Raw genomic sequence first — 144,179 nt, forward strand, 5'->3', positions numbered from 1 at the left:
CACTTTTCAGTAGAGAGTGAGCTGGACCTGCCAAAAGGTGACAGGTGAAGCAGAAGCAGGAAGGGCAGACAGTGACTGGTGAGAGAAGGGCAGTAAGAAAGTTCTGTCCTTGGAGTCTGTGAATCAGGTTCTTCAGATTGTGTCAAGTCACATCATGGGTTTTGGGAGGGCACTGTAGTTGTGCCATCTTGTGGGCAATGTCAGAGGGCAGGGGTCCAAATGGATTTCTGGGGAACCCTGTGAAAGAAATGCATACAAATCTGCTTCCCATAGTTAGCAGGGGGTCTGGTTTGAATTTTTATGGATATTAAAAGAGGTTTAATGTAGTAAGTGCCTCAGCCAACTGAATATTGGGGGGATGTATCCCCTTTTTTCTTTACTTAATTGGGCCTAGGAGTTTGGTGGACCTTCTCAACCATAATTTGTCTATGAGGGTTGTAAGAGATGTATGTTGTATGAGTGATGTTATAAAGGGGAAAAGTCTTTAAATTGTTGGCTTACAAAGGCTGGCCTATAGTGGCAAAATGAGATACACCAGTTAAGCATAGAAAAATATGTGAATGCTATTGTTAATTTACGTAAGTTGTATATGGAGGGACTTCTTATATAGTTTAATATCTTACCATATGAACAGATGCTTCTTCCTGTGAAGGCCTGACATAGCTGTAATCATTTACTTGTGAAGAAAAAAAAACTTGTAACAAGTTAGAAGTGTACTATAATTAATAACTGGATGATTTGTTTGTCAAAGTTGTTTAAGTGGATGGCATCAATTTGCCAAAGTGTATTGGCTTTTAACAGGGGTTAACCCCAAGAGTTTGAATGGCAGATGTCTTGATTAGACCTGCACAGGAGGAGCATGTAGCAAGAATATGTTTCAACTGTGCCAGAGGACTATCAGAAAATCAAGCTCGAAAACCTTTAAGATTAACATGGGTTAAAGAATGGTAAAGTCAGCAGGATTAGAGAGAATTCCTGTGGAGGACTAGGAGAATTCCTGTGGAGGTGAGGCAATCAGCTGCAGCATTCCCTTCATACAGGGAACCAGGAAGAGGGCTGTGGATACAAAGGTGTTGAATATACAGTGGCTGAGTTTGAAAACAGAGAATAGAGGCAATTTGAATTAAGAGAGGAGAAAGTGGGTTGTCATCACTTCTCACATAGGAACGAGCAAGCCATGGAAGTAAATTAACAGTGTACACACTGTCAGAAAAAAAAAAGGTTGAAGGGCTCTGGTACAACTTTTAAGGCAAGAAAAATAGCATAGAGTTCTTTGTTCTGAGGGGAATTTTCAGGAAGCTCAGTAAAGAGAGACATGGGACATTGTTTATCTGGATAATATATAAGGGCAGCAGCTCCCTTCTTGCCACCATCAGTACAAATTGTAGGAGCAGAGGGGATTGGATCTTGAGAGAAAAGTTTAGGTACTAGTAGAGGCAAAAGAGGTAAAGACTCTGTCCATTTATTAGATGGAAAATGATTATCTAATTGTTCTGGGAAACCCATTAAGCTTATAGAAAAATGGGAATGGTGGTGTAGAAGCCACTCTGTATCTGTGAGAGAAAAAGGAAGAATAATTGAGTTGGTTTCCCTTCCTAAGACCTGAATTGATCTGTTTCTTCCTTGGTGAATCATAGATGCAAATGCATCAATCTCTGTAAGAAGTCTTGGAGCTCCCCTTACTGGCATATGAAGCCATTTGAGAACACCATGACTCTGGTATATAGCCCCCACCATGGTAGGGGAGGAGTTAAAGATCAAAAGATTTATGGAAGAGGAGAGTGAGAACCTAACTAGGTGCATGTCCTGGAGAGCCTGATTAACCCTTCCTAGCGCTAAGGAGTCTTCTGTGGTTAAAGTACACTTTGAGGAGGGCTGTTTGTCTCCTTTTGACAGATTAAACATCGGTTGGAGACAGCTAGTGGGGAGATAAAGATATTGCCTAAGCCAATTTAAATTTCCAGAAAACTTTGTAAAGAAGCAAGAGTGAGATTAGAAGGAAAAGTAACACAAGGTTTTCAGGGACAAATCTGCATTAGAGAAATCTCTGAACCTAAGAAAGATATTGGAGGAATTAATTATACCTTCTCAGGAGCTACATTAAGGCCATTTTGCTTTAAGGCAGGGATAAGAAAATTACGTAGGGCAGAGAGATCTGTATCTAATTTTTCCCATATTAAGATGTCATCTATACAATGAAAAACCTTAAGGCCATTATGAATATATGGAAAAAGGGCAGCTTTAACAGCCTCTTGACAAATAGTGGGACTATTAGCCATGCCCTGGGGCAGTACCAACCATTCAAATCTATCGGCAGGGCTGGCATTATTAATACAAGGAACAGATAAAGCAAAATGTTTACAATCTTGTGGGTGGGGAATCTTTCAGGCAAAACAATGATTATATAAATAGGCCATACTGTCAACAATGGAGGATAGAGCAGGGAGGCTGGCTTAATGCCTGACACTGGATCATAAGGAAAGGGGACAAAAATATAGATAAATGATGATAGATGATAGATAGATAGATAATAGATAGGTAGACAGATAGACAGAACATAGATTAGATAGATAATTGATAGTTATAGAGATAATAGTCAATGCATATCTGTGATTTTGAAAGAACCACTGCTGTTTCCAATAGAGGGAATGGGGACACAGAACTCTGGTGATGGGAACAGTGTGGAATTATACCCCTATTATCTCATAATTTTGTAAATAAATATTAAATCATTAATAAAAGCAACTGTTCCTAGTATTTTTGTCGTCACTGGAGCTCCACAGCTCTAGGTAGAATTTTTAGATAAAATGGAGAGAAAGAGACAGAAAGATAGAGGAATACAAGAAGAGTAGGCAGGTGTAGCAGCACATCACTGAAGATTGCCTTGGTGCAGTTGGGGCAAGGCTCAGACTCTGGTTGTGTGCATGACAAAGTGAACATCCTCCCAGGTGAGTAAGCTTGCTGGCTTCTAACAGGAGATTCTTTTCTTGTTTATGTATTTTTTATTAGTGATTTAGTAAATTATGAGATAATAGGGGTATAACTACACAGTGTCCAACTGAGCTTTTTGGCCAAGCCCATTCCTGCTTTTCAGATGAACAAAGGCTTTCAAACTTTTAAGTGGAAATGTAATTTTGAGTAAGCCAAATTTATCACACAATGTTGGTACAATACGTTGGTACAATACATTCATGAATATATTTATCTAGCACTCCTGCTATTATAGACATACTTTGAAATGCAAGTTTAGAAAACAGTTCCTGTCCTTTATGCACTTTGATGGTGCAACACAGCCTCTTTAAGAATGACTGTCCCGGAAAAACAGGGAAGATGGTGGACTGAGAAGCTGCTAGCAGCGTGTGCTCTGATCACATCTTCTGGAAACGGTAGGATTTTCTGCCTTTAGCAGGCCAGTCAATAAGGGGTCCTAGTGATGACACCAAAGAGGTGACTATAATTTAATTTGGGTTAAGAATTAGAGTAAAGGTGGCACGGACTAGCGGGCAGGCTGCTCCAGACTTCCAAGGCGCTGGCGGGCAAGGCGGGTGCGCCGGGCATTGTCCTCCACCCAGGAAGGTGGCTCCTCCACCGGTTGCAGAGCACTGCTGGGTGGCCAGCAGAGGACCCAGAGGGAGCACTATAGCTCAGGGGCTTTCTCTTGGGAGTCTTCAGGGACCACCATGACCCAGAGGGCGGATCTAAAGACTTCTTAAGTATAGCTCTCATTGGATCAAAGGACTTGGAGCTAGTTTTCATTTTCGAGAAATCCTTTAAAAAAGTCTGGAGGGGGGGGTTTCCCGGAAGATGGCAGACTGAGAAGCTGCTAGCCGCTGAGCTCCGAACACATCTCCTAGAAACAGTAGGATTTTCTGCCTTTAGCAGGCCAGCCAATAAGGGGCCATAGCGGTGACACCAAGGAGGTGACTATAACATAATTTGGGTTAAGAATTAGAGCAGGGGAAAATAATTCTTTTTTCTTCCTTTTAATTTTCAAGCATACCTCCTTCCCTCCCCCCCATAAGCAGTCCCTGGGGACCAGCTCCTAGCAGGATACCCCAAACCACCAAACAGGGTGCTTTTTTGAATTCACTGATACACATTTGGGAATTTCCTTGCACTGCTCTTTAATTACAACTTTTTCTTTTTTTTCAGTTATTTATTTATTTATTTAATTTTTTATTTAAGAAAGGATTAATGAACAAAAACACTTCTCCACTCAAACTCTAAAAGCCAGAAGGGAGTGGCAAGATATCTATCGAGCCCTGAATGAAAAAGGGTTTCAACCAAGGATAATATATCCTGCTAGACATTCATTCAAACTAGATGGAGGGATCAAAACCTTCTTAGATAAACAACAGTTAAAGGAGGCAGCCATCACCAAGCCGGCCCTGAAAGAGGTACTAAAAGACCTCTTATAAACAAGAACATCACTATAATACTTGCAATATATCAGAGAAAAAAAACTGTTTTTTAGAACAATGGCACTACAATACATTAAATCCATAATATCAATAAATGTCAATGGCTTAAACTGACCCATCAAAAGGCACAGGGTGGGGGGATGGATCAGAAAACATAACCCAACCATATGCTGCTTGCAAGAATCCCATCTGTCACAACAAGATAAACACAGACTTAAAGTGAAAGGATGGAAAACTATCATACAGGCTAACGGTCCACAAAAAAGGGCAGGAACAGCCATTCTCATCTCAGACACGATAGATTTTAAATTAAATAAAGTAATAAAAGATAGGCAAGGACATTACATAATGATTAGAGGATCAATCAGCCAAGAAGACTTAACAATTATTAACATCTATGCAACCAACGAGGGACCATCTAAATACATTAAGCATCTATTGAAAGAATTTCAAAAATACATCAATAGTAATACAATAATAGTAGGAGACTTCAATACCCCACTCTCACACTTAGATCAACAAAGCAGAGAACCAATAAAGATACAAGAGAATTGAATGAAGAGATTGACAGACTAGACCTCTTGGACATTTTCCGACTCCTCCACCCCAAAAAACTGGAATACACCTTCTTTTCAAATCCACATAACACATACTCAAGGATAGACCACATGTTAGGCCACAAAGACAGCATCAATAAATTCAAGAGCATTGAAATCATCCCAAGTATCTTCTCAGCTCACAGTAGAATAAAACTAACATTTAACAACAAACGGAAAATTATTAAAAGACACAGAATTAGGAAACTAAACAACATGCTCCTTAAGAACCACTGGGTCAGAGACTCACTAAAAAAGGAAATTCTAATGTTCCTGGAAACTAATGAAAATTAACACACAACCTATCAAAATATTTGGGACACAGCAAAAGCAGTACTGAGAGGGAAACTCATAGCCATACAATCACATACTAAACACCAAGAAGAAGCTCAAATGAACGACCTTACTGCACACCTCAAAGACTTAGAGGGAGAGGAACAAAGGAACCCTAAAGCAACAAGAAGGTCAGAAATCACTAAAGTTTGAGCAGAAATAAACAACATTGAAAATAAAAGAACCATACAAAAGATCAATGAAGCCAAATGTGGGTTCTTTGAAAGATTAAATAAAATTGACAAACCCCTAGCCAGACTCACCAAACAAAAAAGAGAGAAGACTCAAATTAATAGAATTGTGAACGATGCAGGAGATATCACAACTGACACCACAGAAATCCAGAGAATCCTGCGAAACTTCTATAAAGAACTATATGCCACCAAACTAGAGAATCTGGAAGAAATGGAACAATTCCTAGAAACCTATGCACTTCCAAAACTGAACCAAGAAGAACTACAAAATCTAAATGCACCAATCACAGACAAAGAAATTGAAACCATTATTAAGAATCTCCCCAACAACAAAATTCCTGGACAAGATGGCTTCACAAACCAATTCTACAAAACTTTTAGGAAACAGTTAATACCCATACTACTTAAGCTATTCCATAAAATTGAAGAAACAGGAATACTCCCTTCCACCTTTTATGAAGCCAACATCACCCTGATATCAAAAGCTGATAGGGACAGAACAAAAAAGGAAAACTACAGACTGATATCTCTGATGAACATAGATGCCAAAATATTAAACAAGATCTTGGCCAACCGGATACAGCAACATATCAAAAAGATTGTTCATCACGACCAAGTGGGATTCATCCCAGGAATGCAAGGCTGGTTCAACATCCGTAAGTCAATCAATGTCATTCACCACATCAATAAAAGCAAAGCCCAAAACCACATGATTATCTCAATAGATGCAGAGAAAGCCTTTGACAAAATCCAACACCCTGGGAAATTCCTGAAGATAGTGGAGTCTATATATAGCAAACCTACAGCCAACATCATACTCAATGGAAAGAAGCTGAAAGCATTCCCCCTCAGATCGGGGACTAGACAGGGCTGTCCACTGTCACCGTTACTCTTCAACATAGTATTGGAAGTTCTTGCCATAGCAATCAGGCCAGAGAACGAAATCAAAGGAATACAGATTGGAAGGGAAGAAGTCAAGCTCTCACTATTTGCAGATGATATGATAGTATACATAGAAAGACCTAAAGAATCCAGCAGAAAATTACTGGAAGTTATTAGGCAATATAGCAGGGTATCAGGCTACAAAATCAATGTACAAAAATCAGTGGCATTTCTTTATGCAAACACTAAATCAGAAGAAGAAGACATCCAGAAATCACTCCCATTTACTGTTTCAGCAAAATCAATCAAATACCTAGAAATAAAGTTGACCAAAGAAGTGAAAGACTTGTATGCTGAAAACTATGAATCGCTACTCAAGGAAATAGAAACTGATACCAAGAAATGGAAAGATATCCCATGCTCATGGATTGGAAGAATAAATATCTTCAAAATGAATATTCTCCCCAGAGCCATATACAAATTTAATGCAATACCCATCAAAGTTCCACCAAGCTTCTTTAAGAGAATAGAACAAACACTACAGTCACTTATCTGGAACCTGAAAACACCTAGAATTGTCAAAACCATCTTAAGGAAAAGAAAGAGAAATGGAGGCATCACACTCCCAGACCTTAAACTATATTATAAAACCATCATCATCAAAACAGCATGGTACTGGAACAAAAATAGGCACACAGACCAGTGGAACAGAATTGAAAGCCCAGAAATAAATCCCAACACCTATGGGCATCTAATCTTTGATTAGGTGGCCCAAAGGATTAAATGGAAAAAGGAGGCTCTCTTCAATAAATGGTGCTGGGAAAACTGGGTTGAAACATGCAGAAGAATGAAATTGAACCACTTTATCTCACCAGAAACAAAAATCAACTCCAAGTGGATCAAAGACCTAGATGTCAGACCAGAAACAATCAAATATTTAGAGGAAAACTTTGGTAAAACACTTTCCCACATACACCTCAAGGACATCTTTGATGAATCAAACCCAATTGCAAGGAAGACTAAAGCAGAAACAAACCAATGGGGCTACATCAAATTGAAAAGCTTCTGCACATCCAAAGAAACTATTAAACAAACAGAGAGACCCCTCACAGAATGGGAGAAGATCTTCACATGCCAGACATCAGACAAGAAACTAATCACCATAATATATAAAGAGCTCAGCAAACTTAGCACCAAAAAAGCAAATGACCCCATCCAAAAATGGGCAGAGGATATGAACAAAACATTCACCTCAGAGGAGATCCAAAAGGCTAACAAACATATGAAAAACTGCTCTAGGTCACTGATTGTCAGAGAAATGCAAATTAAGACAACACTAAGATACCACCTCACTCCTGTAAATGGCATACATCAAAAAGGACAGCAGCAACAAATGCTGGAGGGGATGTGGGGACAGAGGAACCCTTTTACATTGCTGGTGGGAATGTAAATTGGTACAGCCTCTGTGGAGAGCAGTCTGGAAAACTCTCAGAAGGCTAGACATGGACCTTCCATATGATCCACTAATTCCTCTCCTGGGGTTATACCCCAAGGACTCCATAACACCCAAGCAAAAAGAGGTGTGTACTCCTATGTTCATAGCAGCACAATTCATAATAGCTAAAACCTGGAAGCAACCCAGGTGCCCAACAACAGATGAGTGGCTGAGAAAGCTGTGGTATATATACACAATGGAATACTATGCAGCTATCAAGAACAATGAACCCACCTTCTCTGACCCATCTTGGACAGAGCGAGAAGGAATTATGTTAAGTGAACTAAGTCAGAAAGATAAAGATGAGTATGGGATGATCCCACTCATCAACAGAAGTTGAGAAAGAAGATATGAAAGGGAAACTAAAAGCAGGACCTGATCAAATTGTAAGTAGGGCACCAAAGTAAAAACCCTGTGGTGAGGGGTAGACATGCAGCTTCCTGGGCCAGTGGGGGGTGGGAGTGGGCGGGAGGGATGGGTCACAGTCTTTTGGTGGTGGGAATGGTGTTTATGTACAGTCCTAGCAAAATGTAGACATATAAATCAGTAGTTAATTAATATGAGAGGGGGAAAATCAATTGTATGTCTCAAAGTTTCTCAAAACACAAACTGAATCTTTTTAATATATAGGATGTGTATTTGATATGCGGACTCTCTCAAAAGCCTAGACCAAGTAGATTAGAAGCATCCAATAGCACAGCTATATACAAGATACTGCATACTGTACAGCAAACCATAACAAAAGGACTTTTCAAAGTTAACCCAATTACCAAATAATGTGATGATAACATTAACTATCGATTGTCTTTTTGAACCCTCTGACAGAACGAATTCACATCTCCACTATAGAGCCCCTACTTCCCCCAGTCCTGGAACCCTTGGATAGGGCCCACTTTCCTGTATGCATCTCCTAATCCATATCAAATAATATTGCATCTGCTGATCACAACCTAACCAACGCAATGATTGCCACCTCAACATGCTTCACCTCAGACTGTGTCCAGAGACTTCACGTGTGGAATGACAACCCTTCAGCTTCATTACTCGGGTGAGACCTTTCCTTTTATAGTACACTCTAATTTCATCTCAGGTAGTTCACTTTATAACAAAGTCCCATAACCTAGATATACACCAGTTTCTTTGAGAGAGAGCTTATATTCACACGTACCCATAAACTACTGCAAATATATTCCTGAAAGCAGAAGTACAGTAGAGTTTGCAGTGAGTACCTCCCTAACACTTCCTCTCCACTATTCCAAGCTTGGTATCCATGATTGCTCAACTAATTGTTTGGCTTCGTAAGTTAACTCTCTTTTCAATCACCAGGTTCCAGATGCCATCAGGATGCTGGCCAGGCTTCCCTGGATTGAAGACCCCACCAATGTGTCCTGGAGTTCAGCTTCCCCAGAGGCACACCTTACTAGGGAAAGATAGAGGCAGACTGGGAGTATAGACCAACCAGTCAACGCCCATGTTCAGCGGGGAAGCAATTACAGAAGCCAGACCTTCTACCTTCTGCAACCCTCAATCACCCTGGTTCCATGCTCCCAGAGGGCTAGAGAATGGGAAAGCTATCATGGGAGTGGGTGGGTTATGGAGATTGGGTGGTGGGAATTGTGTGGAGTTGTACCCCTCCTACCTTATGTTTTTGTTCATTAATCCTTTCTTAAATAAAAAATTAAAAAAAAAAAGAATGACTGTCCCAAGGGTGGGTGATAGATATATAAATGCACTGTTGGGCACTTACCGATATTACATGTGTGCCAGACCAACAGTGTCTTATTTCTATTCATTTAGTCTTATTCTTTATCATTATTATTATTATTGTTTTATAAAAAGAAAACACTGAGAAACCATAGGATAAGAGCAGTACAACTCCACACAATTCCTATCACCAGAACTCCATATCCCATCCCCTCCCTTGATAGCTTTCCTATTCTTTAACCCTCTGGGAGTATGGAATCAAGGTCACTGTGGGATGCAGAAGGTGGAAGGTCCAGCTTCTATAATTGCTTCCCCACTGAACATGGGCATTGACAGCTTGATCCATACTACCACCCTGCTTCTCTCTTTCCCTAGCGGGGCGGGCTTCTGGGGAATTGGAGCTCCAGGACACATTGGTGGGGTCATCTGTCCGGGGAAGTCTGGTTAGCATCATCCTAGCATCTGGTACCTGGTGGCTGTAAAGAGAACTAACATAGAAAGCCAAACAAGTTGTTGACTAATCATGCACCTAAAGGCTGGAATAGTGCAGATGAAGAATGGGGGGAGGGGGAGGTGGTCTCCGTTCTGTAGATAGCTAGTAGGCATATTTTAGTTATATTCCAAAGGGCCTATGGCTATATTTTTTCCCCTGAGCCTGAAATTTGATATGCAGGTGGGTCCAAGTTATCATCTGGGGAGATGATGTCATGGCTGGAAAAAGGACCAGAAAGCTGGATCTGGGAAAAGAGTAGCTCCCAAATATGGGAAAGGTGTATAAATATTGTTGACTATAAACTCCATCGATTTGATCTGATCTGGGGCCCATATTCAGCTTAGGAACCTATGTGACCTCTGAATTCCTATAGATCCAACCTCACATTCTGTGGTCATGAGTAGGAAAATTCCAAGGAGCCTCAATATCAAAAGCCATCTTTCTCAGGTGTAGCATAGAGTATGTTGTCCAGCCTCCCTTCAGAGGATGGAACATTCTCTATCATTGTTGATTCAAGTTGAGGGCAAGGATCTATAGGGTTCCACAAAGAGGTCTGTTTTGTTGTTCTTGATATAGATGACTGGTAATAATGGAGAGTTATTTATTTGAGGTCTAGGCCCATCATTCTGTTTGAGAATCTCAGAATTCCCCAACTAGGACCTCAGCTGATGGGGTGGCCTAATAGTGACTAAAGAGTCATCTTCAAAGTATGCCAGTCTTTTGCCCTTATTCAGCTTTTACAGTCCTTGCTTTGATAAGGACAGCTAGGGAGTGAGTGAGGGAAGTATAATAGTAAATAAGTGAGAAGGGTATCTAAGTCTAAGTAGACACTATTTCATTATGAACATCATACTAACTCACTGTAGACTATTGTGCACTTTTGCTTTCAGGTATATATTTTACCCTAGTTTATGGAGACTTGTGAACATATGCCCTATGTCATGGGACCTGGTCTATATCTTGGTTTTGGGACTTTGTTGGGAAGTGAACCACCTGGAATGAAATTGGAGAATCCTATTAAAGGAAAGGTCTCACCTGAGTAATGAGGCTAAAGGGTTGACATTCCATGCCTGATGTTTCTGGACACAGTCTGGAGTGAAGCATACCAAGGTCGTACTCATTGTGTTGATTAGGTTGGGATCAGCAGATGTGATATCATTTGGTATGAATTGAGAGAAGTATGCAGGAAAGTGAGTCCCCACTCTAGAGGTTCCAGGAATTGGGAAATATAGGCTCATTTAGTCTTATTCTACAAATGTCTGTTGGCATTGAGGCTGGTTCAGGGGTGAGTTCTTAGAAACATTGCTTTGAATATTACATGTTCAGTTATCTTCAGCGGTTAGTGTGTCTGTCTTTCTCCACATAATATAAGTGGAATGGGTGGAAACAGCTCATATTTAGTGGCTGAAACTATATCACTGGGGCCAGGTGGGCATGCCTGGTTGAGAGCATACATTACAGTGTGTAAAGATCCCGGCTAATTCCACTAGTCCCCACCTGCAGAAGGGAAGCTTCATAAGTGGTGAAACTACAGGTGCCTCTCGAACTATCATCTACCTATCATCTATCTATCATCTATCTATCTATCTATCTATCTATCTATCTATCTATCTATCTATCTATCTATCATCTATCATCTATCTATCTATCTATCTATCTATCCATCAATCTATTATTTTCCCCTTCCCTCTCAATTTCTCTCTGTCCTATCCTATATAAAAAACAAAAACAAAAACAAACAAACAAAAAAAACTGGAAAAGGCTGCCAGGAGCAGTGGATCCATAGTGCAGGCACCAAGCCCCAATAATAACCCTGGAGAAACAAAATAAGTCTCCTTCCTTCCCTGACTTTCTATCTCCATACCTCTGTGCTTTGTGCTATGTGAGATTTACCCATTATGCCTGGCCCCCAGGAGTATATTCACCCATTATGCCCAGCCACCAGGAGTGCATGTTTTGACAGAGAAGGATCTGTAACTTCTGTACTTCTTAACCGCCTCAAATACCTGTGTGAGGTAGTACTGAAGTATTTCTATAGGGCACTGCCCTCTGTGAGCTTCCAGAGACTTATAGTACAGACACTCTGCAAGACATTTGAGTGCTTTCCTCAGATAGAACCCAAAAAATACTTCTTAATTCCAGTGTTATAACTGCAGTACACTACTTTTTGCTTGCATCATCATTACATTATTACTTGCATTATGACAGTGTTTTTCCTCATTTCCCAGTTACGTATTCACTAGAGTAAAAAAAAAAAAAACACTCTCAGGGAAGAGTACTTATTATTTTTTTTATGCTTCACTGAATTACTTAAAGTGTTTTTTTTAATAGTGGTTCAACAATGATTAACAAGATTGCAAAACAGCAACAAAATTGTAAGATAACAGTGGTACAATTTTGTACAGTTCCCACCATCAGAGTTCCATGTCCCATCCCCTCCACTGGAAGGTTATCTATTTTTTATCCCTCTCTAGGAGTGTGGACCAAAATTTTTTATGGGGTGCAGAAGGTCGAAGATCTGGATTCTATAATTGCTTTTCCACTGGGCATGGACATTGGCATATTGATCCATTACCCACCCCCCCATCCCCAGCATGTATCTATCTTTTCCTAGTCTGGAGAGATGAGATTCTGGGACATATAGGTAAGTTCATCTGCCTGGGGAGGCCAGGATGATGTCATGATAGCATTTGCAACTTGATGGCTGCAAGGTGTCAAGGTATAAAGCCAAATGTTCATAAACCATGGCTCAAAGGTATGAATACAGCAAATGAGACTAGGGGTTTTCATTTGAAAAGCTAGGAAGTCTATTTTAGGTATGTTCCATGTGGCCCATGACTTTACTAATTTTTGCCTGAGTTTGACAGCTAACATGCAGGTGGACTAAAGGTACTGTTTGAGAAGATGGTGTCAGAATTGAGAACATGACTAGAAAGCTGGATTAAGGCACAGAGTAGCTCCCAAATATGAGGAAAGTATATAAATACCATTAACTATTAACCCCATTGATCTGACTCACAGTCCAAAAATATTCATATTTAGCAAAGCAGCCTGTGTAACCTATGAGTCCCTGTTAGTCTGAGCTACCAGTCCATGGACACAGCTAAGAATGGGAAGTACTTCTAACCCGTCTTTTCAGACTTGTTTCTCCCCTGTAGATGTTTTCTGTTATGCTGTTATTATGCTGGTCATGGAAAAATAATAAAGCATTTTAGTTGTTTTTTTTTTTTTTTACAATGTATTAAATGTAGAACAGTTGAAACATGGTTTTAATAATCAGAGTATCTATAAAAATTGAGCAAACTGAGTTCATTGTAAAAATAAAAGCAAACTTTAGGTTCAATGTTAAAATTTGATATTGCAAAGAAGCTATTTATATTACAAAGAGGATTACTTGGGAAGAGTTGATTTGTTTTGTTTTATTTTTGTGCTTTGCGCCACCTGCGCTTATCCCGCTGCACTACAGCCCGACTCCCAGTTTTGTTTTATTTTTGAGGCATGTTTATTTTGACTTCTGAGGCACTGGAACTCAATCTTTCTGATGTGAAGACAGCCATAACTAAGTAGTAAATGGAGCAGTGACTATGGAAAGCAAAATAGTATAAAACATAATGTCTTAAGTTCCAAGCTCTGCAAAACAAAGTGGAAGTCAGGCAATAAAACACTGTCAATGGTGCAAATGCTGTAAAAGTCACTATCCTAGCACTTGCCCAGAAACAACAACAACAAAACTGAACAAATTAAAAATTAAGGTACTACTTAAACCAATCAAAGAACCTAGTCATTGCCTTGGGATCTAGAGAAACAGATGTATAAAGTAAACATAATCAAGTTCTGTTGACCTAGAAAATTTGAAGCTCCAACCTAGTACATAAATGGTGGCTTTGACAAATCTCTGGATGCTAAATATGGGATGTTGTAAATGTATAAGACTTCTGGGGAGGCCATAGTTTTAAAGGACCCTCATTTTTTAATTATTTTGTTTTATTTATAAAAATTAAATACTGACAGAACCATAGGATAGGAGGTGTATAACTCCACACAATTCCCACCACCAGAACTCCATTTCCCATCCCCTCTCTTGACAGCTTTCCCATTCTTTAACCTTCTGAGAGTATGGACCCAAGGCCATTGTGGGATGCAGAAGGTGGAAGGTCTGGCTTCTATAATTGTTCATATTTTTTTTTTTATGAATTTTACTCTCAGGAAGCATGTTAATGTTCTTCTTTGACAAGAAGGAGTGAAACAGAAGATGATGATGATGATGATGTGTGTTAACTACTAAGAAGTCCAGGTGGCCTCCATGACAAAAGTCTACCCTTCAAAGGAAAACGTTTTACTTTTAACTTATGTCACATAGGCTGGCCTTTACTTAAACACCACCTACTCCCTTTAGACTTCCATCTCCTCTGAGGGGGAGAAGACAGAAGTAAGAAACCCTGTTGGTTTGCAGTGCAGGAACAAGGACACACTACAGACAGAGATTGATTATAACGTTCCAGGACATTTGTTTTTCCTTTCAGAATATGGACAACTTTCCTCCCTAAAGAGAGCATGAAATAAAGATAGAGGTAAATTCTTGGGGGTTGGATGGTGTCGCACCTGGTTGAGTACATATATTACCATGGGCAGGGACCCTGGTTCAAAACCCTGGTGCCCAACTATAAGGTGGCAAGCTTCACAAGCAGTGAAGCAGTGCTCCATCTCTGTCTCTCTCTGTCTCTCTGTCTCTGTCTCTCTCTCTCTCCCTCTTCTCTCTCAGTTTCTCTCTATCCTATAAAATAGAATAAAGTTGAAAAACAAATAAAAACAAGCTAAAAAAAAAACAGGTAAATTCTCCAACACACACATACTGAGCACACAGAGTGTTGGAATATGTGTGGCAAGACAAATGCCATAGAACTCATATAAGCAAGAGACAAACTCTCTACAGCCTACAGATTTCAACAGTGTACCTGCTTGTATTTCCTAGATGAACAAAGTGAGAATTTATCTGAGTGGCACCAACCATCGATTTGATGTGATTATTATTTCTAAAATAGTTCAGCAATTGCAGAATCTACATGTCCTCAAGTTGATGTGTAATATTCACCTAGCTAGATTATATTCTGAACCACAGAATATAATCTATCTTTTTATCTCCCTCCCTATCTCCCCCTCCTGTCTCAATTTCTCTTTGTTGTATCCAATTAAAATAGAAAGAAATGCTGAGAGTGGTGGATTCATAGTGCAGGCACTGAGATTCAGTGATAACTGTGGTGGCAATAAATAAACAAATAAACAGAGAAATAAATAAGGAATGAGAAAAGCCCATGAATAAATGGAGGCAGGAGAGACAACACAGCACTATTTTACTACCTTGAAACTTCTTCTTTTCATGGTGCTTGATATGCTGAGCAGCGGCTCAAACCTAAGTCCTTGAGCATGGCAAAGTGCACTCTGCTGGATGATCTCTCAGCTCCCTGAGTTATTCATACTAAGTGGATTAATATTTAGCACTATGGCCTGATTATTTGTGTTTCCCTAAATCCACAAATTAAAATCCCTGTTCTCAGTGTGATGATATTAGACTGGGGCTTTTGTATGGTGTTTAGATTATGACAGTGGAGCTAGTTCTCTAATAAAAGAGGACTCACAGATCTCCCAAGCTTCTTCTGCCATAGATGGCACAATGAGAAGATAACTGTTGGGGGCCGGGCAGTGGCACACCCAGTTAAGTGCATGTAGTATGAAGCACAAGGGCCAGCACAAAGATCCCAGTTCCAGCCCCTGGATCCCCACCTGCAGGGATGGTCAGTTCACAATCAGTGAAGCAGATCTGCAGGTGTCTTTCTTTATCCCCCTCTATATTCCCCTCCCCTCTCAATTTCTCTCTGTCCTATCAAAAAAAAAAAAAAAGGCTGCTAGGAGCAGTGAATTCATAGTATAGGCACCGAGCCCTGGAGGCAGAAAAAAGAATGAGAAGGAGAAGTGTCAGCTGTCCACATGTCTTTTTTTTTTAATAAATGCACATTTTAATAAGTATGAAATACATAAACAATTAGGTAACCTTGTGGAGAAGATGACCAAGATACATAAATTAGGAGGTACAAGTGTCATTCTAAATTTTCTTCTTTTTACAGAATATATATCAAAGTTGCTTAATGTACAATTTTTAGTTTTGGAATTTCTTTATTATAAAGACTGCCCTTTTGTCCAATGACAAACAGCAGCCGTGATGTCTATAATTATTCTGGGCCTCCACGTTGGATGTATCCCCTTTCTTCTTGAGACACAAGTTTCCTTCTGTATTTCTGAGATAATGATTTCAGTATTTCTGCAGTGTCTGGTGGGCCCTGATGCAACAACCAGTCCAATGTTTTACTTCCATTAGAATGCTGTGAAATTGAAGAGTGAGACGACAGTCCTACTGCTCACAAAACTTCTGACACGTTGGCTTTAGGATTGTCTCTTCTGTCAGGAAACTTTATTAATGAAGTATGTGGCTTGACTACCTGAACGACCCTGCTGGCAGACTTCATCTTGCTGCCCCATCATGACCCCCCAAGAAGGGGCAACTTCCTCGTTTTTTTTTTTTACTAGAACCTGACCACATTAGTGTCCTGGTCTTGGACTTTCAGCTTGTCATACTTTGAGAAATAAATACATTTTGTTTAAGCCACAAGTTTATCAGTTTGTTACAGCAGCCTCCAAAGACTGAGATATTATTATTTTAATTTTTTAAATTACCTTTATTTATTTATTGGATAGAGATAGCTGGAAATCTATAGGAAGGTGGGTGGGTAGAGAGGGAAAGAAACAGAGAGACACCTGTAGCATTGCTTTGCCTCTCATGAAACTCTCCTCCTGTAGGTGGGGACTGGGGGCTTGAACCCAGGTCCTTGTTCACTGAAACATGTGTGCTCAATCAAGTGCACCACCACCTGGCCCCAGATATTAAGTTAGATTATTTAATATAATATGCCTTTATACTCTTGAACAAAAACTAACACTTGACCTAGTAACTAACTTTGATAAAAATTAAGTATACCTCAATATGCAGAATGTAAATGCATAAATGAAAAGGTCTTCAAAAGGAAACAACATATAAAAATGTTACGGGAGGGAAGCAAATGGTGGTGCCCCAGTAGAGCATACGTGTTACTATGTACAAGTATCCAGATTCTTGCCCCAGTCCTCAAGTTTATCAGGAAAAATAAAAGAAAAAGAAAAAAGCTATAGCTGGGAACATTGGAAAACTATCCTTCAGTTGAAAAAAAAAGTTTTATTTGGGACCAAGTGGACTAAACTAGAGGTTGATCATGTTAAATGAAATAGGAAGCAAAAGACAACTACTAGACCATTTTACTCACATGCAGCATATAGATGATCAGAACAAACACATTTGCAGGAAAAGAAAAAAATATATAAAACTGCATTTCAGATGTTATGAGAATGATGGTCGTTATCTGGGAGTGGGGCACAAGACTTTGTCAGAGGGTGTAGTGACATACTTGATGTATAGATGCGAAATTAGAAATCAATTCACAAGAAACAAATAAGCAGATGATTACACAGTGGTTTGAGAGTATGGCATTTTATGATATTTATGTTCTAAAGAATAGGAATTCCAGACCCAGATAGGTTGGCTGGGATGAGCATAGCTTTTGCTGCTGGTTTGGAATGAGGGATGTAGAACTCTCACTCCCACTGTCCTCTGTTTCCCTGCTGTGCTCCTGATGGTCCTCCTTCTTTTGTTTGTCTTTTTAAGCTGAGGTGTTTGTAATAGGGAGTGAGTTCATTAGTTTAAAAAAAAATAAAGGTGCATTTTTACAACAAACAAACAAGGGAACAAATGTTGAATCTTTGACTCATTCTGTGTCTTGATGGCTTAGGTCACTGAGTACTATTGTGTTTGGGGATTGTTTAACAACAACAACAACAACCTGGCAGGAATGCCAGTCAGGTTGTATAGTCAGCCTGCTTAGTATGAGGAAACCCCTCAGTTCATGAAAACCCCAGCACTCTGCATTCTTTATTTCACAAGAACTATCTGTATGAATAGACATAGGCCCCACATCAGATCAATGAAGTATACAATTAACAGTTTATATATTTTTTCCCATATTTGAGAGCTATTCTCTGCCCTGATCCAGCTTTCTAGTCCTATTCCCAAGTCAAACACCATCTCCCCAGACAGTACCAGCATGTTAGCTGTTGGGCTCAGGCAAACATTAGTAAAGTCATGGGCCCCTTGAAATATACCTTAAATAGAATTCCTAGCTTTTTCCAAAATGTAAACCCCAAATTTCATCTGCTCTATTTTACCTTTAGTTTCCCAATTATTAAACTATTTGTTTTGCTTTATATTTTAATGTTTTTCACACATCAAGTTGCTACCATGACGCCAACCTGATTTCCCTGGGCGGACAACCTTACTGATGTACCCTGGAACCACACCTCTCCAGAGCCTTACCCTACTATGGAAAGATAGAAACAGGCTGGGAGTACAGATTGACCTGCCAACACTCACAACCAGTGGAGAAGCAATTACAGAAGCCAGACCTTCCACCTTCTGCACCCCATGAAGATTCTGTGTCCATGCTCCCATAGAATAAGAAAGCTTCCAATATAGAGCATGGGATGTAGAACTCTGGGGGTGGGAATTGTATGGAATTGTACCCCTCTTAGATACAATATTGCCAATCATTATTAAATGAATAATAAATAAAGAACCATCTGCCTGTGTTCCTTATTTCACAAGAAGTATTTACCTCTGCTTGGACATATTTCCTAGTCCAATGCAGACTCCCAATGTCTCATGGTGCTTTGGCCTCCCAAGCCAAGTTCCTTGTCTGGCTCACGATGCCTTAGCAGTGCTCCTCCTACGGAGTCCAGCAACTCTGGTGTTGAAAGGTTCAGGGCATATTACACACACACACTACCATTTTAAACTTCATGACAGACAAAGCACTTGATAAACTGCTGCCTATCCTTGTCCAGGCAGGGTGGCTGATGGGCTATGTTCTGTTTGGACTTGCCTGACTTATCCGATTATTGTTTCCTAACTATGGCTTCCACTTAGATGGAGACTCAAAAGCAAAGGAGCTATTAGGTTGCTAGATAACAGTAGAATTCAGCTGCATCTTGATGGAAACTGTTGGCCTGGGGAAGCAAGAGACACTTAACTAGAAGCAGGACACCCAATGCCATTGGTTAAGAGAGCATATTTGGTTTTCTCTGCTGATGCTTGATTCAAAACAAGGACAAAAATCAGGAAGCTTTTATTTATTAATCAAGGTCTATTCATTTTGGGTCTTTTGTCACAGTTATTGTTCAGCTTCCTGGATTATAACTAGAAGCAGATATTTCTACAAGTCAGATTTACAGATAGCAGGATGACATCCCAGCTAAAGACAGATAAAGGTTTGGATTCCAGGCTAGTTTCTAGAGGCTGCACAGCTGTTCTCATTTTTTCATAAGATGTGTAACCACTGTCCATTTGCAGGTTAAGTCGCTTACATCTTTGCATGATGCCATGCCCAGGAAGAGAAGGCAGAGGGAGAATAAAGTTGGAGTGGAAGTGGATGAGAGTGGGGACTATAGCCCTGGAATATGGGAGGAGAGAAGTAAACAAGGGAGTACAGAAAAGAAGTGAACCAAAGATTTTTTTTTTTCACTAGGGTTATCACTGAGGCTCCTTGCTAACACTACATATCCACCACTCCCAGCAGCCATTTTTTTCTTTTTATTTTATTTGACAGGACAGACAGAAATTGAGATGGGAGGGAGAGACAGAGTGGGGGAGAGAAAGAGAGATATCTGCATCCTTGCTTCACTGCTCATGAAGCATGTCTTCTGCAGGTGGGGAGGGGGGCTTGAACCCAGGGCCTTGCATATATATGTGCACTCAACTGGGTGCACTGCCACCTGGTCCCAAGAAGAATTTTTTTGAGCATATTTTATTTTTACTAAAGAAATGTTTTACAGGACTGTTGCCTCAACAATACAATCTCTCATCTTCCCCAAACAGGTATCAGTACACCTCACCTATAACCAAATTACTGTATCTCTTCACCATAGGGCACAGGGCCTCCAGCCTCCTTCTCCATATCTCCTGTCTCCCCCAAAAGTATTGGCTTCCACTTATTCATAAGCCTACACCAAAGCCCTTGATGGAAGTAGAGATATTCTGCTATGTAGTTTATCTATCCCATGGATATGAGAAAGGATGGATGCCTTTCAAAGGAGACAGGCTACATGGGGAGAGGAGAGGCATGTGGATACATACCTCATCACAGTAAATATACTACGGGAAGAGAACGACCAGCAGCTAGGGGAGCAGCCCAACTGGTAGAGCATCAGACTTCCACCCCTGAGATCTCTGGCATTTCGTGTACTGGTGTGCTGCTTTAGCCCCCTTTCAGTCACCTATCATGTGTCTATCATTCTATCTCTATCTATCATATATCTATCTATCATCTTCTATCCTTCCATCTCTTCCCCTCTGCTTCATAAGGATTTTCCTCTCTCTCCTTCTCTCCCATATATAATATTTGAAAAAAGAAAGACTGCTCTGATATTTTCTCTTTCTGGACCATGCTTTATTAATTCAACTTGTGGACTCCAGATAATTTAAAATTTCTGTTGTGGGTCACCTGGAACAATGCCCTATTCCTCTGAATAGGAAAAGCTACCATGTCTGGTTTGTCATTTTCAAAGGCAATCTTTACAAACTGTTCCACATGGAAGCTTTTCAACTTCTAAATATAGCTGGTTGTTATTATTTACACATGGGCAACCCTAGGGACTATGGCAGTGCACAGACTTGTCTCTTGAAACAATAGACATTGCCTAAGTCTTCTGAAGTCCATCCATATTTACTTTGTTGTTACAGGCTTAGGGAAAAAATAGACATGTAAATAATCAAATATCTTGCAAAATGCTTTGTTAAATTTAAGATGTAGCTGTTAAATGTTTCCGGATTTGTGCTCTGAAAGTTATAAAGGGCACTCTTAATATATATGAACTCCACTGTGTTCATTTTTAGATGCTTACATATTTTAATATTTATTTATTTTGAAAATAAACAAAGATGAATTAAAGAGGGAGAGATAGAGAAGGAGAGACATGAGAGAGAGACATGTAGAATTGTTTCACAGCTTGTGAAGCTTCCACCCTGTAGGTGGAGGCCAGAGACTTGAATCCAGGTCCTTATGTACTGTAATGTGTGTGCTCAGCCAGGTGTGTTACCACCTGGACACTGTAGGTGTTTTATATAAAAATATTTTAATTGTGAAAATGAGCATTTCTCCATTACTTTCAATGATATCTAGAAATTTTTCATAAGGGTTGGAAAAATGATTTCAACACTAAACACCCACTATAGTGATTAGATAAATGGTTTTATTTTCTTTTTTATTTTTAATATTTGTTTATTATTGGATAGAGACAATGAGAAATTGAGCAGGGAGAGGGATAAAGAGAGGGAGAGAGATAATTATAGCACCCCTTAACCACTCATGAAGCTTTCCCCCTGAAGATAGGGACCAGGGGCTTGAACCTAAATCCTTGAGCATTGTAATGTGTGTGCTTAGCCTCCAACAAATGTTTTTTTCTTTTTCTTGCTTCTCCCTTCACCCAACCAACAAATGGGTTTCTATCTGTCTTCTGGGTCTTAGTTATTGATTCCAGCTATAACTAGTAAAGGGTGTTTAAGCTGTATGAACCTATCCAAAATTATTAACAAAGTCAATATTCTTTGTAAGTTACCTTGGACTTGCCCTCTTCCCATGCAAATATGTGCATTTATGATGCACATTCAATAGAAGGAAAAGAAAAATAAATGCTACACTCTTGGCTTTGTCTAATGTGTCAAATGACTCAGATGTGGATTTTGGCCTCAGTGGGCTTTTCTGACAGTGAGTCTGATGTGGTCTATGGTGTCTGTTGAGGAAACTCCATAACGGCTTTTTGCTCCTCTATTGATTCTGAAAAAGTTATACATCCAGGAAATATATCTCAGCATTCTAGGCCTTTATTGGCCACAAGCTTGTACAACCCATGTACTAATTATTTTGTTCAAAGAACTGTAACTCCTTAAACATAGATAGGTGTCAGTGGAAGGACAGCTTCAGGAGCCAAAACTCCTGGCCACCACCAGTTGGTGCCTGATGTGAACGACAGTGTGTGCACAATTTGCTGGCCATTGCAGCCAAAAATTTTGCTGAGATCTCCTTAAGAATGCAACTTAGAAAAGACCTTGAGTTCTCTCTGGTGGTGGGAATGGTGTGGATTCAAACCCCCATCAACATGTAATTCTGTAATATAAAAACATTAAAAATTTTTTTAAAAAGACCTTGAGTTCCATGTCCTCATCCTCCTAGAACTCTGGTGGTGGGTGTTATATGGAATTATACACTGTAATTCTATAAAATAAAAACACAGTAAAGAATATTTTTTTAAATGATGATCGTTGGGGCCAGGAAGTGGTGCACCTGGTTAAGCACTCACTGAATGTCAAGTGTACAAGGGCAGGAGTCGGGTGGTAGTGCAACAGGTTAAGTGCACATGGTGCGAAGCGCAGGATCCTGGTTAGAGCCCCTGGCTCCCCACCTGTAGGAGTCGCTTCACAAGTGGTGAAGCAGGTCTGCAGGTGTCTGTCTTTCTTTCCCCCTCTCTGTCTTCCCCTCCTCTCTCCATTTCTCTCTGTCTTATCCAACAAAGATGACAACAACAATAATAACTACAACAACAATAAAAAACAAGGGCAACAAAAGGGAAAATAAATAAATAAATAAATATTAAAAAAAAGTTCAAAAAAAGTGTACAAGGACCCAAGTTCAAGCCCCTGGTCTCCACCTGCAGATAGAAGGCTTCACAAGTGGTGAAGCAGGGCTGCAGGTCTCTTTGTTTTTCTCTATCTCCCCCTCCCCTCTCAATTTCTATCTCTATCCAATAATAAATAAATAAAGAAAGAAATCTATAAAAATATGATTAAGGCAGACAAAAGGGTACTCCCGTCCTAGTCGCCTTGCTATCAGTGGGCTGCAAGCCTGTTCTGAACTTCTCACTAGCCAATGAATGATTGCTACGGTGGGGCTAAGTGAAGAGAAGGCAAAAAGGAATCTGCTTCTGTGAAGCAGATAGCCGATCCCACCATTGAAACTTGAGGGACATAGAGCCCCCTGATAAGTGTTCTTTTAAAATTTAACTTATTTATTATTTGATAGAAACAGAGAGAAATTGAGAGAGGAGGGGGAGATAGGTAGAGAGAAAGACAGACACCTACAATCCTGCTTCACCACTCGTGAAGCTTTATCCTTGCAGGTGGGGACCCCTGATAAGTTTTTTTTTTTAAGATATTTTTTCTTTTTTTGAAATATTTATTTACTATTTATTCCCTTTTGTTGCCCTTGTTGTTTTTATTGTTGTAGTTATGATCGCTGTCATTGTTGTTGGATAGGACAGAGAGAAATGGAGAGAGGAGGGGAAGACAAAGATGGGGAGAGAAAGATAGATACCTGCCAACCTGCTTCACCGCTTGTGAAACGACTTCCCTGCAGGTGGGGAGCTGGGGGCTCAAACCGTGATCCTTAAGCCAGTCCTTGTGCTTTGTGCCACCTGCACTTAACCCACTGTGCTACTGCCCAGCTCTCCTGATTAGTTTTTAAAGGCTGAGCGTTTTAGTGTTGTACGAATAAGCCAGATACCCTGGACTCCTGGCCTGTTCATATTATTTCAAAGCTCATTCTCTAGGACTTTGTATGCACAAAGAAATGTAGCAGGAGTCTGGGTGGTAGCAAACCCAGTTAAGTGCTCATAGTACTAAGTACAAGGACCTACACAAGTAACTGTGTTCAAATCCTTGACTCCCCAAGTGCAAGGAGGATGCTTAACAAGTGGAGAAACAGGTCTACAGGACTCTCTCTCTCTCTCTCCCTCTCTCTCTTTTTTACTCTCTCCCTCCCCCTCCTCTCTCTCAATTTCTCTCTGTTCTATCCAATAAGATGAAAAAAAAAAAGGACACTGAGGTCTTTAAAAAAATATTTACAAAATGGAAATATTGACAAGACCATAGGATAAGAGAGGTACAATTCTACACAGTTCCCACAACCAGAACTTGATATTCCATCCCCTCCCCTGATAGCTTTCCTATCCTTTATCCTTCTGGGGAGTATGGACCCAGAGCCATTATAGGGTGCAGAAGGTGGAAGGTCTGGCTTCTGTAATTGCTTCCCCTTCCCCGCTGATCATGGGCATTGGCAGGTCAGTCCATACTCCCAGCCTGTCTGTCTCTTTCCCTAGTGGGGTAGGGATCTGGGGAGATGGGGCACCAGGACACATTGGTAGGGTCGTCTGCCCAGGGAAGTCAGGTTGGTATCATTGTAGCATCTGGAACCTGGTGGCTGAAAAAGCATTAAGATATAAAACAGAATAATCATGAACCTAAAGGCAAGAATATTGCAGATGAAGATTTGGGGTCTTCATTTTGGAAAATGCTAGTAGGTCTATTTTAGGTATAGTCAAAGGGGTCCATAACTTTATTACTTTTTACCTGAATCTCATAGCTAACTTGCAGGTGGACCCAGCGTATTATCTGGGGAGATGGTGTCTTTGTATCTTAAATTTCTTTATATGGTAAATGGCCAAATGTATTTGGTAAAATGTCTGTTCTTCCTATCCCAGAAGTTTCTTAGAAAACATATTAATGAATGTTAGAATAACATTATCTGAGTCCGGGTGGTGGTGCACCTTAACGAGCACATATGTTGCAAAGCTCTAAGAACAGGTTCAAGACCCTACCTAGTCCCCACCTGCAGGGGAAAAGCTTCAGGAGAGGTTAAACAGTGTTATAGGTGTCTCTGTATATATCTCCCCGTTCCCTCTTGATTTCTCTTTTTTATTTTATTTTAATGAGAGAGATACAGAGAAAGAGAGAGAGAGAGAGAGAGAGAGAGAGAGAACACTTGCTCAGCTCTTGCAAAGGATTAAACCTGAAATCTCAGGGATGAGGTTTTGCATAACCATTACACTATCTCCACAGACCTTCTTTTGATTTCTCTCTGAATCTATCCAATAAATAAAAAATGTATATCTTTTAAAAAGAAACATTATCCTTTCCCCCAAATAATTATACCTCTCCTGCCTGAGCTAATGTGATGTTCATTCTTACTCTGTAAAGTTGAGACATAAGCACAGCTCTTACAGGCTTACTTTGACTTACAAGTTAAAAATGCCCCATGAAAGTGCAATTATAACCTGTATAGCTCTTCATCCACAAGGGTGACATGCCAGATCTTCCTTCAGTCCAGCTTACCTGTGTGGATTTGTGGAAAAAGAAACAATGACTTCATCCTGACAATTATTGTTGGGCTTGATGGAATAGTTAATAAAACAGAAAGGAAAAAAAAAGATTGGAAGTGTAGGGAGTATGCATTTCCTCTTTGTGATTATTAACTTGTCTGTTCCTTTCTGTGCAGATTCTTTGAGGGTTTAGTCAGACCATAAATCATTGTGTCATTCTTAGTTTCCTGAAAAGTCAGAGTAGATAATGCGAGGGGCTGTGGAACATGCCTTTCTTTTACTTGGCTCTCTCTCTCTCTCTCTCTCTCTCTCTCTCTCTCCTCTCTCCTCTCTCCTCTCTCTCTCCTCTCTCCTCTCTCCTCTCTCCTCTCTCCTCTCTCATCTCTCTCTCCTCTCTCCTCTCTCCTCTCTCCTCTCTTTCTGTCTCTCCAAAAGAATATTGCTACATGCAGTGTAGAACATAGAACTAGATCCTTGAGGTATTACTGATTTATTCCTGGCACCAAGCTTCTAGCTGGAAATCCTTAGGTTTCAGTCCAATTTAAAATGTACTAATTTACTAAATTTTGACTCTAGGGAAAAATCTACTTGTGAATTCATTTTATTCTGGTACACATCTTTTCATCTTTCATGACTCCAAACAAATATAATTTAAAATGAGTTCTTATAATTATTATTACTATAAGAATATGGAACAAACTACATTAGATCTAGTGAGTTTACTGTCATCATCATTATTATTACTATTATTATTAAACATTTTTAAAGGAAACCTCAGTAATGATGCATGTTCAAAATGTTTTCAACTTTGTAGGTCATGAGGGTGGGGCACAGAACTTTGGTGGTGGGTGTCACATGGAACTGTGCCCCTGTGATCTTATCATCTTAAAGACAATTATTGGATCCCTAAGATAATTAATCAACAAAATATTCTGCAAAAGTGCTTACCAGGTAGGCCTAGCATACAGAGTTGCTTTATGACGTTCCCTGGGCTCAGGTACCATGACATGCACACAATATCAAAGTCAAGCTTGAGGATTGGGCAGATATGGCAGTGGTACCACATAGGACAAACAGAAAAAGGCCTGAGGTTTGATGCCTGGCCCTACCAATAACCAGAGCTAAGTGGTGTTCTGGTAACAAAGAAACAAACACATCAATGTTTTTTCTCACACAGAAACATATTTTTTTCTCACACAGAAAAGAAACAAAAAGGAGAAAAGAGACAGAGAGAGATGAAAAGATAACATAGCACTGCTCCACCTACCATGGCTCTTCTTGGTTCCATGTGTGGTGCTCCTTTGTAGTGCTGAGGGCTTGAACCCAGGTCCCCACCCATGGTAAAGTGTATGCTCAGGTCTGGGTGGTGGTGCACCTGGTTAAATGCACACACTACAGTGCACAGACCAGTGTTCCAGCTCCTGGTCCCCAACTACAGGGGAAAAGCTTCATGAGTGGTAAAGCAGGGCAGCAGGTATCTCTCTGTCTCTCTCTCCCTCTCCTCTCTTAATTTCACTCTTTTATAAAAAATAATATAAAAAGGAAGTGTGTGTTCTACTGGGTATGCCATCCCTCACTTTAAGCCTAAATTTCAACCACCTGTCTTCACCACATAATCCCCACATTGGTGGGGTCATCTGCCCAGGGAAGGCAGGTTGGCATCATGGTAGCATCTGAAACATGGTGGTTGAAAAGCATTAAGATATAAAGCAGAACAAATTATTTAATAATCAGGAACCTAAAGGTAAGATATAGCAGATGACATTTGGGGATGTTTCAAGTCTCTCTTCTATCACTGGTTTTCAACTGCTTGTTATGACTTATGATGATTCTTGAAAAATAATTAGTAATTGATATCTAGGTCCAAAGATAAAAGATAATTAGATAGAATGCAATCAAGTGGAATAAGGAATATAATGTCAAAGTCCTTTGGAAACAATAAGCACTGCTTTGGGGATGTTTTCATTAAGATGGCATGTCAGAGTAATCCTGTCTTTACATTTTTGTGTCTGTGTTTTACCCAGATCTGCTTGTTTCCACTTCTGCTTGCAACTCCATGCATCTGTTTCCCACATCTATCGACTCCCATGTCTACGTGCTTTCATATTTGTACACTACCAAAGCTGCACCTTCCCCTACATGGATTTACATCTTCAGACGTCAGTTTCTCTGTTTTCATACTTGCCATGTCTGTACATTTTTGATTCCTGAATGTTTCTACATCTGCAGGTCTCCTGTCTTTGCCTCTTTGTATCTCTGTGTCTGCATGTTATGTATGTTTGTGTGCACTTAGGCTTGCATGTGATAGTGAAGATTTGAAAATCAGATAAAATGAAATAGATATTCACAGAAGAAGGCTAGAAGTGGACCTACCTTATGACCCAGCAATTCCTGTCCTGGGGGTATATTTCAATGGAACCAAACACACCCATCCAAACAGATTTGTGTATATCTATGTTCATAGCAGCACAATTTGTAGTACTCAGAACCTTGAAGCAACCCAGGTGTCCAACAACAGATGAATGGCTGAGTAAGTTGTGGGCTACATACACAATGGAATATTATTCAGCTATTAAGAATGATGAATTCACCTTCTTTACTTCATCTTGGATAGACCTTGGAGGAATCACGTGAAATGAGAAAAGCCATAAAGAGAATGATGAATCTGGGATGAGCTCACTCATGGACAGAAGCTGAGAAACAAGAGCAGAAGGGGAAACACAAAACAGAACTTGGACTAGGTTTGGTATATTGCACCAAAGCAAAGAAGTCTTGGGCGTGTGTGGGGGGGAGTTTGAGTCCGGGTACATGATGGTGGAGGAGGTCTAGGCTGGGGGATGGAGTGTTTTACAGAAAATTTAGAAATTTTACAAATGTATTAACAACTGTATTTACTATAAGCCATTAATCTTCCAATTAAAATATGTACAAAAGAGAGATATCCACACAAAGAGGTTTTGACAATAGAGTCATGACCAGACATGCATTTAAAACTCTCTGCAAAAGGGTCAGGGATGTTGAAGATCATTTCATATGTATTTGGTTTGATAATACATCTGTGACCTTGATGAATGAAGTCTCCATGCAGCTGAGATCCAGGGGAATCCCTTTACACAGCAGTAAATGGATGGGAATTGTTCCAGCCTTGCTTATATCCCCAGTGTTCCTATAGTACTACAGTGACCCCTCTCCCCCCAACAACATACTGTGACAAACACAAAGTAACTGACTCGGTAAGCAGGATAGCATACCTGGGCAGTGTGCCCAGGATAGTGCACAGAATTCAGATTCCAGCCTACTTCCTACTGAGTAGCAGGAAGTCCTGGTGCACTGGTATCTTACTCTAGCTCCCTTTGTCTATATCTGGGGAAAAAAATAAAACTGGTTCAGTGCTATAAAGTCCTAGCAATGACAAAAGTAAATAAAGTTAGGAGGGAAGGAAGGAAGGAAAGAAGGAAGGACAGATTGGAGAGAGAGAAAAAGAGATAGAGATATATGAGAGAGAGGGACTGATTTAGGGGGAAGATGGTGGCACACCCAGTTAAGTGCACCTAGTTAAACACAAGGACTGGACCAGCAAGTATCTGGTTTCTAGGCCTAGCCTCCCCACCTGCAGGAGAGGTCTCTTCAGAAGCCATGAAGCAGGTCTACAAGTGTCTCTCTTTTCCTCTACTTCTTTATATCCCCCTTCCCCTCTCAAGTTCTCATACCAGAGTGATGTTTGGTTCTTTCTCTCTCTCCTCCTATCTTCCTCATTAATAAATAAATTTTATATCTATATCTACATCTGTATATCTTTTGTTTTTCTCATCTGATGACTGACAGGCAAACTCCACACTATTGGCCTAATACAAGTACCTCTGAGGCAGGTGTCTGTAGTAATCAAGGAAGAAAAATGCAAGAATCACTCCCTTAAATGAAGTAACATGTCCTGCTGTAAGTAAATCTCACTCTCTTGGCCTTATGTCATGTGTAGGCTTTCAGTATGAACTGTAATCACAGAAAAGTCACTGTCTAGATTAGAAGAGTACTGGCTTTGAGGATCAGGGTCCTTGGGGTTTCAGTGAGTTCACTATTTAGTCTTTTGTAAGATGTTTATTGAAAGCCAGTAATGTGCCAGGAACTACTTGTATGTTAGGGTAGTTCAATGAACAAGAGAGAGAGAAAAAAAAATTAGTGAAAATATATATGTATTTAGAGAAAAGAAATATAGACTTAAGGCATATGGGTAAATAGATTTTGAGTGGCTGACTTTTCTTTTAGTGTGATCAGGAGGTATATGTATTTTTCTTTTAAAATATTTTATTTAATTTTTGAATTTTGGATAGAGACAGAGAGAAATTGAGAGGAGAGATGAAGACAGTGAGGAAGAGAGAGAAAGAGAGGCACCTGCAGCATTGCTTTACTGCTTGTGAAGCTTCTACCCACAGGTTTGGGACAAGGTGCTTGAATCTAGGCCCTTTACTGGGTGCACTGCTGCCCGGTCTCCAGTATACTGAGTTTCAAATAGATATTCAGGAATACATCTGAGAGGAAGAATGAAAATTCTGGCTCCAGTGTGATTTGGGAGGAGAGAAAAGCAAGGGAGACCACAAAGCAGGAGACTACCAAGAAGAGGCTTTACAATTACATTAGACAAGGTGGTGGTGTGGGGTGGTGGCGGTGGTAGAGTTTGCACACACATCTCAGGGGAGAAGTTATACAGGAGCTCAGATAGGAGGGTAGTGAGTGCCTCCAGCAAACAGGGTCTCCCAGTGCTTGTGTGCTGAGAGTGTGGCATAGCAAGAGCTGAAACATTTTCTGCAATCCTGGAATTCTAGCATGCTTTATTTTATTTGCATTCATCCCTTCTTATTTGAAATTAACCAAATCCACTTGAATGCATGAGTAAGTCTGTCATCCGTTTTCTAGTATAGTAATATATCCGGGAAGTGCCATACCTAGTAGAATACACATGTTACAGTGTTTATGGGTGTGGGTTCAAGCTTCAATCCCCACCTCCAGGGGGAAGCTGCATAAGCAGTGAAGCAGCACTGTAGGTGTCTCTTTCTCTCCCCCTTTCTATCTCTTCCTCCCCTCTCAATTTCTCTGTCTCTACTCAAAAATAAATTAGTTATATAATATATGTAATATATATATATTTTTTCTTTGCTAGGAATGAATGTCATGAAGATATATTTTTTCTGTGCAAACTCACAAAAGGCAGATTTGACATTGAATACATAAAACCACACTGGTCTAGCACAGTTTTTATTCAAGTTTTCCACAGAAATGATAAAACTTCATACAAATACCCCTAGTCCAAATGAATGATCTTTGTAATAAACTCCACATTAGAAATTTAGGAATAACTAAACAATATTTATAAGTTAAAGATAAGAAGGTGATGTTGACTGGTTTCTGGAGAAGCCTCCCTAGAAGTGTGTTATATTTCATTTGTTATGGGAGTTAGCAATTTGGGTCAGAACCTTTGAGGAAACATAACTTTAAAATGGCATGTTCTTGGGTAGAATGGGATTCCCTAAAATCACAGATGTTAGCACTAAATCACTTTAACTTTGACCTTGACCTTGACCTCACCAGGAAGAAGCAAAACAATGAATTCTAGTGCAAAATAAACCCTTATGAACCCTAACACAGCATCTCTGGCTGGCTGGATGTGTGGTTAAAATTGGTCGTGTTAGCTGAGGAGACAGTATAAAAGTTCTGCAAAAAAAAAAAAAAAATTTCTGCCTGAAGCTCTGAGGTCTCAGGTTTAATACCCAGCACCACTATAAACCAGTGTTGATCAGTGCTTATCTCTATCTGCATATCTATCTCTCTCACTAAAACAATATATTTTTTAAATGGTCCTGTGTGAACAAGCATATATATATATATTAATTTTAATTTATACTTGCCAGTGAGTGGTTACATTGAATCTTCTTGGAAGAAGATTCCTCTGAGGTCTGTCTAGTGTGGTGTTTCTAGGGAGCAAGGGAGAACTGTGGAGAGAGTAGAGATCATGTGGAAATTTGACTTGGTTCTCTGTGAACTCAATCCAGAACATTCACCAGTTGCTGAGTGCTGGCAGAGCTGCAGGGAATGTATGGATCACTACAGATGCACACGACTATACCCACAGTTGGCCATAATACATGAAGCTGACATATCACACACATGCAAATACAACATGCACATGTGTCCATGCACACATCTTGCACATACATACAAACATGCATCACATATATAAAATATCTGTGAACACATGCACACATCAAGATCTCATGATTTCAGCATGTAAGCACACACATATGCATATTCTAGTATGAATATACATGCTCAATATGTACAAATATAACACACATGTATCTGCTTATACCACACACATGAGAAATGCACACAGTGCATGTGCATATGAAGAAAGAGACATCACACTATACTCAGGAATGCAGTGAGTTCTACTCATATCATGTACTTAAAAAATGCCAGCTACAAGGAGTTCTATCCTCAGAGCAAGATGGGCCAGGACTGTATCTTCTCCCCTCTCTGGCATCTTGCAGGTAGGAGGTGTAGGGAATCAGAAATATGTGACCCTTGTATCTAGTAAAGCCTCCTGGGCAAGAAACACCACTTTGACTCTCCACCCCAATCTATTTAAAGTAAGGGCCAAAGATCAGAATGAGTACAGGGCTAGGTAAGATTTAGCTGGGTGTGGCAGTGACTGAGATGAAGCAATGATGCTATACTAAGGATCGAAGATTAGGCAAGAAATGGAAATAAGTGTTACCATTGTGGAAGGCAAGAGGGTGGTGTATTTTATTTATACTGTTACTTTTATTTATTTAGTTATTATATACAGACAGAATTTGAGAAGGAATGGGGGGAGAGAGAGAGAGAGAGTGAGAGAGCGAGCGCGCGCGAGAGAGAGACCTGTAGCACTGCTTTACTGTTTTTGGAGCTCCCCTTTGCAGGTGGGGATTGGGGTCTTGAACCTGGGTCTTTGCGTATAGTAATACGTGTACTCTACCAGATGTGCCACCATTCGGCCCCTCTGTGCTACTTCTTAAAACTGCATACGAATCTATCATCATCTCTTTACGGTTTTCAATGGAAATCTTACTACAGTTGATTTTGTTGTGCAACCACTGCCTAGATCACAAGGTTGAAATGTTCAGTTATAGTACCCTGCATTTGAATGACTGACTAATATTTCTTGCATTTCTCTACAGGTACTTGTTAATAGAACCTTCTCTCAGTCTCTAGTGGAATGTCCTTCAAAGTCATGGTTTCTAGTTGTTCATCTTGTTACTAATGTTTAGACTATTTTCTAGAACCTGACATGACTCATGTATATTTGTTGAAATAATGTGGGGTCATCAGTGATTGGATAATTTGGAGTGAAGACTTAGAGGTTGCAATGAGTGAACTGTTTTATTAACTGCCATTGCAGTGAGGGCCTCTGGGAAGTCCTGGCATCTGATTCTCTGGTCTTTGAACTTTAGCAACAATAAATTCACCAACTCCAGTAATGATATCACTAGCAGAATAGAACCTCTTACTTATGCTGTCTTCATGAAAAAAAAAATGGAATCCTTTAAAATTTCCCAGCAGATTCTGGGTTTTCTCTTTGGAGTTATACAACACCGGCTTCTCTCTCTTTAACATAACACCCCATCAGGTACTTTTAGGAAATTATTTGGAGTTTCCTTCTGGCCAGGCTGTATTCACTTATGCCCAATAATTACTGCCTGTATGAAAAAAGAAAATGCAAAACTAAAACATCAGACTTTTTCTTTTTTTCTATTATTCCCCCCCCCTCTCTCTCACACACACACACACACACACACACACACACACTTATCTGAATACAGAGTACATTGTAACTCTGTTCACTTCTAATGGGTCAATTTCCAGTGAATTCCAGCTAGTTCGCAGGAATGTCACCCTACAATGACCTCTTTGGTGGCTAAATAATTAAACCTTATTGCTTAGATTTGAGGCAATTTTACATTCTCCCACTTTCTACTTGGATAGTGTGACCTTGAGGTCCCAGAACTGAACTGACCAGCATTCCTTATTCTTGTCCTGTATATGCTAGGGAAAATAAGATTTAGAGATAACAGGACCCCAGTCTTTCAATTTCCAAATAAAGAATATAAATTCCAGGAAGGGTCATAGTCTTGGAGTACTTCAACAAAGGCTCTGTTAATAATTTATAGTGCTGAAGTGATCCCTATCTTTTTCATTTCACCACTCAGTCTCCATGAAAAAGAGTTCATCTTGTGTTTCACATAAATATCTGAAAACACATAAAATACCCCTGTATACTTCTAAAACATCAAAAACTGTCACCAGAAGTATCTTTGGGATGCTGAATTTGAAAATTTATAGGGCTACACTGTGACATCTTCTGATGAAAATGCAGTGTTGAAAGCTGTACAGATTCCTTGATGTTGAGGATTTGCAGAAGACTGTAAGCAGCATTGTTATTTGCACGACTGCTCTCTTAATTTACTGGTCTCAGTCCAGCCAGACTGTGATTCCCTCCATCTTTTCATAGTGAAGTGAAACACACTGGTCCATGACAGCTACTTGCCTCTAGTATCTGTTTGTTTTGGTTTAAGTTTGCTTCTTTTTTAAAAAGACTTTTTGTTACAATTCAAGGGCAGTGGGTGCCCAGTGGGTGATGGTGGAGGAGGAACTAACTAACCAGGAAGTGGGATTGGTGTGTAGTTGTGATACAGTACTCAGGTGATTTTCTTATCAATCATCATCTCCCTAATCAAACACAACTTTAAAAAAGAATTGATGAGTCTGTACCTACATTTAAAACTCAAGCCACCAGGTTTTTATGACAAAATAAATACCTAATTGGAATATTGAAACTGAATCCACAGTAACATGTGAAACAGAGCATTCAGAACAATGAGGTTAACAACCAAACACACAGAAAGATGTATCTTTTCCCTAGATTTCCAGTGTGGAGGATCCATTTCTTTTTCCACGGTCAGATGAATTTCCTTACTTCTCAATGTTCACAACCAAGTCACATGGAGAGTTCTTGGGCAGCCCTTGTGTCTTTGTCTTCTATAGGTTGACAACAAAATGATATTTGTTGCCCTTACTCCTCCTGGTCACTCCAGACATCTTTAGTTGTCTTCAAGCATGATCTAGACCCATCTCATAAGCTGTCACCAATTTCATGTAGTTTGGTATAAAAATGTTGTAATGAAAGTAAATGCTAGCAGAGCAAAAGAAATTAAAATAACAATTATACCTTGGGTCATATAGCTATCAATTGACAGTGTCTGATCCCTGTTATGTTCAGACTCACTGTCTACCAAGGGAGAGAATTCTCCTTTATCTCTCCCTCTTACTCTTAAAACTTCTCTCTGTCTGGAACTAAGCCAGAGGAAACTCCTCCAGAATGATGCAAATGACCTTGCTAAGTCTCTAGTCTCAAAGTGGTTAGTCTTTTTCTTCAACCACAATTAGTGATAAAAGTTAACCTACACTTACATACAAAACAGTTGGTTGAGAATGATTCACTGGTGAATTTTACCAAATATTTAAATAACAATTAACACCCATTCTTCATAATTACTTTTTTTTTGCCTCCAGGGTTATTGCTGGGGCTCAGTGACTGCGCTATGAATACTCTGCAGGCCATTTTTTTTGTTGTTGTTGCCCTTGTTGTTGTGGTTATTATTGTTATTGTTGATGCTGTTCATTGTTGGATAGGACAGAAAGAAATGGAGAGAGGAGGGGAAGACAGAGAGGCGGGGAGAGAGACAGATACCTGCAGACCTGCTTCACTACCTGTGAAGTGATTTCCCTGGAGGTTGGGAGCCGGGGCCTCAAACCCGGGATCCTTACGCAGGTCCTTATCCTTTGTGCTACATGCGTTTAACCCGCTGCGCTACTGCCCGACCCCCCATAATTACTTTTCAAAAATAAATTGAAGAGATATTTACCAACTACTAATTCAACATTACCTTGACCACAAACAAGACAAAGCACATGGCAAAATATATAGTAACACACAAATATACTCTCAACAATGTGTTAGCAAACTAGATCAAACAATAAGATGAGAAAAATCATTCAGTGGGGAAAAATTAAAACATATTTTCAATAAAGTTTGCTTAGAAAACTAGGTAGCCTTTTTCAAAAAGACTGAATTCAGGCCTTTCTCTCAAGCTACACCTCTAGAGGTTAACTCAAGGAGAGAAGACTAAAATATAAGCTCTATTACTGTAAAACTCTTAGAAGAAAAGGAGTAAATCTTCATGATCTTAGTTTTGACAAAGGATTATTACATTCTATCTCAAAATCGTAAGTGTCAAAAGAAAAGTTAGAAAAATTGAACCTGACTGAAATTCATGTTTGTGTAGTAAAGGGCATCTTCAAGGAATTTACAAGACAATCTAGACAAATGAAGAGGGGATAGTTACAAACCACATACCTGGTAAGGAATTTATGTTGTAGGCTCTTTTGTAAATCAGAGATAAATAGCAAAATAACCCCTTTGTAAATGAGTAATGAAACTAAATAGATATTTGTTCAAAAGAAACGTTCACATGGCCAAGAAGCACAAGATGTTCAACATCATTAGTTGTCTGGAAAACGTAAATCAAAACAATTATGGAATGTTATTAGTTCTTATTTTAATGAGTGCCTCAAAGTTGAATAAAAAATATTTGTCGGGTGGCCAGGGAAGTACTGTAGCAGTCAAAGTGCTAAACTTGCAAGCATGAGGTCCTGAGTTCAATCTTTAGTACCATATGTGCCAGAATTATGTTCTGGACTCTCTCTCTCTCTCAGTCTTTCCCTCAATAAATAAATAAACAAATCTTCAAAACAATTGTTGGTCACAACATGCTGAAGAATGGGAGATGGTGTAACTGCTTTGAAAATTCACCTGGACAACAATAAGAATGGGGAAAAAAATGGCTTCCAGGAGCAGTGGATTAATAGTGCAGGCACCAAGACCCAGCAATAACCCTGGAGGTAAATAAATAAATTAATTAATTAAATTAAAAAATACCTGTAGATGCTTCAAATGTTACCATTTGAGTCATAAATTTCACTCTAGCTATAAACTCAAGAGAAATGAAAATATACATCTATGTACAAGCTTGTGTAAGAGTATTAATAACAGTATTATTCATAAATAATCCAAAAATAAAAATTGTCCAGATAGCTATCTACTGAAGAACAGTTAAATAGACTATGCTACAACCATACAAGGAATATTATTTGACAAAATAATATTATTTGACAAAAATATATATTATATATTCTACAGCAAGGAGGCAGTTTTGTATCCATTATATTGAGTGAAAACATTTAATTCTTCAAAAAAATTTTTATATTTATTTATTTATTTTTCCTTTTGTTGCCTTTTTTGTCTTTTATTGTTGTTGTAGTTATTATTATTGTTGTTATTGATGTCTCGTTAGGACAGAGAGAAATGGAGAGAAGAGGGGAAGACAGAGAGGGGGAGAGAAAGTTAGACATCTGCAGACCTGCTTTACCACTTGTGACTCCCCTGCAGGTGGGGAGCCAGGGCTCAAACCTGGATCTTTCTGCCAGTCCTTGTGCGCTTAACCCACTGCACTACTGCCCGACTCCCCCCCCTTTTTTTTTTTTTAATTCTACCAGAGAATTTTTCAGGTCTGGTTTTATGGTGGTATAGGGATGGAACCTGGAACTTTAATAACTCAGTAATGAGAGTATCTTTGCATAGCCATTATGCTATCTCCCTCATCATTCACATATTATTTCATTTGTATAAGGTGTTTAGAAAAACAAAGCTATGGAAAAGAATCAGGTTCAATACCCGGTGCCACCATAAATTAGAGCTTAGAAATTCTCTGGTGGAATCAAATATACAAATCCAATAAAAGAGTTCAAATTTATGGAGAAGGAAGTTAGATTAGTAGTTGCCTAAATTTGGAAGTGAGGCTAAATTTTATGGAAGGATTAAGAGTTACTGCCAACAATACAGATCTTTTTCTGGGGGGAGGGGGTTAGTGGCAATTTTTTTTCACTAAGTTGATTGCACTGATAATTTCATAACTGTTTATCTTACCATTTTACCTTTGTACAACCTTTCACCCTGGGTGAGTTATCTAGTATTTCAACAAATCTTTTAGTAAAATATTTGGTTCCCAGGTTTCTGGACTATATCAATGGTTGCTAAAAATAGAAGCACTGTGGGTAGTGTTCATCTTTTATACTCAGAACAGTATATTGAGATGTCATTTCATCCTTGACTGTAGGAAAAATAAAAAATGAAAACAAACTAATGTGGCTTACCATCCATGATGACAGGACAATGTTAGTATATTTTAAAAGAAACTGTGTTTCTATTTATTTATACATCAAGTGAATTCCTTGGGAATTTACAACTTGATAACAGAGGTAGAGTGATTTTTAAAATTTTTCTCACTAGGGTTATTACTGGGGTTCAGTTCTTATATCATGAAATCACTGTTTCTGGAAGCCATTTTTCCCTTCCCCTTTCCCTTTCTCTCTTTATTCCTTCTTGCTATATATATATTTAAGATTTTATTTATTTATTCATGAGAAATGATAAGAGAGAGAGAAAGAACCAGACATTACTCTGGTACATGTGCTGCTGGGGATTGAACCCCTTATGCTTGAGAGTCCAATGCCTCATCCACTGTGCCACCTCCTGGACAATTTCCTTCTTTTCTTTCTTTCTGTCTTTCTTTCCTTCTCTCTTTCATCTTGTTGACAGAAATATAAATTGAGAGAGAAAGGGAATATAAAGAGTAAGAAATAAAATGAGATCCCTGCAATATTGCTTTGGTGCTCATGAAGTTTCTTGCAAGTGGGGACTGGACCTCAGACCTGGGTCCTTATGTATGGTAAGTTGTGAGTTCTACTGTGTGCACCACCCTCCAGCCCCCAGAGGTAGAGCTGTTTAAACAGGAGGGAGGAACTCCTATATAGATTTGTGTGAGGAGGTGGCCTGGACCAGCACTGAGATCCAAATCTGCCTTCTACATGATGGTATGATCCTGAGTAAAGGTTCATTACTAGTCTATAAATTGATATCTATTGTAAAAATTTAGCTAATTTCTCTAAGAGTATTTTTCAACCGTTAATATCATGGAAACAGAACTTAGCATTTGAGAATCCATACCCATCTTCCACTCCATTATCCACGTCGGCAATGTCTTCTGTGGTAGTCTGACATGGGATTGCTATTTTACTGTTGACATTCTGGCATTTATTTTGCTATAATGTGGTGTGGTTCTCGAGCTAAATATTGTCTTGTGAACCACATGTCTAATCCTTCATTTGATTTTACTCTGTGAAAAAATAATAATGAGCTGGCTTCTTGACCCTCTTTCTTTTCCATAACCCAAATTCCTTCCATGTAAGATAGTAGTGAAGAGAGCTCTACCAATCTCAAAACTTGGCCTCCTGAAAGACAAACAGCTTTTTAGAAGATAAACATTTTAATGCAAAGGCTTTGTTTGTGAGAGAATGCTCCACTGAAGATTCTTTGGGGGGGGGGTGTCTTCTTCACACTGGTGAACTTGGAAATATACTTTACAGACTAAAACAGAGAAGCTACTGGTGAGCATATTCAGGTTTGAGCATAAAAGGCTGTCATTTCATTTCATTTCATTTCATTTCATTTCATTTCATTTCATTTCATTTCATGCAACCACCACTGGTTGGTTCAGCAAACACTCTTTATGTATTAGCACTTCTCTGAACTTTTTAGGCCCATCAGGTGCCATGCCAACATGCTATGATGTGAGCTTTATAGCATATGGGGTAAGCAAGACTGACGTGGTAGAAGAGAGACCCTGCATAGAAGTTCACAAATGGCAGAAACAGTCTAACAAACAGACAAATGAACAACCATATATTGCTTTGTCAGTGATAACTTTTGTTGTTGTTAATTTATTGCTACAGGTTAACTGTTTTAGACAGTAAGAGAGAGAGAGAGAAAGAGGTAAGAGAGAGAGAGAAAAAAGAAGAGAAGAGAAGAGAAGAGAAGAGAAGAGAAGAGAAGAGAAGAGAAGAGAAGAGAAGAGAAGAGAAGAAAAGAGAAGAGAAGAGAAGAGAAGAGAAAGAGAGAGAGAACCATATTCCAGTGCACTAGAGGTCAGGCTTTAACTCTGGTCACCTGTGCTAACTTATGACAACTAATCAGCATCTCCAGTCTTGAGTTAAAGTGTCTGAATATTAATGATGGAAATATTATCAACATTTTACTCATTTATCATCAACTGACTATATTTACTGTAAACCACCAATTCTCCCCAATAAAAATAAGAAATATTAACAATAGAAATATTAAGAACATTATTTCTTATGGCTTTTCCCAGCATGTTAAGACCTTGGATATTAGAAATTTAGTTCAAATGTCTACTTAGCTATTTAATAAAAGACTTTTTTTTCCTACTTAGAAAGGAGAAAATGAATTTGTCTCTCCGATTGATTTCTAATAATTAAACCAGGCATCTTAAACCCACTGGGAGGTGCTGTGGCAGCAGAGGAAGCTTCAGTGTTGTGATGTCTCTCCCTCTCTCTTTCCCTCCCTACCTCTAATTCGACCTGAAGTTAAAAGAGAATGAAAAAGTTGACAAGGGATCAGTGAAATTTCATATGTGCAAGGCCCTAATATGCATACATATATTCTAGGACCACACGCTGAGTTATTCAGATGTAATGTTGAGAAGTTTTTGGAACCCTTCACCAAATAGCCACCCAGCTCACCTGGACAGCATGCCAGCTATGTCATGCATGCAGACTCCAGCGTCAACTCCACCACCTTGGGGGAAGCTTCAGTGCAATGGTGTCTTTCTTTCACTCCCTCTGTCTCTCCTCATTTTGTGGAGTCCCAGGGAAAGCAATAAGAAAAGACCTTCCCAGGCATGGAATGAATTCAGATACAAGGACATGGATAAATAAATGTAAACACACAGTTCTTCAAAATGTCTGTTTTGTTAATAGTGTATAAGCCCTGTTTATAGACATAATAAATTCCTAAGTGACAGAAAAGTTAATGATGCCTTATATGTCAATAAGTAAAAGTTGAATAATAAATACAACTAGCAGGCTGGGGAAACAATATAATGGTTGTGCAAAAGACTTTCATCCCTGAAGCTTTGAGGTCTTGGGTTTAATCCCCAGCACCACCATAAGCCAGAGCTGTGCAGTGCTCTGGTCTTCCTATGCCTTCCTCTTTGTATCTATTTCTCCTTCAGGTAAAAAATAAATTAAATTATTAAATAAATACAACTTGATGAAACATTAGAATGGTCAAGAGTCCCAGAGGAAGAAGTCTAATTTGCCTGGCAAAAAGAAGGAACCACAGGAAATAAGGATCCATCCTCACTGAGGTGCTTTTGCATGTAACCAGTTTTCTTGGATGAGTAGGAACCAGACACAGTTAAGTATTGCTGCTGGAAATGTGAATTCAGTCAATCATTTTTTTTGGGGGGGAGGGATAATTTACCAGCTTATACCAAAAATTTAAATGTGAATACTTTTTGATCTAACCTGTAGAATTCATCCTATAGCTACACCCACACAATGTATATAGATAGATTTAATAGTTTTCATAATAGTAAGATAAATAAATAGTCTACATGTCTTTTGGTAGAAAACCAGCTACTGAAGATAAATTTCAACCATCTATTTGAATATGATGCAACTCTTAAAAACTTATTTATACCTACTATGGAAATATGTCCAAGACTCATTGTTTAAGGAAAAATGGATGACAGTAAAAAGTAAAAGAATACAGAGTTCTGGTGGTGGGAACTGTGTGGAGTTGTACCCCTCTTATCCTACGTTTTCTGTCAGTGTTTCCTTTTTCTAAATAAAAATTTTTTTAAAGTAAAAAAATTGCAAAATTATGCATAGCATATATATAAATAAGCATTTTTAACTTTTATTAGACATTCTTACTAGTGATTTAATTTTGATTTACAAAATGATAAGATAGCAGAAGTATAATTCCACATTGCTCCCACCACCAGAGTTCTGAGTCTTCATTCCCTCCATTGGAAACTGTAGTGGTTCTCCCAAGGCCACAGATATGGGTTGACTATTCTTTCTATAACTATATTTATGTATTTTGCAACTATTATTTCTATAACTATATTTATGTATTCTTGCCCATTTTTCTATGGTCTTTCCTTCTTTACTTTTAAATCTATTTTTAAATTATCTTTATAGATTTATTTGATAGAGATCAAGAGGGAAAGGGATGGTAGGAGGAGAGATAATAGAGACACCTGCAACACTACTTCACCACTTGTAAAGCTTTCCCCATGCAAGTAGGGGCCAGAGGCTTGAACCTGGGTCCTTGTTCACTGTAACATGTGTGCTCAACTAGGTGCATCGACACCCGGCCCCATTTCTCTTCTTTTCTATGTCACCTAGTAGTACTTCTAAATGGCTTTCTTTTTCCCCTCTTCTCTCTTCAGGTCTTAGGATCCTGACGGAATTAGAATTCAGGGTCCCTCTGGTCATCTTTTCCTAACATTTCTTCCCCTCTGAGACTATGGACCAAAATTCTTTATGGGGTGCAGAAGGTAGGAGTTCTGGCTTCTGTAATTGTTTCTCTGATGTACATGGACATAAGGAACACATCTCTTTCTAGTAAGTTTGATCAGCAAAATTTAAGTTTAGTAGGATTCCTTTAGTTTCATGCCTTAAATTTGCTACATCTAGGATGTATGTATTGGGATGTTGGAAAAGTCTTGATGTATTTTTCTGTTTTTATATGCAAAAACAAATAAATAAATGAGTCATGACTTTTCTGAGAAGCCAATACTTTTGTTTTAGAAAAACTTTTTAAGAACCTTGTTTTATTATATAATGTCCCTTCAAGGTATGTAAACATACTTTCTCCCTTTTTTAATACTAAGAATATATTTGGGGGCATATAACCTTCTGATGAGTAAGTCTTTCCAAGATATTCAGATAGACCTTTCCAAGATGTTCAGAGCAGGCTTTCCAAAGACTTGACAGTTTGACATGAGGACTAGGATGAGTTTAAATGAGTCAACACCCTGCAGGTATGTGAGAAATTTACCGCTCCCTAACTACCCTGAAGAATGAGAATTTGGAGTATCAACCAGGATTATGACTTTTGCCAGAAACAATCTTTGTATTTAAGAAATTTATCAGCATGGCAGGGAAAACTTCTAATAACAGAGCATCAAAACCTCATGATCTGAATCACCCTTATGTTGTCATGTGAGTCAGTCTTCTCTTACCCCGAACCCCCAGGCTCCTACCTCATTCTTAGTTAAGGACCTGTCATGTCCCTTTGTTATTCTTCAGTTGACTTTAGAATCTCTGTGTGGATTTCTTCAAATGCAGTCAACACAATTTCATTCTATCCTCCTGCTAATGTTCCTGGTGTTAATTTGCTTATTTGACCAACTCCAGCTCTAAATGACCTCAGATGTATATGGAGAGGACATTCATCTCTGAAACTACATTTCACTTTTCTTTTTAGTAAGACAATAAGAAGTCTCATCTACCACATATGTTAGGAGAGACACATATGACTGTTAAATTTGACATACGATGAGACTAAAGTTCATAGTATTCATTAGACTTGCAACCAAACAATCCCCTGGTGGCAAACAATCCCAACAGTTGTCATGTATTAATTAGTGTTCAGGTTCCTTTCTGAGAGAATTACATATTTTATTCTAAGGAAATTGTTTCACTGGTGGTAAAACTGATGCTTTAACAATAATCCTGTAGGAACAATTGCTATTTTTAAAAAAATTTAGAAAATTTATTTTCCCTTTTGTTGCCCTTGTTTTTTATTGTTGTTGTAGTCACTATTGTTGTTATTGGTATTGTTGTTGTTAGATAGGGCAGAGAGAAATAGAGAGGCAAGGTGAAGACAGAGAGGGGGAGAGAAAGATAGACACCTGCAGACCTGCTTCACCACCTGTGAAGTGACTCCTCTGAAGGTGGGGAGCCGGGGGCTGGAACCAGGTTCCTTATGCCAGTCCTTGCTCTTTGTGCAGGAGGTGCTTAACCCGCTGCGCTACTGCCCTACTCCCCAATTGCTATTTTTATTCTGTAGTTGAGGAGGTCAAGCCCAAGGAATTAGTAGTTGAGTCACATTAAAATATAGAGATGGTAGTTCCAGAAATTACTTCTTAGGACATCAGCAAATCACACTATTAGGTGGTTCTATTCCTCTTCTTTCCGCTTTCTTTCTTTTTTTTTTCTCCTCCCCTTCACCCCAGAGTCTTTTACTTTTACACTCCCCTTCACCCCAGAGTCTTTTACTTTTACACTAAACCCAGTCCAAGTTCTGCTTTGTGTTTTATTATTTTTATTTTAAAAATATTATTATTAGTGATTTAATAATGGTAGACAGTACCATAGAATAAGAGGAGCACAATTCCACACAATTCCCACCACCAAGTTTCATATCCCCTCCCCTCCATTGGAAGTTTTCTTATTCTTTTTAATTTTTTTTTTAATTTATAAAAAGGAAATACTGGAAGTCGGGCTGTAGCGCACCGGGTTAAGCGCAGGTGGCGCAAAGCACAAGGACCGGCATAAAGATCCCGGTTTGAACCCCGGCTCCCCACCTGCAGGGGAGTCCCTTCACAGGCGGTGAAGCAGGTCTGCAGGTGTCTATCTTTCTCTCCTCCTCTCTGTCTTCCCCTCCTCTCTCCATTTCTCTCTGTCCTATCCAACAACAACAACAATAATAACTACAACAATAAAACAACAAGGGCAACAAAAGGGAATAAATAAATAAAATAAATATTTTAAAAAGTGAAAAAAAAAATAAAAAGAAAAAGGAAATACTGATAAAAACCATAGGATAAGAGGGTTACAACTCCACACAATTTCGATTGCCAGAACATCCCATCCCCTGATAGCTTTCCTATTCTTTATCCCTATGGGAGTATGAACCAAAGATCTCTATGGGGTGCAGAAGGTTGGAGGTGTGACTTCTGTAGTTGCTTCTCTGCTGGACATGGGAACTGACATTTCAATCCATACCCAGCCTATTTCTATTTTTCCCTAGTTTGGTAGGGATCTGGGGAGGTGTGGTTTCAGGACACATTGGTGAGGTTGTCTGCCCAGGAAAGTCAGGTTGGTTGGAGTCATGGTCGTATTTTTCATCTTTGGTTTATGAGTGATATCATCCCATATTCATCCTTATCTTTCTGACTTTTCTAACTTAACGTGATTCTTTCAAGCTCCATCTAAGATGAGGTGAAGAAAGTGAAATCACCATTTTTAATAGCTGAGTAATATTCCATTTTGTATATATACCGTAACTTTCTCAGCTACTCATCTGTTGTTGAGCACCTGGGTTCTCTGCTTTCTAGAATAATTTCTGGTTATTCATGTACAGATGATCACATCATGTGTTTTGGAGCCCTGTCTCCCCAGGCCTCTGCCCCACTAAGGAGAGATAGAGAATGGCTGGGAGTATGAATTGACCTGCTAATGCCAATGTTCAGTGGGGAAGCAATTACAGAAGCTGTATCTTCCACCTTCTGCACCCTATAATGAATGACCTTGGGTCTATATTCCCAGACACTTAAATAGGAGAGCTTTAAGGGATGGGATGGGATATAGAGCTCTGGGGGTGAACATTGTGTGGAAATGTACCCCTCTTATCCTATAGTCTTGTCAATATTTCCATTTTATAAATAAAATCATTTTTAAAAAGAAAGTAACATTGTGGGTGACATTTTAAAAATCTGCTTTCAGTGGAGCTTCTCTGATTAAGGAAGAACCGGTAAACCATCTAACGTATTATTTTATTGGTGATTCCAACCTTTATTTGTAGAATTACATTACTGTTAAGTTCATATACTAGGTAAAAAATTTTGGTATGCATTTTTAAAAATATTTATTTATTTGTTTTTGGATAGAGACAGAGAGAAATTGAGAGAGAAGGGGGAGATAGAAATGAAGAGAGACAGAGAGACACCTGCAGACCTGCTTCACCGCCTGTGTAGCAACTCCCCTGCAGGTGGGGAGTTGGAGGCTCGAACCGGGATTCTGACTGGTCCTTGCAGTTTGCGCCACATACACTTAACCCTCAGTGCTACCGCCTGGCTCTCCGGTATGCATTTTTTTCTACAGCCATGTTCAGATCTGGCTTAAAGGGGTGCTGGGGATTGAACCTGGGAACTCAGCCTCAGGCAGGAGAGTCTGTCTGCAGATGTATTATGCTGTCTCCCTTACCCTGAGTAAAACTTTTCTGAAAATATTTATTGATTTATGAAAATAAATATTTATTTTTAAAAACAAGTTATAATCTTCCCAACTTGAAGAAAGGAAAGAAGAGAGAAAGAAAAAAGAAAGAATGGAAAAAGAGGCAAGAAAAAAAGAAGGATGAAAGAAAAGACAATTGATTGATAAGATTATTCATAACTCATTCCAAGAGAAGTTAGTGAAGAGACAAGCACTTAACAGAATGATATAACAGAACTAAAAATGACTTCTCACAATTGTGCAATTTAATGTCTTCCAAGCTTTTACTTGATTGCTTATTAAAGATCATTCCTTAGAACAATTCAATAGGAAGACTTCAAACACTGAAGTTGAAACTGAAGTTACATAGCAGAGATATGTAAGAGTGTCTGCCACAACATCTTTGAATAAAATGAATTTGATGTCCTTCCTATACAGGAAAGGTGTTCTGAAACTACCAACTGGATAGTAAGGCTCTTGGAAGAAAGCACTTTGGGGGCTACACCTATTAAGCTGTATCAGCCACCATCAATAGAATCAACATGGCCGGGATGGGATGAGGAGCAAGTCCTGAAGAAACCCTCTGTTTAAATTTCTGTATGGAAGGAAGGGTGATCTTTAGATAGATGGTGGGCATTGTATTGACTGGGATTCTGCTATGTATCTAACCCACGTGGAGAAGAGGAATGGTGAGGGACTTCCCCGTTATTCGCAACCTTGGACACTTAGCTCTATCACCTGAACTTCAAGATTAGTTTTTTTTTTTTTTTTTTTTTTGAGGAAAGACATTAGGGGTAAGAAGGATAGCAGATGGCTTTCTGATCTCCCCTTAGAATCTTAGAGTAAAGCTAAGAGCAAGAGGAACTTCCAAGAATTACCTGAATCTGTGTGTACTCCATTCATTTAGACCACCACCCCTCCCTGGCTTCTTTTTGTCTGTTCACCACTTAGTACAACAATCTTCTTCTAGCGTTTGCCCTTCTTCCGTAGCCAGTCAACAGCATCAGGTTGAGCATGATGTAAAGTTTCGAGACCTCCTTTGAATCTGGAGAGGTGGCAGTCGTTGACTATGTGGGTCATAGTCTGTCTGAAGCCGCAGGGGCAGTTCGGGTCGTCTCTGGCTCCCCAGTGATGGAACATAGCGGCGCACCAGCCATGGCCTGTTCGATAGCGATTGAGGAGGGCCCAATCATAACGTGCTAGGTCAAAGCCGGGTTGACGCTTGCAGGGTTCTGTGATGAGATGTTTGTTCTTTACCTCAGCTGACTGCCAGCTCTGTTTCCAAGAGACTGGAACAGAGAAGTTCAGTGAAGGCGTAGGGGACCAGATTGGGTGACGAGACGTCAAGCGTTGGACAGGGTGGGCGAAGATATCCGCTTATATTGGCAGGTCCGGTTGAGTGTAGACATGGGAAATGAACTTAGATGATGCCGCATCTTGACGAATATCTGGCGGGGCGATGTTGCTAAGAACTGGCAGCCATGGAACCGGGGTGGAACGGATGGTTCCAGAAATTATCCTCATGGAGGAATATAATTTGGAATCGACCAAGTGGACATGGGGGCTACGGAACCATACTGGGACACAGTATTCTGCAGTGGAATACAACAATAATAGAAACTAAATATTGACATATTCAGAAGGACACAGCAAAAATGGGGTTCCCTAGAGGAAAAAAAATCCAAGTCTGCAGCAGTCTGCACAACCAGATTCCATCAAACAACTGATCACTCGAAACTCTAAATACTTAGGGAAAAGGAACAGTCAATATTGAAACTTTAAGGATAAAGGAATGGAAACTGAGGGAAATCCATGTGGGCGTGGGGAAGTGGTTTTGGATCCCATCATTTCCCCAGTCACTGAAAAGTTAAGAGAGAAGTCTCTCTTCATCTCGGTTTCATTCAGACTTTTTATTTATTCTCAACCTGGAGACATTTTAGGTTGTGCCAAGACAAGGACAGAGAAAATCCTTTCATAACTTTCATCCACCCTCTAACCTGATTCTTGAAAAACTGCAACTGTGAAGGGTAGGTATCATTTTTTCTAGGGAGGGGAGAAGAATTCATGTTTCTAAAGTTTTGTAGAAAAAAATAACATCACTAAGCTCACTAACTTTAACTAAAACTTAGCTTTCCATGCTTTTTAAAATGAGGATAAAAAGGGAGAAAAGTGAGATTAGCATGTCAACTTTTTAGCACAAAGTTACAAATATTTTGCATAAGATGAGTTTTTTATTGCTGTGTAATCGGCATGTAATACATGTAGTTTAAGTGCTACAGCATTTGATTTAACACCTTAGGTTAGCAATATGATTGCCATTGTAGCACTAAGTAATCTTTTTTTTTTTTTTTTACTTTCTTCTAGTTCCTTATTTGTTTTGCACATTGATTCAAGTAGTCTAAAACAAAATGTTAGTGTAAGTTTTAGTGGTGAGGTCTAAAATCTGTTCTCATAGAAGTCTAATGTCTACAATCCAGTTTTGTTGTATATAATCATTGTGCTATATATGCAGTCTCCAAAAGATATATCTACCAGTTACAAATAGATCTGATGACTTCTGTTGCAAAGATCTTAGCCACATAATTGCTATTTTGAAACTATTTGCCACCATCGCTGGGTCTTATATACACACAAATTGATCTTACACAAATTTCCAGATGATCATTTACTTCAATGAAAGTCACTTCTATCACAATGATATGCATTTTGCTAAATGTGCTTAAATTGACTATTTTGAAAGAAATCTCCAGGTGCTCTCAGACTAATGAACAACTTTCAAAATCCTTGGTTCAGTGGAATAAATAAATCTTGGCCTCTTGTACTTGTGTGATATGAAAGCCAGGTTTTTGTTTTGTTTTTTGTTGTTGTTTATTTTGTTTCCATTCCATACAAAGACTACCAAATCATATATATATTACAATTTCTATTTAAAATATTTTATATTAAAATAGAAATAATTAAATAATAATAAATAATAAATAATTAAAATAATAGGAAGCAAATGGACTTTTTTCTGGACTTTAAATCTTAGTTTCTAGGAAATGTGTTTTGACACTGAAGTGAACTTGACATTGTTTGTAGACTGTGAAGTTGGAGTCACATTATTTGCTCTACATTTATCTCAAAACCTTTAACGATTGGCAGCACTGTTGTCCTTTCAGCTTCCATTTTCATTCCACCTCAAAGTGAAACCAAACAGAGGAATCTAAAAGTATAGAAACCCATGTATATCACAGTGTCTGTGGGGCAGGAAGTGGGCCTTGGAAACTTGCAGCTGATATAAAAGGTGAGAGACAGAACCCACTACATTTTAAGAAGGTCTGTTAGCCCTGGGTCCTGCTAATGGAGTCAGGGATAGACTAAGTCTGGTATTTTAGTCCAGAACAGAAGCAAGCTCTCTCTCTCTCTCTCTCTCTCTCTCTCTCTCTCTCTCCACACATACATACGCACACGCACACACATAATTTGTTTGCTCAATCTAAGAGCTGCACACCCAGGAGTCAAGAGAAAGAGAGAGAGAGACAGAGAGAGACAGAGACAGAGAGGGAGGTGGTTCCTAGAAACTTCTGCTTTAACTGTTAAACATTAACTACTCACCAAAGCTCACTCTCTTTTAGTTCTGAGCTGGACAGTTACAGCATTTGTGGAAAAAAAGCTGCACACCCGGGTGAGGTAAAAATGGACTTGAGTCAGCATCCTGGACAAAACTATCTCCTATCTGGGGTGAAGGTTACTCTCTTGAGGTTGGATAGATCGTAAATGAAAAACAACATAAAAAGAAGCCCTCTTTTCAGGAAGAAATTCCTCTGTATTCAGACATCTTTTCACCCAACTTTTTCTTTCCAAGAGAACACTGAATAGTGCAGGAAGCTGTCACTGGGTCTACTGTATCCACCACAACAAGGCTGTGCACAGAACTGAGGTGCATCCAAAGCAATTTGTTACTATAAATGTAAAAAAAAAATAGACAAAACTCAAGTTATTCTTTTCTAATCTTGTTTTTCAACTTCGGCCTGAGAGTGAGATCATCCCATATTCATCCTTCAGTTTCTGACTTATTTCACTCAACATGATTTTTTCAAGGTCCATCCAAGATCGGCTGAAAATGGTGAAGTCACCATTTTTTACAGCTGAGTAGTATTCCATTGTGTATATATACCACAACTTGCTCAGCCACTCATCTGTTGTTGGACACCTGGGTTGCTTCCAGGTTTTGGCTATTACAAATTGTGCTGCCAAGAACATATGTGTACACAGATCTTTTTGGATGGATGTGTTGGGTTACTTAGGATATATCCCCAGGAGGGGAATTGCAGGGTCATAGGGTAGGTCCATTTCTAGCCTTCTGAGAGTTCTCCAGACTGTTCTCCACAGAGGTTGGACCAATTTACAAGTTATAAGATTTACAATTTACAAGAAAACACAAGTCGAACCTGAAATGGAATTGGAGTATTACACCAAAGTAAAAGACTCTGGGGTGGGTGGGTAGGTGGGGAGAATACAGGTCCATGAAAGATGATAAATGACATAGTGGGGGTTGTATTGTTAAATGGGAATCTGGGGAATGTTATGCATGTACAAACTATTGTATTTACTGTTGAATGTAAAACATTAATTCCCCAATAAAGAAATAAATTATTAAAAAAAGAAATAAAAATTAAAAAAATATAAAGTCTCAAAAAAAAAAAAACCAAAAAAAACTCAAGGTATGTGTATCTCAGTGGACCAGACAAACTTCAAGGTGGTTTTCACTCTAGCTTGCACTCTTCCTCTGAGGCTTTTGTGAATGGTCCATACATAAGATTTATCTGTGATAAATCTTGTCTGTGTTTCACAGCTTTTCTTAGATCATTTTCTAGGGAACCTTCTGTGATGCTCTGTTCTGTGGAGGATGAGAGAGTATGGCACTCAGAGGCCAGTACTAAAGATGTACATCCTCCATCCCTCCCCTGAAGGAGCAGAGCATATTAAGCACATATTAAGTCCTGATGGACCCTGTGTACTCAATAATTTGCAAGAAAGACATTCAACCCTGACCGACTTTTCTTTCTTTTTTAAATTTCTTTATTGGGGAATTAATGTTTTATATTCAACAGTAAATACAATAGTTTGTACATGCATCACATTTGTCAGTTTTCCTATATAACAATACAACCCTCACTAGGTCTTCTGAAGGACCTGTATTCTCTCCCCCTGTCCAACTGCCCCAGAGTCTTTTACTTTGGTGCAATACACCAATTCCAGTTCAGGTTCTACTTATGTTTTCTCTTCTGAATTTGTTTTTCAACATCTGCTTGTGAGTGAGATCATCCTATATTCATCCTTCTGTTTCTGACTTATTTCACTTAACATGAATTTTTCAAGGTTCATCCAAGATTGGCTGAAAACAGTGAAATCACTAATTTTTATAGCTGAGTAGTATTCCACTGTGTATACATACCACAACTTGCTCAGCCACTCATCTGTTATTGGACACTGGGGTTGCTTCCAGGTTTTGACTATTACAAATTATGCTGCTAAGAACATATGTGTACACAGATCTTTTTGGATGGGTGTGTTAGGTTCCTTAGGATATATCCCCAGGAGAGGAATTGCAAGATCATAGGGTAAGTCCATTTCTAGCTTTTTGAGAGTTCTCCAGACTGTTCTCCATAGAGGCTGGACCAAATTACATTCCCACCAGTAGTGAAGGAGGGTTCCTTTGACCCCACAACCTCTCTAGCATTTGTTGCTGCTACCTTTTCTGATGCATGACATTCTCACAGGAGTGAAGTGGTATCTCACTGTTGTCTTGATTTGCATTCCTAACAATCAAAGACTTGAAACTTTTTCTCATGTATTTCTCGGCCTTTTGTGGTGAATATTCTGTCCATGTCCTCCCCCTATTTTTGGATGGGTTTATTTGTTTTCTTGTTGTTGAGTTTGGCAAGCTCTTTATATATTCTGGTTATTAGCCTCTTGCTGATAGACTTTTCTTAGCAGTATAGTTCAGTATCTTCCTGGTTTGTGCTTTGTACAAAGCTCAGAGGGAAATACCGTCTCTAAAGGACAAGGGAGCTTTCTTACCTCAGTCCTGTCCAGTAGTCATGAGTGGCAAGAAGAACTGTGATACAGTGGAGAGAAACTTCTATTGTGTCAGGCACCTAGCTAGACATGTTCATTTATTCACAAAGTCATTCAATTAAAATATGGAATTTGGGAGTTGGGCTGTAGCGCAGCGGGTTAAGCGCAGGTGGCGCAAAGTACAAGGACTGGCATAAGGATCCCAGTTCAAGCCCCAGCTCCCCACCTGCAGGGGAGTCGCTTCACAGGCGGTGAAGCAGGTCTGCAGATGTCTGTCTTTCTCTCCCCCTCTCTGTCTTCCCCCTCCTCTCTCCATTTCTCTCTGTCCTATCCAACAACAACAACAACAATAATAATAACTACAACAATAAAACAACAAGGGCAACAAAAGGGAATAAATAAATAAATAATAAATTTTAAAAAACTACTTTAAAATATGGAATTTAAGACACTGGTGGTAGAGTCTCTATTAAATCAGATTAGTGTTAGAGGTGGTTTTAACTTTTCTCTGGCATCAACCAAGCAAACTGGTTTCAGGCTAACATGCTTTCTTTGTCTGGTTCAAAGATGTTGGCTCAGAGCTCACTGAGGTCTCTTATCACATCTATTTATATTTGGAGAACAGCAAACTATTAATGTGAGACACTTCTTGTATAAGTCACTGACCAAATTGTTTTCTCTGTTGGAGTCTAAAACACTCAATGGTAAGAGCTAAGTCGTACAGTTACCATAGCAAAAGATAGTCCTATGGTTCTTTGTTCCTGCACTCATACCTTTGTATTGAAAAGGTCTTTGAATAACAAATGATGAAAAGAAAAAATAACATCTAATACTGTGGAGGCTGACTCCTTGCATAGCTTCCATTAGGTCAGACTGTGTTCATCTCTATGGACAGGGAATAAAGTTAGCCATATCTACATGCACTATGTAAACTGTGTATGTGACCCAGGTGCCAGGGGGAGACAGCTCTGACTTAGGATGTAACAGGCCAGCCTGTATAATGCACTGATTGCTTCTGTAGATTTTTAAAAATATTTATTTATTTTCTCTTTTGTTGCTCTTGTTTTTCATTGTTGTTGTAGTTATTATTGTTGTTATTGATGTCGCCGTTGTTAGATAGAACAGAGAGAAATGGAGAGAGTAGGGGAAGACAGAGAGGGGGAGAGAAAGATAGACACCTGCAGACCTGCTTCACCACTTGTGAAGCGACCCCCCTGCAGGTAGGGAGTTGGGGGCTTGAACCGGAATCCTTACACTGGTCCTTGCATTTTGTGCCACCTGTGCTTAGCCTGCTGTGCTACTGCCTGACTCCCGCTTGTGTAGAATTTGAGGCAAGTTGACATCTCTTGAGTTTCCAGCAAATCATTTCAGAAATTAAAGTGTTAGCAGGTACTCCTGTGGTGATTGGAAAGATCAACTGAGATGCAAGGAAAACAGCACTGAAAAAAAAAAAAAGCCAATGAATAGCATTGTTGTAGTCAGCTATCATTACCAAGATGCTGCTGGGGGAGATACTCATGGAGATTCCCAGGCTGATATCTTTCCTTTTGTAGTCATGCATCGCATATAGGTTTAATGTTAAGTGCTTCCTTGAAACAGTGGCCTAGATTATAATGTCTTTCCTATGAATTGGAAGCAGTTACACAGATGGTTGAAGATTTTCTCCTAGGAAGACTATAGAAACCAAGTGTAGAAATCTGAAGTTGCTCTTCAGTTTCAAGACCTGATTCTATGATTACTGTAAGAAAATTTTTGAGCTTCCTTTTGTGTCAGGACAGGAAACACACAGACTTTGATGATAGAATCAATATCCACTTGCTCTTTTAAAATATTTTATTTTATTTTATTGAAGGAGATACATAGAGAAAAAAAACAGAAAGACCAGATCACTGCTCAACTGTGCCTCATGATGGTGCTGGGGATTGAACCTGGGACCTCAGTACCCCAGGCATAAAAGCCTTGTGCAGAAATACTACTTGTTCTTTGATTTACCCATTTTATCTTCTTTTCCCAGGTTTCATATTGACTATCAGCACCACACCAAGGCTTAAAATAAGACTAGAAAATTGAGACTACTTTGGAGGGGTTCCCTGTTTTCTTGTGCAAGGGAAGTCCATCCTCAAAAATGGTTTGCTACTCCAGAAAAGAATATTGTGAAAACTGGCCAAAGAAACTATCATGAATGTGAGCATTAAGATTATTTTCTTAATGGAATCACCACTTTGAAAGGTCGTATACATTCCTATGTTCATAGATGCATTATTCATAATATGCAAAGATTGAAAGCAGCCATTGGCAGATGACTGGCTATAGAAGTTATGGGATGTGGACTCTATAAAATACTATTCTGCAATCAGAAAACAATAGGTGTCCTTTGGAATAAAATGGTTGGAACTGAAGGTGATTACGCTTATTGAAGTAAGAAAAGAGATAAAAGACAACTACCTGATGGATTAACTCGTGTGAGGCATCTCGAGAACTGAAGTATATGAACTTGTAAAAAATAAAAATGAAAAGACACAACTGTTTCTAAGGTTTTGTGATAATTCTGGCAGTAATCTTTGAGAGGTGGGAAGGAAGGGATACAGCACTGTGGTGCTGGGTGTGATGTGGCACTATACCCTGTCATTTTACGTTCTTGTAGCCTACTATTAGTCATAAATTTAAAAAAAAGAAAAAAATATTATTTGTTTAAAAATCTATAGCAATCAATTTGTGTCCTGAGTTTAGCAGTGCCTGAAGGTTGCATGTTTTAGTTTGTTAACATGAATGATCAGTAAACAAGATAAAGTTCACAGAGTTTAATATCATTAAGCAGGTCTCTAAACAGTCCTCCTACTTACAACAAATTACTAATTTGGTCTGGACTGGCGTTTATTGTATAACCCACAGTATTTAGAAATGGCTGCAATGGCATCAACTGAAAAAAAGAAAAGAAAAAAGAACTGCTTAAAATATACTAGAGGATTTTTTTTCCCTTTGATCTTCAACTGTAGCTAAAAGAATGCTGATTCATGAATGCTTAAGAATGGCCTTAGAACAATTATAGAAGTTGCCAGGAACAAACCTTGCCATTTTTTTCCCAAACAGACCTTTCAATTTAGGAGCATAATCTTGTTTCCTGTTTCCACTGTGTTGCCTAATTATAAATTCATGGTTCCCACTATAGTCTCTGAATTGCACAATGAGTTTCCTTCCTTGCAAGGAAGGCTTACTGTCCAGAGGCAATTCATATGTCAGCCATTGGAAATTGTCTTCATTTCTCTGAATGCCATTCACAAAAGGGGAGGTTAAGACCAGATGACGCCCGCACAGCTACAATATTCCCTCATCTTTTCTCAGTGCTGCAGAGAAACGTGATTTTTAGCAGCATTGAATATATGTGCAGAACAAACCCATTGATATTCAAATTAAACAATCGAGTCATTCCATCATTAGGTCAAAATTGACTCACACTCTGATTTGTTTGTAGAAGGTCTTTGATTTTAGGAGAAAAGCAGCAGTTCTGTTACTGCTGGCTTGTAATAATTCAGACTCACACTAACACAGTCCCTCCAGCTAGGCAGGAACTGGTGTTTCCACCCACAACCCTGATACAGGAAAAGAGGCAGATATGCAAGGTCCTCTGGGTCCAGAGAACAACTTTCTGCTGAGGAACATTCCCACCATTGCACCCCAAGCCTTGTGTACTACATTAGAGCAGTGTCCTCTTGCAGTATATGCTCACAATCTCAGATTGTTTTTCCTATTAGAGCACTAATCATTAAAAGTGTATAAAACTGACCTCCTTATCTGATGCTCATAAATCCAGCCCTTGAAAAATAACTGAAGGGACTTGTATAAACTGCAAATCTGCACACTCTCTCATCTTATTATGAAAGTCCTGGAGATGTCCTTCCACATCAAAAGGACCAAAGACATGCCCTGAGGTTTGTGGCAAGTCCCAGTGGTCACCTTCATTCATCCACCTACCTTTGATACCTTAGCTGTTGCAGAGATATGAGAAGACTGAACAGATAAAATGACTAAATAATAGGAAGATGTCTGGGGAACTTATTCAAGGAGTTTTTGAGACTCCTATCCTGGACTATAGGATGAAGAAGGGTGACATTCTGCCTGATTAGGAGCCAGACACACTACAGGCTTCCCACCATCCTTGTTTTGAGACTTCTGGAGCTTTTCAACCTATCCATCTCTACTGGTGTCTACCAGTGCATGACTAGACACAGGTCATGAGTAGACACAAGTCAGGAAATGAGCACTGTCTATTGTTTCCTCTCTGATGTGCTCCTTGATTTCTTTTCCCCCAGGGTTTTCCAGAATGTCCTTGTCTTATCCCTTCCTTATAACCTCTCAATTATATTCCAGAATCTTGTTAACACTATAACTCTGTATAATATTTTTGAAACTTCCTTTTGTCATCTTTGAACATGCTGTATTCTCTTTTGGAAATCACTTCTTTTCATTATTATTAGTATTACTAGTAGTCACATTTTTTAGTAAAGTAACACTGATTTATAAAACTGTGAGATTCAAGAATACCTTTTTATAACTCAACATTTGTACATACTAGAGACTTAATACAACTAATTCTCTTTGCCTGATTCATCTACTAACCTACTACCCTTCCACCTTCCATGGTGATAACCACTAATTAATCTTACAGTCTGAAAGTTTTATTTTTGTTTTATTTAACTCATTCTTCTCCTTGATTTCTCTAGATATTGCATCTGAATGAAATCTGTTTTTCTTTCTTCATCTAGCTTATATCCCTGAACACAACACCATCTTGAGGGTTTCCCCACTGTATGGCTAAGTATTACAGTACTCCATTCAGAATAAACACCACATGTTTTCTATATGCTTATCTTTGAATGGACGTAATTATCCTTTTCTAAACTTACTGTATTACTATGGTTATTGCTACTGTTTCCACCAGCAGCACTACTACTATTGTGTTTCATCACTTCATGAGGACTTGAAGAAAGTGGATTGAATTACTATAGATATCATCTTAAACACTCAGAAAAAATGCTGCAAGAGTAATAATATATATACATATATATATATATATATATATATATATATAATCTGCAAATATACAACATTTTGAAATAATTAACCAGGGAGCCACTTTTCCCAGTGTATTTCCTCTATTCATCCTTCCCTGATGGCTTGAGGAATAGCAACAATCTTTACCTAACATGATAAAAAGATGAAACAGCTGCCCCATTAAGTCAAAGGTTTGTTTTTACTCCCAGAATAGATTCAGGGCCTTTCAAAAACAAGTGGCTTAATTTTTGGAGAGCTAAGAGTTTTTATTATCCTGGAAGTTAAGGGCATAAATCAACTTGTCAGAAGAAGTTATTTCAAGGCCAGAGGCGGTGAGTGTCTCAGAAAGAAGAAGACTAAACCTGTATGAGAGGGTTCTCTGACCACCCTCTCTCATAAGATGAACAAATAAATCTTTTTCTGTAAATGTATGTTATAAAGTAATTAATGAGAAAAATAATATTATAAGATTATTTTTTTACTTTACCTACTTTATGGAATTTACAGCTTTTATAAGAATGAAATATGGAATAAATGAAAAGCTTAGTAATGGAATGGAATGAACATGCATAAGCCCACTACTCAGCTCATAGAATATCTCCTTACACACCTTTTACTATGATACCATCTCTGTTTCCACAGGATCCACTGCCCCAGTGGATCACTTCCATTTCTTACTCAGAAAAAAAAAGTTCTGTCCATCTCATGTATCCGTTCACTACAAGGTTTACTTGCTTTCAGCTTTTTGATATAATATCATACTACCTTTATTTTTCTAGGACTGACAGTGACAGTGTTTTTAGCATTACCTGTTTTTTTTTTAATTTATTTTTTATTTAGGAAAGGATAAATTAACAAAACCATAGGGTAGGAGGGGTACAACTCCACACAATTCCCACCACCCAATCTCCATATCCCATCCCCTCCCCTAATATCTTTCCCATTCTCTATACCTCTGGTAGCATGGACCCAGGGTCTTTGTGGGTTGCAGAAGGTGGAAGGTCTGGCTTCTGTAATTGCTTCCCCGCTGAACATGGACATTGACTGGTCGGTCCATATTCCAAGTCTGCCTCTCTCTTTCCCTAGTAGGGTGGGTCTCTGGGGAAGCGGAGCTCCAGGCCACATTGGTGGGGTCTTCAGTCCAGGGAAGCCTGGCTGGCATCCTGATGGCATCTGGAATCTGGTGGCTGAAAAGAGAGTTAACATACAAAGCCAAACAAATTGCTGAGCAATCATGGACCCAAAGGTTGGAATAGTGGAGAGGAAGTGTTGGGGGGGGGGTACTCACTGCAAACTCTAGTGTACTTCTGCTTTCAGGTATATATTTTGCACTAGTTTATGGATATGTGTGAACATATGCTCTCTCTCACAGAACCTGGTCTATATCTAGGTTTTGGGACATTGTTAGGAAGTGAACCACCTGGGATGGAATTAGAGAATACTATGAAAGGAAAGGTCTCACCCAAGTAATGAAGCTGAAGGGTTGTCATTCCCCACGTGAAGTCTCTGGACACAGTCTGAGCTGAAGCATATTGAGGTGGCAATCCTTGCGTTGATTAGGTTGCGATAGGCAGATGCAATATTATTTGATATGGATTGGAGAGGCATGCAGGAAAGTGGGCCCTATCCTAAAGTTCCAGGACTGGGGGAAATATAGGCTCTCTAGTGGAGATGTGAGGTTCCTGCTGTCATAGGGTTCAAAAAGACAATGTATAGTTAATGTTATCATCACATTATTTGATAATTGGGTTAACTTTGAAAAGTCCTTTTGTTAGAGTTTGCTATATAGTACCCAGTATCTTGTATGTAGCTGTGCAATTGGTTGCTTCTGATCTACTTGGTCTAGGCTTTTGAGAGAGTCTGCATATCAAATACACAGCGTATATATTAAAAAGACTCAGTCTGTGTTTTAAAAGCTTCGAGACATACAATTAATTTTCCCCCTCTCATATTAATTAACTAGTGATTTATATGACTACACTTTACTAGGAGTGTACATAAACACCATTCCCACCAACAAAAGACTATGTCCCATCCCACCCATTCACCGCCCCCCCCCCCATGGCCCAGGAAGCTGCATGTCTACCCCTCACTACAGGGTTTTTACTTTGGTGCCCTACTCCATATTTAGTCAAATCCTGCTTTTAGTTTCCCTTTCATATCTTCTTTCTCAACTTCTGTTGATGAGTGGGATCATCCCATACTCATCTTTATCTTTCTGACTTAGCCAACTTAACATAATTCCTTCTAGCTCTGTCCAAGATGGGTCAGAGAAGGTGGGTTCATTGTTCTTGATAGCTGCATAGTATTCCATTGTGTATATATACCACAGCTTTCTCAGCCACTCATCTGGTGTTGGGCACCTGGGTTGCTTCCAGGTTTTAGCTATTATGAATTGTGCTCCTATGAACATAGGAGTACACACCTCTTTTTGGTTGGGTGTTATGGAGTCCTTGGGGTATAATCCCAAGAGAGGAATTACTGAATCATATGGAAGGTCCATATCTAGCCTTCTGAGAGTTTTCCAGACTGCTCTCCACAGAGTTTGACCAATTTAAATTCCAACCAGCAATGCAAAAGGGTTCCTCTGTCCCCACATCCTCTCCAGCATTTGTTGCTGCTGTCCTTTTTTACAGGAGTGAGGTGGTATCTCAATGTTATCTTAATTTGCATTTCTCTGACAATCAGTGACCTAGAGCAGTTTTCCATATGTTTGTTAGCCTTTTGGATCACCTCTGAGATATCCTCTGAGATATCCTCTGCCCATTTTTGGATGGGGTCATTTGCTTTTTTGGTGCTAAGTTTGCTGAGCTCTTTATATATTTTGGTGATTAGTTTCTTGTCTGATGTCTGGCATGTGAAGATCTTCTCCCATTCTGTGAGGGGTCTCTCTGTTTGTTTAATAGTTTCTTTGGATGTGCAGAAGCTTTTCAATTTGATGTAGCCCCATAGTTTTTTTTCTGCTTTAGTCTTTCTTGCAATTGGGTTTATTTCATCAAAGATGTCCTTGAAGTGTTTTTACCTATGTTTTCCTCTAAGTATTTGATTGTTTTTGTTCTAACATAAAGGTATTTGATCCATTTGGAGTTGATTTTTGTTTCTGGTGAGATAAGGTGGTTCAGTTTCATTCTTCTGCATGTTACAACCCAGTTTTCCCAGCACCATTTATTGAAGAGAGACTCCTTCTTCCATTTAATACTTTGGGCTCCCTTATCAAAGATTAGATGTCCATAGGTGTGGGGATTTATTTCTGGGCTTTCAATTCTGTTTCACTGGTCTGTGTGCCTATTTGTGTTCTAGTACCATGCTGTTTTGATGATGATGCTTTATAATATAGTTTGAGTACTGGGAGTGTGATGCCTCCATTTCTATTTCTTTTCCTCAAGATGGTTTTGGCAATTCTATGTGTTTTCAGGTTCCAGATAAATGATTGTAGTGTTTGTTCTATTCTCTTATAGAAGCTTTGTGGAACTTTGATGGGTATTGCATTAAATTTGTATATGGCTCTGGGGAGAATATTCATTTTGATGATATTAATTCTTCCAATCCATGAGCATGGGATATCTTTCCATTTCTTTGTATCAGTTTCTATTTCCTTGCATAGCGACTGATAGTTTTCAACATACAAGTCTTTCACTTCTTTGCTCAACTTTATTCCCAGGTATTTGATTGATTTTGCTGAGACAGTAAATGGGAGTGATTTTTGGATGTCTTCTTCTTCTGATTTAGTGTTTGCATAAAGAAATGCCACTGATTTTTGTACATTGATTTTGTAGCCTGACACCTGGCTATACTGCCTAATAACTTCTAGTAGTTTTCTGCTGGATTCTTTAGGTTTTTCTGTGTATACTATCATATCATCTGCAAATAGTAAGAGCATGACTTCTTCCCTTCCAATCTGTATTCCTTTGATTTCTTTCTCTGGCCTGACTGCTATGGCAAGAACTTCCAATACTATGTTGAAGAGTAACGGTGACAGTGGACAGCCCTGTCTAGTTCCCTATCTGAGGGGGAATGCTTTCAGGTTCTGTCCATTGAGTATGATGTTGGCTGTAGGTTTGCTATATATAGATTCCATTATCTTGAGGAATTTCCCATCTATTCCCATTTTTTGTAGAATTTTGAGCATGAATGGGTGTTGCATTTTGTCAAAGGCTTTCTCTGCATCTATTGAGATAATCATGTGGTTTTTGGCTTTACTTTTATTGATGTGGTGAATGACATTGATTGACTTATGGATGTTGAACCAGCCTTGCATTCCTGGGATGAATCCCACTTGGTCCTGATGAACAATCTTTTTTATGTGCTGTTGTATCCGGTGGGCCAAGATCTTGTTTAATATTTTGGCATCTATGTTCATCAGAGATATCAGTCTGTAGTTTTCCTTTTTTGTTGTGTTCCTATCAGCTTTTGGTATCAGGGTGATGTTGGCTTCATAGAAGGTGGAAGGGAGTATTCCTGTTTCTTCAATATTATGGAAAAACTTAAGAAGTATGGGTACTGTTTCCTGAAATTTTTGTAGAATTCGTTTGTGAAGCCATCTTGTCCACGACTTTTGTTGTTGGGGAGATTCTTAATAACAGTTTCAATTTCTTTGACTGTGATTGGTGCATTTAGGTTTTGTAGTTCTTCTTGGTTCAGTTTTGGAAAGACATATGTTTCTAGGAATTGTTCCATTTCTTCCAGATTCTCTTGCTTGGTGGCATATAGTTCTTCATAGAAGTTTCACATGATTCTCTGGACTTCTGTGGTGTCAGTGGTGATATCTCCTCCATCGTTTACAATTCTATTAATTTGAGTCTTCTCTCTTTTTTGTTTGGTGAGTCTGGCTAGGGGTTTGTCAATTTTGTTTAATCTTTCAAAGAAACAACATTTGGCTTCATTGATCTTCTGTATGGTTCTCTTATTTTTGATGTTCTTTATTTCTGATCTAATTTCAATGATTTCTGTCATTCTGGTTGCTTTAGGGTTCCTTTGTTCCTCTTCCTCTAAGTCCTTGGGGTGTGGAGTAAGGTTGTTCATTTGAGCTTTTTCTTGTTGTTTAATATGCGATTGTATGGCTATGAGTTTCCCTCTCAATACTGCTTTAGGTGTGCCCCAAATATTTTGATAGGTTGTGTCTTCATTCTAATTTGTTTCCAGGAACATTTGAATTTCCTGCTTGAGTGAATCTCTGACCCAGTGGTTCTTAAGGAGAATGTTGTTTAGTTTCCAAATTCTGTGTCTTTTAATAATTTTCTTTCTGTTGTTAAAAGATAATTTTACTCCACTGTGGTCTGAGAAGATACTTGGGATGATTTCAATGCTCTTGAATTTATTGGTGCTGTCTTTGTGGCCTAACATGTGGTCTATCCTTGAGTATGTGTTATGTGGATTTGAAAAGAAGATGTATTCCAGTTTTTTTGGGTGAAGGACTCTGAAAATGTCCAAGAGGTCTAGTCTGTCAATCTCTTCATTTAATTCTCTTGTCTCTTTGTTGATTTCCTGTTTCTTGATCTGTCTAAGTATGAGAGTGGGGTATTAAAGTCTCCCACTATTATTGTACTACTATTGATGTATTTTTGAAATTGTTTCAGTAGGTGCTTGATGTATTTAGATGGTCCCTCATTGGGTGCAAGGATGTTAATAATTGTTAAGTCTTCTTGGCTGATTGATCCTCTAATCATTATGTAATGTCCTTACTTATCTTTTATTACTTTGTTTAATTTAAAATCTATTGTGTCTGAGGTGAGAATGGCTGTTCCTGCCTTTTTTTGTGGTCTGTTCTCCTGTATGATAGTTTTCCATCTTTTCACTTTAAGTTGGTATTTATCTTGTTGTGTCAGATGGGATTCTTGCAAGCAGCATATGGTTGGGTTATGTTTTCTGATCCATCCCCCCACTCTGTGCCTTTTGATGTGTGATTTTAAGACATTGACATTTATTGATATTATGGATTTAATGTATTGTAGTACCATTGTTCAACAAATTTTTGTTTGCTCTGATATATTACAAGTGTTATAGTGATGATCTTTTTTATTAGAGGCCTTTTAGAACCTCTTTCAGGGCCGGTTTGTTGATGGTTGCCTCCTTTAACTGTTGTTTGTCTAAGAAGGTTTTTATCCCTCCATCTAGTTTGAATGAAAGTCTAGCAGAATACATTATCCTTGGTTGAAACCCTTTTTCATTCAGGGCTCGATAGATAGCTTGCCATTCTCTTCTGGCTTTTAGTGTTTGAGTGGAGAAGTCTCCTGATAGTCTTATGGGTTTTCCCCTGTATGTGACTTTTTGTTTTTCTCTTGCAGCCTTTAGGATCCTTTCTTTATCCTTACTTCTTCTCATTGTGACTATGATGTGTCTTGGTGTCTTCAGGTCTGGGTTGATTCTGTTTGGGACTCTCTGGGCCTCTTGAATCTTGATGTCCTTTCTGTTAGTCAGGTCTGGGAAGTTTTCTTCTGTTATTTCCTCTAGAATGTTTCCTCCCCCTTTCTCTCTTTTTTCCTCTGGCAGGCCAATTATACGAATGTTACTTCTTTTGAGATCATCCCATATGTCTCTGTTGTTGTTTTCAGTGTCTCTCAATCTCTTTTTGAGCTCTTTCACCTCTTTCTTAGTTTTCTCTAACTCATCCTCTGTCTGACTAATTCTGTTTTCTGCTTCTTTTAGTCTGCTTTCCCTTCCCTCAGCTTCTTTCTTCAGTTCAGCTATTTCAGCTTTCAGTTCTCTAATTGCCTCAAAATAATCAGTATTTTCCTTTGGTGTCTTAACTGTTGTTTCCTTAATACTTCCATTCATTTTCTCCAATGTTGTTTTCATTACTGTGATTAATAAGTTTATTATTGCTTGCATGTTTTTCTTATCTATGGTTACTTCTGGCTGATTTGTAGTTTCTTCTGGGCTTTTGTCTTCATTCATTGGAGTAGCAGTTTTGTTTGTTTTTGATCTACCCATTTTTTTTATTTATGTGTTTCTTATTTTTATGTTCTGTGGTTCCTCAGTTGTTGTGTTTTGAGTACAAGCAACACTGTACTAAACACCTTTATGACAAATGCAATCACCAACCTCAGGAATTACAATAGCAACTGAAGCAAGGATTGAAGCAGTTTAATCACTACCAGTTAGCCAAACAATGTCTCCAGTCTGTGAAAAAATAGCAACCAAGTCCACATGAAGAAGAAAGAGAAAGGAAAAAAAATATCAAGAATAGACAATTATGCAAATATACTATCATCTGTATATTCTAGGGGTAGCAAGAGGAGAAAAGGAAGAAGAGCAGAGATACACACATAGAGAGTCCACTCTGAGTCAGATTTCTTCCCCAAAATAATTCACAAATGAATATCAGTGAATTCAGAAAGCCAAAGAAGAAGGCAGTAACAAAGATGACAAAAAAAAAGATAGAGAAACAAGAGGGAGAAAAGAAAAAAGATAAGAAAAAGAGCTATAAAAAAAGAGCAGTGAAAGGAGAGTTTTTTAATTCATTAATATATTTTTTATTTTATTTTTGTAATTAGCTAGGAGGAGGGAAAAGGGGAGAGTCTGTAGAGGAGGTAGGAGTAATGAGACAAGTTCCTCTCACAATGGATAAGATGCCAGTCCCCTAGCAATGAAAGATACCTTAAGAGTTAATTCTGGTCAACCTAAAGGAAGGGGGGAAGATATACACCTTTATATAATATTAATAAGAAAATAGAGTAGGGTAAATAACCCTGTCCCAGATTGCCTCAAGCTTCCTGAGCAGAGGCAGCTGATTGTTAAGATGAAAAAAAAAAAAAACCCTCAGGACTAGACAAGAATAGCAGGAATAGACAGTTATGCAAATCTACTATCCACTGTATATTCTAGGGGTAGCTAAAGGAGAAAGGGAAGTAGAGCAGAGATACATGCAGAGAGAGTGCACTCTGAGTCAGATTTCTTCCCCAAAATAATTCCCAAACTTGTATCAGTGAATTCAGAAAGCTGAAGAAGGATGGAAGAAAGGTTGACAAGAATAAGAAAAAGAAGAAAAAAGAGAGAGAGAAAAAAGAAAAAGATAAAAAAGAACAGTAATAAAAGAGCAGTGAAAGGAAAGAGTTATTTATTTATTTATTTTTTATTATTTAATTAGCTATGCGGGAGGGGAGGGAGAGAATGGGTAGGAGCGGTAGGAAAAGTGAAGTAAGTTATTTTAGCAGTGAATAAGACACCCAGTCCCCTAGCAATGGAAAATACACTAAGAGTTAATTCTGGTCAACCTGAAGGAGTGGGGGAAAGGGGTATACTTTTATCTTGTATTGATAATAAAATAGAACAGAGTAAAAATCCCTGTTCTGTCTTCAGCTTGGATGGCTTCAGATTGCCTCAGGCCCCCTGAGCAGAGGCAGCTGATTGGCTACTTAGAAAGAAAAAAGGCCAGAGGTTTCAGAAGGGAATAGAATTAGAATGCATGGGACGAAATCTTGGTAAAGAAAGAAGCTCAGCAGAGGAATCTGCTAGGAGCAGATCTCTGGTCCCCAGGGACTGGTTATGCAGGGGGGGGTGTGTGTGCTTCAGGAATAATAATTTAAAAGAAAAAAAATTTTTTTCCCTTTCTTTTTACTCTATTTTCTACCCCAAATTGAGTTACAGTCACCTCCTTGGTGTCACCGCTAGGACCCCTTATTGACTGGCCTACCAAAGGCAAAAAATCCTACCTTTTCCAGTAGATGTGGTCGGAGCTCAAGCCACTAGCAGCTTCTCATTCTGCCATCTTCCGGAATCCCCAGCATTACCTGTTTTATCTGTGAGATTAATCAACCTTATTTTTATAAAGAAATGTTGCATGAGTTTAATTTTATCATGTTAATATCCTAACCAAGGCCATGTGATCAGTCTTTCTCTCTGTTTTTTGAGATTTCAAAAAGCTGTGGTAGGGATATTTAGCACCATTTTGCTCTACTCACTGCAGGTGACTCTGGGTAAACACTTCCTTCTGCCTGGTGGAGATAGAAAATGAAGTTCCTGCTCAGACAAGAAACTGGAACACACCACCTGATTCCAAGGACCATGGATGCAGAAGTATGAACTATCCATTCATTCTTATTGTAGTCAGGTGAAAACTAGAATAGGGTACAGATGTCACAGAGGTTTTATGTTCTTAAGCCACTGGCTTAGTTTAGGATAATAAAAGAATGCCACAATCTGGGTGGATTAAAGAACACATATTTACTTCTTAAATTCTTAAGGCTAGAAGTCCAAAATCACAACACCTCTTCACAGTTTTCTTTGTTTGCAGACAGCTGCTTACTCACTGTGCTCTCACATGGGGGGGAGGAAGCACCTCTCTTTTGTCTTTCTCATAAGAGTACCAAGTAAGAAGGGCCTTACCCTCTTGATTTAATCACCAACCAAAGGGTTCTTCTCCAATTGAATCCCAACTCATGAAATAGAGGTAGAGTATGGGGAGACAAACTCATATGCATAATGCCCCTAGTAGCATCACTCTCTTAATTTGAATAATGGATTTAGATATTGTAAAGAGCTTCTTTTACCTGTGCCCACTGGCAATGCCAGCTTGAAGTCTTCTGCACATGCTATGCATGGGGACCAAGGAAATAACCTTGTACACCTTTGGGTTCTTCGTCTAGACAAGTAAGCAAACAAGTACTGGATTAATGAAAAGAAAAAATCCCATATAAGTAAATATATATGGAGTTATATTCTCATACCTACTATATACATGGAAAAGATAAAAACCTGAATAATTCACTACATGGCTTCACAGCCACTTTATTTAGTTTAACTAAAGCAGAGAGGGCAGTGGGAAGGAGAAAGGGAAGGTCGGTTAAGAGGGTTTAAATAGAAGACATAGTCAAGAAAAGTATATAGATTTGATGTTCCCTCCATTGAAAGGTGAGGGGATTAGATTTGCCAGAAATGCCAAGAAGAGAGAGTTTTGCATGTAAATATCTTTCACACACAATGACCTCCACCCTGTCTTTTAGAGTCTTTTCTGTAAGATTAACATTTTGTCAAGAACATGTTTTAGGGTAATGAGTTTTTGTTCCCCTGCTGGGGTAACCAGAACAGCACCATCTGAGAACAACTTTCCAGTGCTTGCTCTCCTCCACTATGTGGACCAGACTTCAATATTTCTTTTTACATCCTGTCACTTTCTGTTGAAAGCTAGACATAGTACCTAGTAGTAATGCTGGACACTGGGTTCTCCCATAGACATTTGTTGCTTCTTGATTGCTAGTTTGACCCAACAAGATCAGTAAAGCCAAGTTTCTGCTCCAAGGAGGTAAAACTTTGGTGAGAGAACTATCTGTGACTCTAGAAATACAGTTTTTTTGTTTGTTTGTTTTTTAACCTAGGCTTTGATTTTATCTCTATGGCTCCTGCCAAATGCTAGCTCATCTGCTCTACTGCTCAGCCCCAGTATCCTCCATAAATGCTAGCTGATTGTTCTTATTTTTCAAAAACCTTCTAGAGTATGACTTTTTTTTCCCTGCCTGATTCACTTAAACTTGACACCCTGCAGAAGCAGGGTGTTGACTTTTGGGGACTTGTTTTTGACTCCTGTATGTTGATCCTTTTGTTGAATATCTTTGCTAAAAATGAGCTAATTATTTTATTCGCTGCTAATAAATCTCATCTTCTCATAATGGCTCACTGCTAAGATGGCTGTTGTTTACAACAATGAACTACAGTGTTGTTAACTGGCTACAAATGTGTTTTGGTAGAGCTATAATCTCACCAGTAGGATAGGACAGATAAAGGAATTTGAGTCCTGTCAACCACAGATGACTGGAAAAAGGCTTCTGTGCCATAGGGCTGTGGGTAGACGATGGATTTCTACAGGCCACAGAGAGGTAGTTAGCACTATAAAGATAGGAGTTAGAACAAATCTGGGCAGCCAGACCCTTTAGCATCTGGAGAAGAGAAATGTGCCTCAGTGTTTGGATATTTCAAAAGCACAGGCTTTCAGTCCTTTCAGTGGAAAGAAAACTGCCTGACTACCTAAATTAGAAATATTTGGAGGACCCCCCCACACACACACACACACACAAACCTATGCACACACTCTGGGCACAGGAAATAAAAACAAGAATAAATAAAAGGGATTACATGAAACTAAAAAGATTCTACACATCAAAAGAAAACTATACAAAGATAACCAGGCAACCTAGTATGTGGGAGAAGATATTTTCACACCACACATCCCACAAGTGACTGATATCAAACATCTATACAGAGTTGGTACAGATCTACAAAAGGAGCTAAAACAACCCAATTAAAAAGTGGACAAAAGAACTAAAAAAAACAATTTTCTAAAGAAGAGATGCACATGGTCTACAGAAACATCAAGAAATGCTCTATTTCATTATCATAAGTTAAATACAAATTAAAACTATGCTGAGATACTATCTCAGAAAGAACGGTTTACATCAACAAACCAGGAAATGGCAGGTATTGAAGAGGCTTTGGAGAAAAGGGAACTCTACTACATTGCTGGTGAGAATGCAAACTGGTACAGCTCCTTTGGAAGACTGTATGGAGAGTCCTTAAACAGATTAAAATGGAGTACCCTATGATACCAGCAGTACCATTCTTAGAGATTTAGAAGAGACATATACACCCCTATGTTCATAGCTGCATTATCCACAATAACCAAAGAATATAAGTTGCCTAAATGACCATCATCAGATGACTGGCTAAAGGAGTTAAGTAATATATTTTATTGAATATTCCTCTGCAATCAAAAAGATGATGGGACAAAATGGATGAAACTGGAGGTGATTATGCTTAGTGAAATAAGCAAAGAGATGAAAGACAGCTAGCTACCAGATAGTTTTACTCATATGTAAACTCTAGAGAACTGATATGCATGAACTTGAAAAAAAAAAAAGCAAACAAACTGTTTCTAAGACTATGAGAACCACTATGGTGATTGTCTTTCGGAGGTAGGGAGGTGGGAGATATAGAACACTATGGGTGGGTGTGGTATAGAACTGTCCACTGAAGTCTTACAATCTTGGAACATACTTTTAATTACAAAAAATTTAATTAGAAATTATTTTTTTTTAGGAAAGGGGACCAGAAGGTTGCTTAGTTGGAAGAGTATACATCATACTGATATCATGCCCAAGGGCCTGGGTTCAGCCCCTGGTACTACATAGCAGCATCATGTATGGCACCAGGAAATACTTCATGAGTGGAGGAATGGTCTTGTGGCAGTGCCTCTCCATTTCTGTCTCTATCCTAACTTAATGAAAAAATGCAAAAAAAAAAATGTACCTGAGGTTTCTCATATCTTTTCAAGCCTGAATAGCCTATATACCTTGACACTGAGTAATATCTCTGAGCCTGGATGGATTGTAAGTTGTTGGTCCAGTGCTGAAAAGCACTGCTATTATTTCCAGCTTTTGCCAAGAATGGACATAGTTTCTTTCATGAACACCAGTTTCAACCCATTTAGTTGGATACATACCAAGAATTTCAATTACTGGATCATATAGAAAGATTATGCTTAAGTTTTACAAGAAACTGCCAGATTGTCTTTCAGAGTAACTTTCATTGTACAATCTGAGTGACAGTGAGTGAGCATTCAATGTCCTCACCAGCATTTGATGTTTTCAGCTTTGTCATTCTAGTAGACAGATGGTGTTTTCTCACTGTAGTTTTGTCAGTTTATGAGAATCTTATGTAGATAATCTTTTTATATGATTAATTATCACTGTTAGCTTTTAGTTGATAAATATATCTGACTGTTGAATTTAAGTAACTTTATCTATATTTGAAATGCTGTCCCAGTATGGAATTTGGTTTCTGTCTTTTGAGAATATATATATTAATATTTGATGAAGTCTAAATTGGTAGTAGCTTCTTCACCATGTCATGATTTTGATGTTGTATCTAACAAGTCACTGTAAAACTGAGGTAGCCTAAGATTTTTATTTTGTTATCTACTAGAAGATTTGTAATTTTATTTTTAATGTATAAATATGTGCTATATTTTAGTTGTGTAAATTAGTACAAAGTCTGTGTTTCAATTTGTACTTTTTGAATCTGAAAATTTTTTACTATGTCACTTGTTGAAAAGATCACTTTCTCCTCTCATTGAATTTCTTTTTCTCCTTTGTCAATGACCAAATGGACCTTTGTGGGTCTTGTGTGAGTCATTTTGGAGGTTACTATGGTCTTCCGTTAATCTATTTATTCTTTCATTAATTCCATACTAATTGATTAATTTAATTTTGTTTTAAGTCAATGGTGGGGACAGCAAGGTTACTGGTTTGGGACTTCCTTAGCATTATTTTATTCTAAATTTTCCCCTTTTTTGTAAACTTAAGATTCTATTTTTGATATCCACAAAAATGAATGTTCATTGGAATTTCTTTGAAGCCATAGACCAATTTGAGAAAAGCTGACATTCTGACAATGTTGAATTTAGTACTTATGAACTTGGTGAAAGGATCTCTCTTCATTTATTTACATCTTTTATTTATTTTAATCTTGTTTAAGTTCTTCCATTACACTTTTTCAGATTTCATCATATAGGTCTTCAAATGCTTAACTAGATTTACAGTTGGATAGCATACGATTTTAGTGCTAATATTTATTTATTTTTATTTATCCGTTATTGGATAGAGACAGAGAGAAACTGAGTGGGGGGGTGAGATATAGAAGGAGAGAAAAAGAGAGATTTCTGCAGCCCGACTTCACCATTTGTGAAGCTTTCCTCTTGCTGGTGGGGACCAGGGGCTTGAACCTGGGTCTTTGTGTACTGTAATATGAATGCTTAACCAGAACTATCTGCCCCCTAATATGAATTTCTATACTTGAAAGCAACTGACTTTTGTATATAGCCCTCATATCTTGCACCTTAATGTAAACACTTATTACTTCCTTTTGCAGGGGGGTGTTTTAATGCATGTCTCTTAAAATATTTTTATTTTACTGAAAGGGAGAATGAGGAAAAAAGGTGGAGGAAAAAGTGCAAAAGGAGGAAGAGAAGGAGGTCCACTACAATGCCTGTTATGCATGGTGCCTCCATATGGTGTCAGGGACTTGAACCCAGGCCTTAGGTAAAATAAGCCCTCAGGTGTCTTACTTATCTCCCCGCCCTAGTTAGTATTTCTTCACATTTTCTCTCTAATCACAGAAAATAACATCTGCTTGGAACTATCATAATATACTATCTAGCTCGTAATTATTAGTTGTATTATTACCAAAATTGTGAATAGAAATCATCATGGCAAACACCATCTCAGTCTAGTGGAAATTAGTTATCAGATTTCCTTCTTTCTAAAAAAATATTTTATTGTTTTAAATTATCTTTATTTATTGGATAGAGATAGTCAGGAATGAAGAGGGCAGGGGAGATGATAGATAAATATGTAGACAGATGATAGATAGATGATAGATAGATAGATAGATAGATAGATAGATAGATAGATGATAGATACCTGCAACACTGCTTCACCACTCTTTCGAGCTTTCCCACTGCAGGTGGGGACTGGAGATTTGAACCTGGGTCCTTGCACATTGCAGCATGTGTGCTCAAGTGGGTGCACCACCACCTGCCCCCTAAATTTCCTTCTCTTTAAGAGTGGACTACACTTTTTTACTTTATCAAAATCCAGAATTTATACGAGGAAAACAATCATAGAGTCCCCGATTCAAGGAAAAGGTAGATATAAATCTTAATAGAATGATGGATGAGAAGATTTTCTTTTAGAACAATCTGTAAGACATACTAGAAATATTTTGACCAAAATAGATTTCTATTTTTGAATGCATCACTAGTATGAACTGATTCCAAACAATACATGGCTTTTGAGCTTATAATAGAAATTTTTCATACATAATGCAAGGAGTACCACTTCAGACTGTGTCCAGAGACGTCAGGAGTGGAATTTCAACGCTTCACCCTCATTACTTGGATGAGACCTTTTCTTTCACTCTATTCTCCAGTTCCATTCCAGGAGGCTCACTAACTAACAAAGTCCCAAAACTTAGATATAGACCAGATCCTGTTAGATAGAGCATATGTTCACATGTAGCCATAAATTAGGGCAAAATATATACTTAAAAGCAAAAATACACAATAGTCTCTAGTGAGTTAGTATCAAGTTCATAATGAAATAATGTCTACTTAGAGTTAGATACCCTCCTCACCTACTTCCTAGTATAGTTCTCTCACTCACTCCAAGCTAACCTTATCAAAGCAAGGACTGCAAAAGCTGAATAAGGGCAAGAGACTGGCATACTTTAACAATGACTCTTTAGTCACTATCAGGCCACAACATCAGGTGGGGCCCTAACTGGGGAGTCCTGAGAGTCCCAAACAAACTTGATGGGCCTAGACCTCGAATAAGTCCCTCTCTCCATTGTTACCTTTCATTTGGTCATTTCTATCAGGAACAACACAATAGACCCCTTTGTGGGTCCCCATAGGACCTTGCCCTCAACTTGGATCAACAATGGTAAAGAATGTTCCATCTTCTGAAGGGAGGCTGGACAATACTCTAAGCTACACCTAAGGAAGATTGGTCGATATTGGAGCAGATTGGAATGTTCCTATTCATGACTACAGATATGAGCTCAGATCTACAGAGATGCAGAAGTCATATAGTCTTCTAAGCTGATTATGGGCCCCAGATCACACCAAATCAATGGGGTTTGCAGTAAGCAAATATTTATACCCCTTGCCCAAATTAGGGAGCTACTCTCTTCCCTGATCAAGCTTTCTGGTCCCTTTTTCCAGCCATGACATAATCTCCCCAGACAATAACTATTATCCATCTGCATGTCAGATTTCAGGCTCAGGGGAAAAAAGAAAAAAGAAAAAAAAACTAGTATAGCCACAAGACCTTTGTAATTTAACTAAAATATGCCTACTAGCTATCTACAAAATGGAGGACCCCCCCAACTCTTCATCTGCACTATTCCAACCCTCAGGTCCATGATTGGCCAACAATTTGTTCAGCTTTGTATGTTAACTCTCTTTTCAGCCACCAGATTCCAGATGCTAGCATGATGCTACCAGCCTTCCTTGGACAGACAACCCCACCAATGTGTCCTGGAGCTCTGCTTCCTCAGAGCCCTTCCCCACTAGTGAAAGAGAGAGACAGGCTGGAAGTATGGATCGACCTGTCAATGCCCATGTTCAGTGAAGAATCAATTACAGAAGACAGACCTTCAACTTTCTGCATCCCACAATGACCTTGGGCCCACACTCCCAGATAGTTAAAGAGTAGGAAATCTATCAGGGGAGGTGATGGGGTACAGAGTTCTGGTGGTGGGAATTGTGAGACGTTTTACCCCTCTTATCCATTGGTTTTCTCAATATTACCTTTTTATAAATAAAAATAAAAATTTTTTTTTTCTTATTGTCACACATATAGTACTAAAATCAAGGCCCCATGCAAGGATCCGGGTTCAATCCCCTGGATCCCCACCTACAGGGGGCTCACTTCACAAGCAGTAATGCAGAGCTGCACATGTCTGTCTTTCTCCCTCTTTATCTTCCCCTCCTCTCTCAATTTCTCTCTGTCCTACCCTATAAAAAATGAAAAAAAAAAAAAAACTAGCCCCCAGGAGCAGTGGGTTCATAGTGCAGGCACCAAGCCCCAGAGTTGACCCTAGACATAAAAAGAAAAAAACCTGGATAGAGGACCCCACCAGTGTATCCCGGAGCCCTGCTTCCCTACAACCCTGCCCCACTAGTGAATGAGAGAGACGAGCTGGGAGTATGGATCAACCTGCCAACACCCATGTTCAGCAGGGAAGCAATTACAGAAGCCAGACCTTCCACCTTCTGCATCCCATAAGGACCCTGGGTCCATACTCCCAGAGGGTTAAAGAATAGGAAAGCTATCAGGGGAGGATATGGGATATGGAGTTCTGGGGGTGGGAGTGTGTGTAGTTGTACCCCTCTTATTCTATGTTTTTTTTTTATCAGTGTTTCCTTTTATAAATAAAAATTTTAAAAAATCTTACTCTTTATTTTAGATAGAGATATAAAGAAATCAAGAGGGGAGGGGAGTTAGAGAGTGAGAGGGAAAGAAACACCTGCAACACTGCTTCACTGCTCATGAAGCTTTCCCCCTGCTGGTGAGGATCAGAAGCTTGAAGGCTTTGTACATGGTAATGTGTGCACTCAACCAGCTGTGCCACCACCCAGCCCCTATTTTCTTTTATCTTTCTGTACATGCATAACATTTCAATTTTTCACATAACAATAGAATTCACACTATAGAATTCTTTTCTTTTTTTTTTTTACTTACCCAGTTGTGCCACCAGCCAGCCTCCATTTCCTTTTTTTTTAAAAAATCTTTTAGTTTGTTATTAGAGCAGAAATAATTTGAGAGGGAAAGGGAAGACAGAGAGAAGGAAAGAGAAAGAGAGACATCTGCAGCACTGCTTCATCACTTATGATGCTTTCCCCCTGCAGGTGGGGACCAGGGGCTTGAACCCACATCCTTGCGCATTGTAATGTGTATGCTTAACCAGGTGTGCCACCACATGGCCCCTTCCTTTTGTTTTTGTGCAGCAGGGTTATATGATATCTGGGGCTCAGAGAATTATTTTCTATAATTCATTGTAACTGATTTCCTTTTGTCCTTCGGGTAGACGTAAGTTGACTTAAAGTCTCCAGTACCTGAGATTCCTGTGGGGCACTATTTTTTCTACCTGTGAATATACCATGTTTTCCAATTTTTGTATGACCTGTACTTTTGGTGTGAAATTTGGCCATGTAGGATTATAATGGCATAACTACATAAATTGGAAACTCTTCTTCACCTCACTCCCCTCCATCTTTGCTAGTATTAACTTTGTAGTTATTCATTACTTTGTGTGACTTTCCAAAGCCTTATTTATTATCATTATTATTATTATTAAGTTTTTGAAAATATCTATTTCTTGCATGTTTGTCTACTGACATCCTTATCTAATCATCTTAACAGGTAGCAGTAACTTGGTGGAAAATTCATGAAATGACCAGAGTCTAAAATAACAACAACAAAAAAAAACTCCCAATTTTGGGAAACTTCCTCTGAGCCAGCTCCCCCTTTTAATGTTACAGAAACTTGCTCTTTCTGACACATGGAGCCTAGAGTTGAGCAAGAAGGAAAAGCCTTGGGTCTGTTCACTTTTGTTCTCAGCAGGCAGTTAGCACTGGGGGTGCATGCACATCAAACTTCAAAACTCTCCATATGTAGAACAGTCCTTCAAAGCTGTCCTTCCTACTTCTCTGTCTCTTGATCCCCAGTCTTCTGGTAATTTCTGATGCTTATCCATCCACAAAAGGTTCCCTCCAGGCAAAAACAAACAAGAAAAAAAAAAGTCACCAAAAAGTACAAAGTCAAACACACAGGACTTTTGTGACTTTCACCAAATTACTTAATGACTCCATCACCAGTTTCATAATATATGCAATTGGCCATAACTTGTGGTCATCATTATTTTTTGCTATTGTGTAAGAATTATACCCAGTCAAAGTTTGCTTTGGGCAAAGCTCAAATTGACTGACCTTATCCACAGCTTAAAGGTGAACCTTAATTGGCTAAAGGGAATCACTATGTCCTTCATGCTTTGTTCATTTTGAGAGTTCTGCAAAGGAAAGCGGCCAGTTAGGATCATGAAGCTTATGTCAAGGCTTACTGGAATTTCCAGGAAAGATATTGTCTTTAAACTGAAACCCCATCAGGTTATCATCCCAGCAGCTGTTGGCAGTTACTGATAATCAGGACTGGGCCTCTCTAAGGCTGCAGTCAACCCTGATTGGGGAAAGAACTTAGAACAGAACTTGGATCTCAACCCTCTTCTTTGAGTTCTGTAACAAGGTTCAGTGGAAGCAATTTTGTTTTTGAGCTAAGAATTCCCCAGTTTTGCTTACGTAGTTTTCAGTTTAGTCTCTGTCTTTTGAAATTGAGATATTCCAGTCCTTAGCTAAATGGAAACAACCGTTTCGCTTCAGCTGTTGGAAACAAATGAGATGTTACCCTACTATATATAATGCTTCTTTTTCATAGTGCACATGGCTGTACTTATTTCATGTTTATTTTATGGGGGGGTTAATGGTTTACAGTATGTACTGTTGTTGATATACCGTTAAAATTTCTCAGTTTTCTGTAAAACACTCACCTCAAGCCCAGGTCCTCCTCCACCATCATGTTCCAAGACCTGAAAGTTCCATCCCTACCCCCAGTCATTTACTGTGGTGCAATACAGCAAACCCAGTTCAAGTTCTGCTTTGTGTTTCCCTTTAATGTTCTTATTTCTTTTTCTTTTTTTAAATATTTATTTTATTTATTTATTCCCTTTTGTTGCCCTTGTTGTTTAATTGTTGTAGTTATTGATGTTGTTGTTGTTGGATAGGACAGAGAGAAATGGAGAGAGGAGGGGAAGACAGAGAGGGGGAGAGAAAGATAGACACCTGCAGACCTGCTTCACTGCTTGTGAAGTGACTCTCCTGCAGGTGGGGAGCCAGGGGCTCAAACCGGGATCCTTACGCCAGCCCTTGTGCTTTGAGCCACCTACGCTTAACCTGCGGCACTACCGCCCGACTCCCATCTGTTCTTATTTCTTAATTTCTGTCCATGAGTGAGATTATCCCATATTAATCCTTCTTTTTTCTGGTTGATCTCACTTCACATTATTTCTTCAAGATCCATCCAAGATGGCTGGCTTGACTTTTTTCTGATAGAAAGAATGAGGTGGTGGTGTTGGTTGGAAATTGGCAGTGAGAGTAGCCATAGCACTTACTGAAGCATCCACCTGTGCAGTGAGGATAAGACTTGAACTTGGTGAAAAAATAGAAAAAAAAAGCACAACCCACTTGAGCTATTTTTAAAGCCTTAAATGGCTATTTTTAAACACAAAGTTAGGGGTCAGGTGGTGGCTCACTGGATAGAATGCACACATTATCTTGTACAAGGATTCAGATTCAAGTCCCAGCACATGGAGTGCTTGCAGAGGGGAGACTTCACAAGTAGTAGAATGGTACAGTGACCTCTGTCTCTCTATCTCTTTATCTCTTTGTCTCTCTTTCTTTGTTTTTCATTATTTAAAAGAAATAAAAAAACCAAATGTAATAGTGTTGCCATGGGCATGGTGAAGTCATGCAGGCACTGAGCCCCAGTAATAGCACAGGTGGTAATAAAGTAAAATAAAACCAAACTAGATCAAACAAAAAAAAACACATACATTAAGGAACAGGACACAACTAAGTGGCTCAGAGCATGCTTTACAGGTTATGAACACTAGGAAGCTCTGAGGTGGCACACACACACCCCAAACCTTGAATTATTGAAAAGGCAACAAAAACTGCTTATATGTTTCTTTTAGAAAATAAAACAGGAAGTATGTTGTGATTTCTCCACTTGTGTATCATCTATAGGATACCATTATTTCCTGAAGACACCTTACTTCTGTGTGTGTGTGATACAGAGAGAGGGAAAAAGAGTGGAAGAGAGAGAGGGAGAGGGAGAGAGAGAGGAAGGGGGAAGGGGAGGGAGGGGGAGAGGTAGAAGGAGAGAGAGAGGGTGCCCTACAACCTTAGGACAGGTGGGAAAGATCACATTATAGAACGGTGACCTGTAGAGCAAAATCCAACAGATGCATTGCATGTTCTCAGACTGATTTGTCTTCCCATTCATGACTGGCCCTATTTGAATGGCCAGCCATGGGGTCAGAACATTCTTAGTCATGCTTTAACTGAATTGCATCTTTCTTTCTTTAGTGTGGCCTGAGCAATTACAACAAACAACACATCCCCCAGGCACGCACAAACACAGATGGCTTCCATAAAAGGAGAAAAGAAACTATTTTTGAATTGAAAAAATACAGCACAAAACTCTGTTATGATTTTTTTGTTTGTTTCCTATAACACGGTGAAAAAAAAGTCAACCACAATAGAATTATTTGATCATCTCCCCACTTGGCACACAGCATGTACAAATACCTCTATCCCTGTCCTTCAAGTCAACCCTGCCAAAATAAAAATTTAAAAGAAAGGAAATAAAACCAGCCTTATTCTGTTTCAGTACTTCATTTATGGCCTCATAGACAGCCTTAACAAACTGTGTGCATGTCCTTCCTTCTTGCACTGTTGAGAACACAGGAAAAGTAAGTACTGGATATGCTCTGAAGACAGAGAGCTCGAAGACAGAGAAGGGATTTTCAGACAGGGCCCTTGCTGAGAAATCTTAAAATGATCAAACATGTTGGAAAGTCTCCCTAAAGTTCTAGTGATTGACAGGAGCCATTCTGAACCTGACCTGGGTTCAGAAACATTCACTTTCCTCATGGACATTTTTGAACATGGGATACGTGGTTTGTGAATTCCAAGTTCACATTGAGCTTGAGTTCAACATAAACATGATGCTATCTTGCCATGCTGATAATATTTGAGACAAATTAGATGTTTCTTTCTTTTTTCATTTTTTATTTTAATTTATTTATAAAAAGGTAGCATTGACTGAAAAGCATTAAGATATAAAGCAGAACAAATTGTTTAATAATCAGAAACCTAAAGGTAAGAATAGAGCAAATGAAATTTGGAGTCTTCATGCTGGAAGGATCTAGAAAATCTGGTTTAGGTATATTCTAAATATTTATTTATTTATTCCTTTTTGTTTCCCTTGCTTTTATTGTTGTAGTTATTATTGATGCCGTTGTTGTTGGATAGGACAGAGAGAAATGGAAAGAAGAGGGGAAGACAAAGAGGAGGAGAGAAAGATAGACACCTGCAGACCTGCTTCACCACCTGTGAAGTGACTCCCCTGCAGGTGGGGAGTCGGGGCTTGAACCAGGATCCTTAAGCCAGTCCTTGCGCTTTGTGCCATGTGTGCTTTACCCGCTGAGCTACCGCCTGATTCCCTGTTTAGGTATATTCTAAGGGGTCTATGACTTTACTAACATTTGCTTTACTCTACCTTCTTTATGATGAAGGTTAGTCACAAACAACACTGCACTGAGTAGTTGGCAGTTATAGAGCTGGCAGGGAGGACCATGAAGAAAGCAGCATAAGACAGTTGGAGAGCACTGGACCATGCTTTGGGAAGTAAAAAACCTTCCACATTCCTCTGAGACAATGTCAGTTTAGGTGTTGGAGCCTGGTGGGCCTCCTCACACTGTCTTCATTTCCATCCCATCATTTTTTTTTTCTCTCCAGGGTTATCACTGGACCTTGGTGCCAGCACTATGAACCCACTGTACCTACTGGCCATTTTTTCTCATTTTATTGGATAGGACAGAAAGAATTTCAGAGAGGAGGGGGAGATAGAGAGAAAGAGAGACATCTGTAGGCCTGCTTCACCACTGTTGAAGCATCCCCATTGACAAAGGCTTGAACCCATATCCTTGTGTGGGTCTTTGCACATAGTACTTATATGCGCTTAACCAGGTGTGCCACCACCCGACCCTGACCTTATCAATTTCTTTGTTTATAAAGCAAGGGGCCTTGTTCCTTTGTGATTTCACTACTCCAGGCCACTTTTTCCATCCAGGGAGAGAGGCAGAGAGAAGGATAGCAGAGAAATAGAGATTCTGCTCATGCCCACAGCACTGCTGAAGTGATGCCAGGTCTGAGGCCTGGGCTGCAAGCATGCAAGGTATGTGTCCTGCCCTGTGAACTATGCCTCTGGCCCCTTTCCTAGGTCCTCATTCCTCTGTGACTCTAGAAGGGCCAGTGAACCACAGTGCTAGAGAGCTCAGAACATGGGGCAAAGCTAAGGGTGTTTGGAGGGCTCATTGGGCTCTGAGACTCAATGCTTTCCACAGTCAGTGGTTTCAGGGGAGGTGAGCACACAGGGCTGCTCTGGGGAGGAGGGATGCCTCTGGTCATTGAACTGAGAATGAAGATAATCCCTTCTTTCACTGATGGAATCTTATGTCATCTGGGTATTTCTGCTTAGGAATTCGCCACTCTTGTGGATTGCTCTAATGACGTCCATATTAAAAAAAAAACAATCTGTCTTATTTGCATATTTTAGCAACCTATTATTGCACTATTTAGCTTTGTCTCTGCCTTATTGCATACTGTATTTTGTGTCTTTATCTACCCTTCAATGCTCATACATTCAGATTCCACTTGAGGCAAAGTAAATCGCAGTGGTTCATTTTGTCGTCACTGTTTCATGCATTCCCCATTCAATAAAAGGCCAGTCTGCCATCTGTGCAGCATCCATGTCTGATCCTCTCCAAGCCCTGTGACAATGACATTGAGTTGGTTTCTTTCTTTTATTAACATAGGCTTTGACCTATCTGTCCCTGAGTGTGCCCAGGTGATGCTTTGTCCAGAAGGCACAATTGGAAGAGGGATGCCCGTTCTGAGACATGGGTTGTGCACCCTATCACACCAAGCCCCGCTCTAAACAGCTTTCACAGGCAACTCCCCACTGACGTAGGCCTTGACTGCTATACTTCTCATGCCCTGGCCCCTCCTTTCTACAAGAACTGTCTCCTCCAATACCTCCACCCACCCACCCATTCCAATTTGGTCTGATGCTGATCTCAGAATCTAAAAAAGACGCCTTTAAGTCATTTCTATGTGTAGTGACTCTGATTTGGGGACCTTCTCAGGACTCCATCTGCCCTGTACCCCTGAGTTTCACATTCTACAGAAGCTAAGATATGGTCAGAACAGAGAGATAGTTCACCCAGTGGAGTGCACATGATTCCACATGCAAGGTCCCAGATTTGAGGTTCTAGTTCTGTTAGGGAGCACCATGCACAGCACAGGAATCCCTGGTGTGCCAAAATAAGGAAGAAAAGGTTGAAAGAGAGAAAAGTCAAGTTTGGGGCTGGCAGGATAGCTCACCTGGGTGAGTGCCTGCTTGGCCATGCCTCTCATCCAGGTTTGAACCCTTGTCCCCATGGCAGTAGGGAAAGCTTTGGTGCTGTGCTTTCACTTTTTCTACCTGAAAAAGTTAACACAGACCAATGAAGTCCTGGTAATAACATAACAATGTAAAATAATGTTAATAGAGTTCTGACTCATACTCTGTGACACTAATGCCCAAATCTAGGTCCAGGCCAACTGTTTTTAACACAAGAGTTTTTCAATAAAACAGTTCTGAGAAGCTAAGATTTTTCTACTGAGAAAGGGACAAACTATCACTTTTTTATTTTTTCATTTTTGAGGTGAAAGAGGAACAGAAATAACTATCACTCCACAGTTTAGACCCCAGCTATCTTTCTAATTATCTGTGAGTAAATCAAAGGCAGACAGAGGAAACCACATGCCCCATGGAAAAACACTCCAGTTACCTCTCCCCTTAGGCTCTACAGGGGCATTTTCCTAGGCTGGAGCTGACTGCTTGTGAAATGGCTTCCCTTTGAAGTACAGCAATGGCGGAAATACCAGGCTTAGGTGGCATGGCCCTGGGGTGCGGTGGGGCTGGGGTATGAGGCAGGAAAATCAGTATATAAAAAAGGAGGCCTTTCAATGACAGCAGAATCTGCCCTGGTTCCTTCTGTTGTGGTTTTTTTATAATCACTCTGCTCTGCAGAACAAACTGTGCCCAGGATGAGCTGTGCTGCGGGGGGCTTGCACCAGGTTCCACCACACACACCCACAACACTGGGACCCTGGGGAAGTTTGCAGAGGGGGAGAGGCTGTCTGGAAGACATTTACAAGCAGCCATAAGAAGGAGGGACTGTCATTAGTGGATGAGGAGGTGGGAACCATTAGGATTATCCAATAAAAATGAAATTCTCTCCGGCTCTGATTAGTCCTAATGTAAACAGGCTTGCTCTTCACCAGGGATTCTTCTGATGCCCTTAGAAATGGTGTGCAGTAATAACCCAGTTCAGGTCAGTGATATAGCTCACTCGCATGGTGTGCTGCTTTGCTATGTGCACACACGGGATCAAGCCTGATTCCTACTGGATTGAAAGAAGCTTGAATTCTGTGGGTCTCTTTCACTTTTTTTTCTCTCCATCTGAGAGAGAGAGAGAGAGAGAGAGAAAGAGAGAGAGAGTAACTTGATGGGGGGGAAGCCTGGTGGTGGCACTCCCAATTAATTGTACATATCACTATGTGAAAGGATTTGGGTTTGAGCCCCCACACCCCACCTGCAGGAAGGATGTTTCACTGCTCAGGAGGCCATTTTTTCTCTTTTGTTGCCCTTGTTGTTTATTGTTGTTGTTGTTATTGTTGTTACAGATGTTGTCCTTGTTGAGACAGAGGGAAATGAGGAGAGGAGGGGAAGACAGAGAGGGGGAGAGAAAGATACACATCTGAAGACCTGCTTCACTGCTTGTGAAGTGACCCCCCTTGCAGGTGGGGAGCTGGGTGCTCAAACCAGGATCCTTGAACTGGTCCTTGTGCTTTGTGCCACCTGCTCTTAACCTACTGCACTACCACCCAACTCCCCTTAACAGTTTTTTTTTTTTAGCAGATACTTCAAACTATTGAGTTTTCTGAGGGGCTTAACCCACTGAGCTATAAATAAGCTATTCTTATAAATAAGAAACTATAAATAAGCCCAGCCCTCTATAAATAAGCTATTCTTATAAAACAACTTTGCTTCAATTCAGTGTTGGCTAATGTGAACCAATACATACCATACGCTATGAAGAAAAAGATTAATAATAAAAGTAGCATGATATCATTTTCAACTTATGCTAGAGTTTCAGTTAAGCAAAAAGACAGCTGCAATACTGCTCCACTGCTTGTGAAGCTTCCCCCTACAGCTGGGGACTGGGGGCAGGGGCTTGAGTCTGTGTCCTCACACATGTTAGTGTGTGTGTTTTATGGGGCACAGCAACACCTGGCCACATCCAAACTCTTTGCTCTTAAGCCAACAATACAGTGGGGTGGGGGACTAGGCTTGCTCAGCTTCTGGCTCCAAATGTAGCTTGAGGACTTGTTCTAGGTCAGGGAGTCTCCCATCTCTGACACAAGAAATATTCACTTTATGATCATTCCCACTCCACAGATGTGGGCATTTTGTCACAGAATGGCCATGAATCAATCTAACTCACAGAACTAGCAGGTAGTAAAGAAAAGAACCAACATGTGGCAATTGTGACAACAATTTAGGTATTGTAGTGCTTAGGAGAATGGCAGAGCCCTCCACATGATATGCAATTATTTTATTTGACTAAGAATGCTGTCATAAAGAGTAGACTTGGAAAAAAAAAACAAAAAAAAGGAGATAATATTGTGTCTTTTGGGACAAAATGGAAGGAACTGAGGTGACTGTGATTAGCAAAACAAGTAAAGAGATAAAAGACCAGATGGTTTCACTCATGTGGCACCTAGAGATTGGATATTAGTGAACTTGCAAAAAAAAAAAAAAAAACAGCAAATAAACAGTTTATAAGATTTTGTGAGAACTATGGCTCTTATCTTTGGGATCTGGGAGGGTGGAGACAGAACTTTGGTGATGGGTACTGAGTTAGAACTGTACACTGTAATCGTACAATCTTGTTATTATCAGGTAATCACAAAGAAACAGTGAAAATAAAGTTAAAAAGAATGGATTATGCTGTCATGACAAATGAATGCTGTCACTGCACAATTGTAATAGCAACAAATGTCTGATGCCCTGAAAAGTTCCTTGTGAGAGCAAACAGTTCTACAGTGACACAAAACACGTACAAGGAAATTTTGAAGTTCTTAAGTCATTTTGGTTTCTCAGAAGAAAACAAGACAAAAAGAATGTTAGCATATATGTTGTCATTGAGCTCCAACCTGTTTCATAATAATGACTTGTTACAGAGAAGACTTAGTCTAACTATGACTTTTATTTCATTCCATAAGAAGAATGGTATCTCAGCAACTAGCTTTTGATCCTGACATACAGTGTATTCACAGGAATGTCTTCCAACAAAGCTGCTATAGTTTAATGCCTAGATGTGCTGTTTTTTGTTGTTGTTTTTTCTGAAATTTGTGGCCAGTCTCATTTTTGTGTCAGCAGTAGCATTTTCTGTTAAGGTAAATTTCTGGATTAGAACTAAGATTTTGCAAAAATCTTCACTTTTCGTTTTTGCTATTGGTGTCAGCCACAAAAGTCCTCAGTGAAAAGAATAAATAAAACTATTGTCAGGTTAAAGAGAGGCACCTGCAAGCCTGACAAAGCTGTGGATGGTACACATTTCATGATTTGAGTTCATCAGGTCACTATGTCCATGGTTCTGCTGTTCAGATATAAAAACAGCCATAGGTGTTGGGAATGAATGTGTTTGAATAAAACTTTATTTACAAAGGCTATTCCTGTTCAGAATGACTTCCCCTTCTCTCCCCTCAGATGGCTGTGAATTCTACCTGCTTGTGTCCTGGGCATCAACCTTCACACATTTTTTCCTTAAACTTTCATAATCCCGCCAGGAATTCTAAAAGCTATTCTTCTAATCCACAGAGCTCTAGAAATCTGAATCAAATGGTCACATTTTGTTTAGCAACTGAAATTCCCCTTAGCCCAAAGTCACAGGCCAGGGAATTAAATCACTAGCAACATAGAAAATGCTTTTGGTGAAAGGTAAAAGTTTGTGTGTTTTGGTGAATGAAGCCCCAGTGAGGGCTAAAGTATTCTTCCTGAAGCATTTCATGCCATTATTATTATTATTATTATTATTATTATTATTATTATTATTATTATGACACAAGGCTTATCACTAGAGCACCGTACCTGAACAATGACTCCAGTATTCACAGATGCCATTAAAAATTATGATAGAGACAGAAAGAAATAGGAAGGGGAAAGAGAGACCTGAAGCACTGCTTTCACCGCTTGTGAAGCTTCCTCCCTACAAAGAGGGGACTAAGGTTTGAACCCAGGCCCTTGTGTGTGGTCATTTGTGGACTTTCACAGTTGTACTGCCACTCAGCCCATCTCATGATTTTCATCTCAAAAAATTCTACTCCAGCTGGCAAGATAGCTAACTGGGATAGTGCACCTGCTTTGCCTTGTGTATGGTCCAGGTTCATGCCTAGCCCCACCACACTGGAGGATATTTTGGTACTGTAGTGTCTTTCCCTCTGTCATTTTTCACCTGAAAAAAAAAGTTGGTTTAGTGCAGTGAAACTCTGGTGATAGCAGAAATAAAAAAAAAGTCTATTGTCACCAGTACATCTAACTTCCTGCCTCTTAGACATCCGTGTGTGTGTGTGTGTGTATTAAAGTATTAAATATATTAAAATATATAATATATATATTAAAGTCAGTTTCAATATGTGCTGTTTGCTAGAGGTTTTAACTAGATCATTTGACAATGGTCAGGAGAATATTAGGTCAGGCAAATAACTTGTGCTCCAGAGAATACTGTATGATGTCAAGGAGAGAAATGACCTGAGTACAAGATTAAGAACTTGAATTTTTTTCCCAAACATTTATGCACAGTCAGGAACAACAGAACAACCTCCTGTGTGCACAGAAACAGCAAAGTAAACACTCAGCATTGTAAGTGCAGGGTGTTGTCAACTGGTTAATCATAAAATGGGAAATTCATATGTGTGTGTGTGTGTGTGTGTGTGTATAATGACTTTTCATACTAGTAGTAAGTAATGAAATGAGTTCTCAACTATAAAAAGGAATTATAATGACTTTCATTCATTAGCTACTGCTATAGAATTGTGGGTTAGTTTTATGATGTTGATTATTTCATAGCACTTAAAATTGCAGGATTAAGTAAACTAAATCAGTCCCATAGGGCATTATTTGCCATAGTTTTATGATGATAATTTCACTTAACAATTTTCACCACTAAATCATTTTAAGAGTTTCCATGGAAATATGCTTTAGCTGCTTGTATTTACAAAGCCATCATATTTATAAGTAACATAATAAAAACACTGCACTGCAATTTGTTGTACTTTTGTGTTTTAAAGGAATTCATTCCTAAGTGCCTGTGAGACATTACTTTCCACTTAGGAAAGCTGGTTTCTTCTGCAGTTTCTATGACTTTGAATCAGTACTTGGGAAATGTTGTCTAATATTGATCCACCACTTTTTAATCTAAGAGGCAGGCATTACAATTGTTCATTTTTTGGTCATCACTGTGTTTTAACTCCCCTCTAAACAAACTAATAAACAACCTTAAAGAAGAACAAAACTTAACAGTACTTAAGTTGAGAAGTGTTGGAACCCAGCTTGTATTATAGTCAGAGAGACTATGGTGCAAAGAAAGACAGATGAAATCTTTGTGAGGTGCCAACTGGAATTATTTTCTAGGGTCAGGGACAATAGCTTTCCTGAGTAGTGAACCTGCTTTGCCAAGAACACAGCCCCAAATTCAAGCCCAGCCCATCACACTGGGAAAGCCTTGGTGTATTTCTTTGTCTTTGTCTCTCTTTTGTATTTGAAAATGTCGGTACTGAGAGTTAAGTCCACAACCATATATATATATATATGAAGTTCCATTCATCTCTGCTTGGTTTTATATAGTTCTTGATCCACTCAGTTCTGTGCCTCAGGAGGATGTTAGAGATGAATGAAAGACCCTCAAGTGTCTGAAATCCAACAGCAAATCCAGTCCACCTCTATGGAATCCAGGTCTCTGGATGGAAGCTCAACCTTGCTGAGGCTGCTGTCAATGTCATAATGAGATGTGAATGCAGTCAGTGGACAGGGAGTCAGGGATGAAGCACAACCAAGCCTTCCTGGGGGTTCCAGAGTGGCTCATTGGCTAGCATTCCATGTCCCCCATGCTGAAGAAACCTGTGTTATAGAGAGGATGGGAACGAAGACCACAAAGGATAGTGGCTGTGGCCAGGGAGGACACACGCTGGCCAAGGCCCAGATGAAAGCCTCACACCATTACTAGATCTACTGGGGACAGTGGGCATCCCCACTATGGGCACTGAAGCACAACAGATAAGTTGGGGTTCTGCCACCACTGTATACATGTGAGTCCAATGTACAGGGAAAAAAGAAAATGCAAAACTCAAGCAAATCATAGCCAGAGACTCTGCAGCTACAGCTCAATGCTCATGGGGAGCTGAGATATTAAGTAGATTGGTGAACTTGCCAGCAGACTCTGTTTATAGGCTCACTTCCCTTCACACTCCAGCATTTGCAGCAAAAGTGTACTTGAAGAGGCAAAATTATACAGTTATGGGCCATGGTTATCTCCAATTTCCAGACTGAGACATACATGACAAAGCCAAACAAAAAGGGTGATGATCCAGTCCAGTGATCCTCAGTTTAGCCCTTCTAGAATCTTCTAATACTTATCTAACACTGTCTCCAGAGAGCTTGTATTTGTAGTTAACAAGAGGAACAAGCAAGTTTCCATCTTGATCAGAAGTGAAAGTGCTAACTATATTTTAAATGCTGGTGTCAGCTGATTATAGACACTTGCCTTAGAAAATGGGAAAAAAATTGAGACAGTAAGAAGATAGTGAAAGAAGATAGTGGAAATCACCCACAGTTCAAAATGAGTCATAATTGACTTCATAAATATTCTCCTGAGCCTTTCTTTCCAAGTAATTTTAAATGGACTGTTCCTCTGGTCCTGAGCCCAGAATAAAGCTGAAAGTGGAGCTCTATGTTGCTAAATCTATTGCCCTGTGGCCTCCATTTTTTTAAAGTATAAATTTATTTAATCAATTCTATTTTGGATAGAGACAAAGAGAAATTGAGAGGGAAGGGGGGGATATGGAGGAAGAGAGGAGAGACACTTGCTGCCCTGCTTCACATTTCATGGAGTTTCCACCTCTCCATGTGGGGACTGGGGACTTGAAACAGGGTCCACGCACATTGTAACCTGTGAGCTCTACCAGACACACCACCACCCAGCCCCCTGTGGTCTCCAACCTTCTTTATTTTATTTTATTTTATTTTATTTTATTTTATTTTATTAGTAACTTCATATTGATTTACAAAATTACAAGATAACAGGGTTATATTTCTGCACCATTCTGGCCACTTGACTTCTGTATTCCCATTCCCTCCACTAGAAACTATAGCAGTTCTCCGAAGGTTGCAGATAAGGGTTTACTATTATTTCTATAACTCTCTCTCTCTGTGTGTCTGTCTCTTTCTCCCTCTCCTTCTCTCTTTCTTTATCTCTCTCTTTCTTTCTCTCTCTCTTTCTTTCCCTCTCTCTCTCTCTCTCTCTCTCTCTCTCTCTATATATATATATATATATATATATATATATACATATATTTGCCCATTTTTTATAGTCTAGCCTTCTTTTACTTCCTAAGTCACACTTACACTCATTAATACTTAGAAGTATTATTTTTCCCCCCTCTTCTCTCTCTGGATCTTGATAAAGTTGGAGTTCATAGTCCTCTGATCTTCTTCCACTAACATTTACCCCCCTCTGGGAGTGTGGACCAAAGTTCTTTTGGAGGTGCAAAAGGTGGAAGGTCTGGCTTCTGCAATTGCTTCTCTGCTGGACATGGTCATTGGCATGCGGATTCATAGCCCCAGCCTATTTCTATTTCTCCATGGTGGAATAGGGCTCTGGAGAGATGGGGGTTCCAAGAAACACTGGTGAGATTGTCTTCCCAGGGAGATCAGCACAAAGTCATGCAGCATCTGCAACTTCGTAGCTGAAAGTTGGTAAGATATACAAATGGAGTCCTGCCTCCTCAGAGCCCTGCCCCACTAGGGAAAGAGAGAGACAGGCTGGGAGTATGGATTGACCTGCCAATGCTCATGTTCAGTGAAGAAGCAATTACAGAAGTCAGACCTTTTGCACCCCATAATGATCCTGGGTCCATGCTCCCAGAGGGATAAAGAATAGAGAAGCTATTAAGGGAGGGGATTGCATATGGAGCTCTTGGGATGGGAAATGTATGGAAATGTACCACTCTTACCCTATAGTATTGTAAATAATTCCATTTTTTAAATAAAAATTAAAATAAATGGATAAAATGATTAATGAACAGAAACAAAAAACAAAAAGTAGGAATAAAGCAGATGAAAATAGGGATCTTAGGGTGGAAATAAAGGAGGAAGTCTATTTTAGAAATGTTCCTAAGAACTCCTTATTTTGGTTGTTTTTGCTTTAATTTGTTTGCTAACATGGAGGTGGACAAAAATATCATCTGGGAAGATTATGTCAGAGTTGAGAATAGGGCTAGAAAGTTAGATTAGGGCAGAAAGTATCTGTTCACCCCATCTACTTGACTCAGGGCCCATATCTATTCATATTTAGCATAGAAGCCTTGGTAATCTCTGAGTCCCTATCAGTCTGAGTTTGCAGTTAATGATCACTGGGAACATTGTAGGCTGCACTCATTTCAGGACCAGTCTCCCTTGAGTGCAGAGTAAGTTGACCCAGCCTCCCTTCAGAGAGTTGGGAGTCCCTCCCATTGCTACTTTATAGGAAGGACAAGTTCCTAGTATGGCCCATGAAAGGGCTTATGATGATGTTCCTGCTGAAAGTGTGTGGTCTCTATTCTTATACAACTGTCAATCATAGCACCAAATCCTTGGGCCAAGAACTGAACATGTTGCTGTGACTGAGAAACGTGTTCTTATCCCCACTGGAGCCATTGGGGAGACCCAAGAGCTAACCCACAAGGAGAGAGGGGACCTCAAATGATGGAAGGGAGGGGCTGTAGGAAATCTATTTTCCATTTTCTTTTTACCCCCAGCAGGTGAATAAGGTCTCCAGGAAAATATTTAAAGGACAATACTCCATTTTCACAGGAGGAGGTAGAAAGGAGTGGTTAGTGGCCAAGAACCCTCTCCCTAATCCCTCAAGTCTTGACATGATGGTGGAGAGGGACTGAGATTCCAACTAATCCAGAAAAATATTCAAATCAAATGAGACTGGACACAGGGAGGTTGAGCAGACCACCATGGTATTGCCCCCAAGGACTTTTATGGCATGGTTAAGTCACAGGCCCAACTTGAAAGGGAGTGATTGAAACTGGAGTAATTTTCCTCAAGGTTTCTCTCTTCCAGGTTGACTCTGTATGGTAAGAGCTTGCAGATGTGTGTTTACAAATGTGAGGAACCAGCAATGCCAGCCAAACAAACAGCCTATGAAATCAGGGGGATACTGGTAAATGAGTCCCACTGCGTGGAACACACAATCAGCCTTGGGTAACCAGAACCAAGTTTTAAAGACTAAGGAAAAAAAGGCATTTTATAATAGGCTGCTCCACTGTTGGTACGAAAATCTCAGCTCTAGGGCTCTAAGTATCATATGTCCATATGTAAATCCACAGCATTATCTACAGTGTTTGCTTCAAACAAAAGCAATCTGCTGTATCAACCACAGAAAGGGTTTATTCAGAATTAAACAACAGAAAGAAAGAAGGGATGTTAGAGACTGCCTTCATGATGAGACCCAGGTGCACTTCCCCTTCCTGGAATCTAAGGCTAACAACCCCAGAAATCACCTCTACAGGACCTTCTCCTTCAGTTCCTCCTGAGGGGGAGTCACTTGGCCTCCTGTGAGAGAAGCCAGACAAGTTAGTTCTTGCAGATTCCTACTTTGTGTATGTGCAGAACTCTCTTCTAACTCCTGGTTCATTTAAATAAATATGAGTATTAATGTTGTCAGTATCTATAACCTATATATCTACCTACCTACCTATCAACTATCAAAAAGTCTATCAATCAATTGATATATGATCTGTCTATTCTTCCATCTATTCACCTACCTATCATCAATCAATTATCCATCAATCAATTCATCTCTCATTTGTTTATCAGTCAGTCAATCTATCTATCCTTCCATCTACCCCCTACCTATCATCCATCTACCCACCCATCCATCCACTTGCCCATCTGTCCATATCTATCTCTATAATCTCATATATATATATATATATATAAAACATGAGTACATATAGGCACACCTTTTATGTGAATATAAACACAAGAAGTTATCAACTACAGCCATACAAATACCCTCCAAACTTTACTGGTGCAGAAGCAGCACCCCCTGGTCTCCTGTCTCCTCTCAGACCCTCACCCCCATTCGAGGGCAGGGGAACTGGGCCAGAATTATGAGTCCAGCCTCCCTGATAAAACAAACTCACTAGAAGATCCAGAAAAAAGTATCCTGGGTACAGCTACTGTACCACAGGAACTAATGCTCTGTTACTTAACTGCTGATTCTACCCACCCTCTTTCAGCACCTCTATTCTTTTCTGCTGGAGAGTACATTCTCAGTTTGCAGTATTTTAATGTGTACCCCACTCTTAACAAGCGTCTGCTTTAGAGGTGCAGAAATTCAGTTGGTAATTCTCAAGGGGAAGATAAAATATTAGTGTGCTTTTTCTGAGCAAGTTTGGGCCTGGGAATACTCTCAAGGTAGTAATACTAATGAAGTCCCAGATCCCTTGTATTACCTAGGGACTAAAGAAATAGAGCCAACAGAAGATATTGCCAGTAGGAGGCATTATAAATAACATCATTATCACATGTTACACATATCGTTATTCTGAAAAGAAGTAGGCTCACATAGTTATGGGTACTGAGAAGTACCATTTACAATCTGGAAGCTACAGTGAACCAGTAGTATATTACAATTTGAATCCAAAGACCTGAGAACCAGGAAAAGTGATGGAATAAATTTTAGTGCACCTGGGCCAGAGAGTTTGCTTGCTAGGAAGGGCATGTACCTTGCCAGGCATGCAACCCGGGTTTGAGTCCCAGCATCAGATGGAAGGTATTATGGTATCTTTACACTCTCTCTGTCTTTCTATTTGACTAGAAAAGTGGTTGGAAATGATTAAATAGCACACTCTTGAGGGACTACACTGTCTGTTCTGTATTGTATGACAGCTGATATGGAAACTAAAATACACCACTACTCTTAAAGGCAGAAACTGAAAGTTTTTGGAACCATATACTTTCTAGGGAGCTTCGAAGAAAGCTTATGCCATCCAATAGTTTTTTCATTGCAAAGCTCAGACTCTCCTTCCCTCCCAGATACTGTCCCTCAGGAAACTTGTATGAGCATGCCATCCATTTCAGGAGAAATCCCTTGGCACTATATCCAGTTGACACCCTGCTGCTATCTGCCTGCCAAACTTCTTGGAAACACTGTCAATACTTCCTCAATCCACATTTTCTTATGACAGGTTTTTTTCTCCTAGTGTCTCTAAGGTCGGTACCTATCCCAGAGCTGCCAGTGCCATTATGCTGCTCTTAGGATAAAGTCTCCAGGTTGAGATTCTCAAGTTTTCCACTTCCCTTCTCATGATATATCCCTCCATTCCTGTTCCCCAGGCTGCTACAAGGAGCAATGGGACATTGAGAGTCACAGATTCTTGTGCCTTATCTGGGAAACAAGTAGACCAAAATATTACTAATCTGCCCAAATTTCTCACCTAGCATCAATGCCAATTACACACCTATCATGTGATCACTGACAAAGCTCATTAAATATATGTGTTTATTATAATTCCTACCACAACTCTGATAAGTAGGAATAAATTTTGATCCACATGGAGAAAAAGGAAAGATGGAAAGATTCTGAGTCACCCAGAAGTAAGGAGAACAAGTATGACTCTTTCTTATATATTGGACAGATACTCCATCCATTTGTCTACAACATAGTAGGGACTTCTAGAAAGTAGTGCTGATGGAAAAAAAGACACAGAATCTTGTTTAAGATAACCTAACTTTCCAAGATGTTAAAAACATCTCACCTCATTATATGTTGTGTTCTTTTTCTAACAGAAGTTTGATTTATTTTTTTTATTATTTTTTTCTTTATTGGGGGGATTAATGGTTATAGTTAACAGTAAAATATTTTAGTTTGCATGTGTAACATTTCTCATTTTTCCACATGTCCATATCTATCTCTATAATAACAATTCCACTCCCTCTAGGTCCTCCTCTGCCATCATGTTCCAGGACCTGAACTTTCCCCCCACCCCAGAATTTTTTACTTTGATGCAGCACACCATAAGATTGATTTCTTTTCTATGGTCTCTATGAGAAAGGTTGAACTATATCTTTTGCCAAATGATATACTTATCTTCTTACATACTTCTTACTTTGCAGAGATGATATGCTCCCAAAGAATTGTGTCCACAGTCATGTCAGAACAACAAAAGATGTTCAAATAGTTCTCACTCTGAGATAAGATACTTTAATACTTTTGCAGACGTCTTCTTTTAATATTTCAACCTCAACCACATCTCTTTCTGTGCCCACATCAAAATAGTTGTGCTACTTACTGGATAACAGGGAGGATAAATTCTCATGTCAACAAAGGTGAATCCCTTAATTAATTAATTAATTAATTTTTAAATTTTTATTTATAAAAAGGAAACACTGACAAATAGCATAGAATAAGAGCGGTACAACTGCACATAATTCCCACCACTAGAACTCTGCATCCCACCTCTCCCCTGATAGCTTTCCTATTCTTTATCCCTCTGGGAGTATGGACCCAGGGTTATTATGGGGTGCCGAAGGTGGAAGGTCTGGCTTCTGTAACTGCTTCCCTGCTGAACATGGGTGTTGGCAGACCGATCTATACTCTCAGCCTGTATCTCTCTTTTCCTAGTGGAGCGGGCTCTGGGGAAGTGGGGCTCCAGGACACATTGGTGGGGTCCTCTGCCTAGGGAAGTCCGTGTTAGCATCTGGAACCTGGTGGCTTAAGAAAGAGTTAACATATAAAGTCAAACAAATTGTTGACTAATCATGAACCTAAAGGCCGAAGTAGTGCAGATGAAGAGTTGGGGAGGGGGCTCTCCATTCTGTAGATTGCTAGTAGGCATATTTTAGTTATATTCCATTGGGCCCATGACTATACTAGCTTTTTTTCCCATACCATCAGCTGGGGCCCTAGTCAGGGAGTCCTAAGATTCCCAAACAGACATGACAGGCCTAGATCTTGAATAAATCCCTCTATCCATTGTAACTGCTCATGTCTATCTTGAATGAAACAACAGACCCCTTTGTGTGCCCCCATAGGACCTTGCTCTCAAATTGGAACAAAAAAGGTAAGGAATGTTCCATTCTCCAAAGGGAGGCTGGACAAGATACTCTATCTTCCACCTGAGGAAGATGGGTTCTGAAATTGGGGCAGCTTGGAACGTTCCTACTCATGATCACAGAATGTGAGCTCAGATCTACAAGTATGCAGAGGTTGCATAGGCTCCTAAGCTGATTATAGGCCCCAGATCACATCAAAATGATGGGATTTACAATGACATCATATCCCCAGACAATAACTTGGATCCATCTGCATATCAGATATCAGGCTCAAAAAAAAAACTAGTATATGCCGTTAATTTAAACATGAAAAGCAGCCAGTGGAAACAAAGGAATGCTTCTCTTCTTTAGGATAATTCCCAGTAAGTCTTTGGAAAGATGATTTTACCAAGAAAAATGCACTTTACAAGGTGGGTGCCATCTTGTTTCTGAGTCTTTAGGATGGAAGTTGTTATTTGTCCTCATCTTTTATGCTGCCCCTTTTCTTGATGAAGCCTGCTGAATGATTAAGGGTAGACATGATATTGGAAAGAGCAATTTGAAGTGACATTAAAGTAAATTTCATGGAGAAGTGAGAATGCAATCCAAGATCTACTTCATGGAGACTTGTAAACTATTGAGGAGCAAAGGTGAAATAAATGGAAGGGAGCATTTTCACTGTGGGATGGTAAAGACTCAAGTCATCTACTTTATGATGATCATATAATTGGAGGAAAAAAGAAAAGGCATTTTATATAAAAAAATTACAAATTGTATTCACTGAGGATTTTATGTGCTTAGAATTTATTATTAAATCCACCTCCTTGAAGCAACTTACTGATAGAACTCTTTTTGAAATTGAAGTTGTTGCTTGACTAGCTTCCTACACAAACTGCCTTCCACTCCCTCTGTCTTCTGCCAGGCTACATGCTAACTTATAATGTTAGTTAGTCTGTCCCAGTAAAAACAAATCGAGAGCTTCAGACAGCTTCCAGGACAGGGAAGACACCTCTTAAGATGCTCACAAGAACCTTGGGCCTGGTCATTCTACAGAATAGGTGTGTGCATTTATGTGCCTACCACTCCTTCATGGGTCTCTGGTGATTCCTTTTATCTTCTCAAAGTTCCTTTCGGGTGCTTGGTAGTGATACATGTGGTTAAGTGCACATATTACAAGCACGAGGACAGGAGTTTGAGTCCCCACTCCCCACCTGCAGAAGGTCTGCTTCATGAGAACTGAAAGAGGTCTGCTTGTGTCTATCTTCCTCTCCATTTCTCTATTCCCCATCCTTTCAACTTCTCCTTATCCTATTTAATAAAAATTAGAAAGAAAGGAAGAAAGAAAGAAAGGCGAAGGGAGGGAGGAAGGAAGCGAGGAAGAGAGAGAGAGAGAAAGAAAGAAAATTTAAAAAAGGGAAAAAAGAAAGAAAAGGAAAAATGGTTGTCAGAAGTGGTGGATTCATAGTGCTGGCACCAAGCCCAGCAATAACCCTGGAGGCAATAAAAAATAATGTTTCCCTCTCCAACCCTACTCTACCATTATAATTGAATTGTGGTGGTTTCAAACAATTTTTAGTCTAATCATTAATTGTAAACTCATTTCACTTCTTTAGGGAAGTTGTTCCTGATTTTTCTGGATTAGGGTCCCTACTCCATCTTTATAACTCAACCTAACGCCTTATATTGTTATAGCATATTGTGTCAATTGGTATACTATAGAGTCATATTTTTTTTCATCTGTTAAAGCCTAAAAGAGGAAACCCCTGTAGACACCACAGGGATCAGTCCATCCTTCTGACTGGATAGAGGAGTCCAGAGTGAGTTCCACTGTGGCATTATTTCACAGGAATAAGCTTAGCCTGTAGGTGCAAGCTTCCAATATTGACTTCAAACAAAAAGATGGTTGCTAAGGGTCTGAAACTTTCTGTTTTTTTTCTCTTTTACACAGTTGACTCCTGCTCCAATTATTTCTGTGATTAGCATTCCTCTTTTGGAAACTTCCATTAATATTACCTTTTGCATCTTCATGAGCCTGATAAAAAAATTCCCTCACAAGCTGCCCTGAAGGAGCTGACCTCCTGTGATATTCCTTAGTTAAATGGATTCAGTAGCCAATCCTCCCATGTTTGCCGGATAATGCATGCATAGCTGGGGTGTGAGCTAAGAGCTTGACAAAGAGTAAGCAGTGGAGGCAGGTTACCTTCAAAGGTGCTATCAGCATTAAGAGAGAAGAAAACAATAGACATGTCAAGTGAAGTTATGATGTGAAAATGACTGTAATTATCAGGGAAGAATATGTTTGAATTGGCAGGTTCTCCAGGTAGCTCATTCTTGGCCTGTCTTCTCTTGCTTAGGATCTCTCTGGGTATTTTTAAGACCTCTGGAAGTCCAGTGGGCATACTCTGAGGCAGAAAATTGGTGTGGCTTTGGATTTTAGAGAGTGAAGGCATTACATTGATTTTCAGCTAACTATTGATCCAGTAAGAAAAATACATACCTTAAAGCAGAAGTACACAAGAGTCTACAGGAAGTAGCCCCCCCCAACACTTCATCTGCACTATTCCAGCCTTTAGGTCCATGATTCTTCAACAATTTGTTTGGTTTTGTATGTTAACTCTCTTTTCAGCCACCAGGTTCTGGATGCCAGCATGATGCCAACCAGACATCCCTGGACTGATGACCCCACCAATGTGTCCTGGAGCTCTGCTTCCTCAGAGACCCACCCTACTAGGGAAAGAGAGAGGCAGACTGGGAGTATGGATTGACCAGTCTATGCCCATGTTTAGCGGGGAAGCAATTACAGAAGCCAGACCTTCCATCTTCTGCAACCCACAAAGACCCTGGGTCCATGCTCCCAGAGGGATAGAGAATGGGAAAGCTATCAGGGGAGGTGATGGGATATGGAGATGGGGTGGTGGGAATTGTGTGGAGCTGTACCCCACTTATCCTATGGTTTTGTTAATATCTCCTTTCTTAAATAAATAAAATAAAATAAAAAAGAAAAGAAAAGTGACTTTTAGGGGTCAGGCGGTGACCCACCTGGTTAAGGGGACACATTACATTGCACAAGGACCCAGGATCAAGCTCCCAGTTCCCACCTGCAGGGGGAAAACTTCACAAGTGATGAAGCAGGGCTGAAGATGTCTCTCTGTCTCTGTCCCTCTCTATACCCCTTCAATTCTTCTCTGTCTCTATCCAATAATAAATTTTTTTTAAAGGTGACTTTTAAGGTCAGAAATAGCTGATTTCATAGGTGCTCATGAAAAATATCTGGACTTTCATGTATCCCTGTAATGTATTTGCTTATTTTGCTCTCTTAGAAGCATCACATTTTGGGAGCCAGAGAGTGGTTCATCCAGTAGCACACATATTTTACCATGTGCAAGAGCCCTGGTTTGAGGCCTTGCTCTCCAGCTGTAGGGAGGAAACGTAATGAATGGTAAAGCAGTCTACAGGTGTCTCTCTGTTTCTCTCCCTATCTATCCCACCCTCCTACCCCTCTCAATTTCTTTCTGTCTTATAAAAAAAATAGAAAGGAAAAACAAACAAACAAACAAACAAATCCCACCTCCCAGATGTACTGCCTCTCCTTCTCTGTTGAAGCTCTGTCCCCTTCACCCCACTCATGTCTGGCACCAGATTTTTCCTGTCCTGTACACATCTCTTCCATCCCTTGTTTCCAAACATGGCTAAAATAAACTTTTGCCTATTCTTTTTACCTCCATTCCAATCTCTTGGGACTCCTAATGGGTCAGAGGAAAATGCAGATGCTTTTGAGTCATTTACAACGTGGTCTCAAACGTGTGCCTGCTCCAGTCTGCAGCTGCCCTGACTCTGAAATCAACATCCAGTCCGATGGGACCCTCACACTCTCCCCAAAGTATCATGTTTCCTATTAATCTGTGGCATTGTTCCTGTTTCCATATCCTCTGAAATTCAGTTTCTTCTCTAAGATAATGGATCCCATCAGAGGTACTAGAACCTCCTCTGCCTTTGGAGAGCTATCACTCTTACAAGGAGTAGGAGTTGTCATCCAGTTGGGTGAGACCAATCCTTCGTGGTATTTGCCAATACCCTGTAAAATTTGGTTTCATGTCTGGGAAGTGGCACAGTGGATAAAGTGTTGGACTGTCAAATATGGGATTGTGAGTTTGATGCTCAGCATGAGGTAGATTGATGCCCTGATTCTTTCTAGCCTCCCCAACTCATTAAGTGATAAATAAATAAGACTTCAAAAGAAACTTTCTTGCTTTGCTTCTATAACACAGAAGTGAACCTCAGCAGTAAACAAAATAAACGATCTCTTAAATTGTGGATTCTTGGGGGTTATAGGTAATGCTATACTTACCTATTTATTTCCAGAGGTTTACAAATGAGGGCTGGGCAGGAGTGTACATGCTATCAGGTCAGGTCCTGAGTGCAAGCTCCCAAATCCCACCAATAGTGAGGAAACTTCATGAGGGGTGGAGGAGTGCTAAAGGTATCTCTCCTCCGATGGTTTACATGACTTCTGGCCACATTAAGGGTGCTCTATATGTGGCAGTGGAAATAGGTTCAGGAAAGTCTATCTTTCTCCCCCTTAAGATTGAGGAGACAGGGGGAGAGTGAAAGAGACCACAGCATGAAATTGTCCTTCAATGGTGTGGGGGCTGTGTTCAAATCTGGGTTATGCCCATGATAAATTCACACAATACCCAAGTGGGTGATTTTGGCAGCCCTGAAGGTCTCTCTCTCTCTCTCTCTCTCTCTCTTTCTCTCTCTCTCTCTCTCTCTCCTTCTGACTCCAGAGTTATCACTGGGGTTCAGTGTCTACAATACAAATCCACTTCTCTTGGTGGCCATTTTTTCCCATTTTATTGGATAGAACAGATAGAAATTGAGAGGGTAGGGGAAGAGAAGGATAGACACCTGAAGACCTGCTTCACCACTTATGAAGCAACCCCTGCAGGCGGGAAGCCAGGGGTTTGAACTAGTGTCCTTGAACTTTGTACTATGTGCACTTAACTTCGGTGCACCACCTCCTGTCCCCCTTCCCCACACATTATAGTTTCCTAGGTCACTTCATATGGTCTGAGAAATCTAGGTGTGCCAACCATTGAGGATTGATAAGCATTGACAAACATTCTTGCTCTTCAGAATGCAAGTCTTTAAGTTATCTCAGGCCCTAGTACTGAGATTACTGAGATGCAGAGATAGGATGAGAGGCACAGAGAGAAAGGAACATGGAACAATGTAAGCACTGAAAGATGCACTACCTAAGCAAAGGCAGGGAGCCCTCCCCCCCCCCCCCCCACACACACACAAGACATTCCTGGCAGCAAGGGAAGGAAGGTACCTGAGACATGACCCAAACGAGCCCCCAGAGGAGGCAGAATTTCAAAACACAAAGAAAAATCAATGATTTCATATAGAGACAAATTGGCTACTCCTTTGCATTAAATGTCTGACAGGGATTCTTGTCCCTCCTGGTGACAGAGACATCCTTTCTATTTATTGACAATAAGACTGAAGTTTCAGAGAATTACTCAGTGTAGACAAAAGAATCGCACAGAGAACTACTGTTTTTGAACTAGCTAGAGATTTCTTTTTGAACGGTAATGGTGTTTCTGACAACTTCCACAGAGATCAGGTAGAGCCAACTTATCAGGGACTTGTCTAGGGGCAGTGAGAAAGCTCACTTGGATAGTGTGCCAATTTGCCATATGCGTGACCTGGGTTTGAGGTTGGATTTCACTACATGGAAGTCAACTTGATGCTATGTGTTCTATCTCTCTTTCTCTCTCTTCTCTCCCCTGCCCCACCTCCCTGTCACTCTATATAAAAAAATACATATAAAATAATAAGTCTATATAAAATAATAACTCTATATAAAACAATAACTATATAAAATAATAACTATTGTAAATTTCATCATTAATACTATTAAGAGTAGTAGTAATGGTGATTTTGTTCATCGAGGTTATGGGCAGCATCCTATACATTCTAGACACTCCCAACCCCAGTCTCCTCACCTGCAAGATGGCAGCTTCACACTGATTCATCCCCACCCTTAACCCCCCCTGTGCATGATCAACAGGATCTGCAGTTTTTAGTACAGAGCATGGACAAAGGAAAAGTCTTTCGATTAGACAATGAAAACACAGCATCTTTCATAGTAGATGCTGAAAAAATAAACATAAAAATAGGATGCCCTCTCTATGCAGGGGAAGCCTGGAGTCTTCCCTCTTCAAAGGTTGTATTTTATTCTGGCTACACTGTCTTGGGTCACAGTGAATGAAGGGATGATAAATGGTGCCTCTAGGGGTCACCAGTCATTTTTTAAAATATTTATTTATTCCCTTTTGTTGCCCTTGTTTTATTGTTGTAGTTATTATTGTTGTTGATATTGATGTTGATGTTGTTGGATAGGACAGAGAGAAATGGAGAGAGGAGGAGAAGATAGAGAGGGGAAGAGAAAGATAGACACCTGCAGACCTGTCTCACGGCCTGTGAAGCAACTCTCCTGCAGGTGGGGAGCCTGGGGATCTAACTGGGATCCTTATGCTGATCCTTGCACTTCTGCTACATACACTTAACCCTCTGTGCTACCGCCAGACTCCTGGGGTCACCAGTCAGCTTATCACTGAGGAAGTGGGCACTGCCAATAGCCCTCACTTCTGTGCAAATGTTTGCTTGGTAACAGAGGTGAGCAGAGTTCTTCCAGCCATAGCATGTTAAATGCTATAGTATTGTTTTCATGTGATGTATGGGAATCAGAGTTTATGAGCTAATAGGACATTGGAAACCTCCAGAAATCTCATGGCTGTACACTTGGTTGTTGTCTTCTTAAAAAAAAAAAGGATTTGACCTAAAACACCTCAAGCCCTTTTAATATGAGAGTGAAAGAGAAGTGAAGGTCAAGGGTTCGGTCCATTTGCTGTAACAGGATCTTGTGTTCTGGTTTTAGGAGCAGTTTTGACTTTTATTTGCTCATTCACTATTTTCTTTTCACCTGCACTTAGGACAACAGCTGGTGGTTTCAATTGCAGAAAAGCAGGGGAGAGCAGAGAAGTCTCCCAGAAACTTGAGATGGGAGACTAGCCAAAGACAAGGCCTGTTGGAGAATGAGTTGAACTGCCAGTGTACAAGTTCAGTGGAGAATCAATTATAGATGCCAGAACTCCTACCTTCTATACCCCCAAACCAATTTTGATCATATTTCCAGTGGAAGAAGAGTGACAGGAGTAAGAGAACAAGAGGGCTCTGAACTCCAGCTCCATCAGGTCCCATAGAGAGAGAGGACCAAAAGGTTAGAGATATTTGGATGTAGTAATTGGGTTATGTGTGGCTTGGAGTGGAAGAGAAGACTGGACCTAGAAGGAAAAGGGTGAAATTATGTACAGATGTACACAGATAGTTGAAGAGATGATGGTCAACCCATGTCTGCAACCTTGGTGAACTGCAATGAGGGATCAGGGATTCAGAACTCTGGTGGTAGAAACTATGTGAAATTGTACTCTGTTGACATGTAATTTTGTAAATCAATATTAAATCACTAGAAATAGAGAGAGTGAGAGAATGGGTTGAGCAAGCATGTGGTCTCTGAAATCAATCCTCAATGGGTGAATGTTCCCTCCCAGTAGGCCCCCACCTGCTCACAGTGTCCTAGATCCCCCACACATGCTCTGCTAGTCAGAAGCAGCCCAGCACAGAGAAAGAAAGCCTGGCAGGGTAGCTAGCATAATAATTATGCAAAGAGACTCTAATGCCTGAGGATATGAAGTCCCAGGTTCAATACCCACCCACTCCCCACCATCACCACCATAAATCAGAGCTAATAAGTGTTTTGGTAAAAAGAGAAAGAGAGGGAGGAGAGAGAGAGAGGGAGGAGAGAGAGAGAGGGAGAGGGAGAGGGAGAGGGAGAGAGAGAGAAAGGGCTCATATTCAACTTGGTCAAAGGAATTCTAACCTGAAAAGATGTCCAAGACAATGAGTGTTACCTCTACACACTTGGCCTGAAAGCAAGAACAAGAATTGGCAAAGTGTTACTATCTCCTGGACATGCTGAGATGGAGCCTTGAGTTCTCCAAACACAAACAGAGCAGAAGAAATGGCCATTTCCAAGCCTTGATGGTCCAGTTCCAACACAGTGAAGTTTCTCTGCTGTGCAAGAAGGACACTCGGCACTAGAAAAATATTAGAGCATATGTCACCTGCTTTGGGATTTAGGGGGTGAGTATTATAACCCAAGTGCAAGCTTGAGGAACATATACACAAGGGAAGGGGGTACTGAGGGGGATCATGCAGGTCCTCCAGGGTTGGATTAACATGCCTGTTCTGTGACCAGCATGAGAGTGGTGGGTGGGGTGGTATATAATGTTTGTGTCAACATGGATGAGCCTTAATGTCTACATGCTTGATTAAATGCCAACTACCAGTCTAGATACTGCTGGAGAAGTCCCTTGCCAACATGATAAAGTCACTGGACAATGATTGGAGATGATGCCATTTCCATAATGTGTGTGGGGCACATCCATTTAGTTGGTCCTTATGAATAATGAATGACTCCTTCCCCACTGCCCCCTACAGAATTTTACCTGCTGAACAGCATAGATACTGTTCCCAACTTCTGGTTGGTCAGCTCCCCCTTCATATCCCATATCTGTCAGTCTAGTTGGTTCCAGAAAGTAAATCTCTCCATTTCTATCTGTATGTTCTGTTGTTTCCATTTGTCCAGAGGAACCCCCGCAGTACTGAATAGAACAACTGTGGTCTCTGCTGAAATACACCCTGAGAGAACAGAGACAGACACACCTGGAGGTAGATAGTGCACAGGGAGTTCCCATAGGTTTGATTTTCCAGTGCCATGTGAATCATGGAGAAACTGGCCTTGAATACACAACGTTTCATTTGAAGGTGCTATTACCCAAGTAAAGGAGACAAGTTACTCTATTTTCACCTTTCCAACTGTAGCAGCTTTGCTAACAATTACATTTTTGGCTTCTGAAGTCCTGATGTTCAGAAAGCATAGATCCTATTTAGCTGCCTGCACTCTTGGGAATCTGATACTGGTGTTATTTTCTGCATAGGTAGATTTTTTTTTTCTGGTAGAGGGCATGTGGGAAATGGGGGCTTGAACCTGATCCCTGAACATTGTAAGGTGAGCCTCCACCTAGCCCCACACAAGATTTCTGTTGACCTAGAGTAGGTCTTCCCTCTGCCTGTACTCCTCTTTTCATGCTCCCTTCCTGCTCCTCTTCTCTTTCTCTCTGGCCTGTCAGTTATTTCACTGGATGTCCAAGAGGAACCATCACTCTTTGCTTGAATTCTGTGCACATACATGGCATAGAATATCACATCATGTACTGAGATTCTTATTTTCTGCATGCGTGTCTCCAAGAGATGTGAGTTACAAGGGCATGGCAGAACACTCACATAAGCAGGTTCCTGGATTTTGCTCTTCTCTGTGTAGGGGCACAGTGTGGGCTGTTTGCAGTGTCTTGAGAGCTGCGATGTGGCCAGGGTCCTTTGCTGGTTACATCACACCTGTTGGGTGTGTTGTAATGTAGCAGCCTACAGCTGCACAGCAAGGACTTGTCCATTTGTGGGTTGTAGTATTCACTCTGGACTCTCTGTTTCAACTCCTGTTGTGTTTTCTTACTTCTCTGAATATTAAAAGAAAATGAGCCTTCATGGCTACTTTCCTGGGTGACATCAGAGAATTCTCAATAGTTTTAAAAAAATATTTGTTTATTCCCTTTTGTTGCCCTTGTTTTATTGTTGTAGTTATTGATGCCATCATTGTTGGATAGGACAGAGAGAAGTGGAGAGAGGAGGGGAAAACAGAGAGGGGGAAAGAAAGACAGACACCTGCAGATCTGCTTCCCCTCCTGTGAAGCGAGCCCCCTACAGGTAGGGAGACAGGGGCTTGAACCAGGGTCCTACCACTGGTCCTTGCACTTTGTGCCATGTGCGCTTAACCATCTGCACTACCTCCCAACTCCCAGTTGTATTTTTAACCCGATAAGCTTTGCACCACAATAGAATAGAGTCTGAGGGTGCCTGCTTGGAAAAGTGTTTTAGTCTATTTTATGGTACAGGAAGGCAAAGCCCAAGGGAAACAATGTTATTCTCTGAACCACATCTTGGGCCAGTGAAGATTCCTCTCCCACTGTAGGCATGGGTCTAGTCCTTCCCTGGCTCCTCAGTCTTTTTTTTTTTTTTCTTGTTGAGCTGAAATTCAACAGTTTCCATAATAACATTTTAAGTTAGCTGACATTTTTTCCCTTGAGCACTGCTCCGCTCTGTCTTATGGTGGTGCTGGAGATTAAACTTTTTTTAAATTTATTTTTTATTTAAGAAAGGATAAATTAACAAAACCGTAGGATAGGAGGGGTACAACTGTACACAATTCCCACCACCCAATCTCCATATCCCATCCCCTCCCCTGATAGCTTTCCCATTCTCTATCCCTCTGGGAGCATGGACCCAGGGTCATTGTGGGTTGCAGAAAGTGGAAGGTCTGGCTTCTGTAATTGCTTCCCTGCTGAACATAGACATTGACTGGTCGCTCCATACTCCTAGTCTGCCTCTCTTTTTCCCTAGTAGGGTGGGTCTCTGGGGAAGCAGAGCTCCAGGACACATTGGTGGGGTCTTCAGTCCAGAGAAGCCTGGCCGGCATCCTGATGGCATCTGGAACCTGGTGGCTGAAAAGAGAGTTAACATATAAAGCCAAACAAATTGTTGAGCAATCATGATGCAAAGGCTGGAATAGTGGAGAGAAAGTGTTAGGGGGGTACTCACTGCAAACTCTAGTGTACTTCTGCTTTCAGGTATATATTTTGCAGTAGTTTATGGATACGTGTGAACATCTGCTCTCTCTCACAGAACCTCGTCTATATCTAGGTTTTGGGACTTTGTTAGAAAGTGATCCACCTGGGATGGAATTAGAGAATACTATGAAAGGAAAGGTCTCACCCGAGTAATGAAGCTGAAGGGTTGTCATTCCACACCTGAAGTCTCTGGACACAGTCTGATCTGAAGCATGTTGAGGTGGCAATCCTTGTGTTGATTAGGTTGTGATCGGCAAATGTAATATTATTTGATATGGATTGGGAGAGGCATGCAGGAAAGTGGGCCCTATCCTAAGGTTCCAGGACTGGGGGAAATATATAGGCTCTCTAGTGGAGATATGAGGTTCCTGCTGTCTTAGGGTTCAAAAGATAATGGATAGTTATTGTTATCATCACATTATTTGGTAATTGGGTTAACTTTGAAAAGTCCTTTTGTTAGAGTTTGCTGTATATTACCCAGTATCTTGTATATAGCTGTGCCACTGGTTGCTTCTGATCTACTTGGTCTAGGCTTTTGAGAGAGTCCGCATATCAAATACACAGCGTATATATTAAAAAGACTCAGTCTGTGTTTTAAAAGCTTTGAGACATACAATTAATTTCCCCCCTCTCATATTAATTAACTAGTGATTTATATGACTACACTTTACTAGGAGTGTACATAAACACCATTCCCACCACCAAAAGACTGTGTCCCGTCCCACCCACCCACCCCCACCCCCCACCGGCCCAGGAAGCCACATGTCTACCCCTCATCACAGGACGCCATAACACCCAACCAAAAAGAGGTGTGTTCTCCTATGTTCATAGCAGCACGGTTCATAATAGCTAAAACCTGGAAGCAACCCAGGTGCCCAACAACAGATGGAGATTGAACTTTAGATCTTGGAGCCTCAGATATGAAAATATTATTATTATTATTTATAAAAAGGAAACATTGACAAACCATAGCATAAGAGGGGTATAACTTCACACAGTTCCTACCACCAGAACTCCATATCCCATCCCCTCCCCTGATAGATTTACTATTCTTTAACCATCTGGGAGTATGGACCCAAGGGCATTGTGGGATGCAGAAGGTTGAAGGTCTGGCTTCTGTAATTGCTTCCCTGCTGAACATGGATGTTGACTGGTCAATCCATACTCCCAGCCTGTCTCTCTCTTTCTCCAGTGGGCAAGGGCTCTGGGGAAGTGGAGCTCCAGAACACATTAGTGAGGTTGTCTGCCCAGGGAAGTCTGGTTGGCATCATGCTAACATCTGGAACCTGGTGGCTGAAAAGAGAGTTAACGTACAAAGCCAAACAAGTTGTTGACTAATCATGAACCTAAAGGCTGAAGTAGTGCAGATGAAGAGTTGGGGAGGGGTCTCCGTTCTGTAGATAGCTAGCAGGCATATTTTAGTTATATTCCAAAGGGCCTAAGGCTATACTAGTTTTTGTTCTTCCCTGAGCATAAAATCTAATATGCAAGTGGATCTCAGTTATTATCTGGGGAGATGATGTCATGTTTGGAAAAAGGACCAGAAATCTGGATTTGAGAAGTAAGTAGCTCCCAAATATGGGAAAGGTGTATAAATATTGTTGACTGTAAACCCCATCGATTTTATCTGATATTCAGCTTAGGAGCCTATGTGACCTCTGCATCCCTGTAGATCCCAACCTAATCAACACAACAAGTACCACCTTGGTATGCTTCACTTCAGACTGTGTCCAGAGGTGTCACACATGGAATGTCAACCCTTCAGCCTCATTACTCGGGTAAGACCTTTCCTTTCATAGGATTCTCTAATTCCATTCCAGGTGGTTCACTTCCCAAAAAGTCCCAAAACCTACATATATATCAGGTCCCATAACATAGGGCATATGTTCATAAATGTCCATAAATTATGGCAAAACATATACCTGAAAGCAAAAGTACACAATAGTCTACAGTGAGTCATTATGAAGTTCATAATGAAATAGTGTCTACTTAGATTTAGATACCCTCCTCACCTATTTCTTATTATACTTCCCTCACTCACTGCCAAGCTATCCTTATCAAAACAAGGACTGCAAAAGCTGAATAAGGGCAAGAGACTGACATACTTTAATGATGACTCTTTAGTCACTATCGGGCCACCCCTCAGCTGAAGCCCAAGTCACAGAGTTCTCAGATTCCCAAACAGACATGACGGGCCTAGACCTCAAACAAATCCCTCTCTCCACTGTTACCAGTCATCTATATCTGGAAAATCAAAACAGACCCCTTTGTGGACCCCCATAGGTCCATGCCCTCAATGTGGATCAATAATAGTAGAGAATGTTCCATCCTCTGAAAGGAGGCTGGACAACATGCTCTATGCTACACCTGAGGAAGATGGGTCCTGATAATGGGGCAGCTTGGAATGTTCCTACTGATGATCACAGAATGTGAGGTATGAAAAGCTTTTGCAGAACCATTATGCTATCTCCCCTGCCTGACAACTCTTTTTATTGTTTGTTTTTTTATATGATTAATTTGGGTTACAAAATTATAAGATTACAGGGTCTATTTCCATACCCCATCCAGCACCAAAGTTCTTGTCCCCATCCTTTAACATCCCAAGAATAACCACCATAGTTCTCACAGTCTTAGAAAGTGTTTGCTTCTATTTTTCCTTTTCTTTTTCTTTTTGTAAGTTCATATTTGTCAGTTCTCTAGATTGTATATATGAGTGAAATCATCTGACAGTTGTCTTTCATCTCTTATTTCACTAAGCATAATCACCTCCAGTTCTATTAATTTTGTCCTAAGTGACACAATAACTTTTTTGATGAAACAGTATTCCATGGAATATATACCTCATAACTTCTTTTTTTTCAATTGAAGGGGTTAATGCTTTATAGCACAGTCATAGACACATACATACAATTTCATTATGTAGTGAAATTTTCTCCCTCTCCTCCCTCCCCTACCTTCCCCAGAGTCTTTTGCCTTGGTGCAATACACCACATCCAGTCCATGTTTCATTTTGTGCTGTCCCTGCCCATCCTGATTTATTAAGTCCCACTAATGAGTGGGAACAACTCATAACTTCTTTAGCTAGTCATTTGTTGATGGACATTTAGGCTGTTTCCACTCTTTGGCTATTGTGAATAATGCAGCTGTGAACATGGGTGGGGGGGCACATATCCTTTTCTGATGTCTGGTTTGACACAGGACTGGCATACATGACACAGTGGGTGCTACATAGATGCCCCACAGCTCATAGCATAGGCCCAGTAGTGAGTACAGAAGGGCTCTGTGTCCAGACAAACTATTCCTGCTCCTGTGACCTTCAGGGCCTATCTGGCCACTGGATGATCTTGACTGATGCATTTTGGAGATGTTTTTCTGAGCCTGATAGCTATTAATTTGTAGGAATATAATGTGCTTCTAATTCCAAGAAGCTTAAAGCCACAGGCCCCCCTCCCCCTCAGCTGGACTGCTTCTATTTTCTGTGAGTGACATGTGACAGAGCCTAGTGTATTATTTCATTTCTCTCGATGACCTTAGAATTGAGACAAGATGTCAGTGTGAGTGTGAATGTGTGTGTGTGTGGGGGGGGGGGAGTGTTTATAGCCCTGATTCTTCCCAAACACCCTAAGGGATGTAATGAAATTACCACCTCAGAAGTGCCAGGAACATAGAGAGCTACAATTGAGAACCACATTTCACCATGTGTGGCTGGATATTGTATGGCTTTATTCACTCTAAATTGCAATGCTTGTGTCAACTTTTATGCACTTAAGCAAAACAGAAGGCAACGTCAGCTAGTCAGGGCCTGGCATAAATACGTATGACTCAGGAGCAAACATAATAGCAAGCACTCAACTAACATGCTTCTTTCTTTGACTTTGTTTTTTGGGAAAGTTTTCTTTCTTTCTTTCTTTTTTTTTCATGGACATATAAAAGAAATTGTAAAAAACAAAACAAAAAAAAACCCTCTTATACACCCTGAGATCTGAAGATGGGAGAATTTCAAGTTTCATTAAGTCTGGTTAAACATGTCATTTTGAGAGTGTTACTTATTAACATGGAAAGAGTACGTGTTTTAAACAGAAAACTCACTAACTGCATGAGTTTTCAAAGTTTTTGTATGGAGTGCCTTGTGATTTGAATCCCAAAAGAGGCAACTGTGAATTTATTCTAGTGGAAAAGCAGTCCTTCCTAAAGTTTCAAAACTGACAGCATTCTGTTCCCAGAGGATTAGCTAATGCTAACTATTTGCTCTAGGGGAATAGAATAAGAGAAAGTTGTTAGATAGATAGATGATAGATAGAGAAGTGAATTGAAGGTTGATATTGTGGTAGAAAGGTGGACCATATTTTTTAAAAATGAATTATCGTTATATATTTATTGGATAAAGACAGCCAGAAACAGAGAGGAAGGGTGAGATAGAAAGCTTTCCCACTGTAGGTGGGGAATGGGGGCTTGAACCTGGGTCCCTGAACATTGTAACATCTGTGCTCATCCACATGCACTACCACCCGCCAACCTGGACCATATCCTTTAATAAGTGTCTTAAATCTATGTGCTGTGATGCCTGATTTTTTAGATGCATCAGTGCATATGAAGAGGAAATGTCTCTCCTTTTGACCATAATGCAAGCTCAATGCTGTCCCTTAAAATCTTCAGCATAGAATACCTGAACTTAGTAACTAAATTGCATGAAGAAATGCAGTTAAGCCTTTAGGCCAAGGGGCGTTCTCAGATGCCTGAGATGATGAGGAAATAAAATACTAAGGGTAATTATATCAGATAGACTCAGTAGACATGTACAAAATATTCTAGCTCAAATCAACAGAAAAGTAGACATTCTTTGCAAGTGTGCCTGGACCATATTCAAGGGTAAACTTTATGTTATAACATAAAGCAAGCCTCGATAACTTTATGATCACTGAAACCACACCAAGCAACTTTTTATCATTATGATAGAAAAATAGAACCTCAAGAATAAATCTGAAAAAGTTAGAAACACGTTGAGATTAAATACTACACTTTTGGACAATTATTGATCAAAGATGGACATTGGGTCAACTGTAGGGTCAAAATAATTAAAGGAGAAATCATAATATACCTTTTAATTTGGAGACAAATGAAAATGAATATGCCAGTCCCCCAGATCCAAAGGGGTACAACGAAAGTTATTGTAATAGTGAGAGAGAAATTTGTAGGGATACAGGCCTACTTAAAGAAGATAATTAAAAGACCCCACCAATGTGTCCTAAGCTCTGCTTCCCTAGAGACCCACCCTACTAGGGACATTCAAGTTGGACGTGTTAAGATCGACCCAGTCTGGAAAAGAGAAATTTCCCATGAATGGTCATCCCACTTCCGGTTATCTTGTCCATCTCCAAAACTCTCTCCCTTTACACTGTCTGAACTGGAAGATGCTTTGAAGAGGGTTAAACCGGGAACAGCTGCTGGCTATGATAACATCACCCCAGAACTCATTCTTTTTTTTTTTTAATTTTTTATTTAAGAAAGGATTAGTGAACAAAAGCATAAGGTAGGAGGGGTACAACTCCACACAATTCCCACCACCCAATCCCCATAACCTACTCCCTCCCATGGTAGCTTTCCCATTCTCTATCCCTCTGGGAGCATGGACCCAGGGTCGTTGAGGGTTGCAGAAGGTAGAAGGTCTGGCTTCTGTAATTGCTTCCCCGCTGAACATGGGCGTTGACTGGTCGGTCCATACCCCCAGTCTGCCTCTCTCTTTCCCTAGTAGGGTGTGTCTCTGGGGAAGCTGAGCTCCAGGACACATTGGTGGGGTCTTCAATCCAGGGAAGCCTAGCCAGCATCCTAGTGGCATCTGGAACCTGGTGATTGAAAAGAGAGTTAACATATGAAGCCAAACAATTTGTTGAGCAATCATGGATCCCAAGCTTGGAATAGTGGAGAGGAAGTGTTAGGGAGGTACTCACTGCAAACTCTAGTGTAATCCTGCTTTCAGGTATATATTTTGCAATAGTTTATGGATACTTGTGCACATAAGCTCTCTCTCACAGAAACTGGTGTATATCTAGGTTATGGGACTTAGTTAGAAAGTGAACTACCTGAGATGAAATTAGAGTGTACTATTAAAGGAAAGGTCTCACCCGAGTAATGAAGCTGAAGGGTTGTCATTCCACACGTGAAGTCTCTGGATACAGTCTGAGGTGAAGCATGTTGAGATGGCAATCGTTGCTTTGGTTAGGTTGTGATCGGCGGATGCAATATTATTTGGTTTGGATTGGGAGATGTATACGGGAAAGTGGGCCCTATCCAAGGGTTCCAGGACTGGGGGAAGTAGGGGCTCTATAGTGAAGATGTGAGGTTCCTGCTGTCTTAGGGTTCAAAAAGACAATCAATAGTTAATATTATCATCACATTATTTGTTAATTGGGTTAACTTTGAAAAGTCCCTTTGTTATGGTTTGCTGTACAGTACCCAGTATCTTGTATATAGCTGTGCTATTGGAAGCTTCTAATCTACTTGGTCTAGGCTTTTGAGAGAGTCTGTATATCAAATACATAGCCTATATATTAAAAAGATTCAGTTTGTGTTTTGAGAAACTTTGAGACATACAATTGATTTCCCCCTCTCATATTAATTAACTACTGATTTATATGTCTACATTTTGCTAGGAGTGTACATAAACACCATTCCCACCACCAAAGGACTGTGACCCATCCCTCCCGCCCACTCCCACCCCCCACTGGCCCAGGAAGCTACATGTCTACCCCTCACCACTGGGTTTTTACTTTGGTGCCCTACTTACAATTTGATCAGGTCCTGCTTTTAGTTTCCCTTTCAGATCTTCTAAGTCAGCTTCTGTTGATGAGTGGGATCATCCCATACTCATCTTTATCTTTCTGACTTAGTTCACTTAACATAATTCCTTCTAGCTCTGTCCAAGATGGGTCAGAGAAGGTGGGTTCATTGTTCTTGATAGCTGCATAGTATTCCATTGTGTATATATACCACAGCTTTCTCAGCCACTCATCTGGTGTTGGGCACCTGGGTTGCTTCCAGGTTTTAGCTATTATGAAGTGTGCTGCTATGAACATAGGAGTACACACCTCTTTTAGGTTGGGTGTTATGGAGTCCTTGGGGTATAACCCCAGGAGAGGAATTATTGGGTCATATGGAAGGTCCATGTCTAGCCTTCTGAGAGTTTTCCAGACTGCTTTCCACAGAGGCTGTACCAATTTACATTCCCACCAGCAATGTAAAAGGGTTCCTCTGTCCCCACATCCTCTCCAGCATTTGTTGCTGCTGTCCTTTTTGGTGTATGCCATTCTTACAGGAGTGAGGTGGTATCTTAGTGTTGTCTTAATTTGCATTTCTCTGACAATCAGTGACCTAGAGCAGTTTTTCATATGTTTGTTAGCCTTTTGGATCTCCTCTGTGGTGAATGTTTTGTTCATTTCCTCTGCCCATTTTTGGATGGGGTCATTTGCTTTTTTGCGGCTAAGTTTGCTGAGCTCTTTATATATTTTGGTGATTAGTTTCTTGTCTGATGTCTGGCATGTGAAGATCTTCTCCCATTCTGTGAGGGGTCTCTCTGTTTGTTTAATAGTTTCTTTGGATGTGCAGAAGCTTTTCAATTTGATGTAGTCCCATTGGTTTGTTTCTGCTTTAGTCTTCCTTGCAATTGGGTTTGATTCATCAAAGATGTCATTGAGGTGTATGTGGGAAAGTGTTTTACCAATGTTTTCCTCTAAGTATTTGATTGTTTCTGGTCTGACATCTAGGTCTTTGATCCATTTGGAGTTGATTTTTGTTTCTGGTGAGATAAAGTGGTTCAATTTCATTCTTCTGCATGTTTCAACCCAGTTTTCCCAGCACCATTTATTGAAGAGAGCCTCCTTTTTCCATTTAATACTTTGGGCCCCCTTATCAAAGATTAGATGCCCATAGGTGTTGGGATTTACTTCTGGGCTTTCAATTCTGTTCCACTGGTCTGTGTGCCTATTTTTGTTCCAGTACCATGCTGTTTTGATGATGATGGCTTTATAATATAGTTTAAGGTCTGGGAGTGTGATGCCTCCATTTCTGTTTCTTTTCCTTAAGATGGTTTTGGCAATTCTAGGTGTTTTCCCAGAACTCATTCTTAACTTGGGCCCCGCAGCAAAGAAGTGGCTCACTTCATTCCTGTCCCACATCTTGGAATTTGAATCTATGCCCAAAATTTGGCGTCATGCGAAGATAATAGCAGTTTTGAAACCAAAGAAAGACCCAACACTGGCCGCCAGCTATAGACCAATTTCTCTCCTCTCCGTGTTTTACAAACTCCTTGAGAGGCTGCTTCTGTCACATATTTCTCCTCTTACAGAGAAATTCCTATCACCCGACCAAGTTGGTTTCCGCCCAGGAAGATCTACCTGTGAACAAGCCCTGGCCCTATCAACTTACATTGAAAATGGATTCCAGAAGAATTTAAAGACGGGTGCTGGCTTTGTTGATCTCACAGTAGCCTATGACACGGTCTGGCACCGTGGTCTCCTAGTCAAGATCTCAAGATGCCTGCCTCCATGGGTGGCCAACACTATATCGTTTCTTCTCCAAAACAGAAGATTCCGGATGCATCTGGGTGACAAGTCTAGCAGATGGAGACTTGTCTCAAGTGGCCTCCCTCAGGGCTCTGTTCTGGCTCCTACGCTATTTAATATTTACATCAATGACCTCCCAGAAACTTCTTCAAGGAAGTTCATCTACGCCGATGACATCTGCTGTGCAACTCAGGCATCCAAGTTCGACATCCTCTAGGAAACACTCACGAAAGACATGTCTCTGATATCTGATTATTGTAAAAAATGGCGACTAATCCCTAGCACTGCAAAAGCAGTATCATCTGTTTTCCATTTACACCATGCCTCGGCCTCGCGTGAGCTTAATGTGCAGCTTGGCGATACGAGAATCCGGCATGAAGCCCAGCCAGTCTATCTTGGCGTTACTCTCGATCGCACTCTGTCATTTCACGAACATCTCATAAAAACTGCAGCAAAGGTGGGCACGAGGAATAACATCATTTCAAGACTGGCCAGCTCCTCATGGGGCGCGAGCGCTTCCACACTACGATCATCATCTCTGGCATTATGCTATTCCACTGCAGAATACTGTGCCCCAGTATGGTTCCGTAGCCCCCATGTCCACTTGGTCGATTCCAAATTATATTCCTCCATGAGGATAATTTCTGGAACCATCCGTTCCACCCTGGTTCCATGGCTGCCAGTCCTTAGCAACATCGCCCCGCCAGATATTCGTCGGGATGCAGCATCCTCTAAGTTCATTTCCCACGTCTACGCTCGAGCAGACCTGCCAATATATGCGGATATTTTCGCCCACCCTGTTCAATGCTTGACGTCTCGTCACCCAATCTGGTCCCTTATGCCTACACTGAACTTCTCTGTTCCAGACTCTTGGAAACAGAGTTGGCAGTCAGCTGAGGTAAAGAACAAACACCTCATCACAGACCCCTGCAAGCGTCAACCCGGCTTTGACCTAGCACGTTATGACTGGGTCCTCCTCAATCGCTATTGAACGGGCCATGGCCGGTGCGCCACTATGTTCCATCGCTGGGGAGCCAGAGACGACCCGAACTGCCCCGGCGGCTACAGACAGACTATGACCCACATAGTCAACGACTGCCACCTCTCTAGATTCAAAGGAGGTCTCGAAACTTTACATAAATCAGGCTCAACCTGACGCTGTTAACTGGCTACGGAAGAAGGGCAAATGCTAGAAGAAGAAGAAGGGAAAGAGAGAGGCAGACTGGGAATATGGATAGACCAGTCAATGCCCATGTTCAGCGGGGAAGCAGTTACAGAAGCCAGACCTTCCACCTTCTGCAACCCACAACGACCCTGGGTCCATGCTCCCCGAGGAATAGAGAATAGGAAAGCTATTGGGGAGGGGGGATGGGATATGGAGATTGCGTGGTGGGAATTGTGTGGAGTTGTACCCCTACTATCCTATGGTTTTGTTAATGTCTCCTTTCTTAAATAAATAAATAATAAAATAAAAATTAAAAAAAGATGACACATCCAAAAGAAAATCAGCACCTAGAATATAAGGACTCAAAGGTTACACAGGCTCCTGTGCTAAGTATGAATAGACATGGGACCTAGGTCAGACCATTATGGTTAATAGTTAATGGTATTTATATAATTTATTCATGTTTGGGAACTACTCCCTGCCTTAATACAGCTTTATAGCCTTATTCTCAAGTCTGACACCATTTTACCAGACAATAGTTTTAGTCCACTTGCATGTTAGCTATCAGGCTCAGACAAAAATGACCAATGTCATGGGCCCCTTTAGAAAATCTATAGTCTATTTTCTAGCTTCTTCCTACACTAAGACCCCTAATTTCATCTGCCTTATTCTTACTTTTGGGTTGGCTGTTTATTACACAATTTTTCTTGCTATATAGCTTACCACTTTTCAGCCACTAAGTTGCAGACACTACTAAAATTCCATTCTGGCTTCCCTGGGCAGACAACTTCACCAATGTGGCCTGTAACCTCACTTCTCCAGAGCCCTACCCCACTAGGGAAAGATAGAACCAGCCTGGGGTACGGATTAATCTGCCAGTGACCGTATTTAGTGGAGAAGCAATTATAGAAGCCAAATATTCCACTTTTTGCACCCCAAAAAGAATTTTGGTCCATACTCCCAAAAGGGTAAGGAATAGGGAAGCTTAAAGAGCAATCAAGATGTTTTTGGCAATTCTAGGTGTTTTCTGGTTCCAGATAAATGACTGTAGTTTTTGTTCTATTCTCTTAAAAAAGCTTGGTGGAAATTTGATGGGTATTGCATTAAATTTGTATATGGCTCCTGCATGCTTCTCAAAATTCATAGCAAATAATATTGCACCCACTGATCCCAACCTAATCAACACAATGAGTACCACTTCAGCATGCTTCACTTCAGACTGTCCAGAGACGTCAGGCATGCAATGTCAACCCTTCATCCTCATTAATTTCCTTTCATAGGCTATCTAGTTCCATTCCAGGTTCACTTCATAAAAAGTCCCAAAACCTAGATATAGACCAGGTCCCATAAGATAGAGCATATGTTCACATGTATCCATAAATTAGGGCAAAGTATATATCTGAAAGCAAAAGTACACAATAGTCTGTAGTGAGTCAGTATAAAGTTCATAATGAAATGGTGTCTACTTAGACTTAGATATCCTCCTCACCTACTTCCTATTACAATTCTCTCACTCACCTGAAAGCTAACCTCATCAAAACAAGGACTGCAAAAACTGAATAAGGCCAAGAGACTGGCATACTTTAATGATGACTCTTTAGTCACTATCAGGCCACATCAGCTGGGGCCCTAATCAGGTAGTCCCGAGATTCCCTAACAAACATGATGGGCCTAGACTTCAAATAAATAACTCTCTCCATTGTTACCAGTCATCTCTATCAGGAACAGCACAACAGACCCCTTTGTGGGCCCCCCATAGGACCTTGCCCTCAACTTGGATCAACAATGGTAGAGAATGTTCCATCCTCCGAAGGGAGGATGGACAGCATACTCTGTGCTACACCTGAAGAATATGAGTCAATATTGGGGCAGCTTGGAATGTTCATACTCATGACTACAGAATGTGAGCTCAGATCTACAGGGATGCAGAGGTCACATAATTTCTTAAACTGAATATGGGTCACAGATAATATCAAATAGATGGGGTTTTACAGTCAACAATATTTATACCCCTTTCCCATTTTAGGGAACTACTCTCTTCTCTGATACAGCTTTCTGGTACCTTTTTCTAGCCATGACATCATCTCTAGCTTTCTACAAAATGGAGGACCCCCCCAACTCTTCATCTGCACTATTCCAGCCTTTAGGTCCATGTTTGGTCAACTATGTTTGGCTTTTCAACCACTAGGTTCCAGATGCCAGCGTGATGCTGACCAGACTTCCCTAGATAGACAACCCCACCAATGTGTCCTGGAGCTCCGCTTCCCCTGAGCTCTTCCCCACTAGGGAAAGAGAGAGACAGGCTGGGAGTATGGATCAACCATTCAATGCCCACATTTAGTGGGGAAACAATTACAGAAGCCAGGCCTTCAACATTCTGCATCCCACAATGACCTTCGGTCCATACTCCCAGAAGGTTAAAGAATAGGAAATCTATCAGGGAAGGGGAGAGGATACAGAGTTCTGGTGGTGGGAATTGTGCGGAGTTGTACCCCTCTTATCCTATGGTTTAGTCAATGTTTCCTTCTTATAAAAAAAAAGAAAAATAAAAAGGTGAAGATTTCACACTTCCTCACTTTAAACGTTGCAGCTAAATTTTGTTGCTCAAAATTGTTTGGTGTTTTAATACAAATATGGGACAGAATTGAGAGGCCAGGAATAAACTAACATTAGTATGGAGAAATAATTTATTCCATACAATATACAAAGAAGAAATACTTTCAATGGATGGCATTGAAATCAATAGTTATGTAAAAAGAATGAGACTAGACCATTATGTCTGCCATATACAAAGATTAACATGGAATGGATTAAAATGCCAAGAAACCTGTGAAGTTTCAGTGACCTGTGAAGAGGGAACCATGATGGACAGAGCAGAAAGGAGGTGTACTTCACATTTGTGATTAAGCAACATTTTGCTTTGCACCCTGTGTTGTTTTGAGATCCTTGTAAGCCAGATGATGAAAGAAGGTGTTTTATTTTTAAAAATAACTTATCTCAGAAACTGAGGTTAGAGTCAGAAATTCTCATTTTCATCAAAGTTCATAGTCTCAGAGACCATGCAGTGACACAGCTGGTTAATTGTATGTGTTACCACACAAAAGGATTTGGATTCAAGATGCTGGGTCCCACCTGTAGAGGGAAAGCTTTACAAGTGATGAAGCAGGGCTTCAGGTGTCTTTCTGTCTCTCATGCGCCCTCTCCATCCTCTTTCCCTCTCAATTTATCTTTGTCCTATGAAATAAAATAAAGTTAAAAAATATTTTTCAAGTTTATAATTTCAAAGTTCCATAGTTATAACTGTCTTCATGTTCTTCTAGACTGTGTTCATATCCTGTTACTCTGCTGCTCTATGGTAAAGCATGCATTTTTCTATCAACTTGGTCTAACCATCCAATTAGGTTCGATCAGACTAGGAAACAGAAAAATCAAAATTTTGTGTTTACCATGAGGCCTTAAGCCTGCTTACATAAATATTTTTTGTAACTTTTGAAAATAATTTAGCTTGTGTCTTTAGATTCCAATGACCAAATTGTTATAATTGTGTGTGTGTGTGTGTGTGTGTGTGTGTGTGTGTGTGTATGTGTGTGTGTGTATGCATGTGTGTATGTGCTCTGCACTAAGTAGCTGTGTGGTGAGCATTGTATTAATATTTTATTTTACTAGAGCCTCAGTTCTGGTTTATGGTAGTGCTGGGCTTTGAACCTGGGACCTTGGAAACTAAGGCATGAAAGATGTTTGTATAAACATTATGGTTTCTCTGTAGCCTGTGTTATATTAAAATGTAACATGCACTATTTCATTTCAGCTCCACAGTAATGCCATGAGAGTTACTATAACTCTTATGTTAGAAGTGAAGAACAGGTTAGCCGCTTTTGAAAGTTATTTTGAATTTGAATTTTTTTAAAGATCGGTTTACTTTTTCGTTTTGTTTTTAATTCAATGAGGGAGAGGCATAAACACACACAGAGAGATAGAGATACAGCGGTAAACCAAAGCACCCCTCAGCTCTGGATTACGGTGGTGTAGGAGATTGAACCTTGAGAGCTCTGTTTCCACATAGCCCCACCCTACTAGGAAAAAAGAGAGGCAGGCTGTGAGTATGGATCTACCTGTCAATGCCCATGTTCAGTGGGGAAGAAATTACAGAAGCCAGACCTTCCACCTTCTGCATCCCACAAGAACCTTGGGTCCATACTTCCAGAGGGTTAAAGAATAAGAAAGCTATCAGGGGAGGGGATGAGATACAGCATTCTGGTAGTGGGAATTGTGTGGCGTTGTACCCCTCTTATCCTATGGTTTTGTCAATGTTTCCTTTTTATAAATAAAATATATAAAAAAGGGGGATCCCGGTTCGAGCCCACGGCTCCCCACCTGCAGGGGAATCGCTTCACAAGCGGTGAAGCAGGTGTCTATCTTTCTCTTCCCCTCTCTATCTTCCTGTCCTCTCTCCATTTCTCTCTGTCCTATCCAACAATGATGACATCAACAACAACAGCAATAATAACTATAACAATAAAACAACAAGGGCAAGAAAAGGGAATGAATACATAAAATAAATATTTTTTTAAAAAGAAAATTTGGTTCATACCTCTGTGCTATCTCTCTGGCCTAGATTTGAATTTGATCCTTGGACTGTGTTACACTTAAGATGTCTTTAATGGGGAGTTGGGCGGTAGCACGGCGGGTTAAGTGCAGGTGGCGCCAAGCACAAGGACCAGCTTAAGGATCCCAGTTCAAGTCCCCAGCTCCCCACCTGCAGGGGAGGTCACTTCACAGGCTGTGAAGCAGGTCTTCAGGTATCTTCCTCTCCCCCTCTCTGTCTTCCCCTCCTCTCTCCATTTCTCTCTGTCCTATCCAACAACAATGACAGCAATAACAACAATGATCACTACAACAATAAAACAAGGGCAACGAAACGCAATAAATAAATATATATTTTAAAAAAGATGTTTTTAATGTTCAGGAATGTGGTGCAGAGCACAGAGTACCAGACTTGGAGCTATGTGGCCCCAATACCTAATATGACAGAATAATGCTCTTATTCTTTCTACTCTTTCTCTTTCATAATTAAATATATATTAAAAGCAAAGTTTATGCCTACCACAAATGGAACCCAGCACCATAGGATTCCCATGTCACTTTATAGCAAGTTCTCTTTTTCTAGACAGAAAGCCCAGCTATGAGGTAAGGTTAATAAAAAAAAAAACAATGGCTGTCACTATGCTCATTACAATTTGAGTCGAGTTCCACACCAGGAATAAATACTGTCCTTACCCCAAATCCATAACATCACAGAAGTTCTTCTGATTCATTTTTCCCCAGAGCCAGCTGTGATTTTTGTCCTTCCAATAACCTTTTTCTAATTTGTCTTAATTAAAATCTTCATTCACTGTCTATGACTTTTCTTAGTTTCATAGAGTAAACTTTAATGAGGAAATTTGAGAGAGAGAGAGAGAGAGAGAGAGAGAGAGAGAGAGAAAGGGAGAGCACTGCTTAGTTCTGACTTAGAGTAGAGGAAGGGATTGAACCCAGGGTTCTGGAGTCTCTGGCATGGGATTTTTGTGTAATTATTATGCTATCTTCCCTTTCTGGAATGATATTTCAAGATACTAAATAAACTAATTGCAGCTTATTAAGCAAATTAGAGGGAAAGAGCAGATTTCTTTAGCCCCTGTTTCTTTACCTGTTATATTCCATGGCCAGTGGTCCAAGACTCAGAAAACACAACTATTGATATTATGTGTATGAAATGGACTGGAAGTCACCAAAGGTCCCAGTTTCAATCCCTGGTACCATCATAAGCCAGAGCTGAGCAGTGTTCTTGTTTAAAAAAGAGAAAGAGAGGGAAAAAATGTTGATATAATTTATTATATGGATGCCTTCATCTATTAAAAAGACTTCCTTTTTTAATTTATAGAAAGGAAACATTGAAAAAGCCATGGGATAAGAGGGGTACAGCTTCACACAATTCCCACCACCAGACTTCCATATACCAACCCCTCCCCTGATAGCTTTCCTACTCTTTAACCCTCTGGGAGCATGGACCCAAGATCATTGTGGGATGCAGAAGGTTGAAGGTCTGGCTTCTGTAATTGCTTCCCCACTGAACATGGGCGTTGACAGGTCGATCCATACTCCCATTCTCTCTCTCTCTCTTTCCCTGGTGGGGAAGGGCTCTGGGGAAGTGGAGCTCCAAGGCACTTTTGTCTGTCCAGGAAAAGACGGCCTTATTATTATTAACAAACAGGGAAAGGAAGAGGTGGAGTCATCAGTCAGCTCTGGCACAAAGCATATCAGAGAGCAAACCTGGAGCCTTTCATTGGCAAGCCTCCAGCCCCATCACCGAGAAAGTTCTCTGATTCCACCTGCTTATTTTTAATCTCAGGAATATTTTTAAACACATGCTTACATCAAAATTATATGTATATACAAATAAACTAAATAAATAGTCTTACTTTGTTTTCAGGAAACACCAGTCAGCCAGGGATGAGCAATATAGAGAATCCAGAGAACTAGAGTACTCTACTGGAAAGTATACTTGCTTTGCTATCCCTGAAGCCGAAGTTTGAGCCCCTAGGGGAGGCTGGGAGACCCTACCCTGCCACTGGAGGAAAACTGGTCATGAAAGAAGCACAACCGGGAGTCGGGCTGTAGCGCAGCGGGTTAAGCGCAGATGGCGCAAAGCACAAGGACTGGCATAAGGATCCCGGTTTGAACCCCGGCTCCCCACCTGCAGGGGAGTCGCTTCACAGGCGGTGAAGCAGGTCTGCAGGTGTCTATCTTTCTCTCCTCCTCTCTGTCTTCCCCTCCTCTCTCCATTTCTCTCTGTCCTATCCAACAACGACAACAACAACAATAACTACAACAATAAAAAAAAATAAGGGCAACAAAAGGGAATAAATAAATAAATAATAAATAAATAAAAATAAAAAGTATATTAAAAAAAAAAGAAAGAAGCACAACCTAGAATGTTCCCAGGTGTGAACATGGACTGCAAACACAGGCTGACAGAGATTCGGAGGAGGTTACAGACTCATGCAATAAATATGAATAAATATGGCCCTGAGTCAGCTGGATGGGGGTAACCAGCTAATTTTACTTACTGATTTTCTTTGAGCTTGGTAGCTACTTTCCGCCCTAATCCAACTTTCTAGCTATATTCTAAACTCTGACATCATCTTCCCAGACAATATTTTTGTCTACCTCCATGCTATCAAACTCAGGCAAAAGCTACCAAAGTCATGGGTCCCTAGGAATGTATCTGAAATAGACTTCCTCCCTTCTTTCTACTCTGAGATCCCTATTCTCATCTGCTTTATTCCTAATTTTTGGTTCCTGTTTATTAAACATTTTGTCCTGCTTGATATCTTACCACATTTCAATCACCAAGTTGCAATTGCTATCAAGATTCCACCCTGATCACCCTGGGCAGACGACCACAACAATATGTCCTGGAAACTCCCCTCCCCAGTGCTCTACCTCACTAGAGAAAGATAGAAGCAGACTTGGGGTGTGAACTGACTTGTCCATATCCATGTCCAGTGGAGAAGCAATTGCAGGAGCCAGCACTTTCACCTCCTGCACCCCATAAAGAATTTTAGGGGGACCAGAGGGTTCTGAACTCCAGTAAGAACCTGGAGAGAGAAGAGGAAAAATAAGAAGGATATTCAGAACTAGTAATAAGTGTAGCTGTGACTTAGAAAGGAAAAGAAGGCAGGACTATTGGAAAAATGGATATCATAGTTGACCCGTATCTGTAACATTAGGAGAACTACTGCAGTTTCCAATGGAAGAAATGGAGACAGAGAACTTTGTTGGTGGAAATTGTGTGTAATTATAGCCCTGTTATTGCATAATTTTTAATCATTAATAAAAAATTGAAAAAGAAGGAGGCCTGTCACCAGAGGAAGCTCTGTTGAGGAGGGTAAAGAAGGTTGGGGGGGGGGCAGGGGTGTGTGCTCTCCCTCTCCTTCTATCTGGATAAAACAGCTGCCCAGGAACAGTGAAATTATGTAGGCATGAGGTCCTAGCTCCAAAGGAAAAGAAAAGAGAAGAAAAGAAAAGAAAAGAAAAGAAAAGAAAAGAAAAGAAAAGAAAAGAAAAGAAAAGAAAAGAAATCAGACTGTGGAGTGGAATGGTGGGTGCCAGCAGGAAATGGGAGAAGAGGACACAGATGAACAGTGAGTGCTTTTCAGCAAGGTCCTCTTGGCTTGGGCAGGAGATGAAGTAGGAAGTCTGGTAGGGAGTCAGGACATCAGAGGTTGTTTCAAAGGGGAGCACAGTATACCTAGACACTATGCTTTATCTCAAAGTCAGTGACACCAATGTCAGTCATTAAGATGATGCTTTATGACAGTGTTCGGGTAAAAATAAACCGATTTCTCATTTATATTGGACAACAAGTGACATGGTATTATTTAGTATTTTTAAGTGATTTCTGAATAAAGCCACCCCCAGATGATTTCCCTCTTATGATTTATACAGCAAGGGGAGACTGATTTGACCCTCGTTTTAGGAAGAGCTGGTCAAATTCACCAAAGCATTGCTCAAGCCTGCCTTTCCCTTAGCTTAATTTACAGGCCTAGTAACATTTTAGAATATGAATGGAAGGTCACATTTTTCCAAACTCAGAACTTTATTTCAAAGAAAAAGAAAAGCTTCCTGGTACACAAGATGAAAGACTTAAAAAAGAAAAAGGAAAAAAAAAACTTTTGACAGACACTTTAGACATTAAATAGCTTATTAAATAGCACTTTGATGAATTACAGTAAGTGTAAATAAATCAGAAACATATGCATTGGATTTCCTTTGAAATACAAATGAACTTGAATTGGTAAGGAAAATAACTTTGCTTTTTGACACAACAAACAAATAAACCCCTAGAACACAACATATGGTATTGCTGATTGAAGAATTTCCCATGTTGGTTTTCAACTGACATAAAATCTAATTATTAGAACATAAAAATGGCTTCATTATTTGTGGTTATCATTCAAAACAGATGCTGGTGAATGCCAGTATATACTGTGCTAAGTACATTGGTGTATCCTTTAGACATCACACATCTGAATATCTTTAACCTAAGCATGTTTTTAGGTTGAATTAAAATGTTCTACTTTCTCTATCTTCATTAAAATCAAACAAACAAATCTTCATTGTTATTTCATGGACAAGGCTTTCATATGATAGGTATACTTTGTTTAAACTACTTTTTGATTATATTATACATGCATATAAACAATTTTTAATTTTTATTTATAAAAAGGAAACACTGACAGAACCATAGGATAGGAGGGGTACAACTCTACTCAATTCCTACCACCAGAACTCTATATCCTATCCCCTCCCCTCATAGCCAAGATAAATCTTTTTTTATTTTTAAAGACAAATGTCACATTTGAAGTAGTTTGGAATCAATATATTTTTCTTGTGGAAATAAGACTCATCCAGCAAGTCTATCTTCAAATAAGAATTGTATGAAGCTGGTAAAAAAAAAAAAGAAATGTGGCTTATAAACAACTCTGAAATTAAGAAGAGGTGCATTGGCCTGGTCTTAGTAACTTTTTCTGGAGATCAAGGTTTTGTTCTGTCTAGTTCTTTCTGTTTCCTTCATGGAAAGTCCAATTTGCATGTGATGCCTGGAGAAGTGGAGGTTAGATGGAGAGAAACAAAGTGTGTAAGGCCAGCAAAATAGCAATAGCTTACTTGGAGAATGTGATGCTTTGCCATGTACATGACCCAGGTTTGAGCTTGACCACCACTGCATTGAAGGAAGTTTCAGTGTTGTGGTCTCTCTTTCTCTCTCTCTCTCTCTCTCTCTCTCTCTCTCTCTCTCTCTCTCTGTGTGTGTGTGTGTGTTTCTCTGTCTCCATCAAAAATATAATAATATATAGAGAAAGAAAAGAAGGAGGAGGAAGAAAGCAAGAAAGGAAGAAAGGAAGGAAGGAAGGAAAGAAGAAATAAAGAAAGTGTGTCTCCATGAAAATGATAATAACAAGAAGAAATTCCTAAGAATGAAGCAGAACTATGGTTATGAAAGAGGGAGGGTAGGGAAGGGATGGAGGGAGAAGAACTGAGGAACTTGCAGAAGGATAAGTGACATGTTGGTGGCAGGTATGCTGAGAACACACAAACTGAAGAAAAGTGAAATGGATGCCCTGAAATATAAATAGCACTGTAAAACTAACAACACTTCAATATTAATATTACAGTGTTATTTATATTATGACTAAAGAAAGCCTAAAACAGCAACCATCCCCAATAATTCCATAGTGCCTACTCCACTTGGCCACTGTGCTGACATTCATCTAACTCTTCATTTATTTACTCCTCATAGCAAATTGTAAGGCAATGCCCACTGAACCTATTTTTCTTTTCTTTTTTTCTTCTTCTTCCTTTTCTTAAAAAATTTATTTATAAAATGGAAATATTGGCAAGACCATAGGATGAGAGGAGTACAATTCCCCATAGTTCCCACCACCAGACTCCATATTCCATGCCCTCCCTTAATAGCTTTCCTATTCTTTATCTCTCTGGGAGTATGGACCCAGGATCATTATGGGGTGCAGAAAGTGGAAGGTCTGGCTTCTGTAATTGCTTCTTGCTGAACGTGGTCATACTCCCAGCTTATTTCTTTCCTTAGTGGGGCTGGGATCTGAGGAAGTGAGCCTCCAGCACACATGGTGGGGTCGTCTGCCAGTGACTTCAGGTTGGCATCAAGATATAATCTGGAGCTTGGTGGCTAAAAAAGAGTTAAGATATAAAGAAGAAAAAAATGGACTAATAATGAACCTAAAGTCAAAGATATTGCAGATGAAGATTCAGTGTCTCAATTTTTGAAAAAATAGTAGGTCTATTTTAGGTATAGTCCAAGGGGCCCATAACTTTATTAGATTTTGCCTGAGCCTGATATCTAATATGCAGGTGGACCCAAGTTATTGTCTGGGGAGATGGTGTCATAGTTGAAAAAGGGACTAGAAAGCTGGATCAGTGAAGACAGTAGCTCCCCAATATGGGGAAAGTATATAAATATTGTTAACTGTAAACCCCATCAACTTGGTCTGTGGCCCATATTCAGCACAGCAGTCTATATAACCTCTGTAACCCTGTAGATCTGAGCTCACATTCTGTGGTCATGGCTAGGAACATTCCAGGCTGCACTAATTTCAGGACTCATCTTCCTCAGGTGATAGGCAGATTATGCTATCCAACCTCCCTTGGTGAATGGAACATTCCCTACCATTGTTGATACATACTGAGAGCAAAAACCTATAGGGGCCCACAAAGGGGTCCACTATGATGTTCCTAGTGGAGATGACCAGTGACAGTGGGGAGAGGGATCTGTTAGAGGTTTAGGCCCATCATGTTTATGTGGGAATCCCAGGGCCCCAGGTGATGGGGGGGCCTGGTAGTGACTAAAGAGTCATCATTAAAGTATTCCAGTCTCTTGCCCTTATTCAGCTTTTGTAGTCCTTACTTTGTCTGAATAGGTTAGCTTTGGAGTGGATGAGGGTTGTGTAAGGGGAGGTGTGTGAGGAGGGTATCTAGGTCTAAGTAGAAATTGTTTCATTAGGTACTTTAAGGTGACTTTTTTATGTCTTTCTACTTGTTTGCTTCATTTATTGACTCACTGCTAATTAGTGTGCACTTTTGATTTAAGATATATATTTTCCCTGAACTCATGGATACATGTACATATGCCCTATCTCATGGGCCCCTGTCTATATCTAGGTTTGGAGGTTTTGTTAAGAAGTGAACCACCCAAAATGGAATTAAGGAGTCCTATGAGCTAGGAAAGGTCTCATCAGATTAATGAAGCTTAAGAGTTAGCATTTCACACCTGATGTCTTAGGACACAGTCCAAAGTGCAGCATGCCAAGGTGGTACTGGTTGCATTGATTAGGTTGGGATCAGCAGATGCAGCATCAATTGGTATGAATTGAGAGAAGCATTCAGGAAAGTGAGCCCCATCCTAGAGATTCCAGGCAGGACTAGAGGAAATATGGGCTTTATAGAGAAAGAAGTTCCTGCTGTTTTAGAGTTTAAGAAGGCAATAGACAGTTATTGCTATAACCAAATTATTTGGCAACTGGGTTATCTTTGAAAACCCATTGTTAGAATTTGCTGTATCTTACAAAACCTCACCATAACTTATGTCCTTTTATGCTATTTATATATAGCTGTATCTTATAAAGTAACACCACCAGTTGCTTCTGTTTTCCCTGGTCTAAGCTTTTAGGAGATTTAATATTTAAAAGAATAAGTCATTATAATTAGAAATGTATTAATAATTTGAGTCCACTATTAAAATTCAATTTGATTACCAATCTGAAGTTTTAAGTGGTTAGATTGAGGGAACATACACTCAGAGCTATGACATCAAAAAGTTTGAGCCATCCAATCCATGTTCCCCCTCTCAGATCAATTAAATAGTTATTTGTGAGACTATAAGTTAATAGAGTGTATATTATGACCATTCCCACTTCCGAATGTCTGTGTCCCTTCCCACTTCCCCACCCCCTGCAGTGAAGCTGAATATCTACCTTTACTCTCTGCACAGAGATTTTTACTTTGGTGCCATACTCCAGACTCAGATTCTGCTTTCAGTTTACTTTTCTGTTCTTCTTTCTCAACTTCTCTTTATGACTGGGGTCATCCCATACTTGTCTTTATCTTTCTGACTTATCTAACTTAACACAATTCCTTCTAGTTCCATTCAAGATGGGTCAGAGAAGGTGGGTTCATTGTTCTTAATAGCTGCATAGTATTATTGTGTATATACACCACAGCTTTCTCAACTATTCATCTGTTCTTGGGCACCTTGTTTACTTCCAGGTTTTAGCTATTATGAACTATGCTGCTATGAACATAGGTGTGTACATATCTTTTTGGTTGGGTGTTATGAAGTACTTAGGATATATCCTTAGGAGAGAAATTACTAGGTTATATGGGAGGTCAATTTCTAGCCTTGCAAGAGTTCTCCAGGATTCTCACCACAGAAGCTAGACCAGTTTCCATTCCCACCAGAAGTGTAGGAGAGTTCCTTTGTCCCCACAACCTCTCCTGCATTTGTGGCTGCTATCCTTTTTGATGTATGACATTCTCACAGGGGTGAGGTGGTATCTCAGTGTTGTCTTTATTTGCATTTCTCTGACAATCAGTGACCGGGAGCAATTTTTCATATGTTTGTTAGCCTTTTGGATTTCTTCCATAGTAAATATTCTCTCCATCTCCTCTGTCTGTTTTTGGATAGTATCATTTGCTTTTTTTTGTTGTTGTTGTTGTTGATAAATTTGGTGAGATCTTTATATATTTTGGTTATTTGTCTCTTGTCTGATGTGTGGCATGTGAAGATCTTCTCCCATTCTGTGAAGTGTCTCTTTGTTTTGTATAATCAAAGATGTCCTTGAGGTTCAGGTGGGAAAGTGTTTCACCAATGTTTACCTCTAAGTATTTGATAGTTTCTGGTCTATCATAAAAGTCCTTGATCTATTTGGAGTTGACTTGTTTCTGGTCAGATAAAGTGGATCAGTTTTCATTCTTTGGCATGTTTCAACCCAGTTTTCCCAGAAACATTTATTAAAGAGAGCCTACTTCCTCCATTAATACATTGGTCCCCTTTATCAAAAATTAGATATCCATATATGTAGGGGTTTAGTTCTGGGCATTCAATTCCGTTCCATTGGTCTGTGTACCTATTTTTGTTCCAGTACCAGACTATTTTGATGATGATGGCCTTATAATATAGTTTGATATCGGAGAGTGTGATACCTCCATTTTTTTTTCTTTTCCTCAAGACTGTTTTGGTAATTCTAGCTCTTTTCTGGTTCCAGATAAATGATTGTAATTTTTATTCTATTCTCTTAAAGAAACTTGGTGGGACTTTGATAGTTATCACATTAAAGTGTGTATAGCTCTAGGTAGAATATTCATTTTGATGATATTAATCCTTCCAATCCATGATCATGGGATAGCTTTCCATTTCTTTGTATCATTTTCTGTTTCTTAGAATAGTGACTCATAGTTTTCAGTATATAAGTCTTTGACTTCTTTGCTCAGGTTTATCCCTAGATATTTTATTGATTTTGCTACAACAGTAAATGGGAATGATTTCTTGATGTCTTCTTCAGACTTAGTGTTGCAGAAAGAAATACCACTGATTTTTGTACATTGTTTTTGTAACCTGACACCTTGCTATTTGCTTAATGATTTCCAGTAGTTTTCTGATGGATTCTTTAGGTTTTTCTATGTATACTATCATATCATCTGCAAAGAGTGAGAGCTTGACTTCTTCCCTTCCAGTCTATATTCTTTTTATTTCTTTTTCTTGCCTGATTGCTATGGAAAGAACTTCCAATACTATATTGAAGAGTAATGGTGATAATGGACAGCCCTGTCTAATCCCCAATCTGAGGGGGAATGTTTTCAGCTTCTGTCCATTGAGTATGATGTTGGCTATAGGTTTGCTGTGTATAGACTCCATTATCTTGAGGAATTTTCCATCTATTCCCATTTTTGTAGTGTTTGGAGCATGAATGGGTGTTGGATTTTGTCAAAGGCTTTCTCTGCATCTATTGAGACAATCATGTGGTTTTTGGTTTTGCTTTTATTGATGTTGTAAATGCCATTGATTGACATATCTATTGAACCAGCCTTGCGTTCCTTGGTTGTGATGAACGAGATCATTTTGGTATACTGCTGTATCTGGTTAGCTAGGATCTAGTTCAATATTTTAGCATCTATGTTCATCATAAATATTGCCCTGTAGTTTTCCTTTTTTGTTGTGTCCCTATCTGCTTTTGGTATCAGAGTAATGTTGGCTTCTTAGAAGGTGGAAGGGAGTGTTCATGTTTCTTCAATCTTTTGGAAAAGCTATAAAATAAATGAAACAGTTATTAACTGTTTCCTGAAGGTTTTGTAGAATTCATTTGTAAAGCCATCTTGTCCTGAACTGTTGTTGTTGAGAAGATTCTTAATAACTGTTTTGATCTCTTTGGCTGTGATTGGTCTATTTAGGTTTTGGAATTCTTTCTAATTAAGTTTTGGAAGGGTATGTTTCGAGGAATTCTTCCATTTCCTCCAAATCCTCTGGCTTGGTGGCACATAGTTGTTCATAGAAGCTGAACACATGATTTTTTTGGATTTCTGTGGTGTCTGTTGTGATATCTCCTCTATTGTTTCCAAGTCTATTTATTTAATCCGTTCCATTTTTTTTAGTGAGTCTGTTTAAGGGTTTGTCAATTTTGTTTAATTTTTAAAATAACCAACATTTGGCTTCATCGATCTTTTGTATGGCTTATTTATTTTCAATCTAATTTTAGTGATTTCAGTCTTTCTGGTTGCTTTAGAGTTTCTTTGTTCCTCTTCTTCTAAGTCCTTAAGGCATGCAGTAAGGTCACTTATTTTAGCTTTTTCTTGTTATCTAATGTATGCTTGCATGGCTATGAGTTTCCCTCTAAGTACTGCTTTAGCTGTGTTCCAAATATTTTGATAGCTTGTGTCATCATTTTCATTTGTTTCTAGAAATATATGAATTTCTTGCTTGAATTCCTCTTTCACCCAGCAGTTATTAAGCAGTATGTTGATGAGTCTCCAAATTTTTTGATTTTTATAAATTTTCTGTTAGTTGTTGAGTTTTATCTTTACTCCACTGTGTTCTGAGAAGATGTTTGGGATGATTTCAATGTTCTTGAAGTTGTTTATACTGTCTTTGTGGCCTAACATGTGGTCTGTCCTTGAGGATGTGCTGTGGGGATTTGAAAAGAATGTGTATTCCAGGTTTTTTTGGTGAATAACTCTGAAAATGTCCAGGAGGTCTAGTCTGTCCAACTATTAGACTAATTCTCATGTGTCTTATTAATTCTCTGCTTAACTGATCTAAGTGTGAGAGTGATGTGTTTAAGTTTCCTACTATTGTGTTACTATTGATGTATTTTTGTAGTTCTTTTAGTAAATGTTTGATGCATTTAGATGGGCCCTCATTGGGTATATAGATGCTAATAATTGTTAAATATTCTTGGTTGATTGATCCTCTAATAATTATGTAATGGCCTTGCCTATTTTTTATTACTTTCTTTAATTAAAATCTATTGTGTCAGAGATGAGAATGTCTATTCGTGCATTTTTTCTTTTTGTGGTCCATTAGCCTGGTTGATAGTTTTCCATCCTTTCACTTTAAGTCTTTGTTTGTCTTATTGAGTCAGTTGGTATTCTTGCAAGCAGCATATAGTTGGGTTCTGTTTTCTGATCCATCCTTCTACACTCTGCCTTTTAATGGATAAATTTAAACTAGTGACATTTATTGATATTATGGATTTAAGGTATTGCAGTGACATTATTCAACAATATTTTATTTGCTTTGATATATGGCAAGTATTTTGGTGCTGTTATTTTATAGGTCTTTTAGAACCTCCTTCAGGGCAGGTTTGGTGATAGTTACATCTTTTAAATGTTGCCTGTCTGAGGTTTTTATCCCTCCATCTATTCTGAATGAAAGTCTAGCAGGATTGGTTGAAACCTTTTTTCCTTAAGGACCCAGTAGATATCTTGCTTTTAGAGTATGAATGTAGATGTCTGCTGATAGTCTTATGGATTTTCCCCTGTATGTGGCTTTCTGTTTTTTGTTGTTTTTTTTTCTTGTGACTTTTAGGATCCTTTCTTTATTCTTACTTCTTTCTTTTGTATCTATGATGTGTTTTGGTGTCTTCAGGTCTGGGTTGACTCTGTTTGGGATCCTCTAGGCCTCTTGAATCTTAATGGACTTTCTATTGTTTAGGGCTGGTAAGTTTTCCTTAATTATTTCCTCTAGGATGCTTTCTTCACCTTCCCCTCTTTCTTTCTCTGGTAGGCCAATTATGTGAAAGTTACTTCTTTTGATATCATTCCATATGTCTCTGTTGTTGTTTTCAGTGTCTCTCAATCTCTTTTTTAGGTCCTTTACCTCCTTCTTAGTTCGCTCTAATTAATCCTCTTTCTGGCTAATTCTGTTTTCTGATTCTGTTAATCTGATTTTCCTTCCCTCGGCTTCCTTCTTCAATACAGTTATTTTTTGTTTGTTTGTTTTATTACCTTGCTCAGTTACAGTACTTCCTTGTTCTGCTAGCTGGCCTCTTAGTTCAAGCTGAGATAACTATCTCAGCTTTCACTTCTCTAATTACCTTAAGGTAATATTATTTTCCTTTAGGGTCTCAACTATTATTTCCCTATTTCTGATAACATTTTTTTCAATAGTTGTCCTCATTTCTGTGATTAATAGGTTAATTACTGTTTGAATACTTTCCTTAGTTACAGTTGCATCTCACTTGTCTCACTTTTTGGAGTTCCTTCTGGGCTCCAGTCCTGAAACATGGTGGTAACAGTTTTACTTGCTGTCGATTTAACCAATATTTTTTTATTGATGTGGTTTGTATTTTTCTATACTGTCATTCTTCAGTTATTGTGTTGTAAGTAAACGCCACACTGAAGTATTTTCACAAATGAAGTCACAAACCTCAGAAAGTACAATAGCAACCATAGAAAAGATTAATGCAGTTCAGTCAAAACCAGTTACCCATGCCATACCTCCACTCCAAAAAGAAAAACAAGCAAAACAAAAAGGAAAAAATACAAAGCAGGAATAGATAATTATGGAAGGAGAGAGAGAGACCACTCCTAGTCAGACTCCCACAAGATAATTCATAAACGAGTGCCAATGAATTCAGAGAGAAAAAGAAAAAGGAAAAAAATAAGTGAAAGAAAGAGATTTTTTTTTTGAATTAGCCAGCATGATAGAAAAAGAAAAGTGGAGAAAAGAGTGAGACCAATGCAAGTTATTCCCATAATGGATAGCACACCCAGTGAGCTATCAAAAGAAAAAAGCAACGGCAAATAATTTTTGTCAACCAAGAGAGGAGGAAAAACAGACAAGTGCAAAGAATAATATAAAAAACTCTAACAGTCAGTATGCATATTAAACTACTCCATATTGGCTGAACTCAGCCTCATCCCTTTCTAAACCAAGCAAAAACAAACAATTAAAAGAACAACTATCAAACAAACTCAAGAGGTAAATGGGAGAAAGACAAGTAATCTAACTCAGGCAAGACTGAGGCCCTAATTGGCAGGTATTCTGACACTCAGATAGAGCTCCCACCTCCTTCAATAAGTAAAAAAAAAAAGGCTTTTCTCGGGGTGATACTCCCCCCACACCACTTTGGATTACACTTTTGCTGAACCATGAATTTTGATAAAGAAATTAGCTCTACAGGAGGCCTACAATGACCTGTTTGTGTGGGGATTGGTCTTGGGGTGGGGGAAGTCCATAAAGAATTAGCAAAGTCAAAACCCCAGGCCAAATCCCTATTTCCTTTGTCCCTTTCAGCCTCTGTTTGCCAGCTCAAGAGTGGACTATGGGGTTTTTCTTTGATTCAACCCTGACCATCCTCTGTACTCCTCCTCCACCACTAGCTCAGAATTCCTACCCTCACTGAAATTCCTAGGTTGAAAGCAACTGCCTTGCAGACCTCACACCAAGTGTTGTCTCCAAGCTGCCATCTTGGCTCTGTCTGTGCCTATTTTTAAACAGAACAAACAGGTAGCCTTCAGAGCTTTTGAACACCTAAAATAATCAACACTACTTAAAAAGCAAAAAATTTATATGATTGAATCAAGACAATAGTGAGAAACCACTCCACCCCTGTGTGAATGCCAGAAAGCAATCTGGGAAGGGAGGACAGAGAGAGAAGTGTGTGTGTGTGGGGGGGGGCTTTCAGTTCCTGGTACATGATGATGTTCTAATTTGAGGGTAAGTGTTTTGCAGACACCTGTCTGTATAAGTTGAGAAATTATACTCATGTGTCAACAAATGTACTCTAACCTGTTAACCACCCAAAAAAGAAAGAAAAAAAAAAAAGGTAACCAAACACCACCTAGGAGTCATCACAATAAATATATGATAAATTTAATAAAACTGTCTACCTGGGAGACCAGCCTTTTATTTTACCCCTCCCACTTCCCTGTTGTGAATCAGGCTGTCTAACTGGTGCTAGAAATTGCAAAATTTAAAGGGCACCCAAGAAGATAGCAGGACTAAAAGATGCTCTTTCCACGTTTCAGGTTCTCAGCATCATCAGAGCAGTTTACAAACCAAACCTAAATATCCATTCACCATTGCTTCCCTGGATCCCTCCTATGCAGCCCACCCATTTGCTAGGGTGTGAACTAAGAGAAGGTCATGTCTTCCATTGGCTCTGGTTGAGCATGTGAGTTCTGGTGTGGATTTAGTAACACCAGTGAGGGAGCTGTAGATAGAGATGACGGTGTCCCTTAAGCAGTTCCAGCTAGAATTTGGCTAGCTGAGACCATTAGTTCTTGGAAAGAACCTTTGGAAAGAGGATGACTCTGCATGGATATCCTCACTGCTCCCCACCCCCCACCCCCGTGGTTTTCATGTGGCTTCCATGGTTAGCTCAGACATTTCACAAGGTTACATGGGGGCAGTTGAGTGTGGATGCTTGAATCTATTCCTCTGACATCATGTCAACATCAGTAGGGAGTGTGACCAAACCTTTCCTGTGCAGGATTTAGGACTGGACAACCGAAATGTTTAGGTTGTCTCTGAGTTGTTTTGGAAAGGCTATGTGGTTTTCCCACAAAAAGAAACAACAACAGCAGCAACAACAACAAACCCTTTCTTTAATTTGGAAGTAAAGGTCACTTTGAAAATTTTATAATAAGTTTCTGCTCAAAGTCTATCTTCATCTGTTGTTAGAAACCCAAAATAATCCTCCTCTTATATTTTCAAGGCATTTAGTTTATTTAAAAAACTTTTATATGAATCCTGTTATCTTTGTCACCTGATAAAATTAACAACTTGCCTGTAATTTCCCTCAAAAGACTGTGGAATAGATTTATGTGCAGTCTCTGAGTCACTGAGGTTCTCTGCAGTCTAAGACTACCCAAAAAGTATACCCATAGTGAGAGAGACTCTGCCCACAGGGTATGTCACCATGTGCCTATTCTTGGAGATGTAGTGAAGGTGATTCCATTTGTTCTTAACTTTGATGTCTTAGCATTTTGGCAGTATATAAGAACTCACAAAGGAATCCTCATTGTGTATGTGTGTTCTCTCTCTCTCTCTCTCTCTCTCCCTCTCTCCCTCTCTCCCTCTCTCCCTCTCTCCCTCTCTCCCTCTCTCCCTCTCTCCCTCTCTCCCTCCCTCCCGGGTTATTGCTGGGGCTCTGTGCCAGCACTAGCACTATTAATTCACTGCTCCTGGTGGCCATTTTATTGGATAGGACAGAGAGAAATTGAGAGGGGAGGGGAAATAGAGAGGGAAAGAGAAAGATAGACACCTTCAGACCTGCTATGCTGCTTATGAAGTGTTCCCTCACCTTCAGGTGGGGAGCCAGGGCTTGAAGCTGGATCCTTTTTCCAGTCCTTATGTTTCATATACTGTGCTTAACACAGTGCACCACTGCCCAGACCCCTGAGTATGTTTTTTCATTTGGACAGTGGAGTGAATGATGCCAGCAGCTCCTGAACTGTCATGAGGAAGAATGGGATAAATATTTGTGGAATTCCACTGAAAATTAGATTCTACTCAACAATTTCAGTGTTTCCACTAGGACCCCAATACTCTATCAGGAACAGTACATACTGGCTGAAATAATAAGCCAAGTGTAGAAACAGATGGATGTTGATAACATAATTTTGCCAGTTAAATAAAAGGCCTCTGAACTTTTCTACTGTCATTGGTGTATGTGATTTTGAACTATTGAATGGTCTTTCTTAAGTGCCCAGAACAACTTGATATTAGTTCTATGACATATATTATTTCTCCCTAAATTCCTCTTGGAAAAGAGAATTACAAGTTTTCAAGCTGGAATTTAGGGATATATTGTAGAATACTTTCCTCTCATCCTTGGTATGAATCCCCTATAATCCTGCCAATTGGACCTCTCAGATCTGTTCAAAACTAAAAGTTTAAGTGCCTTCTATTTCTGGCTGTACTAACTTTGTGTCTAATGACTTCATTATAGGGATGTAAACTCAAAGGAGCCTGGGCCTTGTTGGAATGTTTATTGTATTCCCAGCACCTGGAATAGCTCTTGACATGTAAAAGACAGTCTTGTAGGTATTGTTTTCTTTTTGTGGTGCTGAGACCTCATACATGTGTCATTCCACTGCTTGTGGGATGACATTTTTTGTTCATTTTATTTCAGAGAGAGAGCAAGGTGGGGACTGCAGCGTAGCCTTACCATCTGTGGAGCTTCCCCTATTGGTGTGGTGCTTCACTATAGCACCAGGTTCCAGCTTGACATGTTCTCTCACAGCCTGACCATTTATTTATTTATTTATTTATTTATTTATTTATTTATTTATATTTTACTTGGAAAAGATAAATTAGACTCACTCTTCTGTAAATTATCATAACAATAAGAGCATGTTGGTATAAGTAACTATGCTTTATCTCATTAAACAGCAACATGAGAGAGAGTTGAGAGAGTCGGTCCTTGGAGTCCTGGTCCTTTCTGCATCATTCCTTTCTTGGCTTGACCCAACATCATGACAAGAAAGACCATTATGCCACACAAGTCAGATAATACACCCAACACATTCCCAAACAGTGAACAAAAGGTCTTATTTTTTAATTATTTTTTATTCATTATTTATTTAACAGAGACAGCCATAAATTGAGATGAAAGGGGAGATACAGACAGAAGGAGACAGAGACACACCTGAAATACTGCTTCTAGACTTTTAAAGCTTTCCCCTTGCAGGTGAGGACCGGGGGTTCAAACCTGACTTCTTGCACACTACATGTTTGCTCAACCAGTTGTGCCACCACCCAGCTCCAACAAAAGGTCTTCTTCCAACATTTTCATTTTTATTTTTTCTTAGATTCATTTTTTTATTTATTTAAAAATGAAGACACTAACAAAACCATAGGATAAGAGAAATACAACTTCACACAATTCCCACCACCAGATCTTTATATCATTTTGTAGATAGCTAGTAGGCATATTTATTTATATTTCAAAGGGCCTGTAGCTATACTAGTTTTTTTCCTCTCCCTCTGAGCCTGAAATTTGATATGCAGGTGGATCCAAGTTATTGTCTGGGGAGGTGGAAAAGGAACAGAAAGCTGGATCAGGGAAAAGAGTAGCTCCCTAATATAGGAAAGGGGTATAAATATTGATGACTGTGAACCCCATCAATTTGATTTGGTCTGGGGCCCATAGTCAGCTTAGGAGTTTATGTGACCTCTGTATCCCTGTAGGTCTGAGCTCACATTCTGTGGTCATGAGTAGGAACATTCCAAGCTGCCCCAATATCGACCCATCTCCCTCCAGTGTAGCATAGAGTATGTTGTCCATCCTCCCTTCAGAGTATGGAACATTCTCTACTGTTGCTGACCCACATTGAGGGCAAGGACATATGTGGGACCCACAAAGGGATCTATTTTGTTGTCCCTGATAGAGATGACTGGTAACAATGGAGAGAGGGATGTATTTGAGATCTAGGCCCATCATGTCTGTTTGGGAATCTCAGAACTCCCCAAATAGGGCCCCAGCTGATGGGGTAGCCTGATAGTGACTAAAGAGTCATTGTTAAAGTATGCCAGTCTCTTGCCCTTATTAAGCTTTTGCAGTCTTTGCTTTGATGAGGTTAGCTTTGGAGTGAGTGAGAGAACTGTAATAGGAAGTAGATGAGAAGGGTATCTAAGTCTAATTAGATACTATTTCATTATGAACTTTATACTGACTCATTGCAGACTATTGTGTACTTCTGCTTTCAAGGTATATATTTTGCCCTAGTTTATGGATACTTGTGAACATATGCTCTATCTCATGGAACCTGGTCTATATATAGGTTTTGGGAAATTGTTAGGAAGTGAACCACCTGGAATGGAATTAGAGAATACTATGAAAGAAAGGTCTCACCTGAGTAATGAAGCTGAAGGGTTGTCATTCCACACCTGAAGTCTCTGGACACAGTTTGAAGTGAAGAATGCTGAAGTGGTACTCACTGTGTTAATTGGGTTGGTATTGGTGGATGCAATATTATTTGGTCTGAATTGAGAGAAGCATGCAGGAAAGTGAGCTCCACCCTAAGGTTCCAGGACTGGGGGAAATATAGGCTCTATAGTGGAAATGTGAGGTTCCTGCTGTTTGGGGTTCAAGAAGACAATAGATAATTATTGGTATAATCACATTATTTGGTAATTTGGTTAACTTTGAAAAATCTCTTTGTTAGGATTTGCTGTATAATACCAACATCACCATAATTTATGTCTTTTGACATTTGTATATAGCTGTGACACTGGTTGCTTCTGTTCTCCCTAGTCTAGGCTTTTCAGAGAGTCAACATATCAAAGACTCAGCCTATGTATTAAAAAGACTCAGTCTGTGCTATAAAAAGTTTGAGACAGACCATCAATTTTTCCCCTCCCATATTAATTAAATAGTGATTTATATGACTACAAATTAATAGGAGTGTACATAAAAACCATTCCCACCATGAAAATACTGTGTTCCATCCCACCCACCCACCCACCACGCTCACACCCTGGCCACTCTGGGAAGCCGAATATCCACCCTTACCCTTACCCCAAGGTTTTTACTTTGATTCCCTACTTTAAATTCCCAGATTTAGTCAAATCCTGTCTTTAGTTTCCCATTATGTTCTTTTTTCTCAACTTCTGTTGATGAGTGGGATCATCTAATACTCATCTTTATCTTTCTGACTTAGGTCACTTAACATAATTCCTTCTTTTTCATATTTATTTATTTAATTACTTTTGTTGCCCTTGTGTTTTATTGTTCTAGTTATTATTTTTGTTGTTATTGATGTCATTGCTGGATGGGATAGAGAAAAATGGAGAGAGGAGGGTAGAGAGAGATAGACACCTGCAGACCTGCTTCATGCTTGTTAAGTGACTCCCTTCTGGTGGGGAGCCTTGGGCTGGAATCAGAATCCTAATGCCATCCCTTGTACTTCACTCTACGTGAACTTAACTCACTGTGTTACCACCTGATTCTCAACATAATTCCTTCTAGCTCTGTCCAAGATGGGTCAGAGAAGGTGGGTTCATGGTTCTTAATAGCTGCATAGTATTCCATTGTGTATATATACCACAGCTTTCCCTGTCACTCATCTGTTTTTGGACACCTGAGTTGCATCCAGGTTTTAGCTATTACAAATTATGCTGCTATGAACATAGGTGTACAAATATCTTTTTGGTTGGGTTTTATGGATTCCTTGAGGTATATCCCTAGGAGAGGAATTATTGGGTCATGTGGAAGGCCCATGTCTAGGCTTGTGAGAGTTCTCCAGACTGCTTTCCACAGAGGCTGGACAAATTTGCATTCCCACCAGCAGTGCAGAAGAGTTCCTCTGTCTCCACAGCCTCTCCAGCATTTGTTGTTGCTGTCCTTTTTCATGTATGCCATTCTCACAGGAGTGAGGTGGTATCTCAATGTTATCTTTATTTGCATTTCTCTGACAATCAGTGACCTGGAGAAATTTTTCATGTCTTTGTTAGCTTTTTGGATTTCTTCTGTAATGAATGTTCTGTTCATTTCCTCTGCTCTTTTTTGGTTGTAGTCATTTGTTTTGTTTCGTTTGTTTGTTTGTTGCTAAGTTTGCTGAGCTTTTTGTATGTTTTGGTGATTATTCTCTTTTCTGATGTATGGCATGTGAGGATCTTCTTGCATTCTGTGAGGGGTCTCTTTCTTTGTGTGATAGTTTCTTTTGCTGTGCAGAAGCTTTTCAATTTGATGTAGTCCCATTGATTTGTTTCTGCTTTAGTCTTCCTTGTAATTGGGTTTGTTTCATCAAAGATATCCTTGAGGTTTAGGTTGGGAAAGTGTTCCAACAATGTTTTTCTCTAAGTATTTGATAGGTTCTGGTCTAACATCCAGGTCCTTGATGCATTTGGAGTTGGTTATTATTTCTGGTGAGATAAGGTGATTCAATTTCATTCTTCTGCATGTTTCAACCCAGTTTTCCCAGCACCATTTATTGAAGAGAGCCTCAATCCTCCATTGAATACTTTGGGCCCCTTTATCAAAGATTAGATGTCCATAGGCATGGGGGTTTAGTTCTGGGCTTTCAGTTCTGTTCCAATGGTCTGTGTACCTATTTTTGTTGCAGTGCCATGCTGTTTTGATGATGATGGCCTTATAATATAGATTGAGATCTGGGAGTGTGATGGTTCCAATTCTGTTTCTTTTCCTCAAGATCATTTTGGAAATTCTGGTTCCAGATAAATGATTGCAGTTTATATTCTATTCTCTTAAAAAGCTTGATGGAACTTTGATGGGTATTACATTAAATTTGCATACGGCTCTGGGGAGAGTATTTATTTTGATGATATTAAGTCTTACAATCCATGAGCATGGGATGTCTTTCCATTTCTTGGTATCAGTTTCTATTTCCTTGAAGAGTGACTCATAGTTTTCAGTATACAAGTTTTTCTTTGAAGTCTGACTTCTTTGGTCAGGTTTATTCCTAGGTATTTTTTTGATTTTGCTGCAATAGTAAATGGGTACGATTTCTGGATATCATCTTCTTTAGATTTAGTGTTTGTATAAAAAATGCCACGATTTTTGTACATTGATTTTGTATCCTGTCACCTTGCTATATTGCCTAATAACTTCCAGTAGTTTTCTGCTGGATTCTTTAGGTTTTTCTATGTATACTACAATATCATCTGCTAATAGTGAGAGCCTGACTTCTTCCCTCCCAATCTGTATTCCTTTGATTTATTTCTCTTTCCTGATAGCTATGGGAAGAACTTCCAATACTACATTAAAGGGTAATGGTGATAATGGACAGCCCTGTCTAGTCCCTGATCTGAGGGGAAATGCTCTCAGCTTCTGTCCATTGAGTATTACATTGGCTGTAAGTTTGCTATATATGAAATCCACTGTGTTGAGGAATTCCCCATCTATTCCCGTTTTTGTAGTGTTTTGAGCATAAATGGGTGTTGGATTTTGTCAAAGGCTTTCTCTGTATTGAGATAATCATGTGGTGTTTGGTTTTGCTTTTATTGATGTGGTGAATGCCATTGATTGACTTACATATATTGAACCAGCCTTGCATTCCTGGGATGAATCCCACTTGGTCATGATGAAGAATCTTTTTGATATACTGCTGTATCCAGTTGGCCAGGATCTTGTTTAATATTTAGGCATCTATGTTCATCAGAGATATTGGTCTGTAGTTTTCCTTTTTTGTTGTGTCCCTATCTGCTTTTGGTATCAGGGTGATGTTGGCTTCATAGAAGGTAGAACGGAGTATTCCTGTTTCTTCGATATTGTGGAAGAGTTTTAAAAGTATATGTACTAACTGTTTCATGAATGTTTTGTAGAATTTGCTTGGGAAGCCATCTAGTTCAGGAGTTTTGTTGTTGGGAGGATTCTTATTAACTGTTTTGATTTATTTCTCTGTGACTGGTGCATTTAGGTTTTCTAGTTCTTCTTGGTTCAGTTTTAGAAGAGTATATGTTTCTAGGAATTCTTCCATTTCTTCCAGATTCTTTAGCTCGGTGGCATATAGTTCTTCATAGAAGTCTCACATGATTTTCTGGATTTTTGTGGTGTCAGTTATGATATCTCCTCTAACATTCACAATTCTATTTATTTGGGTCATCTCCCTTTTTTTAGTGACTCTAGCTAGGGGTTTGTCAATCTTTTTAATTTTTCAAAGAACCAACATTTGGCTTCATTGATCTTTTGTGTGGTTCTCTTATTTTTAATGGTGTTTATTTCTGCTCTAATTTTAGTGATTTCCATACTTCTGGTTGCTTTGGGGTTCCTTTGTTCCTCTCCCTCTATGTCCTTAAGACATGCAGTAAGGCTTTTTTGTTTGTTTGTTTATTTATTTATTTTATTTATTTTTTCCCTTTTGTTGCCCTTGTTGTTTTATTGTTGTATTTATTATTGTTGTTGTTGGATAGGACAGAGAGAAATGGAGAGAGGGAGGGGAAGCCAGAGAGGAGGAGAGAAAGATAGACACCTGCAGACCTGCTTCACCTCCTGTGAAGCAACTCCCCTGCAGGTTGGGAGCCGGGGTTCGAACCGGGATCCTTATGCCGGTCTTTGTGCTTTGTGCCAGCAGTAAGGTTGTTTATTTGAACTTTTTCTTGTTCTCTAATATGTGATTGTATGGCTATGAGTTTCCCTCTCAATACTGCTTTAGCTGTGTCCCAAATATTTTGTTAACTTGTGTTGTTGTTTTCATTTGTTTCCAGGAACATTTGAATTTCTTGCTTGAGTGTCTGTCTCTCTGACCCAGCTAGTCTTAAGCATTATGTTGTTGAGTTTCCACATTCTGTGACTTTTAGTAATTTTCTCTTTGTTGTTGAATGTTAGCTTTACTCCAGTGTGGTCTGAGAAGATAGTTGTGATGGTTGGGTCATATTTTCTGATCCATCCTCCCACTCTGTGCCTTTCAATGGTTGAATTTCATCCATTGACATTTACTGATATTATGGATTTAATGTATTGCAGTGCCATTAGTCAACAATTCCTTATTTGCTCTGATAGATGGCAAGTATTATAGTGCTGTTCTTGTTTATAAGAGGTCTCTTAGTACCTCTTTCAGGGCAGGCTTGGTAATGGTTGCCTCCTATAACTGTTCTCTGTCTGAGAAGGTTTTAATCCTTCCCTCTAGTTTGAACGAAAGTCTAGCAGGATATAATATCCTTGAACCCTTTTTCATTCAGGGCTCGATAGATATCTTGCCATTCTCTTCTGTCTTTTAGAGTTTGAGTGGAGAAGTCTGCAGATAGTCTTATGGGTTTTCCCCTATTTGTGACTTTTTGTTTTTCTCTTTCAGCCTTTAGGACTCTTTCTTTATCCTTACTTCTTTTCATTGTAACTATGATGTGTCTTGGTGTCTTCAGGTCTGGGTTGATTCTGATTGGGACTCTCTGGGCCTCTTGAATCTTAATGTTCTTTTTGTTGTTTATGTCTGGGAAGTTTTCTTCTATTATTTCCTCCAGAATATTTACTTCCTCTTCCTCTCTTTCTTCCTCTGGTAGGCCAATTTTATGAATGTTATTTCTTTTGAGATCATCTCATATGTCTAAGTTGTTGTTTTCAGTGACTCTCAATCTCTTTTTGTGCTCTTTTACCTCTTTCTTTGTTGTCTCGAGCTTATACTCTGTCTGGCTAATTCTGTTTTCGGCTTCTGTTAATCTGTTTTCTTTTCCCTCAGCTTCTTTTCTCAGTTCAGTTATAGTATTCACTTGTTCTGCTAGTTGGTCTTTTAGCTGAGCTATTTCAGCTTTTATTTTTCTAATTACCTCGATGTAGCTTGCATTTTCTTTGAGGTTCACCTCTGTTGTTTCCCTAATTCTGTTAGCCCTTTCCTCCACAGTTGTCTTCATTTCTGTGATTATTAAGTTTACTATTGCTTGCATACTTTTCTTATCTATGGTTACTTCTGACTGATTTGGAGTTTCTTCTGGTTTCCTGTCCTGATTCACTGTGGTAGCTGTTTTATTTGCTCTTGATTTAACCTTTTTTTTTAATTGATGTGTTTCTTATTTCTCTGTTCTGTTGTTCTTCACTTGTCTTGTTATGTTTTGAGTACAAGACATGCTATACTAAAGTCCTTTATGATAAGTGCAGTCACCAACCTCTGATATTACATCAATATTAACTGAAGCAAGTATTGATGCAGTTCAACCAATACTAGTTAGCCAAACAACACCTCCAGTCCAAGAAAAAGTAGCAACCAAACAAAAGAAAAAAAAAGAGAAAGGAAAAAAAGGAAAGCAAGAATAGAAAATTATGCAAATCTACTGTTCACTATAAATTCTAGGGAATAGAAAGGGGAGAAAGGGAAGTAGAGTATATTCACACAGAGAGTTCAGTCCAAGTCAGATTTCTTCCCCAAAATAATTCACAAGCGATTATCAGTGAATTCAGAAAAAAAAGGAGGAAAGTAGAAAAGAATTTTAAAAAAAGAAAGGAAAAAAGAAAGAAAGTATAAAAAATGAAGAATAGTTAGTGTAAAGAGTTTTTTTTTTAATTAGCTAGATGAAGGGAAAAAGGAGAGTGGAGAAAAGAGGTAGAGAGAAAAAAGTTCCTCTCACAATGGATAGGACGCCCAGTTACCTAGCAATGGAAAAAAACAACACCGGTTAATTTTGGTCAACCTGAAGAGAGTGGATGGAAAAGGGATATGTGCATACAATAATAGTAGTAATAAAATAAAATGAAATGAAATAGAGTAGAATACCCCTAACAGTCAGTCTGCTGCTCGGACCACTCAATTGGCTGCAGGCAGCCTAAGCAAAGAAAGCCAATTGTAAGAAATATTAAAAACAAACAAACAAAAAACCCTCCACATAGTCTTTCCCAGGCAGGGATGAGGCTCTGATTGGTCAGGTATTTTGTCACTCAAATAGAGCTCCAGTCACTTAATACAAGAGTGAATTTAAAGGAAGAGGCTTGGAATGACACTCTTGGTGAGCCAGGAATCTTGGTAAAGAAAATAGCTTACCTGGGAGCCTGCAAGGAGAGGCTTCACTGTCCCTGGGGACTGGTACTGGGTGGGTGGGGGGTGAGATCAGAAGTAATCAAATGATTTTCCTTTGGCCCCCTAACCTCCATTTTTCAGCTCAAGAGAGAGTTATGGCACTGTATTTTGGTGTCACTCTGACCAGCCTGTGTTCACCCTTCTATGGACAGCCCAGTATCCTGCCCTATCCAGCAGATCTTGGGTTGTAAGCTGCTGCCTCTTGGAGCTCATTGCAGCTGCGGCTCCAAAGTTGCCATCTTGGCTCTCCTCTCCAGCATTTTAATTTTTAAATAATCATGACTCACAGGAATTTGCAGGGAAGATGTTTGAGACCCTGTGTGTTCCTTAGTTTCTCTCCAACATCAGCATCACAGGGTGAAATAGCAATACCATGGGCACTGAGTATGGAACAACCTCTAGTACTCAGTGAGTTTTCTTCCACTAGTTACGTGTGTGTGTGTGTGTGTGTGGGTGTGTGTGTGTGTGTGTATCCTATACATTGTGGGTTTTATTATTATTTTTTTATTGTCACCAGGATTATTGGGAGACTCGGTGCCTGTTTGATTCCACCA

General features: G+C 39.6%; 1 pseudogene; it reads right to left on the reverse strand.

The window, feature by feature from the left end:
- Positions 1-16,345: 16,345 nt before the first annotated feature.
- On the reverse strand, positions 16,346-74,457 carry LOC103114837 (alpha-ketoglutarate dehydrogenase component 4-like; annotated as a pseudogene).
- Between the last annotated feature and the right edge of the window lie 69,722 nt (positions 74,458-144,179).

This window comes from Erinaceus europaeus, chromosome 14, assembly GCF_950295315.1.
Source record: "Erinaceus europaeus chromosome 14, mEriEur2.1, whole genome shotgun sequence".
Classification (NCBI taxonomy): Eukaryota; Metazoa; Chordata; class Mammalia; order Eulipotyphla; family Erinaceidae; genus Erinaceus; species Erinaceus europaeus.